Source organism: Cetorhinus maximus, chromosome 22, assembly GCF_964194155.1.
Source record: "Cetorhinus maximus chromosome 22, sCetMax3.hap1.1, whole genome shotgun sequence".
Lineage (NCBI taxonomy): Eukaryota > Metazoa > Chordata > Chondrichthyes > Lamniformes > Cetorhinidae > Cetorhinus > Cetorhinus maximus.
Window position 1 is genome coordinate 34483424 of NC_135900.1, and position 144179 is coordinate 34627602.

A 144179-nucleotide genomic window follows, 5' to 3' on the forward strand; every position below is an offset into this window, starting at 1 on the left:
GAGTTATTATCGGTGATAATTGTACAGCATTCCAATGACGCTCGGGGACTTTGCATTGGAGAATTAAGGTGGGATCCACAGTTATTAGTTGCGGCGATGTTAGCCTTTTACAGTATATAATCATCATGTTACTGTCGTCTACTCTGTAACTTCTTGCTTCCCGCAGCCTTTTTCCTGCTCGAACCACAAAGCTTGGCATCATCCAATCACTGCTTGCCGGCTTACCGAACCTGTTCCAGTTTCTCCGACCTTGGCGGGGGTCCTGCACCCTGGCATCGGCTCTTCACCTTGATTTCTTAATTAAAAAGGGTTTCTTTATTACACGAATGCATTTATTATCTATGCATGCGCGCCGTAAACAGGGCTGTGACATTAAGCAGCGCCACAATAGAAACCAGAGCTTATTCAAAACTGCCTATTTTTAAACCTGTTAATGCGATTTCGAAATGACTATTGTGATTTATTTCCCTAATAATTACTAAAACTCATTTTAATTAATAACTTGAAGCACTTGTAGCTCGAAGGGGAAGCGGAAAAGTCATGAATAATCAACACGTTGAATTCGGCTTTACAAAGGATCAGTGCCAATTAGGAAAGTGCCCTGGACATTTCTGAAGTACGAGAGGGGTAATGAAAATAAACATTCGTGATATTATCCCGTGTCCTCCCTTTTCTAATCGAAGGTTAGGTAGAGTACAATCCAGCCCAACACATTATCAATTTGTTAAGAAATGTGTGATGATTTAGGATTGTTAGATGTGTTTCTATGAAGTGAGAGGCTGTGTAATATTTGTCCCCCCCTCCCCCCACACACGCACATAACACACAACTGAAATTAATTCTAATCCTTCATTATACAAAGGATCCTTTTTTTTTTCCCAGTTGTTACTGAATGATAGATGATTGACACACGCTGGATTAACAATGTTCACTTTTTGCTAAGCAATGAAAACACAACCTGGGGAACATTTTTTTCGCTCAGCTCAGGCTATTACATGAACACAAGCCGTGTTTGGTGGAACTTCGGTGGACCAGACCCCTGAAGGTTGACAGCTTTTCAATCATATGTGGTCCTATTTGAACAGCTCTTGGCACCAACAATAAGTATGTCGAACAGGAATATGAGTTCTAAATCATGACATAACATGTCAGTCGGTGACCTGAATTTGAATTCCGCACATGTAAAAAACCACATTTCACTCGTAATTCTGAGACGCAGTAGAGTATTCGAATAATTGACTGATTGGAATGCGAGTCGTTAAGTTAAAACGGGTAAGCATAAAAAGTTAGCTATGGGTTGTATTGTTCAATATTTCAATATGATTAGTTGCGCAGCTTTAAAAACAAACACTTTGACTACAGGGTACGATTTGGGATATTTATAGTGCATGGGGCCAATTTGAGCAGGTTAAGCGGACAAGACTTCAACAAGTGGACTCCCTAGCTGGGAAACTAACTGCTGCTGACACGGCCGACACTACACACATCTCCCATTTCACATCAACCCTTGTGTCATAAAACGTCTCCTTGCGTCCTTTTATAGGACTTAACAGGTCCTTTGAATCTTGGCTGCAGCAAAACACTTGTATTTACTTAAAATGCCCATATCTAAAAGCAAGGGTTTTGTTCCCGAAATTTGGAATCATGGTTCAGGGACGGTTATCTACATCTCTGAGTCGGTGACTTATTCATTTCGAGCATTACTTTCACATGGGTTTAAGCGATCTCGATTTTTAATGGATGCTGAGATGAAAATCGATTATTTTCTACAAGTGTACAACCCAGTGTCTTGATATTAGACGGAATCCACTCTATAATGCGTGCAGCAATAACATTGATTTTCAATGTTACATTTGCGACATAGGACAACGAGAATGCACGAACATGTGGGTTCATGCTCCTCTACAATAAGCCAAGCGCAATCGTTTTTTGAGCAAGGGGTTTGAGAATGTTTGTAGGCTGTGATTAGAATAACAAAAATGATGTTATACTTCGATTTTTCTCAATTTTATCTATTAAAGTTATCATTTCTACAGCGATTATATTTAGTTATCCAAAAGGCTAACAGTATGTTCCACTTAAGTGTATCTATCTATAAAATATATACTCTGCCAAGAGAGCATGTTTGTGCTTCAACTGGACAGGGTATAGAATGATGAGATTGCATGATAGGTGGCAATTTGGTTCCTCCAATCCCCAGTGGCAAGCCATTGAAGCTCAGAACAGAAATACTTCTCCACAAGGATGGAAGAAAAACAATATGCATGCCCCCCCCACCCCACCCTCTGCTAAAAGCAAAATACTGCGGGTGCTGGAAATCTGAAACAAAAACAGAAAATGCTGGAAAAACTCAGCAGGTCTAACAGCATCTGTGGAGAGAAAAACAGAGTTAATGTTTCGAGTCTGTATGACTCTTCAGAGCTAAAGAAACTTAAAAATGTGATGAAATTTATACTCTTTAAGGGGGATGGAGCAGGTGGAGCTGGATAGAAGGCCAGCGATAGGTGGGGGCAAAGGAGAGATTGACAAAGATATCATGAACAAAAGGACAAAGGGAATGTTAATGGTAGTGGTACGGGCTAAAGGAGGTACTGATGGTGGCATTAGGGTCAGAAAGCAGAATGTGATAGATCCTCACCCCTTTTTATCCCTTTTCTCAATATTCTTTTTTATTTTTTTTTATTATTTTTATTTTTATTTATTTTAATTTTTATTCGTTATTTTACCTCCACCTTTTATCCAATTTTTGATCTTTTTTCCTACCACTGTCCCCTCCCCCCACCCCACCCCGCAAGGGCCATCTGTCACTTGTTCATGTTGTTCTTTCCAGAATGCTTACCCTTGTCCTGCTATTATCACATCCTGCTTTCTTTCCTTAATGCCACCATCAGCACCTCCTTTAGCCCTTACCACTACCATTAACACCCCCTTTGCCCTTTGGTTCTTGACATCTTTGTCAATCTCTCCTTTAACCCCACCTATTGCTGGCCTTTTATCCAGCTTCACCTGCTCTACCACCTTAAACAGTATAAATTTAATCACACTTTTATTTCTCTTTAGCTCTGAAGAAGAGTCATACGGACTCGAAACATTAACTCTGCTTTTCTCTCCATAGATACTGTTAGACCTGTTGAGATTTTCCAGCATTTTCTGTTTTTGTTCCCCCTCTTGCTGTTGCTCTCACATGTTTAGTCGATTGATGTAAGGTGACACAGATAAAGGGAGCACCTCATCTTTACTGGGTATAAGGAAGAACCAACATGAAGCATACTTAAGCATTTTCGGAATGCATATTAAAAAAAGAATTATTTCTAGGAAATCCTGTTTTTGAGTGTATGTTATTACAAGTTAACTTAAATATATTGTACAATCTCCTTGTAGAAAGCACCTTTCCATCTATTCAAGTACTAATGTGTGAATTGTCCATGCCAACAGACCAAGTTAAACTCCATTATTCACAAAGTACTGGATGTTAACCAGCATAAACATCATTCTGCTAAGTTTTTCAGGCTATCCTGCATTGAAAGGAAGACCTTTCAATGCAATAAAGTTTCAAAACTGAGATTGATCACTTTTTATTTGGCAGAGGTATTAAGGCCTACAGAAGCAAGGCTGCTGCTTCTTCCATCTTCCATGGCATCTACTTTGGGATATCCACAGAAAAAGGAAATGAAGAGATATCACAATGCCTCTGTAAGATTTTGAAAGTGCCTGATCATGTTTGTTGCTGGAATGTTTATCCATCCAAACTATCACATAGCAAATGACAGGTGGTGTAGATAAGCCAGCAGCTACTGTTATCCCTCCTTCATTGACAGGTTCAGCCACATGGATTTCCAAGATCTTCAGACCCCATTCCTCATGAGGAGTCAGAGATCTATTGATGAGGGATCACCAACAGTGGCTTGAAGTTGTCAGCAGCTCTGGGCCGCTTTGTCCAATCAGAAGGAGGGGAAGGCACAAAGCGAAGACTGGATAGAATCAGTCATTACAACAACGTGGTGCACAACAGGCGTAATTCAAGAAAGGACACTCTCTACCAAGGATGATAGAGTGGCTTCTTCATGCATTGGACATAGTGAAAAACAGTGAATTTATAGATAGCAATTTTGTCCAGAGTCAGAATCTTGGTGCTCCCTCAGCACTGTGGGAATACCTTCAGGCCATGAACTGCGGCTTTTCAAGAAGGAGGCTCACCAAAAATTCATTTTGAAAAATGGAAATAATGTTACTACTGAAAGAATTTTATCGTGACTATATATTGAAGAAAGATATTTAGATAGCATCTTTCACAACCTCAGGACACCCCAAAGCCAATTAATTACTTTTGAAGTGTAGTCACTGTTGTAAAGTAGGAAATGTGATAGTCAATTTACACCAGCATGATCCCCAAAACAGCAATGTGATAATAACCAGATCATCTGTTTTTAGTTAACCTCGTTCAAGGATAAATATTGGCCATGACACTGGAGATGTCTCGCCTGCTATTCTTTGAAATCATGACCTGGGATTTTTACACATCTGCCTGGGAGAGCAGACAGGGCCCTAGTTTAACACTACATAGGATATACAGCTCAGAAACTGGCCATTTGGCCCAACAAAGACCAACAGGTTTATGCTCCACACGAATCTCCTCCCATCTTTCCTCATCTAAACCTATGATTATAACTTTCTATTCCCTTCTCCCTCATCGCTTGTCTAGTTTCCCCCTAAAGGCATCTACACCATTCACTTTAACCATTCCCTGTGGTAGTGAGTTCCACATTCTCACCACTCTTTGGGCAAAGAAGATTTTTCTGAATTCCCTATTGGATTTCTTGGTGACCATCTTATATTGAGAGTTATGCTCTTCCCCACAAGAGAAAACCTTTTCCCTGTACCTACTCTATCAAAACCTTTCATTGTTTTAAAAATCTCTATTACATCACCCCTCAGCCTTCTTTTTTCAAGAGAAAAGACACCCAGCCTATCAACCCTTTCCCGATATGGGTGCTCATGCATTTCTGGTATAACCATCGTAGATCTTCTCTGTACCTTCTCCACTACCTCTATATCTTTTTTATAACATGGCTACCAGAACTGTATACAGCACTGTTAAGTGTGATCTAACCAAGGTTTGATACAGATTTAGCATAACTTCCCTACTTTTCAATTTTATCGAAAAATAAAGCCAAGTGTTTGGTTTGCTTTTTTTTATAGCCTTGCTAACTTGTGGTGGTGCTGTAGTGATTGGTGTATTTGTCTTCCGAGATTGCTTTGTTCCTCTACTCGGCTAAGAGTTGTAGCTTCTAGGTAGTAAGTAACCTCCCTATTCTACCAAAATGTACTACCTCACATTTGCCTGTGTTCAACTTCATTTGCTAACTGTTTTCCCATTCTGCAAGTTCATTAATGTCCTCCTGTAATTTGTTTCAGTCCTCCTGTATGGGTTCCCCTTTTCCCTCAGAGACCCGCCCCACACTCAAGTTCGTGACACCAGGTTGACAAGTGTACGGCTTGAACAGAATGACCGGCGAGACAAGATTCTTCTGATAATTCACAATTGCTTTATTGAATCACCCACAACCTCACAGTACAAAACCCAAAATTTAAAACAACCCGTTCCCAGTACCCAACACAAAATCTTGGGCTTAAACTTACAAAAACACAGGCAAAACACCATACCTTGTCCTGAAACCTTGAGAAAAAAACCCTCATACCAATATCACCAAGATATGGCTGAAACAAGTTACAAGGTACCAGAAAGAAAACACCAAGTTTTCACCCCAAACCTTCACAAAATCATCAGACAAATATCACTACAATTTGGCTGAATGTTACAATCCCCAACATGATTGGTTTGTCCAATGATGACTGTAGGCCTGAGTCAAGGTAACCAAACTCGACCCTGCTTTGGACTGCAGCCCAAAACTTTCAGGCCAGCATCACCATGATATGGCTGAAAACATTTACAATCCCCAACATGGCTGGTCTGTCTGGTGTTGACTGTAGACATGAGTCAAAGTGACCAGCTTCCAACTGCAGCCCAGATACTCAGATCTGTTCTTCTTTTATAATAATTTAACTCAGACATGTCAAAACATATTTCCTGTTGTTCTAATGTCCGTTTAGTTGATTCCACGCAAAGTCCAGGCAAATGTCATCAGCTCCTGCTGGTTGAAACAACACGAGGTTTCCATGGAAGATGTATCCAGATGAATATTATCAGTTCTCATTGTTTAAGCAATTTTCCTGCTGTTTGAGGTGGCACAGTAACAACACTTGGCTCCAAAGTTAATGAGGGCATGAATTACCCTATTCCAGTATTATTGCCTGTGGTGCAGATCTGAGTTGCATAATTCCTCGAGTGTATTGTATTGATGATATGTCCTTTGTGCCATTGTATTGGGTAATCAGACTTCTTGATTGCATTAGTTGATGGCAGGTAATGGCATTTCCCTCATACCATTGTTCCCTGATAGCAGTCAATGTCCAAACCCTTTTGATGATGAGTCACTGTTTTTTTACTAAATGTCCAAATTAACCCCTTGCTGCCCATCCCTGTACTGCTGACTGCAGCTTATCTTTTTGTAATTTATAATTCCAATCATGAGGTTAAAACATGTCCATGGGTTTGAAATTATATTCCATAAATTTCCCAGTTGGAGGGTATTTCGATCCTACACTCCACTGGATTGGCTTTCCCCCCAAATTTGGTGTCATCAGCAAATTTAGAAATTGTGTATTTGATTCCAAAGTCCAAATCATTAATGTAAATTGTGAGCAGCACTGCTTCTTGTGAAACACCACTTCTCACCTCCTGCCGCTCTGAATAACTACCATTTGACTCCCACTCTGCTTTCTGTCTTGAAGCCAATTAACAATCCATTCTGCCACTTCTTCCCTGACTCTACATTGCCTGACTTTGTTCATTAGTTTATAATGTGGCACCTTATTGAAGGCCTTTTGAAAATCCAGATAAATTAAATGACCAGCGTCTACTCTCTGTTACTTCCTCATTGAAAGGCAGCATCTTTAATGGAGCAGCTCTCTCTCAGTCCTGCACTGGAGCATCAGCATAGGTTTTAGTGCTGAAACCTCTGGAGTGGGACTTGAACACTCAACCTGTGTCTCAGAGTTGAGAGTGCTACCAACTGCACCAACTAAGGCACTATCGCCTTTCCAAGGGCAACTAGGAATGAACAATAAATTCTGACCTTACCATGATTCAATATTGTATTTTTGTAAAAAAAAAAGGAGAAACAACAGAGGAGATGTACTGTAATAAAATATAGTGAAGTTAATGAATGAAGGGGTGCAGACATATAAACAGACTCCCAAGAGAGGGCTATAGTGAACAGGTAGCTGTGTCGTCTACTTGAAGGAGATAGTTGGAAATGATTATAGGAGGAATTCAGCATGTTAAGATGGTTGCACTTGCTGCCGTAACACTTATCTTCACGTTCTTAGCATGTTTCTTACCCCTACTCCAATTAGTTGTCCTCCTAGTGGAGACTCAGGTGGATGGATGAGCTATGTCAGACTCCTTTATGTTTCTTGTTATTCTCTTGGCCCATTCTGCTATTCTTAGCACCCAGGGTGCCAGTTACCTCTAGTGCTGCCGCTTAGCAATACCAGCTTCTACATCCTGTGTATGCGATACCTTGCTTCAGCTCCTCTCCCATGCCGTTGTTACCTCGAGACTTGACTGTTTTCACACACTCCTGGCCAGCCTTCCACTTTCTATCCTCCATAAACTTGAGGTCATGTCCTAACTTGCACCAAATGCCAGTCAACCATCCCCCATGTATTTGTTGTTAAACAATGCCTGAATTTGAAAATTCTCATCCTTGTTTTCAAATCCCTCTACAGCTTGACCCCTCCTATCACTGCAATCTCACCCAGCCGCACAACCCTCCGCGTTATCCATGCTTCACTGGTTCTGACCTCTAGACGATCCCTAATTTTAATCACTCCACCATTAGTTGCTTAGGCCCTAAGCTCTGGAACCCTCGCTCTAAGCTCTCCACCTCACAACTTTTCTTTTCCTCCTTTTAAGACACTCCTTAAAACCTACCTCTTTGACCAAGCCTTTGGCCATCTGCCCTAACATCTTCCTATGTGACTCAGTGTCATATGCCTTGGAATGTTTTATTGTGTAATAGGCACTATATAAATACAAATAGTTCAGGTCTCTCTTTCTCTCTCTCCCTCTCTCCCCGATCTCTACTTTCTGTGCCCCTGTGCCAGATTTGGCGGCCTGGCTTCTTCACCTTGTCTATTCCACCTCACAGCACAGCTAAGATATTGGAGACTGGCTTTGAATAGTATGTAGGCTGGTTCATATTCTAATTACCTCACTCTGCAATTAGGGATGGGATCAGCAACAGAGCATTATTGTGAGTGGAAGCCTGCCTTGCCTTGCTGCACTTCTGGCAGAGCAATGTTGCTGTTCAAATTTTGGGCCCGTGCACTTTACAGAGATATCTGGGGGAGTTCCAACTCCTGTGCAGAAATCCAATGGGAGGCTGTGCGAAGTTTAATGGTCCGGTCTCATTAACATTCTCCTTCCAGCTTCTGACCCAAAACAGGCATCTAAAGGCAGCTCACTAGCTTCCTTCAGGCCTAAGAAGATCAGGTGGCCTGGATGCTTCCAAACCAACAATCGGAGAAGTCACGGCAAGGTTCAGGAGGCTTTTGCAGGTGGGACGGGTGGTGGGGATACGTTATCTTGGAGTGGCACTGGCCCAAAACTCCTTCATGGGGCATGGAGGCGCACACCTGCTCCTCCTTGCACAACCACAATTAATTTTAACCTTTTCTGATGGCTTCTAACCGGTGTCAGGTTCTACAGAGCAGGGCGTCCACTCAGCAGGCCGTAAAATAGCACCCAGTTCCCAGCTACGTAGCAGGACCCTGATTTCCATATACTCATGTGGTTCTTGGCCAAGTCAGCCAGGCATCTAACCACTTGAGAAAGCAGCAACAATAAAATAGCCATGGAGCAGGAGACTGCCAGTCTGTGCAGCACTTCATTTGAACAAAAGGAGCTAAAAGTTCCTCCATACCTATCTGAAATATATGTTGTAAAGTGCCATGTATAAAATACCTGCATAGAATCAAATCAGCAAAGGGTGAGAGAGGCAGAGATCAGTCTTTGGATTCTGGTGGTGTTTAAGTGATAAAATGTTACACCTTTGTGAGATTTAAAAAAAACATGATTTTATGATGAAGACACAAACCCTTCACTGCTGAAGGTACAGATGTAAGTGCAGGAGTGGACTGGCTCCCCCCAGAGGGCACCAGGATTATCAAGGGAAAAGCAGGGGGTGGGGGTGGCGGGGTGGAGGGGGTAGCAATAATACAGTGATAGTGACCCATTCATGGGGTAATCTTGAATCCTTCTGATTTTCTATATGGCCAGTTCACCCCTGTGTAAATATCTGTTGCATAAACAGGATATGTGTTAGTATACTGGTTTACAACAAACAGCACTCATAATAAAGTTAATCCAATTCAATCACACCAGTGATATGCATATGCTGTGTGATCCTGCATCACTGATTGGTAGAATAACTGATTTGGCATGGCATAACATCCCATGACAAATCCAGCATTCTGCATTTATCACACGCTTACAATTTGCTGCCTGAATATTGTATTTTTGCATAAGAAATGCCAGAGGCAGCAAAGTGCCAGTTTCTGATGGGATTTGAACAACAACAAATTACACATAATCTACTTGGTTTATTTTCTGCAAAAAAAAAAAATCCCAACATGGGGCCCTGTTAAAATATTGGAGGACACAATCCCATGCTGAGCAAGTGCATACTGTGTTTTTTGCTTAGCTTTTGTTGAGTCAATATTTTGTTTTCATGTATTTGCTTTGTTTCCCAGTTCGGACAAAGTCCCTTTTATATCTGGTTCTTCGTATGTGCTGCCTATTTTGCTTCTGTTTGCTGATAACATGGTGTCTCTAACACAAAGTAAACAAATTGTCTTATAATTAAAAATGTAGCAGAAGTTGTCTTAACAATAAATATTTTAGTATAATTCCTATTGAATGAATAGTCCTGAAAATATACCAGAAGTTAATTGTAAACAACAACCATCTGCATTTAATTAATTTCCTAATACTAAAAGACTGAAATCTTGTAATCTACAATCTCAACACTTTACACATATGATTTTAGCTCTTTGGCACCATCTTCTGGATTCATTAATAACTTGCAGGACATCTTGAGAAAAAACATCAGGAGAAAAACATTTCATAATTAAATGCAAGCACTAGCCTTCTTGGCTCCTGTAGAGAAGAGAAATAAAAGTTTTGGGGGAATTATTTTTTCACTTTTTGTTGCTACCTTCTGCTTGGAGTATACACAGTACTTACAACATTGTTTGCTCCAGAAATCAATACTCAAATTACCATTTGTGTGCAGTCAAACACCTTGTGGTGTTCATCATCTAATTGTATACTTTGAGTTATGCAGCCTGACTTAATCTGTTTTTTTTAAATTTTCAATATATTTTGGGATAACAGGAGCCTAGAAGCTCAATTCCACCTGAAAACAGGCATGCGGAGCACACAGTTCTTGAACTTGCTCACACGGGTGCAGTTACCATGTGCCACTGGTACTGGTACTGCATTTCAGTGGGTCAGATATGTAACCAGCATTACTGTGCTGCTCATTGACTGTGCACTGATTGAGGGGAGGGTGGAGGACTGGAAATGCCCCCTGCCTCCAAAGATGGCTGAAGAGATCAAGAGCAGGAGCTTCGGCTACAATGCAGAAAGTTTAATGACCTCACTAGCATTGTCAAGGTTTCACCTCCCCTGGTCCCTTGTCAGACAATCACTGCAAACACCTTTTACTCCATCCCCTTCTTCTCTGCTTACACACTGGACTGACTTTAATGTTCATGGTGGCAGCCTCATCCACCAGCTGGAGAGCTAATGGCAATGCCACCATGGCCATTTCTGGGGCCCCCAATGGATTATATGCTAATCGGGCAATTAACTGTCTGCTGTCGGGGCTCCTCAGCCTTTCAACGCAAAGATCCCACCTCCAAGAGCTGCCAGCCAATAAAAGAGCCGGCAACTCTTCAGTCCTGGAAGTGGTACTGGGAACAGTGGCCACTGTTGGGATACCAGGAAATGGTGGGTGCGCTAGTTCAGATTGCCAGCAAGTCTGAGAGCATAGAGGAATCTAGCTCCAATCTGTATTGGGCATCATGCAGAGCATGGAGACCATTCTGACCAGAGTGGCCAGCTCCATGAGTACGATAGTGGGGCCCACCATGATGCAGCCTCTGCAGACAACTTATATGCCAGCCCACATGGTTGCATTGGGAGCTCAGGTGGCTGCCACCCTGGCTGTGGGGAGGGCTGCAGTGATCACAGTGGCTTTCAGGGAGCATCATTCCTTCACTATATTCTTGTGCAGAACTGTAGGAAAGCCCAGGTACCACCCCAGGAGAGCAGAATAAATGGAAAAGGCACCTGCTGTTTGCTCTCAGCCCTTAATAGCTTTCCTCTTCTCCTGCCACATACACACTCCCCCAATGCCTTTGACAATGCCACACAGCCAGCTAAATTAGACTGGCCCAGCCTATAGTGAGATGCTGTCGACTGTACCCAAGTTCTCAAATTCCAGCCTTACTTGGGGTCGCCCATATGAAGGTTCAATGAAAGGCCAGTAGCCTTCCACCTGCTAATCTGTAGCCAACCTCATAGGAACAATATGATAGGTAAATGAGCACACAAGAGAGGGACTAAGGGGTTACAAAAGACAGGAACTAAGAGGTTTCACAAGGGTGGCTCTTAAATATTCCAGTCAACTGATTTTCAAATCTGAAATGGGTTGTTGTAAAATTTCTGTTTATTTGTTGTTCGTGTTCATGTTGGTATCAATTGAGGGCAAGACCTGCGTGGCTGGACAAAAAGAAGATAACCAGTGGTATTAGTGAGGATGGTGGTGATATGGCCTGTTGGTGTATTGAGGGTGAGATGGATGGTTTTGATGAAATGCTCTTCAATTAGGTGCTCTCTAAGAGCCCTAGCAGGTAGGGACACTGATGGTCGATGTTGCTTTTCCTTTTCCCTCATGTCTTCCAGGTGTTGGGAAGGGCTGGTCCCTCAGTGGATATGCAGCATTACATTATGAGTTTTGAAAAATGGTTAGGGCTGTACTGCAGAGCTCCTCCTGCATGGCCCAGGCATTTGAAGTGTTGTTCAATTACATTTCTGATGGTGATCTGATTCTCATTGTAGGACTGCTTTCTGTATCCAGGTTCCTGACAGGAGTCATGAGCAATGTCCAGAAGGGATATCTCTTGTTGCCAAGTAGTCAACCTTTGACTTGATTGCCTGTTGGAATAAAGACAGCATAGAAGACTAGTGCAGTATGAATAAATCATGTTGCTGCTAGGTAACCAGGCAATGGCTTGCATGATGTTATACCTGTGGTCACAAACACATTGCACATTAAGGGAATTGTATCACTTTCTGTTGATAAAGATGCTAGGCTGATGATGGGAAGCATGCAGGATAATGTGGGTGTACATCATTTCACCCCGGAGCCTGGGGAAGCTTGCAAAAACTGCCAAGATTAGTGCTCTTTTGTTTGACATTATCCTGACAATGAGAGTTGTGAAGTGCATTTTCCTGCCTAATACAGCAGTGCACAACAAACTGGGAGATGCTGCAGCCTGAAACAACCCTATGGCATAAGGTTAAGGGCCATGGTGACCTAGATAGGTGCAGGGCTGTCTGTACCCTGGCTGGAGATTCCATTGAGGCTGCTGCAGGTGACATAGCTCCATGGAAGTCTCCCTGGGGAAGCTCACACACTTCCCTAGAAGTTGAGGAAGAGAAGAGTTCTCTGAAAATGAGCTGCGGTTATGACCTGCTGTGCAGTGCTCTTCTCCTCCTTCTATTCCCAGCTGCACCAGCTCTCTCCTGTCTTCTTTGCTGTTCCTTTCACTCCTTGCCAGCCCAAAAGGTAGACCTATTAGACCACCCATGAGTGTAATAAACCATTTGGAGAGTAGGCATAAGCAGTCCAGTACTAACACAAATACTTTTTCCAGTTCACTAGCAGAATGAAGAAAATAGTTTAGAAAAAAGAAGGCCCAGAAGTTAATCAGCAGCCTATGATGACAAACAAGCATCTAATCTTTATGGAAGGGATGAGACCTTTAAATAGTGGGTCTGCAATATTCCTCCTACTTGTTAGTGCCATGACTTGCTGCATGGGCAAATTTAACACATGGCTACTCAGACACTGGGACAAACCAATGTCACAAGAGGGCCCTACAATGAGCATAGATTCCTTATTTAACTAGCATAATGAGCTTTCTGAATAGTTCTAAAGCCGACCCTGGAGGAGCCCAATCCAATACAGAGGGCATAAAACAGTGCCTGCGTGTTGCCCACCATTTTGTATCCTTAAATGCCCATTTTCCACCTTAAAATAGATGTTGTGCAATTAAGTTTCTAGGCCCATGAGAATTATGAAATGATAATTATTTTGTCTTTTTTACATGGTGGTAGTATCAAACATAACCAGGGCAATTATACCTTACCTGTGCTCCACTCTGTGACAACATCTACATATTCAAAACTCTGCTGGCCCATAGCCTGCCTGTTAATCCATTATCCTTACCTTTGTAACCTCCAATGGCTCCCTGTCACTCAACGCACAAGTTCAAAATTCAGTTTTTTTTCTTTTACAAGCCCTTCTCTGAACCTGGACAAACCTACCCTGTAGCTTCCTCCATCTTTGTCTCCCAGCTATTAACCTAACATCCTCCATGCCTGACATTCTTTGCATCTGCCTCTCCTTGGAGCCTCTCACTGAGTGGTAGAACTTTCAGCCATCTACACAGTCTCCTCTAAAACTCCCTCCCTAAACCTCTCCACCTCAACTTTCTTCCTGCCTTTAAAATTCTCGATTAAAACTTATGTTTTCATCTATGCATTTGGTCAACTCTCCTAATCCCTCAAGAAACATTCAACCCATGGTTACAGTTAAGGAGCACCTTGGATTATTTTATGACATTAGAGATGCTATACAAATGTAAATTACATAGAATATAGAGCACAGAAACAGGCCATTTGACTCAACTAGTCCATGCCAGAGTTTATGCCACACTCAAGCCTCCTCTCAACCTTCCTCACCTAACTCTAGCAGCATAACCCTCTATTCTCGTCTCCCTCAAATGCTGGTATAGCTTCCTCTTAAATGCATCCATACTATTCACCTCAACTACTCCTTAACATAGCAAGTTCCACATTAACACTACTGTCTAGGTAAAGAAGTTTCTTCCGAATTCCCCATTGGATTTCTTGGTGACTATCTTCTATTGATGGCAACTATATGTTTATATCTACAAACCACCATCTGCTAACTCAATAATTCTCTAACATCTAATGTTTTTCAATAACCTATTAAATTTGAAATGTCTATAGAATGATATTGATAACGCTCTGTGTCTACCCTATCAAAACATTTCATAATTACAAAGACCTCTATTAGGTCACCTCTCTGTCTCCTGTTTTAAAAGATGTTTTTGTTCTTGTTGTTATGACTCAGTTGCAGGAAACAACATAAAATCTCAGTACAAAACAGCCAAATTAGTACCAATTTGTGCTGAATGTGTTTAATTTTGGATTAGTAATATGTATCCATGGGAAACATGATCCAATATTTAATTTGTGACCAATAAGACCCTTCAAAGAAACCAGCCCATTACCTCTGCCTATCTGAATTTCAACTTAGACCACGGAGATAAAAAGACTTTTTAACACGCTGTGTCACCCAATATCCTTAATCATCAAAATGAATTCTAATGATGCCAATCTTTTCATGCTATGGTTGCTTGTGATTGTGAGACGTCATTTTATAATAATTTTTTTTAAAAATTTCCAAATTCAATAAATAACATCAGTACATTTTATTTGTTTATATGTCTACAAACCGCCATCTGCTAACTCAATAATTCTCTAACATCTTAATATTTTTCAATAAACTATTAAATTAGAAATGCCTATAGAATGACATTAATAACTATTTATTAATCCATAACTCGTCCTGTGTGTAACAAAAAGTGGTTAAATGTCAAACTGGCAACAATATTGGCATAGTGTCAAAATACCACCATGGACATTCATCCAATTTGAAAAATGATTTTATTTTGTTAAAGTCATGCTGGTTTTGTAAAAAGGTATGATGCAAGTTAATTACCTCGCTTAATAATTCTCAGTAATCACAGACTCATGAGCAAAATTAAAACCCAGGCGATTAAAGGGGCAATGGCAGCATAGATACTAAGGACGGCTAAGGAATGTAAAATAGTGAGTGATGGTGAAAAGCTGAAAGCAAAATACTGCGGATGCTGGAAATCTGAAACAAAAACAAAAGGTGTTGGAAAAGCTCAGCAGGTCTGGCAGCATCTGTGGAGAGAGAAACAGAGTTAACGTTTCGAGTCTAAATGCCTTTTCTTCAAAGCTAAAAGGATGGTGAAAAGTTGCTTTGTAGACTGGAGGGAGACATCCAGTGATGGTTTCTACGGGTCTGTATTCAAACCACTGCACCGTTTGATATATATCAATAACCTGGACTTCGGTACACAGGCATAATTTCAAATTTTGCGGATGACACTGGACTTGGAAATGTAATAAACAATGAAGAGCACAGTAACATAATTCAGGAGAAAGACAAGGGCAGCAGGCACATTGGAATGCTACCACCAACAAATTCCCTCCAAGCCATACTCTATCCTGACTTGGAACTGTTCCTTCACTGTTGCTGGATTAAAATCCTATTACTCCCTCCTAACAGCACTGTGTGTGTACCTACAACAGCACTATGTGTACTTGCACCACATGGACTACAGTGATTCAAGAAGGTGGCTACCGCCACTTTCTCAAGGGCAGTTAGGGATGGGCAATGATGCTCACATCCCAATAACGAATAAAAAATGGATATAGGCTGATAAATTGGACAGCCTCAAGACAGATGAAACTTAATGCAGAGAAGAGTGAAGTGATACATTTTGGTAGGAAGAATGAAGGAGGCAATATGAATTAAATGGTACAATTTTAAAGCGGGTGCACGAACAGCAAAACCTGGGGATGTATGAACACAAATCTTTAAAGAAGCAGGGCAAGTTGAAAAGACTATTTAAGCAAATAGGGATCCTTGGTTCTATTAATAGAGAAATGGAGTTGAGAGCAAAAAAGTTATGCCATCCCTTTCTAAACACTGGTTAGACTTCAGCTGGAGTATTCTGAGCAACACACTTTAACAAGGATGTCAAAGTATTTGAGAGGGTGCAGAAGTGATTTGTTAGAATTGTACCAGGGATGAGGATTTCAGTTATGTGAAGAGACTGGAGAAGCTGGACTTAATCTCCTTAGAACAGAGAAGATTACGGTGAGATATGATAGAGGTGTTTAAAATCATAACATGGTTTTAATAGAATAAATAAGGAGAAACTGTTTCCAGAAGCAGAAGGGTGATTAACTGATGGTCATGGATTTAATGTGATTGGCAAAAGAACCAGATGTGACATAAGGAAATAATTTTTTACATAGCAAGTTGTGTTCTGGAATGCACTGCCTGAAAGGGGTTGAAGCAGATTCAATAACAGCATTCAAATGAGAGTTGGATAAATACTTGAAAGGAAATAAAGTACAGGGTTGTGGGAAAAGAGCAGGGGAGTGAGACTAATTGAATGCCTCAACCAAAGAGCCGGCACAAGTACAGTGGGCCAAATGGCCTCCTGTTGTGCTGTATCATTCTCTGATTTTATGAATTTGCCATGGTGGTAACTATGAGAATTTCCCTACACTTGATAAATAGCTTTTGAACATATTCTAGACTTGGTCCAACTGTGGGAATTGAGAGAACAATTTAATCAGCCACATTTTATGAATGCATCCTGGTCATTTCAGTAGGTGGAACGTGGTTAATCAGGTTTTCATCAAAGTTGACATACTCTATTATTTACTTTTGCTCTGTGTTACTTTACTTTTCTATGCACATTTACTTATCAAGTCAGTCATGTGACATATGACATATTGACTTATTTAGAATAAGCATATCATAACAAATGGTTCCTAGATTAATTTCATATATGTCTTGATGTTTTATCATCCTAAAAAATTCTTTGCTTTATGATAAAAACTTTAAATGTGAAAAAATGCACTCAATGAATCTTATGATCTTAAATATAGATTGTTCATTTAATTGCTTTTGTATTCTGTGCATTGAATTTTTGTCACACATAAACTTCCTTACATGAATTTTGAAATCAACACTAATTTTCTTTAACTCATTCGTTACCTTTTCGTTTCTTCATTTTGTTAGGGGGCGCTCTCAGACCATTAATACATTTGAGTGATGATTCTCAGCTCATGCTAGAAGGTAATTATACAAAGTGATTTTGTTTTCTATGATTTCTGCATTGCTCCTTCACCTTTCTGTGATCTTAGTGATTCTCACCTTGTTGCAAATAAAGCTTTCATAACTAAATTATCATCAGGCTCCAGCAGAAATGGTAGAGCTTAACAGGATTAAACAAACAGTTCAATGTGCTCTTGTGACAGATAGACACTTTCACAGTGCCAGCACCATGTCAGCATTCTTGCAAACTACTACTTTTAATTATTTAGCTATTGCCCTGAGTTGTGACAGCATCCCTATGTTTCACCATCTCTTAATATCTTCCTTCAGAGAAGACCAATAATTGTTTCTGAGCTAACATACCTAATGAAATCTACACTTTGGACCGACCAAATGTATCAATTTAAGCAATTTAAAACATGACTACATGAAGGGAACTCTCAACATGTTACACCTCTTTTCTCTATCTCAACACTGAGCTGTAGAAAGGAAGGACCAATATTTTGCCTGACTGTAAAGTCTTAAGAAGCCCTTTGCAAATGATATAGTGAAATGTATTTAAATAAAGATAAATGTCAACTGAAAAAATATCAAAGATAAGCTGGTGCATTATAATGTCATCTCAATTCCTGTTTTAATGTTTCTGTTGCTAGATGACTAGAATGCAGAGCTATCCCAAAGCAGGGTAATTTTAGATACTGGCATTTATACCAGGAGGATTGCTTTTAATTGCTATGGTGTCAACCATCACTCAGCGATAGCATTCTCATTTCTGAGCTAGAAGGTTGTGAGTTCAAGCCTCACACAAATGCTTTGAGCAAGTAACCTAGACTGACACTCCAATGCAATATTGAGGGAGTGCTGCATGGTCGGAAGTGCTACCTTTTGGATGAGAAGTTAAGCAGCTGAGGGGCATGTAGGCAAAAAAAAAATGCTTTGAAACAAATTCAGGGCAATGATTAACAAGGGTGCCCAACACATTTTGCAATAAAATGCCCTGGACTGAGAAAGCTACTTTTGTGCAATTTATTTTTAAAATAAACTTCAACAAGCTGAGAGACAAAACAAATGCCATCAAGGAAAACAAAAGAGGTTAATGCCAGCCAGAGACACTCGTGTTTTAGTTATGAAGACTAGGCCTTGAGTTGAGATAATGCATTCCAGCAAAATATAAATATCTTTTCCTGTAAAATTTTTGAAATGAGGCTTCACATAATGGAAAATGACTGGAGAAAGCAAAAGAAAGATGGACAACTTTCTGGGCAAATTCAAATCACGGTTTAAACAAACACCGCAGAGGATAATTGGATATTGTGCTTTTAAAAGGAGCTTCATAGGACAGTGTGGCTTGTCAATAACTAACATCATCCCTTGAAAAGGGGTATAAAGGATTGAACACACTGAAGACCTGTACTGCAGTAGAATTGGAAGAAGACCCACTAATTGTCTGAAAGAGAACTCCGAGGGGGAGAGAGAGAAAGCCCGACTGATCAACAGGAGAAGAATCTACAACCACAGGAACCGGCCACTTCTAGCGTTGTATGACCATAGTTAATAGTATATTTGAGCTAGATATTGGAGAAAGTGTTTACTTGCTGCAAGTAAAATAACATACTGTATTTGAGCATTCTGATGCCAGATATCAGTGAAGAGTTGAATTGTTGAGAGTAAAGAAGCAAAGCAGCTGCTTTTGTAAAAAACAATTCTCTTCTTTTCTCAACTGTGCCCATGTTAAATCAGTAATTCTGGGCACGAATAAACTAATCTCATTAAGCATAACAACATTTTGATTGAGTCACTTTGTTCTTTTGTCATTTGTGGATGGAAGAACTATAAGTATGGTGTTTTATAAAATATTGGGCCTTAACTTCCATGGAGTGGCAACCACATTCAGATTGCCATTCCATTTCTAATAGTTGTTTGATAGTACAGAACTTGAGTATTACTGAAAAATGAGACACCAAAGCTTTTCGTCCTGCACACATCAGGACACTTGTCAAGAATACCAATACAAGAGGAAAACAACAATTTATACTGTATAACAAGGGGGTGCTGATCGGTTGGCAAGTGGACTCCGATTGGTAGAGGCGTTGCTATGGAGAAGGCACCAATTGATGGTGACTGACAGTTAACTGCCAAGCATTGTTTGATATTTTAAACCAGGCAGCTTGACCCTGATTGGCCAAGGCACTGCCCTGAGGAATGAGTCAGCGAATGGCTGTCACTTATTTTGTTCAGCCGAGACAGGTGTAATAGGTGTACATGTTGTTGATATCCCGAATTTGGCCTTGTTTGTACCTCTGTCTCAGGCATACAAATAGTTGTTAGGTAGTACAGAACTTGCGTATTGTTGGAAAAAAAGAGACATGTTGAAGCTTTTTGTCTTGCACTCATCAGGACACTTCACAAGAATACCAAAACAAGGAGAAAACAATTAATGCTTTCTTTTAATTCATTAATGGGATGTGGATGTCGCTAGGTAGGCCAGAATTTATTGAGCATCTCTAATTGCCCTTGAGATGGTGGTAGTGAGCTGCCTTCTTGAACTGCTGCAGTCCATGTAGTGTAGGTACACCCACAGTGCTGTTAGAGAGGGAGTTTCAGGATTTTGGCCTAGCGACAGTGAAGGGATTGTGTTATATTTCCAAGTCAGGATGGTGAGTGGCTTGGAGGGGAACTTCCAGGTAGTGGTGTTCCCATGTATCTGCTGCTCTTGTCCTTGCAGATGGTAGCGGTCGTGGGTTTGGAAGGTGCTGCCTAAGGAACCTTAGTGAGTTTCAGCAGTGAATCTTATAGGTGATACACACTGCTGCCTCAGTTCGTCAGTGGTGGAGGGAGTGAATATTTATGGAAGGGGTGCCAATCAAGTGCGCTGCTTTGTCTTGGATGGTGTCAAGCTTCTTGCGTGTTGTTGGAGCTGCACTCATCCAGGCAAATGGAGAGTATTCCATCACACTCCTGACTTGTACCTTGTAGATGGTGGACACGCTTTGGGAAATCAGAGGGTGAGTTACTTGCTATAGGATTCCTAACCTGTTCTTGTAGCCATAGTATTTATATGGCTAGTCCAGTTCAGTCTCTGGTCAATGGTAACCCCCAGGATGTTGCTAGTGGGAAATTCAGTGATAGTAATGCCATTGAATGTTAAGGGGTGATGGTTAGATTTTGTCTTATTGGAGATGGTCATTGCCTGGAACTTGTGTAGCGCAAATGTAACGTGCCACTTGTCAGCCCAAGCTTGGATATTGTCCAGGTCATGCTGCATTTAAACATGGACTACTTCAGTATTTGAGGAATCGCAAATAGTGCTGAACATTATGTAATCATCAGCGAACATCCCCACTTCTGACCTTATGATGGAAGGAAGGTCATTGATGAAGCAGCTGAAGGTGGTTGGGCCTAAGACACTACCCTGAGGAACTCCTGCGATGATGTCCTGGAACTGAGATAATTGACCTCCATCAACCAGAACCATCTTCCTTTGTGCTGGATATGACTCCAATCAGCAGAGATTTTCCCCCCTGATTCCCATTGACTCCAGTTTTGCTAGGGCTCCTTGATGCCACACTCTGTCAAACGCTGCCTTGATGTGAAGGGCAGTCACTCTCACCTCATCTCTGGAGTTCAGCTCTTTTGTCAGTATTTGAACTAAGGCTGTTACGAGGTCAGAAGCTGAGTGGCCCTGGCGGAACCCAAACTGAGCATCAGTGAGCGAGTTATTGTTAAGCAAGTGCCCTTTGTTAGAAATGCTGATGACCCCTTCCATCACTTTACTGATGAGCGAGAGTAGTCTGATGGGGCGGTAATATGTCGGGTTGGATTTATCCTTTTTTTTGTGTATAGGACATACCTGGGCAATTTTCCACATTGCTGGATAGATGCCAGTGTTGTAGCTGTACTGAAACAGCTTGGCTAGGGGTGTGGCGAGTTCTGGAACAGTCTTCAGCACTGTTGCTGGAATATTGTCAGGGGCCATAGCTTTTGCAGTATCCAGTGCCTTCAACTATTTCTTGATATCACGCGGAGTGAATCGAATTGGCTGAAGATTGTGATGCTGGGGAGGCCGAGATGGATCATCCGCTCAGCACTTCTTGCTGAAGATTGTTGCAATAAGGCTTCAACCTTATCTTTTGCACTAATATGCTGCGCTCCCCCATCATTGAGGATGGGGACAAAAACAAAAATAGCTGGAAAAACTCAGCAGGTCTGACAGCATCTGCGGAGAAGAACACAGTTAACATTTCGAGTCTGTATGACTCTTCATCAGAACTAAGAAATATAGAAATGAGGTGAAATATAAGCTGGTTGAGGGGGGTGGGACAGGTAGAGCTGGATAGAGGGCCAGTGATAGGTGGAGGCGAAGAAGAGATTGCCAAAGATGTCATAGACAAAAGGACAAAGGGGTGTTGACGGTGGTGATATTAGCTAAGGAATGTGCTAATGATGACATTAAGGGTAGAAAGTAGGACGAGCAAGTGACAGATAGCCCTAGTGGGGGTGGTATGGGGGGACGGGATTGAAATAGGCTAAAAGGTAGAGATAAAACAATGGATGGAAATACATATAAAAATAATGGAAATAATTGGGGAAAAAAAAAATATTTTTTAAAATGATAAATTATTGGAAAAAGGGGAATCGGAAAGGGGATGGGGATGGAGGAGAGAGTTCGTGATCTGAAGTTGTTGAACTCAATGTTAAGTCCAGAAGGCTGTAAAGTGCCTAGTCGGAAGATGAGGTGCTGTTCCTCCAGTTTGCGTTGAGCTTCACTGGAACAATGCAGCAGGCCAAGAATGGACATGTGGGCATGGGAAGGTGCCGTGGGACGGGGTTGAGGTGTAGGGGGTGATTGAGGAGTGGACCAGGGTGTCCCGGAAGGAACGATCCCTGCGAATGCCGCCGGGGGTGAAGGGAAGATGTGTTTGGTGGTGGCATCATGCTGGAGTTGGCGGAAATGGCGGAGGATGATCCATTGAATGCAGAGGATGGGGATATTTGTGGAGCCTCCTCTCGCAGTGAGTTGTTTAATTGTCCACCATCATTCACAACTGGATGTGGCAGGACTGCAGAGCTTAGATCTGATCCATTGGTTCTGAAATCGCTTAGTTCTGTCTATCACTTGCTGCTTCTGCTGTTTGGCATGCAAGTAGCCCTGTGTTGTAGCTTCACCAGGTTGGCACCTCATTTTTAGGTATGCCTGGTGCTGCTGCTGGCATGCTCTCCCTGCTCTCTTCATAGAACCAGGGTTGATCTCCTGGCTTAGTGGACTCTGCATCACTTGCCAACTAATCAGCACTCTCTTTTCAGTTTGTATAAATTGTTGTTTTCCCCCTGGGTTGGTACTCTTGCACAGTGTCCTGATGTGTCCAAGACGAAACACTTCGGCATGTCTCTTTTTTCAGCAATCTCCGCTCCTAATTACTCACTATGAAATGCATGTGCGCCTTTCTCGCCTGACCCCCCAACCCTGACCAAGTGAGAATGGTGCAGTGCAGTGGGTTCATGAGGTTTTGTGCCGAGAACAGCTGATTCAAAGGTAAGGAAACCATGCCCTTTTTTTTTTAACGGCACCAGCTACAGTAAAGCAGGTAAGTTTAAAGTACCAGCCATTTGAGAAGCCAGGGAAAAGATAAGTATATAAGGTAAGTGGGTAGGATTGGAATTGAAGGGATGGAGGGTAGCGGGTGAGGGTTGGGGGTGGAAGAGTGAGGGTGAGTTGGGGGGGTGTATGAGGTAGGGGAGTTGGGTGGTCAGTCGGGTGGTAGTCAGTGGAGGGGCTGGGTGGTCACTGGGGAGTGGTCAATGGGGTATGTGGTCAGTGGAGGGGCTGGGTGGTCACTGGGGAGTGGTCAATGGGGTATGTGGTCAGTGGAGGGGCTGGGTGGTCACTGGGAAGTGGTCAATGGGGTATGCGGTCAGTGGAGGGGCTGGGTGGTCAGTGGGGGGTGGTCAGTGGGGTATGTGGTCGGTGGAGGGGGTCAGGTGGTCACTGCTGCTAGGTAATCAGTGGGGAGGTAATCAGTGGGGGGGTGGTCAGTAGGGGAGGGTCAGGTGGTCACTGGGGAGCGGTCAGTGGAGGGGGTCGGGCGGTCATGGGGGGTGGGTCAGTGGTTAGATGGACAGTGGGGGGGTGATCAGGTAGAAGGGGGGTGGTCAGTTGGTCGGGGGTTGGGGGGGGTGTTCCCCGGGGGTGGGGTTGGTCCCCAGCACCAGAGGTACCCACGAGGTTCGACGCACCGGAGCTCAGAAGTTATGGGTCAGTAAAAGAATTTTTTTTAAATTACATTTCTTTTCCTTCATATTTTGCAGCTTCCAGTTTTAGTAACAATTTGAAAATTGGATGCTGAGGTGGCATTGTATTATATCACTGTGGTATCTCCCTAATTTGTTAACTGGCTTTCATAAAATTGTTGCAAATTTTAAGTTGAAAACAATTTCAATGTAATGGAACAAGGGTGCAGTATGTACTTGCAACAAAATAATTGGATTTGAGTTTATACCCAGAATTCTTCAAACATTGAGTTAATGGACACTGTCAGGAGGTAACAAGCAGAGGTGTGATTCTTCCCCGCATAAGAGAGAGAAAATTTCAAGGAGAATGATCTATGGTTGCCCACACACAAATCCCAGTTGCCTTTTCTAGAACATTAACAATGATCTGGAACTGCTCGGTTGTTTATTGTCTCTCTCAGTCAGTGTACGGTGGTAAATGGACAAGATATTAAAGAGGGAAAAGTAAGAAAATGTATAGAAAAATTTTATAATTAAAAACTGCAGTAACAAAGTATGTTTTTCTGTCAGAATTATGTTAAAAAAACCACTAACCTTTCAATATCAGTCTCAAGTGAATCTTTGCAAATAAATGGACAACTGCAAAGTAACTTTAGCAATTTAGTGTAATCATTGAATGGTGCAAGTAACTTACAAACTGATCCATAAATCATTTCTGATATAAATAAGCAATTTGCATAAATATACATTAAACTAATTAATACAATTAATATACATGAAATATTTTGCTAAATAGAAGAATTGTTTATTCTCTTCCAGATGTGTGCTTAGAAAAAGTTATTTTTGTCTTAAAAGTTCTCAAAAAACAATAATGCCTAACATTTCCCTTAAAGGATTATTTTCTGGAGGTCACATCACCAAGTTCTGTACTAAAATGAATAGTTAATTTTGGCCAAAGAATCCTTGTAAACAAATGACTGCAGGGTTGCTGGAATTAAACATACTGACAAATGTGGGGGCCAGTAATCCTCCAAGGACTAATTGTTTGACTTGTCCAGATGTCCAATATTTGTGCATTCTGCAGTAACTATGTATCCATGCCATTTCCAGACATGCTGATGAAATATTGCCTCGGCGTTGCCGAATCAAAATAATTAATTGTATCTGTGGATGATGTGTAGTATGGGACTGTTCTAGCGACAAAACCTGACTGAAAAAGGCACAATGAACACAAAAATGAAGTACCATAAAGGTTACTAAGTGTTTTCTATGAGCCCCCTCCCCCCCTTTTTAGCCCAGTGATTCTGTCTGAAGCCACCATGAGGAAAATCATTCTAATTAGCTGGGTGGATGCTCCAGTAATTCACCTTCCCACCCTTACATCAACCCACATCTATGAAGCAGTCATTCACTGATAAATTATGCTATACAGTGTTTTTCCAAACCTGTCCACAATTTTTATAAAAGGAAAAATTATCTTCAATATAGGTGGGATCTGTACTGTTGGGCTGATCTATACCTGAACCGTGCTGGGGCTGGTGTCCTCACGAGCCACCTATCTAAGGAAGTAGGGAGGGTTTTAAACTGAATAGTAGGGGAAAGGGATCAAAGGAAGATGCGGTAAATCAAAGAGTAAAGGCAAGAGAGAAAGTTACTAACTTTGGGAAATGATAAACAGACTGTGACAGGAAGGGACAGAGAGTACAAATCTAAGAATAAATCAGCAGATAAGGCTAGACGCTACAAAATAATGAAAGGACAAAACTAAAGGCTCTGTATCTAAATGTGTGTAGCATTCGAAACAAAACAGATGAACTGATAGTGCAAATAGAAATAAATAAGTACGATTTGATAGCCATTAGGGAGATATTGCTACAGGATAACATAGATTGGGAGCTGAATATTGAAGGTTATGTGACATTTAGGAAGGACAGGAAGTTAGGAAAAGGTGGAGAGGTGGCTCTGTTAATTAATGATGGTATTAGCACATTAGAGAAGGATGACCCAAGTTCAGGAAACCAGAATGTTGAAGCGATTTGGGTTGAGATGAGGAATGATAAAGATAAGAAGTCACTTGTGGGAGTGGGGTACAGGCCCCCTAATTCTAACTACACAGTAGGACAGAGTATAAAGAAAAGATAATGGGAGACCGCCAGAAAGGTACAGTAATATTTATCGGGGATTTTAATCTACATATAGCCTGGAAAAATCAGATGGGAAAAGGTAGCATAGATGAGGAGTTCATAGAATGTTTTCGGGATAGTTTCTTAGAACAGAACATACTAGAGCCACCCAGAAAGCAGGCAATACTAGATATGGTATTGAGCAACAAAATAGGATTAATTGATAACCTCATGGTGAAGGCACCTCTAGGTAGCAGCGATCATAATATGGTTGAATTTTACATTCATTTTGAGGGAGAAATAAATGCATCCAAGACTAGTATTTTAAACTTAAGTAAGGGCAATTATGAGGGCACTAAAGCAGAGCTAGCTAAAGTGAACTGGAAAATGAGGTTAAGGGATATGTCGATAGAAGTTCAGTGGCAGACATTTAAAGGGATATTTCAGAATACGCAGAATATATACATTCCAATGAGAAAGAACAATTCCAAGGGGAGGGCCCACAATATGTGATTAACTAAAAAAGTTAAAGACAATATCAAACTTAAAGAAAAAGCATATAATTAACCAAAAATAGGTGGTAGGTCAGAAGATTAGAAAGAAGATATACAACAGCAAAGAATGACAAAAAGGTAAATATGGAGGGAAGAATTAGAGTATGAGAGAAAGCTAGCTAGTAATATAAAGACGTATAGAGTTTCTATAGATATTTAAGTAAGGAAAAGTTTTAAAAAGTGAGTGTTGGTCCTATAGAGAGTTGGTCTGGAGAATTGCTAATGGAAAGTAGGGAGGTGGCAGATGAATTAAACAGGCATTTTGCTTTGGTCTTCACTATAGAGGACACAAGTAACATCCTGGAAATAGCTGTAAATCAGGAAATGGGAGGGAGGGAGGAACTCGGGGAAAATTACAATTGCCAGGGAAGTGGTATTGAGCAAATTGTTGGGGCAGCGGGCTGACAAATCCTCAAGTCTGGATGGACTTCACCCTAAGATCTTGAAAGAAGTGGCCAGTGAGATAGTTGATACACTGGCTTTAATTTTCCAAAATTCCCTAGATTTGGGGAAGGTTCCATTAGATTGGAAAATAGCAAATATAACTCCTTTATTCAAAAAGGGAGGGAAACCGTAAGCAGGAAACTATAGGACAGTTAGTCTAATATCTGTCATAGGGAAAATGTTAGAAGCTATTATTAAAGATGTTATAGCAGGGCATTTAGAAAAAATCAAGGCAATCAGGCAGAGTCAACATGGTTTTGTAAAAGGGAAATCATTTTTAACCAATTTATTGGAGTTCTTTGAAGTAGTCACATGTGCTGTGGGTAGAGGGGAACTGGTGGATGTACTGTACTTAGATTTCCAGAAGGCATTTGATAAAGTGCCATATAAAAGGTTATTGCAGAAAATAAAAGTTCATGGTGTCGAGGACAACACATTGGCATGGATAAGAGATTGGCTAAACAACAGGAAGCAGGCAGTTGGCATAAATGGGTCTTTTTCTGGTTGTCAGGATGTGATAAGTGGTGTGCTACAGGGATCAGTGCCGGGGCCTCAACTTTTTACAATTTATATTAATGACTTGGATGAAGGGACTGAAGGAATGGTTGCTAAATTTGATGACGACACAAAGATAGGTAGGAAAGTAAGTTATGAAGAGGATGTGAGGAGGCTACACAATGACATAGATAGGTTAAGTGAGGGGGCAAAGATCTGGCAAATGGAGTATAATGTGGGCAAATGTGAAATCATTCATTTTGGCAGGAAGAATAAAAAAGAAGCTCATTATCTAAATGGTTAGAGAGTGCAGAGCTCTGAGATTCAGAGGGATCTGGCTGTCCTAGTGCATGAATCACAAAAGGTTAGTATGCAGGTATAGCAGGAAATTAGGCAAGCTAATAGAATGTTATCATTTATTGTGAGGGGAATGGATTACAAAAGTAAGGAGGTTATGCTTCAGTTGTACAAGGCATTGGTGAGACCACATCTTGAGTATTGTGTACTGTTTTGGTCTCCTTATTTAAAGAAAGATGTAAATGTGTTAGAAGCAGTTCAGAGAAGGTTTACTAGACTAGTACCAAGAATGGGCAGGTTGTCTTATGAGGAAAGGCAGGACGGGTTAGGCTTGTATCCACTGGAGTTTAGAAGAGTAAGAGGCAACTTAATTGAAACCTTTAAGATCTTGAGGGGTCTTGACAGGGTGGATGTGAAAAGGATGTTTCCTCTTGTGGGAGAATCTAGAACTAGGGGTCACTGTTTAAAAATAAGGGGTCGCTCATTTAAGGTAGAGATGAGGAGAAATTTTTTCTCTGTGGGTTGTGAGTCTTTGGAACTCTCTTCCTCAAAAGGCAGTGGCAGTGGAGCATTTGGATATTTTTAAGGCAGAGCTAGATAGATTCTTGATTAACAAAGGGGTGAAAGGTTATCGAGAGTAGGCAGGAATGTGAGGTTAAGGTTACATTCAGATCAGCCATGATCTTATTGAATGGCGGAGGAGGCTCGAGGGCTTGAGTGGCCTACTGCTGCTCCTAATTTGTTTGTATAATTGATTCAATCTCTTCTTGGTGATGAAAATATTGTCTTTGCGATCAATGCTATGTAAAAGGATGATGGCTTCTGACAGAAAGCTTCTGCAGTCCTTCCATGTTTTTCTTGAATGATTATGAAGTTTTGAGATTTATCTGTTGACTGTTTATAGATTCTATAACCAGATTTGGATTCCTTCTCTTACTTTCCTATGTTCCAAATGCCAATAATTCCATAAGCTACTGCATTGTGGTCTTCATCTATTGCTACAGTCTTTGTTGGAAATGTGTAACAGGTTCACTTGTTTCTACTCTTTATGGTGTTGATCAGTAAGATTTTGGAATAAGTTATTTTCCTTCAATTCAGGAGAGTCACAGCAAGCCAGCTGCAAAAAGTGGAATTGTAATTTACTAAAATTGCTTAATCCATAATTGCTTTCTACAGAGTTGTGTAAATATTACTGAGCAATTGGAAATGTTTGCCTTTATGGACAAACTATGTATCACAAGCCTGAGCAAAATGTTAAAAGACATTTATAGAACGCTAAGTGCTAAGACAAGTGACTGATGCAATCTTTCTTTGAAATTATTGAAAGTAACACTCGTGTTTTCAATTTAATTTCTGAGATTAATGTAGAAATAATTGAGGTTAGATAACATTGAGGCTGAGATAAGATACACACAGATTAGGAAAGGAAATTCAAACCTTGGTTACAGTCCCATTCTTAAGCTAACATTCAATAGCTAGGTTTTCATTGCACAAAAAGACAAAGATATTTGTAAGATAGTCATTTTCAGTTCCTCATTCATTTATAAATTATGCCAAAGTAAAAAAGAAGAAAAGTTATTCTGGTACTATATGATACTTGGGCCTACTGACTTTGTCCAAGTTGTTTATTAATAGATTTCATATTCTAATGTAATTAATTAATTCTATCAATCTGTTGTTTTGCATGTTTTCCATGTTCTCTTTTTTCAAAACCATGCCTTTCACAGCCTTTCACCACTTCCACGATAGGTCTTTGTTAAAACCAAGCTTCCACAATGTATCTTTAGAATTTTCCTTTGCAATAGAGCAACTTTCAATTTTCCATGTTTTAAACTTTTCTTGGGAAGAATACTTACTGGAGTGAGAACAATTAAATTATGACACCTATTTATTGAATGTTTGTACCTGTTCCAGTTTGAACCAATTCCAGAGGCAAATGCTAAAAGTACCAATTAAATAGTTCTTCTGCTGCATTTTATTTGGATGACTAAACTTCTCAACTTTGTAAAATAGGAAACAGTGCTTTAGTATTTAACTACAAATAAAACTAAAATTTCAGCTGCTATGGCTATTTTAACCAATAATACATTAAGTTGACAATGTAGAGTCAAGAAATCTTGGGTGTCACTGAATTTGGCTGAATTTTGTGATGGAGAAATGAAACATTTCTGTGTAATGGTAGACTTATTGCAAAGATTACATTATTGGCGGTTGGAACTTACATAAGAGCAGGAGAGCATCAGAAATAGGAGCAGGAGCAGGCCATACAGCCCATCAAGCCTTTTCTGCCATTCAATGAGATCATGAATGTTCTGATTGTGATCATAACTCGATTTTCCTGCCTGGCTGCCCCCCCTCCCATCTCCCTAATAAAAAAAAATCTGTCTAATTCAACCTTGAATATATTCAATGACCCAGCCTCCACTGCTCTCTGGGGTAGAGAATTCATAAACTTGATGACCCTCTGAGAGAACAAATTCCTCCTCATCTCCATCTTAAATCGAAGACCTCTTATTTTGATACATGCACCCCCTAGGTCTACATTTCCCCCACCAGGGCAAACATCCTCTCAGCATCTACCCTGTCAAGCTCCCTCACAATCTCATGTCATTTGGTCATTTTTTTCAGCAAATCTCATATATTTCAATAAGATCACCTCTCATTCTTCTAAACTCCAATAGGAATATCGGCCCAACCTGCTCAACCTTTCCTTATAAGACAACCTTTTCATCCCAGGAATCAACCTAGTGAACCTTCTCTGAACTGCCACCAATGCAAATATATCCCTCCTTAAATAAGTAGACATAAAGTGAATGCAGTGCTCTAGGTATGGTCTCACCAACACGGTGTGCAGTTATAACAAGATCTCCCTACTTTTGTACTTCATCCCCCTTACAATAAAGGCCAATATTCCATTTGCCTTCCTAATTACTTGCTGTATATGCATGCTAACCTTTTGTGATTCATGTACAAGGATAACCAGATCCCTCTATACCGTAGCATTCTGTAGCCTTTCATTTAAATAACATTCTGCTTTTCTATTTTTTCCACCAAAGTGGACAACCTTGCATGTCCCCACATTATATTCCATCTGCCAAATTTTTGACCACTCATTGAACTTATCAATATCATTTTTCAGACTCTTTGTGATCTCCTTTCAACTTGCTTTCCTGCCTATATTTGTATCATCAGAAAATGTGGATACAATTCAATTGGTCCCTTTATCCGAGACACTAATATAGGTCATACGTAGTTGAGCCCCAGCACTGCTCCCTATGGCATCCCACTAGTTACAGTTTGCCAACCTAAAATTTACCCATTTATCCCGACCCTGTTTCCTGTTGGTTATCCAATCCTCTGTCCATGTTAATACATTAATCCCGACACCATGAGCTCTGAGTTTACGCAGTAACTTTTTTTTGCAGCTTTTATAATGCTTTTTGAAATTCCAAATACCTTATACCTACTGGTTCCCCTTTATCCATCCTGCATGTTGCATCCTCAAGGAATGCTAATAAAATTTTCAAACACGATTTCCCTTTCACAAAACCATGTTGGCTTTGCTTGATTGCATTATGATTTTCTAAATGTCCTGCCACTACTTCCCTAATAATGGAATACAGCATTCTCCCAATGAGAGATTTTCGGCTAATTGGAGCTGGCCTATAGTTTCATGCTTTCTGTCTCCCTCCTTTCTTGAATATGGACATTATATTTGCAGTTTTCCAAACCACTGGGACTTTTCCAGAATCTAGGAAATTTTGGAAGATTATTTTCAATGCATCCATTATCTCTGCAGCCATGTCTTTTAAGACCCTAGGATGCAGGCCATCAGGTCCAGGGGATTTGTCAGACATTAGCCTTATTACTTTTCCTAGTACTTCTTCTCAAGTGACAGTGATTGTTTTAAGTTCCTCCCTCCCTTTTGCTCCTTGATTTTCTACTATTCTTGGAATGCATTTTTTGTCCTCTACTGTGAAGACAGAAAATATTTGTTCAATGCCTGTGACACTTCCTTGTTTCTCATTGTTAATTCACCAGCCTCTCTATGGGACTAGCATTTACTTTTGCTATTCTAAAGCAAATGGAGGACTCAGATGAGGACTTTGATGCTGCAGCCTACAAAAGGAGGCTGATGAGTGTGTACAACAAGATGGTTGGCCCATTGGAAAGCCTGCCAAAAAACCTGTAATCAATGTCCTGGATCATGGAGTGTTCAGTGTCAACTTAGCACAGAGCTTTATGCAGAACTTGGAGCTCATATCTTCCAGCATGCAAGTGGTGGCCAACTCCCTTCACACACTTGTGGATTCAACTATGGTGCAGCTTCCATTGCAAAAGCTGACACCCAATGTCTGAGTGCTGCAGTGGAAGCTCAGACTGCCATCATCATGGCTAGGGATTACAGTTTGCATAGTATTGATGCAAGTCTGAAACCTCTTCACATCGATGGTAAACTTGCAGAGTAAATGAACCTCAAAACTTTTCTCTCACATTACTTATAACATATTTTAAACACTTCATTTCCTTAATACAAAGTGGAAACAGTACCAGAACTTATGTCCCTACAATTAGGATTCATGCATACCCAGTTCCGACTCTGTTTCCCTCTCCACAGATGCTGCCTGACCTGCTGAGCATTTTTACTTATTTGTGTTCTAATTCACGTCATTCTTCATATTCAACAAAATAATTTAAAATGATGTTTTATCTGATTTTTCCTTGGGATGTGTGCATCGCTGGCTAGGCCAGCATTTATTGCCCACCCCTATGGCAGGTATCCTTCCCTAAAGGATATCAGTGAAACAGATGAGTTTTTATGGCAATTGGCAATACTTTCATGGTTATTTTAATTTTTAATTCCAGATTCTTTTTTATTGAAGTCAACCATTATCTGCCATGAATGGGTTTCAGACCCAGGTCCCAAGAGCAATATCCCAAAATCGCTAATTCAGTGACAATATCACTACGTCACTGCCTGCCCCCATTGAGAATTGCTTACTTCCCCATTAAATTAGCAAAACAATTATTATGCCCTGATTTCCTGACTCGCTTTCCTTAATTGCAACGTGTTACTTCTCCACCGTTAAAACTCCTGTAAAGTGAGGTTTGGTCCAGCTCTTTGCACTGTGTGGAGCCAAAACACAACATTAATATTAGGAGGAGCAAAGCTCGGTGAAGGCAGACGAGCATAGTTTACAAGTCAGTGGAGCTATTAATAGGCCTGAGTTCTTTTACAATGTCAACTGTAACCAAAGCCGTTGTGTTAAAGTGTGTTTGCCTGAAATATCTACAGCCACTAGTTGAGAGGTCTTGCTTCGGTAAACTTTAGACACACGAATGGAGTCGGCGGAAAAAGTCCAAAACCAACATTTCGCGGTCAGTTTGTTAGGTCTGCCAGCTGAAGATGATGTATTTGCAGAGGATGAAGACACGAATGAAATTCGGATAAAACCAAAATCTTCCCCACTTCCACGAAGACGGAGTTCTTCTTCAGACGAGGGGTCAGAGCCTCCCCTAACTCTTAATCGAAAAGTTTCCTTTGCTGATGCATTTGGCTTGGAACTTGTGTCTGTCAGAGAATATGACAAATGGGACATACCCACTGGTACTCTGGGCGGTGAACCGCAGGGTGAGCGACCACCCCTTGCAGAATGTCTTTTATTGCCACTTTTTGAGTTACCACCCTCCCCTGAGGATCTGATGCGGAAACTTTATTCCCAGAAAGTGGAACTAGAATCAACGGAGTTTCCTCCGGATACAACATGTATGAAAGGAGTAATTCGTGTATTGAACATATCGTATGAAAAGCGGGTGTACGTCCGGATGACATTAAACCATTGGGACAGTTACTTTGACATATTGGCTGGTTATGTGGCTGATTCTTGTGACGGTGAAACTGACCGGTTCACATTTAAAATTTCACTAGTCCCCCCTTACCTCAAAAACGGGGCCAAAGTCGAATTTGCTATTCGATATGAAACTCCAGGTGCTGTTTACTGGGCAAACAACGATCACAAAAATTATTTGATTTTATGTCACAAGAAAGACGAACCGAACATAAACGAGAAATCTCCAGAAGAACTCGATGATCGAAACTTAAAAAGCTGCCTAAAGGCTTCATATAGGTGAGAAGACTTTAGCAGGTTGAGTAGGCACTGGCAAATTTAGAATGTTTGATCTCCTGTACAACTTTTCAGGATCACCAAGGGTTATTCACACATTATTTCCGCCCCAAATTTGTAGATCATCTTTATCCTAAAGAACGTCTAAAATTCTCGGTATAATCAGCATCTCCGATTGATCAAAATAACTTTTTTGCCGTGAACATTGTTTTCTGCTGACTGGAGGTTGGGGGAGGGGCTCAGAGAGTTAATTTGAAAATACCACGCAGATAAAACAAAGTGAATTATTTGTTCAATATGCAACAATATAGACTGCATATATTCTACTTCCTGTATAGACAGGAATGTCTTACTACAGTATCACTCATGATGGCAAACGTCCACGGTTTGTCCACGGGCATTCTTGTCTTTATTATTCCTTTACCCCTTTTCACACCACCTCTATAATGTAAGCGACACAGTTGGGTAGATACACCACATGGTGTGTCACTGATCAGAGCAGAGGTCCTAGTTTGACCTTTGGTCTGTGCTGTGTAATTTAACTCAACGTTGATGGCAGTGACAATGTTAAAATTGAATTGAATTGACTAGATCACTGATGACTGTCATCAATCCTGCTGGGTGTGAGTCGGAATAGGGCGCAGAAAATTTGTGCTTTGCTATTGTATCCAAACCCAGGCATAGACCGGGATTTTCCAAGTCCGTCAGCATTGGGCATGTTCAGTGGCATGAGCGGACAATATGGTGCAATTGCTTTCATAACCGTGTGAAACCAGCTCGTGATCGTCTGCTCAGCCTGCCAATGGCGGGCTGCGTTTCCCAACATCAGATGTCGGGAACCTCATTGTAATGCATCAGCATTAGGCCAACCTGCTGGAATCATCTACTGCACCCCCCCACCTCCCCTCCCCTCCCCCCCACTAGATTGCCTATCACTCTGCCCACTGACTTGTTTCGCAACAGCACATAAAAAAGGCGTGCACTTGGCGGGCTGCACTTTTGGGGAGCTTGGAGGTGAGTACATAGTAACATTGTACAGTGCTCGTCAGGGTCGCCTGTTGGGCTTCACGTTTCTGGGGTGATGTGGATCGGTGGTGGGGGTGGTGGTGGGGGGGAGGTTGCCAGGGCAGCCCTGCTGTTGAGGTGACTTGTGAAGGTCGGGGCAAGAGCTGCCTTGCGGATGGGGTGACTTAAAGGGGTGGGGCATCAAGGGTAGCCCTACTGTTGATTATAGCGCACAAGCATACGTGGTGGGGGTAGGGTGGGCGGGCGAAGCGGCCATGCATTAGGGAAACCTTGTATAAAGTGACCATTCCTCTGCAGCTGAGGCAGTTCAAGTGCAGACACTTTGATATGATTGGAGTCGGACTTCTAGCTTACCTGACCTCTCAAGCAATGCAGAGGCATCAAAGTGCCCCAAAGTTTTTCACCCCCCCGCCACAGACTACAAAGTCATGAGTGATTTTAGTGGACTGCAGGACAGTTGGATGACTGCACATGTTGTACAAACTCCACACTAAATTTGGCCATGGAGCAGTCACTGCTGAAGACGCTCACAGCCCCTTGCAATGTCAGCATCCCAGTTTGGACCAGTCTCCCCCCATGGTTCAAGCTAACAGTGCAGCCTTGCAGCGCAGGTTAGGCAAATGCCTGCACCTGAGCTGAGAGCACAGCACTGTGCACAATGGAGAAAGCTGCCGCCAATCGGTCGGATGGAGTGGGGCGGAGGTGGGTGGGATTTCGGGCAACTATGCAGCACACTGAACTCTGGCCATCCAAGTGGTGGCCAGCACGTTCCGGGAAGCGTTAAAGGGTCTTCACACTTAATCAGGACAAGCACACCCATGCTAACCACGTGTCTCTTTCATCCTGCCCAAGGAGTGCATCAGGATCATGGAGCCTGGTGAGCTAGCTGTCTGCCTGATGGCTTACAGAGAATGAAGACGGAGGAGAGAGCGACTGAGGCACTTGGCTGCGCAGAGGCAGGAGCAGCAACCTCAGAAAGAAGGAGCTGCTGGGGCTCCCGCAGACGCTGCTGAAGAGCCACAGTGAGCCGTTGCTGGTTGGCGCCTAGCTAGACCCAGGTTTATAGATGCCGCCTTTCATTCCTGCAGATGACCGACAACCAGTGTCGCCAGAGACTGCGCATGTCTAGGGAACTGGTCGGTTACATCTGCCAGCTGCTGCAGGATTTGGCGCCACGAGGACATGGAGGGCATCCATTGCCTGTGGCATGAAAGTGACCGTGGTACTCAATTTCTACGTCAGTGGCTCCTTTCAGGGCTCCACTGGTGACCTCTATGGGATCTCACAAGCCTCCACCCACAAATTCATCCATGAGGTCATGGATGCTGTCTTTGCAAGGGCACACAACTTTGTGCATTTCGCCTGGGACCAGGACAGCCAGGATGCAAAACCGATTGGATTTGCCCAGATCTCGGGTTTCCCACAGGTGCGGGGTGCGATTGACTACAATCACGTGGTGCTCAGATCTCCATCGCAATGCACAGTGAATTACATCAACTGCAAGGTGTTCCACTTGCTGAATGTGCAGCTGGTGTGCGACCACCAGAAACACATCCTGCAAGTGTGCACACAGTTTCTAGGAATGTGCACGATTCCTACATCATCAGTCGGTCACACATCCCTGATATTTTGCAGGGTCCAGAGAAGTTGCAGTGATGGCCCATCAGGGGCCAGGGCTACCTGCAGAGGCTGTGGTTGGTGACACCTATGCAGCGGTCTCAGGCTGCAGCAGAGCGATAGTATAACGAGGCTCATGCTGTAGCTCGCAACTTGGTGGAGCAAACCATCGGGATGCTGAAAATATGGTTCTGGTACCCGGACTGGTCTGGTGGAACCCTGCAATATAGTCCACAGAGGGTGTCATGCATCGTTGTCATCTGCTGCGCCCTTTACAACCTGGCGCTGCAAAGGGGAGAGGATCTGGCTAAGGAGGAGATGGAGGAGCTGGAGGTCTCTTCCGATGAGGGTGAGGAGGTCCTTGAAGGCGATGATGACGGGGATATGGCCCTCACACTGGCCTGACAAGGCAGGCGCACTCAGGAGGCCCTCAGAGCTCTTAGATTTGTGGAGGATGATGACGACATGCAGTGAGGTGACCCCATAGGTCATTGCATCCGTGAATGTTCACTCTAGTCTATCTTATGACAGCACGAATACCCTCTGTGAGAATGCTCCTGATATGGAGATGCAGTGGAGGCCCTAATAGTCGCTCAATTAAAGGAGGATGATGACGAAACGCAGTGAGGACACTCAATAGATCTTAACATAGCCTCTGAGAATGTCTGACTCCTGTCCGGCCGAGGGCAGCTTGCTTGCGCTCTGTGATCAAGGTCATATCATGAAGACGCAGCCATGAAACTTTAGAAGCATCTAATTCTTTGTCCGCCATCAGCACCTGAGCCCTTCAGGAGCTGGAGCACAGCATCACTGGTCACAGATGCTGAAGGGATGGGGGCCAGCTCCTCCTTAAAGGTGCTGAGAGCACACAGAGAGAATGAGTGAACTCTGTGGCACCTGCCCACTACATTCTGGCAGCAATGACAAGCACCATTCGGTGCAGGCATCAGAAATGTGTTCAGAGAGTGTGAGGCTGGACCATCACTTTGGTCTGAAGGTTGCACAGAGCACAGGGAAGAGGCCCTGGACTGAGACACCTGCCTTTATCTTGTGCAGAAAGGTTTCACTTCTGAGTGACAAGAGCACTTTTCATCAGAACAAGGAGCCATAAGTAGGGAGACATTCTTAGGAGTTTATTGACAATAGTGAACAGTGTGTATAAGTGATTAACACCCATGCCCACGTGGTACAACTCATTCTTCTGAACTTTCTCAATCCTGTCGCTACATCTTTGTGCTCCCTGGACATCCACAGCAGAGGTGGAGACAGCCTGCTGACTGCAATGCCGTGTCTGTAATGACCTTGGTGGCTGTCCTCTGGAGGTTTGAGACTTGGAGGGCCCTGGACTGCTTTCGGGGTCTTGCTGTGTGGCAGTGACACCCTCCTCAGCCTGTGGAGCTGGAGCTGCTGAGGTCACAGGAAGATGGGATTCAGATGGCCTGGACACTCTGGGAGTCACCTGGATGGATGGCCCCGGGGTGTGCACCAACTGATCCTCCTCCCTATGGGTGCCCAAGGACCCCAGGATGACTCCTTGAGAAGGGATAGCTGGAGTGAGATCGAGCTGACCGGCACCCCTCTCGCATACACACTGTTGGAGTCCAACTATGGCATCAGCGATGGTCCTGCACTGCTGCGCGGGCTCAACTCCAATGTCTTGGACCAAGGTCTCCATGGTGGCCACCATCCTACCAGTGTTGACCTTGGTGCGTTGGTATGCTGGCGCTATCACCTCAGAGTGAAGTCAGACGGAGTCCTCCATCGTGCCTTGCAAACTGAGGAGTGCAGCGGTTATCCCTTCCTGATGTTCCCGAGCTTGTCTTTGCAGCTCCAGCAACTGTGACATGACTGAGTCCAGAGGCTTGTCATCTGACGCAGACCCTGCAAATTTCTGGCCTCCAGCAGTCCTCCAAGTGCTGGACACCAGGGGAGCCCCTCCTACCATCTGCTGTCGATCAGACAGTGCGATGTGCTCACCAGATTGTGATCCCAATGCTATTCTAAAGCTAGGTCCCACCAAGGTGTGTCTCTCTGCGGTGGTGGAAGGTGTGGGTGAGCACTGTGACGGGACCTCAAGGAGGTTGCCTCCAGATTCCTCTTCAGAGGCTTCTTTGGGGCTTGACTGGAGGCCCTGGGTCATGGACTCAGTTGGCTGTTTCCCAGCTGTGTGGAAGCAAGGAGAGATAATTAGTGCATGGCACTGGCCTGTGAAAGAGGACACATCACTCACGGCATGGTTGCCTGATGGATGTTGCACTGCGGGATCCTCACTTGGTACAGCAGCACCGACCTCACCGTCAGCACAGAAATGGGCCAGGTTGTTGCCGGCCAACTGGATGGCTCTGGTTTCAAAGTCCGTGAGGACCTTGATTTCAGGCATCACTTCACCAGTCTGCGACCTCTCCCTGTTGTTGTTGTGTGCCAGCTTGTCCTGCACAAATAGAGATGGAGAGAGTGTAAACAGGATGCCTGCCAGGCCAGATGATAAGGATGCCTGGTATGTGTGGGTGGTGAGTGGTCCCATGGACGCTATGAGGACAATGACGGCGAGTGTGAGAGTGAATGGTGATGTCCCTTGAACCGGCAGTGAGCGAGGGCCCTGTGGATGTGTGATAGGGTTTATGGGTGTGTGAGTTGAGAGCATGAGAAGAGTGACTTACCCTGGCAGAATGGAGGTCATTCATCCTCTTGTGGCACTGGATGGCTGGCCTCTTTTGAAGGGAGCTGGCGGCGATCACCGCTGCCACCGCCTCCCAACCCAGGTTGGTCACGCCACTGCCCATCAAGCGGCTGGAGTTGGGGAGAAGACATCCCGGCGGCACTCCACGGCACCCAAAAGGTGTTCCAGTGATGCGCCGCTGAACCTGGGGGCTGCAGTCTTTTTGCCTTTCGTGGACATCTTCCCTGCAGCAGTTGAGGGCTGGAAGCACTGAGATGTGTGCACGTGGCTGGACTTTAAATATGGCACCCAGCGTGATGAAGCGGGGAGGTGATGGCGGGCGGGCGAATGAGAGCCCCCCGCCATGGAAACAGCGCTTCCCAGGAATGCAAAAATGATGTGGTGGATCTGGGGCGATACGGTGTGAAAACCCCTTCTCTGCCCATTCATGCAATTAGTGCAAATCTGGGACGATTCTGCCTATAGCCTATGTTCAACCAACATCACCAAAAACAGGTTCACTGGGTGAATGATCACATTTGCTGGTTTGTGGGATCTTACTGTGCACAGATCAGATTCTGTTCCTTGCCTCCGACATTGACTACCCTTCAAAAGTAATTAATAGATAGTCAAGTGATTTGGGCAATTCTGGTAATGTGAAACGTTCCTCCCTAACAAGCACTGTGGGTGTTCCTTCAACACATGGACCGTAGCCATTGAAGAAGGCGGCTCACTACCACCTTCTAAAGGACAATTAGTGATGGCCAACAAATGCTGGTGTAGCCAGCTATGTCCGCATCCCATGAACGAATAAAAAACTATAAATACAAGTTCAGAATGGAAATTATAGAGAAGAAAATTGTAAGGAACATTGGGTGAATAATAATTGGCTCATTGTGTGTTCGAGGCAGGAATTCAATTTTTGGGGTTTTCTGGCAGTCATAACTTCATTCTCAGCTGTAGAGCTGCTTGACTGAATTGTTGCTTAGTAATTTACTACCAGCCATCTATCCTCTCCTCTGCATTGGATGGAGAATAGTTGCCTGCTATGGTAATAATTCATGCTGACAAAAAAAAAAATTGTTAATAAGAAAATATAAAAACCACAATACAAATTGTACCTTTCTTTACGGTTGGTATTTTAGTATTTGTATCAGTTCTTCTATCATCATTTCCTCAATGATCTCTCCCACCACTACCCCCAGCCCCCTCCCCCGTCCACTATAACAAACCTAACCAGGCCTATCTGTAAATAGTCTCGTCAGGTGCTTATCCAATTCCCTTTTAAAATTCACAATTCAATCTGCCTCCGCCACATTCTCAGACAGTGCATTCCAGATGCCAGCCTCTCACTTTTCCTCATGTTGCCATTGCTTCTTTTGCCAATCACCTTAAATCGGTGTCCTCTGGTTCTTGACCTTTTCACCAATGGGAACAATTTCTCTCTATCCAGTTGATCTATACTCCTCATGATCTTGAGCATCTCTGTCCAATCTCCTCCCAACCTCTCTTCTCTAAGGAAAACAGTCCATCTTCTCCAAACTATCCACATAACTGGAGTCCCTCATCCATGGAACCTTTCTTGTGAATCTTTTCTGTGCCCTCTCTGATATCGTCACATTCATCTGAACGCGCTACGCCCAGAATTGGACATAATCCAGTTGAGGCCCAAAGCAGAGTTTTTTTTAAAGGTGCATCATCATATTCCTTGCTTTCGTACTCTGTGCCTCGATTTATAAAATCCAAGATCCTGTATTCCTTTTTAACTGCTTTATTAACCTTTCCTGCCAACTTCAATGATTTGTGAACATATACCCCCAGGTGTTCTGGGTGGAATTTTCCATTCCTGGACTAAGTCCTGTGGTGGGGGCAGGAACGGTGGCGGGGGGGGCCTTTCTCGCCACAGAGGCCGGTGGGAATTCATGCTGTATCGCGTGCTGTCAGCCTCATTAATTATGCAGTTGAGGGTTTCCTGATGTTTTGTGTGGTGGGGCGGGCTGGATGGCAGGTGCCCCGCTGTCATATCCAGGTACCATATTTAAAAGGTGCCCAGACCCACCATTCAAGATAGAAGATCCACCTACTGGAAGATCCTGAAGCGAGAAGGCCCGCATCATAGGCGCTGTACCCACCCATTGCTGTTCCAGGGTCTGGTCACTGGAGACCTCCATCTTTCCTTCTGATCACCATGAGCTACCCCAGGCCTCCTTGCGGGTAAGTCCAACATTTTCACACCACGTTGCTCCGGACGTGTTCTGGACCGGTGTGAAAACCCGCTGGCGGCACGGACGATTGGGCAAGGGGGAGACAATTCCGGTCGGGCCTTCATCTGCACCCCATTAATGGGAAGCAAAACTGTTTCACGCTGACCTCTGGCAGGAATGGTGACCTGCCATGATGGGCTGGAGCGCATGTCTCTGTCTTCATTTGACGCTGGCGTGAAACTGACTTTTCGGCTCCCGCCGAATTGAACTCCCCCCGCCCCACCTGCCATTAAACCCCACCACAAGGGGTCTGGAAAATGCTGCTCTCTGTTTCTGAGCCCCCTTTAGAATTTTACCCTTTGGTTTATATCCCTACCTAAAAGATCTGCCATCGATTCAGTGTTTACAAAAGCTCGTAAGCAATCAGTACTGATCTGACATCAAATAGTGTAATTTGGAGAGTATTGATCGCAGATCCGTGAAGCACTCGTACCTTTGATCGCAGCTCATTGTTGCACTCAGCTTGCTTTGTGGAAATAATGACTAGTGTTCGGAAGTGCTCATTTGGCATTTTAGGCATTAAGTACGATTATTAGGCATCAAAAAGTGACCCAGGAGGGTTTCAGTGCAGCTGGGAAAAATAAACAAATCTTACCGCATATTTTCAAATTTTTTCCCCAAGAACTTCCCTCACCCATTCCATTTCAGCTGAAATGTCACCCTTTCCTTCTGATCATTCACCGGTGCCTCGGCTGTGCCGAATCCACGAGGGTCACCAACTCTGGGGAGAAACAAGGGATGCTTCCTGGGGGTAGGGGAGGGAACAAAGTAAATGTGGTACAATTGAGAAGTAACAGTGCAGTGGGATTAAATTTAAAAGTATATAATGAAATAAGAAAACTAACACACCAAGGCTCCTAGACAGCACCTTCCAAACCCGCCACCTCTATCGCCTAGAAGGGCAAGGGCAGCAGACGCATGGAATCACCACCACCTGCAAGTTTCTCTCCGAGACACACACCATCCTAACTCGCCGTTCATTCAATGTCGGTGAGTCAAAATCCTGGAACTCCCTTCCAGACAGCTCCCATCTACTTGGCTGCTGACCTTGCAGCTCGCCATCAGCCATGATGAGGAACTCAACAAGCTGCCGGGAGAAGTCACCACAGCCCAGGGCGGGGTCCTCCCCAATATCCAGGCCGTGCTACTGCCCAAGAAAATTGGGCATCCCAGCAAGGTTCATGCCTGAAGGGGAAAGATCAGGAAAAGGTAAAAACACAATGTGAATAAAATTTTTATATAAACAAAAATGTACTGATGCATGGCTAAAAACCACAATTTTGCAGTACATCCCTCCACTCTTCAGTTCTTCCCGGATCCCACTTCCTCTGCCGTAAATCAGCAACACCCAGCTCTCATGGCCCAGAGCCTCCCCTCCCCCTCAAGCCTGCCAGCAATATACCTACATGGGACTGTGTGTTAGCCCGTACCCCAGTCTTGGAGCCTACCCCTGACACCCCCTCAAGCCTTGGGCCTCACACCCCACCCTCAAGCCTCAGCCCTCTTCCTCCTCCTCCTCAAGCCCTTTCCCCTACCAGCCTCTCCCCACTCCCCTCCAGTCTTGCTCACCCCTGTCCTCCCACCCCCCTCCTCCATTCCCCCCGCTCTGTCCATGTCTCTCTCTCTCCTTCTGTCCCTGTCTCTCTGTCTTCCTGTGTCCCTGTGTGTCCCTCTCTCCGTGTGTCCCTGTCTCCCTCTCTCTCCCTGTGTGTCTCTCTCTCCCTGTGTGTCTCTCTTTCCCTCTCCCTGTGCATGTCTCTCTCTGCCTGTGACCCTGTCTCTCTCTCTCTCTCCCTGTGTCCTGGTAGGGGGTGGAGGCGAGAATGCGGGTGGGGGTGTAGGAGGTGGGGAAGGGGATAGAGGGGGTGGAGGTGGAGGAGGTAGAGAGGGTGGGGCATAGGAGGTGTTGGGGTGCTGGCTAGGGTGTGGATGGGGGTGTAGGGGGTTTGGCACAGGAGGGGGTAGACGATGGGGAGGTGGGTTTAGGGCTTGGGGGCGGGGGGGCAGCATTAATCTTGAGACTAGTCAATATTTGGTACCTGAAAAAGGCTTTATAAAATTCCAGTTGATTCTAAACACATTAAGTACTTCAAACGTCTTTTAACTAAATCCAGATCTGTCCCTATGTGTGCAAAATGGATAAAAAGCTTTTAGCCCTTTTCTGCCTGTTAACAAATTGTAACCATTTATTCAATTCTATACCATAAGGTCCTATTATAGAATAATTCTACCTAATATCTATATTCTGCCTAATTAGATCTCTATATTCCGTGATACTGGAAATTGGGAGGCAGATGTGTTCACTACCAGGCAGCCCATACTAATTGCTGGTACATGCACTTAACCACACTGCAGGGACAAATTTCCAAGTATGAGCTGCAGGGACTTAATTAATTTCCAACAACAATTTATATTTGCGATGCTTAAACAAGTGAATTTTCTTGCTGCAAGCACACTCAAAGTTAGCTGATCACAGATTCGGCATCATTCCATGTCAGTTCAACACCAATGATGTCAGCTGAATGGTTGCTGTTCGCAATTGATGTGGTTTCAGGTCAGTGCCTTCACTTGATCACTTTCAGGTGTCAAATGATGACTTAAAAATCACTTCCAAATGTAGAGTATCACACCTGAGTGTAAGTAAACACTGTTGCGTGCAGAATTCTGTCAAAGTTCTCAGGTAGAGATTCATTCTTCCTACCAAATGTATCACTTCACATTTCTCTGCGTTAAATTTAATCTGCCACATGCCTACTCATTCCATCATTCCTCCTGAAGTCAATCATTACCTTCCTCACAGTTCACAATACTTCAAAGTTTTGTTTAATCTGAAAATTTTGAATTTATGCCCTGGGCACTAAAGTCTAAATCACTAATATATATCAGGAAAACCAGTGGTAGCTGTTCAAGTACAGAGCCATGAGAGACCCCACTGTATACCTTCCTCCACCTCTGGAACAAACTTCAGAAGTATGTGATGGGTAAAGAATCATTACAGTCCTTTAAAAGGGAACTTGGTGTATTTGAGAGAAGAGAACATTTCCAGCTATAGAGGGAAAGTTGTGGGTTAGTTGAGGAGTTACAGGCTACCATTGTCTCTTGGAGATTGCTTGATTGCCTTAGGCAGTAACAAAGTTATTGTTGAAAGACGTGGTGGGGTGGTGGAGGGGGCAGTAAAGAATATTCAAACAGGGATTAGGACTACTGTTTGTATGGAGGGTAAACACCTATACAGATTGGTCAGGCTGAATGTCAGTTTCCATGTTGTAATTTCTAGATAATTCTATGATTCAGACAGAATTCCACAGAATTCTAAGATAAAAGCAAAATACTACAGATGCTGGAAATCTGAAACAAAAACAAAACTTGCTGGAAAAATTCAGCAGGTCTGACAGCATCTGTGGAGAGGAACACAGAGTTAACTCTGTCTTCCTCTCCACAGATGCTGTCAGACCTGCTGAGTTTTTCCAGCAAGTTTTGTTTTTGTTCCACAGAAGTTTTCCTCAGCTGGCCATCAGCTTCTTTTCTTTAATTATCAGGTGCTAGCATGATTGGGGGAGCATTATTTGAGACAGTAAATTGAAATGCATGCAAATGAAACATGTGTAATGCTTTATCTGCGACCTCTAAAGATCCATATCATGCAAAAATGCAATAACCGATGAAGATAAATGCTTAGACATGCCTGCAGTTCAGTATTAAGATAAAAGCGCTCTTTAAATGAAAGTAAAGGATGTTTTCAATGTTTAAAGAGGCAATAAAAGGCATCCGGACTAATTGTCGGTGCAAAATACAATATATATTAAGAGTAAAATGAAAAAGATCAATAAAGTGATAAAGCATTTTCTGTATTACAACTGATATCATTTCAACCCATTTATCAGGAACAGTCCAACTCTTCGTAATTTGAAACAACTTGCTTGAAATCTTTCGACGCCTGCATTTCATCTTCACATTTTGATTGCTGTGTAAATTTTCCTGTGCACAGTTAAAATGAGAAAATTGTACATCAGTATTAAAGTCACACCAGTAGGGTAATAAACAGCCGAGATTAGTTAGTATTGTTAGTAATCAAAAGTTAGTAATGACTCAGTTCAATGTTGATAAGTGGATTTCTTTCAGAAAATAAGATTTTAGGATACAGTTTGTAAGGAATAACATGACAAAACATATTTAAGGGTAGCAAGCTTGTGAGGAACAGGTGGATTTGGAGCTCTTTCCGAATGCTCTCCACCAATGGGGTTTTCCTTGTGTCATGTTTGGGTCTATTGTAGACTAATTGAGAGAGATGGTTACTTTGATTAGTCAATAACTCCATATCATATTGTATCATGCGACTACCAGGATGGTAGAAGGTGGGCTAGATTCACCTTTGTCTTTCTTCGTTTAACAATTGCTATGTTCTAATCATCCTGTGAAATTTGCATCATGGTTAACTGTAGAAATAAATGCCCATCTATAATATATTCAAGGTTTTGCATATAGAGCACATTTTCTGCAGGTGTAACGCTTTCTTATTATCAAATGTTTCTCATCACATTTTTCTTTTATAATTTATTATTATTTTTAGCTTTCTTCTACATTTATATGACTGACTCATTCTTCCCGTCAAATATATTATATTGGAAGTTTATACTAACCAGTTTATTCTAACCAATTTATCATTTATTCACACTTCCTTCGGTTGATTGCTTGATATACAAACGAATTGCTCCTCAAATAAATTTCTTCCAGTTATTTGGGTGATGGACAAATTTCTTCACTGGGATTGACTAATACGTTATAAAGCAGAAGGCTAGCCAAGCAATTTAATTAAATTGTTTAAAAAGTTTCCAAGTCCTTTACACTGTCATTATTTTCTTAATTACTAACATTTATAATGTCCAAAAACAGAGCCTAGCTTTAATGGAGTCATCATGGCCTCAAAACGTTAACACTGGCAATGTAACAAACTCCAATTTTAAGGGCCCGACCACCAGGTGTTTCAGGCGATAGGTCCTATTTAACATAGAAATTGGGGTTCTATGGTGTAAAAAAGTCCCAGGAACTTGTCAGAGCTTTCGTTTCCTGATGTTCATTTGGAGGAACTTTTGTTTCATCAGTGACTTGATATCAGGTCAGATGTGAAAACATGATGAAAGCAGTGGCAGAATTTTACGTCTAGTGGGCGGGTGCGTGCCCGACCCGATCAGGCGTAAAGTACCACGAGAAGGCGTCGGACGAGCATCCCAACATCATCCTGCACAATCTTCAGGTCGGCAGGTGCACACGAGTGTTGGAGCCGTGCCTGCCATCAATCAAGAGGCCACTTAAGGCCATCAAAAACCCAATTGAACCCAATTTTATGTCGCCTGTGCGTTTTCGCACTCATTGTATAGGCAAAACAGGCACCCCACGCTTTGTAAAACCTCATCCAACGGCAGGATAAAAGGGTCAGCAGCATTGCCACTCTGAGTAGTGAGGAACGTAGGGGATAATTTACTGCTGGTTGCTTATATGAGCCTGACAGCTTCATCTCTGCTCTGAGCTTTATTCTTAGCATTTCTAGGCTTTATTTCAGGACTCATTGGTGTCTCCAAGGCTCCCGGAGTATTTTGACCATGTGGACCCTTCCAGGTATCAGACAGCCTTCTGTTACCCTGGTAACGAGGACTGTAGTCTCCACTAGTGGCACTTCCTCTGAGGAGGAAGAGAGGGATTGAAGGGAGAGGAGGCCAGGAATCCCAGTACAGCTTCCAGGGGAGTGACCTGTGGGAGGAGAGGCACAGGCACAAGGGGAGCAGGGCCAGCAGGTCATCCAAGGCAGAAAGGGCCACAGATGGCACCATTATCCTGCTGCCAGGGGTTACAGGCAGCTACCTCAATACGTCTGAGGTGCAATGCCGAAGGCTCCTCTGCCTCTCCAGGGAGCACGTGACCTCAATTTGTCAGATGATTGGGCCTGAGATCACCTCCAACTGTGTGGGTGGAAAACCAGTGGTCAGGGGCCGATCGTGGGCAGGGGCCCGTTTCCCGACCGGTCAAGGGCCCGCCGATCGCTTGCGTCCACCAAAGGTAAAATTCAGGCCCAGATAATGGAGAGATAGAATTGGGTATAGTATTACTTTTAGTACGTTAAGTAGGTGCAAGTAACAATATTGGCAATGTGGGTTAAAATGAAAGTTGTGTCCATGAATTGCAATTAAAATTAAAAATTTCTAGTTAAAAAGTCGGATACCATCTGAATTATATTTGCAAACATTATTAATTGAAATAAGTATTTTCTTTCATTACTTAATAAACAAAAATCTTGTTTGTTGCATTAACAGAATACTTGGCAAGGAACATAGAGTGTAGTCACTTTTATTTATGTGGAGAATATATGTTTGTTTTAAAGACTCGGAACACCATGGTTAAATGGCATCCATTAATCATGGAAAGATTTAAAATAAGCAGTATGCTGGCTCCCTAATTTTTGTTGTCTTGTAGTTTGCATCAACTTATAATTGAGATGAAGGAACCTTTTTGCGAATGCTGGTTAATATTTTGTCATGTGTTTAGGGTTGAGATGGGGTTCTTCAGGGTTTATCCATTTTCCATAAGTTAAGCTACTTAAGACTGTAGTTTGTCAAAACCATTATTATTTATTTACAGCTTTATGTACATCTTAGGAACTCTGCATGAGGGTGAACTTCTCCTCCTTCCAGATCTTTGTTACTTAGTCATGTGTCATTATATCATAGTTACATCAGCATCAGGTGCTTTGATGTTAACCCTTTACTATACATCTCCAGGTCTTTATCCCAAATATATACATCCTCTGACATCTACCCCTACCCCTAAAGTCTCAGACTGCACAGGATTAGGCCCTAAGACACCTTAACCAATCTCCCTAATCTTGTCCTGATCTCTTTCTGAGGTCGAGAATAGACTGCACTCTCCATTAGATACGAGTGTCCTTCCCCTGGGTGGTTGTAGAGCTTTATCTTGTTTCTTGCTCCTTATGTCCTTCTAGATCCGAATTGGCTTTCTTTCCAAGGATCTTAAGGCGCTGTGGTTTCTCTTTATATTTCCCTGGTCCATCTCAATCCTGTAAGACCTCAGTTGTGGAGCTCTTCATTATTATGCCTTCTTTCTGTTGGTGCCATATCCTTACTCTCTGGGATGATAAGTCTCGTGCTCTGTGCGTGAAGTTGTAGTTACTAGCCTCTTTGTGTCTCTCTTCCTCCTTGCGCAACTCTCTCATGGTCATTCAAGATGAGATTTGATTCTAGTTTTCGTTGCAGAGCTGCAAGTTGTGTTTTCAGTCCTCTTCCCATTAACATTAATTCTGATGTTGAGAACCCATTTTGTAGCAGTGAGGTTTGGTAACTAAGAAGGGCTACATTGAGATCTTTCTTTTTCATGAAGTCCATGTTGGTTCCAACACCTCTCTTAGCTTCTCCATTTTCTTGAGGATACTGAGGTGAGATAGTCATGTGAATGAATCCATATTCCTTTGCAAAATTGTAGAATAATTCATTAGCAAACTGGACCAGTGCCTAAGACTACAATTTCCATTGATCAAATGGATGCCATGTGTTGCATAGATTCTCTTCAGTGAGTGAATGACTGATTCTGCCATGATGCTGTGCAATCTGTTTACTTCAATCCATCTGGAATGGTAATCAATGACAATAGTAAACACCTTGCCTTTAAAATCAGGCACTTCATAGCCTTGATGGAAAAGTGGAGAGTGACAATGGTTCTGTTTGCTCTTGCTGTTCATTGCATCGTAAAGCAATTCAAAACTAGTTCTTCAATAGAACGAGTGATGTTTGGCCACCAGACTGATTGCTGGGCTCTTGCTCGACGTTTTGCTATCCCTAAGTGACCTTGATTAATTTTTTGGAGAATGCCAAGCTGAAGTGTTCTCGAAATGACTATTCTGTCATTAAAAACTAGGAGATCATCAATGATTATTCGGTGATTTCTCTGTTCAAAGTTCTGCCATAGTACTGGGTTGCTAACAATCCTTCCAGACAGTATTGCTTTACCTGGACACATTTGTCATCCTGCTGCCGTGCTTGTTTTATCTCCTACAGCTTCTTTGCAGTAACCAGTGTTTAATAATGAGTGATGTATATGTTTCCACCTTCTCATTGAAATTCAAATCCTCTATTTTGATTCCTTCCACTGGTATTCTTGATAGCGCATCTGTTGTCATCCTGTACTTCCCTTGAACATACTCAGTTACTGAATCATACCTCATTATTCTCAGTCTGAAGCATTGAATTCTAGGTGGCATCTTTGCAATCTCCTTCATGTTCAGAAGAGTGACTTATGGCTTATGGTTGGTTTCAATTTTAAACTGGAATTCCATCACATAGCCTGAGAACTTCTTGCATGCCCATGTTGCTGTCAGGCCTTCCTTCTCAATTGTTGCATATCTTTTTTTCTGTGTCTGTGAGTGATCTTGAGATGTAATAACCTGGTTTACCTTCACCATCTGTTTGTACTTGGAATAAAACTGCACCCAGACCTGTAGATAATGTGTTGGCTGCTACTAAGCTTGGCAGTTCTGGATCATTGTGCACTAAAAATTTTAGGAGAAAATGAGATGATTTTTGATCTTCCCAAAAGCATTTTGCTGGTCCACATTCTAGCACCACTGTTGACTTTGTATCAACAGCTATCTCAACGGCTCATTGGTTTCTGTCAAATTTGATAAGAACTTACCTACTTGGTTGACCATTCCTATGAATCTCTGTAGCTCTTTAATGTTCCTTGGTATGGAAACTATCTTATTACCTTTGTCTTTTGTGGTTTGGCCATTATTCCTGAGGCTTGCATGATGTGCCCTAAAAACTTAATCATAAGTTTTGCATATTCACATTTCTTGTTCAATGTCAACCATGCATCTGGAGAACTTTCAGGACTACTCTCAATCTGCAACCATGCTGTTCCCTCATGGAGCTGTGTATGAGTATGTCATCCATATGGTATATTACTCCATCCATGCCTTCTAGGGTCTGAGACATTGTTTTCGGGAATATTTCTGGAGGAGACACAATTCCAAATGGTAATCCATTAGAGCAAGCATGACCTAATATGATCAGCAGTCTGGATTCTTTGTCTAGGGCCAACTTCCAAAACCACTGTTTGCATCTAATTTGATGAATAGAGTACTTTTAGCTAGTTTGGCAAGACTTTTGTCCACTGATGCCATCGGGTGACCTCGCATTCCATTGATTTGTTTAGTTAAGTCAAGTCCACCAGATTCTAATTGAGCCATTTGGCTTTGGGACCATGACCATTCCAGAACACCACTTTGTCAGTATGGTTACCGGAAAGGCAGCCTGTTGCAGCATATGCTCAATTTCACCTTTGACCTTGTCCTAGAGTGGGTGAAGGACCTTCCTCGGTGCAAAGAGGCAAATTGGTTTAGCAGCAGCTTTTAGGGTAACATGGTATTCAGACTTCAGTTTTACCAAGCCTGTAAATAATCTTGGAAATTCATTCCTGAAAGTGCTTCCGTACTGCTTGTCAGCAACTTCATCAACTTTATAAATCCTCCTCAAGTGTAAGCATGCCTTCCTGCTTAATAACAATGATTCTTGGTTCTGCATGATGTAAATGATTTTTCTATCCTTATATTTTACTTTTGCCAGATGTTGTCCTTTCAGTGTGGTCCCACCTGGACCTTGTAACTGGATGGATGATGGCTGAAGTGTAATGCACGTAGGCCACTTTATTTTGTCAGGTAAGACTGAAACACCTGCTCCTGTGTCTAACTTAAACTCTGAGGTGTCCATCCACTTCAAGTTTAATGCTCTAGTATTTATTTTCTGTTGCATGTACTTCTCCTAGGAAAGTTATTTCCTTTCCCTGTGAACAAACAATCTTTTGCCTTGAGTTCTATTTGTATTGCCTTAGGACTAGATCTTCCCTCATTTGCAAATTTTGAGGATATCTAGGACCCACTATTATGCAATCACGAATCAATTCACCCCTCAATATTCTGTAGTAGTGATTTTCTACCAGCCTGTATAGATCATTGATGAATGGATCCATGCTATCACCTGGTCTTTGTTTCAGGTTGTTAAGTTTTTCCATTCTATAATTCGATTTTTGCAAATGCTGTTCTATGAATCAAATGCCCTAGAGGACATCATTGTAAGAGCTTGAAGCCTCATCAACTCCCTGTCTCGCTATTATGTCATTGGCAAAAGCTCTAACTGCATTGAGTAAAGCACTGACCTGATCCTTTTGTTCCTTTTTGTGCAAACCAGAAGTGGTTCTATACTGGAAAGTCTCTTTCTCCAGTTGTCCCAGTGTTGAGCTTGTTGCAAGCCTTCAGTGCTTTAGATCGATAGATGGAATCTACACTCTCACTCCTAGAACCTATGTACCAAGCTTTGGACTTTCTGATGCTTCACTGCTGTTGCTTGTTGATTCTGGTCTTTGCTCGCTGCTGTCTGGACTCTGGGTCTGTGTCTCAGCTTGCATCTGCACCCACAATGCTCTGACTTTTTCTGAGTCTTCAATCCACTCTTTTCATCATTCTTTTAAGGATCTGTAGGCTTCTCAGGTCTATAATCTTTCCTTGTAGTTTTTCTGGGTCTTTTACTTGTTGCCAGCTGCCACCATGTTTCATCATGTGTTCAGGGTCTAGATGGGGTTCTTTGGGGTTTGTCTATTTTCCCTAAGTAAGCTACTTAAGACTGTAGTTTGTTAAAACCATTATTTATTTTATTTACATCTCTATGTACATTTAGGAACTCTGCACGAGGTTGGACTTCTCCCTCCAGATCTCTATTACTTAATCACGTGTCATTACATCATAGTTATATCAGCATCAGGTGCTTCTGATGTTAACCCTTTATAGTTAAGAATATATTACACTTTTACATCCAATGTTAGCATTGAGAATTTCTAGTTTAGGGGAAACACAGTCTAGACACAAATTAAAATTTCAAGTCCACTGCTCCAATAATCCAATTTAACTCCAACTTCTGAAGGACACCTGTGTGATAGTTATTTTTCTTGTAGAGTCATAGAAACTTACAGCAGAGGAGGTGGCCGTTTGGCCCGTCATCCTTGTGCTGGCACTTTGAAAGAGCAGTTATGTTTCATCATGCATCTCCTCTTTTTGTCTGTAACCCTGTCAATTTCTCACTCTCAAATGTCTGTCCAACTCCCTTTTAAAATTATTTCTGGAACCAACTTCCATCACCTTTTCAGGTAGAGAATTTCAGATCCTGACAACTCATTGAAAAAAAAAATCTAATTTCTTCACTAAATCTATTTTAACTGATTTTGAATCTATGACCTTTAGTTATTTACCCATTCACCAGAAGGAATATTTATTCCCTATTTATTTTAATCACAACCTCTCATCATCTTGGAAACCTCTGTTAGATTACCTCTTAATATTCCTTATTCCAAGGAGAACAATCCTATTGCACTTCCAACCTCTCCACATAACTGAAATCCTTCACCACATCTTGTTGGACAGAAAATAGAAAGTAGGAATACAAGGGTCATTTTAGGGTTAACAAGCTGTAGCTAGCAGGATGTCACAAGGGCCTCAGCTATTTACAATTTATGTCCATGGCTTGAATGAGGGGGCCAAGTGTAATGTATCCAAGTTTGCTGACTATAAAAAGTTATAGAAAGTTTGCTGAGAGGAGGATGCAAAGGGATATAGACAGGTTAAATGAGCAGACAAAAACATGGCAGATGGAATATCATTTGGGGAGTGTGTAGTTAATCCATTTCGGAAAGAAAAATAGCAAAGCAGAATTTTAGGTTGGCCTTTGTTGGAGTATAGGAGTAAAGAAGTCTTACTATGATTATATAGAGCCATGGCGAGCCACACCTGGAGTACTGTATTCAATTTTGGTCTCTTTACCTGAGGAAGGATATACTTGTCTTAGAGGGATGCACAAATGTTCACCAGATTAGGATGAGGAGATTGTCATATAAAGAGAGATTGAGTAGATTAGATCTAGAATTTAGAGTGAGAGATGATCTCAATGAAACTTATAAAATTTTTAAGGGACATAACAGAATAAATGCTAAGAGGATGTTTTCCTTGGTTTGGGAGTCAAGAACTAGAGATCACAGTCTCAGAATAAGGAGCAACCGTTTAGGGCTGACATGAGGAGAAATTTCTTCATTTAAAGGGTTGTGAATTTTTGGAATTCTCCACCCCAGCGAGTTTTGAACACTCAGTTGTTGAATATATTCATGACAGAGAATGATAGATTTTTGATACTAAGGGAATTAAGAGATATTGGGATGATGCAAGAAGGTAGCATTGAAGATCAGCCATGATCTATTCAATGGTGGAGCAGACTTGAAGGGCCAAATATTTCCATATTTTCTTTTGTTCTTATCCCTGGTAACATCCTGGGAAATCTCCTCTGTACCTTTTCTCGTGCCTTTACACCTTTCCTGAAGTGGGATGCTCAGAATTGTCCACAATACTTCAGCTAAGGTCTAACTAGTGATTTATAAAGTTCTAGGATGATCCCATTGCTTTTATATTAGGTTTATAAATAGACAAATACAAATACCCATATGGTTTTTAGAACAACTTGCTCTAGCATCTTTAAGGATTGTGTATATGGTTCACAAGGTCGCTTCGTTCATCTTCACTTATCAAAAACATGCCATTTATAGTATGCTGCTTTTTCATTTTAGTCCTCCCAAAGTGCATCAGCTCACACTTCTCCACATTGAACTCCATCTGCCATACTTCCCATTTCACCAGCCTGTCTATGTCATCTTGAAGCCTATAAACTATCCTCATTATGATCTACTACTTTGTTAAGTTTTGTATCATCTGCAAACTTTAAAATGCTGCGCCGCACATCCAAGGCTAGGTTGTCTACAAAATTGGCTGAGATTAATGGACCCAAAACTGACCCTTAGGGAAGACCACTGCAAACTTCCTCTGAAAAATATCAATCTACTACTACCCATTGCTTCCAACCACAGACAATTATGTATTAATACCATGATTTGCCCCTTAATCCCATATGCTTCCATCTTCTTAATAAGTTACTTTGTCAAATGCCTTCCAAATATCCATATATACATCAATTGCATTGCCTTCACCAACCTTCTCTGTCACCTCAAAGAATGTAATCAAGTTAGATAAACACAGGGATTAACTTTACAGCCCCCTGCTGGTGTACTTGAAGGCCAGGGGAGGGGGCACTTAAAATAAAGCTGGTAAATAAAGCCGGTGGCCAGCCCAATGTCTTCCGGCCCACCCCTGACCTGTCTCCCTTATTACTGTGGGCAGGTAAGGCACCAGGCAGTCAGCCTGTCCATAGGCCTATTGAGGTGGAGCATTAATTGTCACTTTAGGGCTTCATTCTGCCCTGGCACAATCTTTTGGTCTGTTGAGGAAGGCGGAAGCAAGGCAGGCAACCAGGCAGCTTTGACAGTGCAGGCTGCTGTTAGGTAGAAGTGGGGGTGCCTCTTTTGGAGGGGTCCCTCATGCCTCTTGGGGGAAACCCCTTCCTTTCGTTCACCTTGTGGGCCTCTCTAACCTATCTCTCCACTCTCGCTGGGGTCTTCCAGCCGTGGCTGCCCCAAATCCCCAGATTTACCTCAAGTCTGGAAGACATTTTCACTTCTTTGTGGGGGTCTGGTTGCAGTACCAGCAGTGGCCACTACAGTTTTCTGGAACCGCTGGGGCTACAGAGCTACCAGCCAATCAGATTGGTTGGCAGCTCTCCAGAGCGGGACTTACTATCGCTGAGGGGCAAAAGTCCCACTCTGCACGAATTAAGCTCCCCCTACACTCTATCCCAGCGTAATATCACTGCAGGGCAGCCAGATTTCACGTTGGTGAAGCGCCCACTGACTTTTAGGTCGGTGTGGGTTGATAATCCATTCTCCTCCCGCCCCCGGAAAATCCACCCCACAATTTACCTTTAATAAATCCATGTTGGATACCCTTGATTAGCTCATGCCTTTCCAAATGGAAGTTCATTCTGTCCCTGATCATGGTTTCCCATAACTTCCACACACTGATGCCTGATTGACTGGCCTGTAGTTTCCTGGTTTATACCTCTTCTTTCTTAAATAGCAGTATTATATTAGCAACCCTCCAGTCCTCCGGCACTACTCTTGTATCCAATGAGGATTGAAAGATTGTGACCAATTCCTGTGCTATTTTTACCTTTGCTTCTTTCAGCAGTTTAGGATTAGGATGTATTCCATCTGGATCAGGTGAATTACTAACTTTCAGTAATCATTTTCTTTTCAGTTTGTCCACTATTATTATCCCAACCATAATTTCCCTCCCCTCCTTCAGTGTAACCTTCATATCATTTGCTTTCTTTGTGAAGACAGGTGCAAAGTACTCATTTAATACCTTTGCCTTGTCTTCTGTCTCTACATGAAATTTCCCTTTGTGTCCTTCAAGGCCCAACATTTTTCCCTGGCAAATCACCTACACTTTATATATGTTTATCAAAATGTTTTGGGGTTCAATTTAATGTTGCCTGCTAATTGCTTCTCAAACCTCTCTTGTCTCCTGTATGAACTTTTAAAATTCCCTCCTGTACTTTGCATAATCTTCTTGGTTATTAACTGAATCTTGTTCCTGACATTTGTCATAAACCTCCTTTTCCTATTAAGGCAAATTAGCTTTAGATGCTCTAGCTTTTCCCTGCAAAGGAAGATGCCTTGTGCCTGAATTATCTATTTCCTGAATGCTTTCCACTGTTGCGTTACTGCTTTACCCTGAAATTGCCTTTTCCAATCCAAGCCCTTCTTAAATCGTTGGAAGTAGCTCTTCCCCAATTGAACACTTTTACATTAGACATTTTCTGGCCTGTCCATAATTATTTAAAATCAGATTCTGTTCTGGTCACTGTTAGCTGGATGATCTCTTACTGCAACACACGCCACTTTCCCAGCTTGATTTCCCAGGACCAGTTCCAAAACTGCTTCTTTCCTTTTTTGGACTGGAGACAAACTGATCAAGAATGTTCTCCTGTGACATATCAGAAATTCCCCTCCTCCCCTCCCCTTAGGATTATGCTTTTCCCAGTCTATATTAACATTACTGCTCTATTTTTGTTACATGCTTTTGAAATTTGCCAACAAATTTTCTCATTTATTTCCTCACTTTGTTGGGAAATTTTTATAGAGCTCCAAACAGTAAGTTCTCCTACTGTTCCTCTCAAGTCAAGTAGGTTTAGTCCTAGGAACCATTTAGTAAATCCTTTTTATTTGGAACTGCAACATCATCCTTAATCAACACTATCCCCTACCCCTCTTTTTCCTTTTCTATCATTCCTGAATGCTTTGTAATAAGCAGGAATATTGAGGATCCATTCCTGTCCTTCATCTCAGCCATTATTCCACATCACATCCCTGCCCACTGACACATCCAGTATGACATACAAACAGCAAGAAGTACTGCTTATTGCATGATGAAAGTCACACTGTTGCCAAGCATTATTTTCAGTTTCAGCCTCTTTAACACTAATCCTTAGCCTGGGGAGCAGAGGGTGGTGCAAGTGGATCTTCTGACCAGGCCTTGCACATGCATTTTTACCCTGACTTTTTCTGATCTGACGATTTCATACTTCAACCCAACAACTTCCCTGTCGCAGTCTTATTTTCCATTATCACACTGTCAGCCACTGTTCCTTTCAGTCTTAACCTTCTCAAGTATCTCAACATCCAGGACTCCAGAAATCTCTTATGCCACACACTTTGCCCATACCTCTTTGCTCTTTTGTTTCTACATTATTCCGCCAACTTGGTACATATCAGTTGCTTTTTTTATGCTATAATATTGTTTCTCATGAAGTGGTTGGCTCCACCACAATTAAATACATTATCTTCTCTGATTTTTATGCAGCTTATGGCTTCTCTTCCCAGTCCTGTATCATTACCAAGGATCTATTCTCGGCCTCCCCCTATTTCTCGTCTAAATGCTGTTCCTCAGTGATATCATCCTAAAACACCACATCAGTTTCCATACATATGCTGGCAATACCCAGATCTACCTTACCACCACCTCTTTTGACCCCTCCACTGTTTGAGGTCTTCTATCCAGTACTGGATAAGCAGAAATTTCCTCCAACTAAATATCGGACATATTGAAGCCACTGTCTTCAGTCCCCTGCCAGAAATTCTGTTTCCTAACTCCATCCCCCTTCCTGGCAACAGCCTGAGGCTGAGCCAGACTGTTCGCAACCTTAGTGCCATAGTTGAGCACAGGTTGAGTTTCGAATTCATACCATCACTCTATCTCTCGATTCTTTTCCAGCGCCTATAGGTACATAAGGCAGGTGAAGCAAATACTATGTTTCCATAGCTAGTTTTTCTTGGAATAGGACACTAGCTTGTCACCAGAGGCTATAGCTTGAGGGGCACTACTCCACATTAAGCATGGCTGACCAGGAGATTCTCCTGCTTTTACTGCCTGCCATAGGCATATTTGCAAGTTGGCCACATTATGAATGCATCTCCCATGGCCATCAAGTCCTGGAGTGGGACTCAAACCCGGAGCTTTTGGCTCAGAGGCAGGGCTGCTACCCAATTCACCACAAGACCACCTACGCCATCCCTAGGACAACCTATTTCCACCACACTAACATTGCCTGACTCCACTCCCTCCTCAGTTTATCTGCTGCTGAAACTCTCATCCATGCCTTTGTTACATCTTGGCTTGACAATTCTAGTGCACTCCTGGCTGACCTCCTTTGTTCCAATCTTCATAAACTTGAAGTTATCTAAGCTCTGCTGCCCATGTACAAACTTACACCAACTCCCGGTCACCCATCAACCCTGTGCTCACAGGTCAACATCGGCACCCAGTTAATGTCTCTATTTTAAAATTCTCATTCTTGTTTTCATATCTCTCAATGACCTTGTCCATCCCTATCTCTGTAACCTTCCCCAGCTTTATAAACTTCCCAGACACCTGCATTCCTCCGATCCTGCCCTCCTAAACATTCACTATTTTAACGGCTCTACCATGCCTTCAGCTGTCAAGGCCCTAAACTCTAGAATTCCCTCCCTAAACCTTTTCACCCCTCTACTGCTTTTTCCTCCTTTAAGACACTTGTTAAAACTTACCTCTTAGATCCTTCTTCTGTGGCGCAGCGTCAAATTTTGTTTGATAATACACCTGTGAAGCGCTTTCAAATCTTTTACTTGTTAAAAGTGCTGTATAAATGCAAATTGTTATATTTTCTACCTTCATGTGTGTCAACCTGTAAAAAGCAGAAAAGCTGACAAACTTTCAAAGAAAGCTGACAACTCAAAAGACATTGTTCGCTCCCCTTGCTACCAACCTCCCCAGTGTCTCAATGACTCCAATCTTGAAACCTCAGTTCCTTCCCCCTCTCCATCATCACTCTTTCCACCTAACGTTACTATGATCATAAGAGCTGAAGGGTCTATCTCGGTGCAATGTGTAAAAATTTCTTATATTGTATTTTAAGTATCATAGTACATGGGCTACGACCAGAGTGGCCCCTCCACACAGTAAACATGGCACTCTAACCCTATATTGTGTCACTTGCACCCAGAAGCTCTCACTTCTATTCTGTGACAGACATACTCAGGTGCCCCACCCTTGTGTCATTTCAGTGCCAGCCCATATTTTGTCAATCCCACATGGCACACTGATGCCACATGCTGCCTTAATAGTCTCCAACAGGCACCATTTCCTTGCAGCTGAATTAAATTAGTGGCTGAGGACAGTCAAAGGAACATCCCCAGCACATTTGCATGGAGTCAGAAGAGCTTTATATAATGTGACAACCAGAGTAAATAGGGAAGTTTAAATCCTGCATTGATTTTTGTCTGCAAACATTGGCAAAGTAGAAAGGGCTCAACATGTTTCAATCAAATGATCTGAATGCATTCAATAATGTACTCAATGTAATGTCCTTGTTATTCTTTGCTTTCCTGGCACTTTGCTTGCTGCTGAGAGTATTCTAGCATGACATGGATATATGGACTGCTGGAGGAATAAAAGAGCAGATTTTTTGAGCAAATATTGACATGCAAACAGTGCCTTCAAAATGCTGATGAAGCAAAATTTGAATCATTGGCACATCAGCTTCTTTTATGTCAACCATTCCCTAATCAAGGAGGTTGGCAAGTGACCTTTAGTTAGGACTTTACAGATGCCACTCAGTAAAAAATCCCAACATTTCTGAGATCAAGAACGTATAACCCCATGAAGCCCCATACTTGGCTCATGTCCACACATGCACACAACACACACACATCTTTGTACTGCTGTCTCTTGTGGTGTTCCTGACCCTCCAAGGTCTGGCTTATCTAAGCTAGCACCTAAACCTGGCTGAACCACTTGTTACAATTATGAAGTTTGTAAGATTGGTATATTTTTGGACCATAGCTTTAAATTTAGGGTAAATGAAGGGGGTCATGTGACCTGTTCTGCAGTCCAGGGTGATTTGATTGGTCAGAGATCAAATGAAGGTTTGGATTGTTTTACTGAGAAGAAGGTACAAGGTATTTATGCTTAGAGACCATGGCAGCTGTCAGAGTTTACCATGAATAGACCGAATCTCCCAAAGCCCTAAAGAAAAATATTTATGGTACTGGGTTGTAAAAACTGGTGCTGCAGACTGCCCATTTACTTCTAAGATGAAAGGGATTTGGGATCAAAGATAGCTAGTTAACATTTCTACCTAGGTACAAGGCTAATTTGGTTAATGTTGTCAGGGAGAAGAGGGCAGTGCAAGCCATGTTTGAGATCAGGTTACAGGCTTCCCTACAAATCAATGAGTATCACAAATAGACAGCAGAGGTTCTGCATGGTCAACAGAGAAAAATTGCTGCTTGATTTTGTGAGCTACCACAACCGGATACAGGAGGGGAACAGTCTCTATTTGTTCTGGCATGGCAAGGGTGAAGAAGAAGCATCATAGCAAGTTAACTGCTGGTGGTGGGTTTAAGAAACTCTGAAAACTGAAGAAAGTGTCTGGAGATGGTCACTCAAAGTTACTACTCAGTAAAACGGGGATATGGGAATTGGAAGCTGGGAGCAACTGTGCAATGTTTGCAAAAAGATATGTAGTAATGTGACCTTCCCTGTGTAATCCTCCTTCCTCTCTCTGTCCTCCACGGGCCCTTGTTGGTCCGCCATGACTCACTCTCTCTCAGTTGTTATGACCCAGCTGAGATTACCCCTGGACAAGCCTGACCCAGGGTGGAACCCAGCTTGATAGATCCTAACTTTTATTTGTTTGTTTCGATACATGGAGAATAGCTACTGAACAGAGTCACCGGAGTCAGCTAATGAACTTTTAACACAAGAATAAAACATTAATTAAACAAAAAAAACTATATTACAATACTTCTTCACCCACAACTATACCTTTACAGATATATGCAGATTTGTAAGGATAACACAAATTACAAAAGCTATCTTATATTTTAATGTCCATAGTAAGTACATAGTCCATGTACCAATCGGCACCCTGTGGTCAGACACACCACACTCTAAAACCAAGTGACAGATACTACCTTAACCAGATGCTATGGATCTCTCATCAATTCCCCCCAGGCCCTTGTGCCACCATGAGCCAACCGGTCTCACTGGAAACCCTCATGTGAAAGACTGAGTACAATCTCCACTCTAAGAACTTGCTTTGGAATGTCCTCCCAAACCGACACATTCTCTCAGACACCTTCCGCAAGGGTTCACCTCCAGAGTTTCGAACTCTCCTTCTGATGTTCCTCTTCTCTGGGTCATCACATGCATTCAAGCTGCCTTCCATGCACATTCTCTCACCAACTCAGCTAACAATAGTACCACTGTTCCACATGCCCATAGCAAAGAGTTACAGATCTTCAACTGTCTCTTTGGACCTTCTTGCCTCTTGCAAGCTGTTCTAGTTTTAAATCTGCTTTCTGCAACTTGTGTGTCTTTAAACCTGAAGCATGGAGCCTATCTCTCTGCCCCTCACTCTTAACTTTACTTAACAGGACCTTTTCCAGGTTCTTGTCCTTCCTTTGACTAGAAGGTCTTCTTGGGACTTTCCCCTGTTTCCCCTGGATTTTTGGGGTTTCTCCTTAGCTTGGGACTGGCTATCTGTCCCCTTTCTAGGCTGCTACTCTGGCAGCTATCTTCAAAACCAGCTGAACTCCAAAGGCTTCCAAAATAAACTACTGTTTCTTGCTTTGGTGTGTGTGTGTGTCTGTCTGTCTTTGGTGGGGGGAGGGAGACCTGCCTCTCTGGGCCCCTTTTGCTAGGCAACAGTTCGATTCTCCTACCCTTGTTTGTTTATCTTAGCTTAAGTCGTAAAGCTCTCAATAGGAATGCAAACACCTTTTTTAAAATGAAACTATAACTCCATTTGACCTTTCTTAACATAAGATACAGAAATACAAATCAAAATCAAAGTTAAACTTTAAAGCTAAAACGCATTCCTAACTCCTACAAGTACCAATACAACTTACTTAAACCATCTTTATTTCCTAACACAGTCAACCATGCCTGGATCCCGCCCTCCCTCCCACAGTCAGCCATGCCCCGATCCCCTTGCGCTGCCACCACACAATCTCAATGCATCTCCTTTCCTATGGTCCAACAAAGCCCCCATGAAAGGAAAGCAGCTCCTACTCAGTCCAAATGCACCTGGAAGAGTACCTCACCTGCTGCATGCCACCTTTAACCAGTCATGAATCTGAAGGTACTTGTTTCTCATTTGCTCCAGAGTTAATAGTAAATGTACCGTTTAATCAGTTGAAATGGTATTTTAATGAATATGCATGACATGCAAATACATTTTAAAAATGTTCCCACCGCTTGCTGTCAGGCAGCTTGATCCGCCTTCAATCCACTGCAAACTAAATTCCCTACTTTCATCCTGCCGCCAGGAAGCTGATGTTTCGCCTCCCGCACAATTAAGTGCACCCGGCCGCTTTGATTCCTGCTGCCAGTAACAGCACAAGATTCTGGCCACAGAATATTAAGGCAAACCCTGTTAAAACCAAGAGCAATTATGTCCCATTAAGCTGCAGCCATGTCTTGTTCATAGTTGCCCTTTTGCTGGTAAATCTGAAAGTAGTTGGGAGAGAGGTTTTCATACTAAGCCCAAGGGCAAACAAACCCTTAACGTGAACCTGTTTCTTACAAAAACTTTCTTAAGGATAATCACCCCTGCTGTTTGTTAAAACAGGTTCAAAGTGATTTTTCCCACTTACTAATATCTTAAATGTGAGCATTAGCAGCCTGTTGTCATAAAATCATAATTCTTCATTAAATAAAATTTCTCATCACTTCTAGTTATCCTACTTCATTTTTGTTCCAAATTTAAAAATTAACTTTAACTTTAATTCAATTCACGTTGATACTCTAATTGCCCTTATGATATTTTAGCATGTTAGTACTAGGAGTTGAAAGATCAATTAAACTGCATGCCTTAAACCTATAAATTAACTCAAGATTAAAGTATCAGGCAATATTGCATGATACCAGGAAATGTAAGGAAGTGGGAGAATATGTTATTCAGATTGAATCATCCTTGTGTGGAGCATTGCTACCAATGTCATTGCTATAAAACCTTTGAAAATAAATGACACTGGACAGTTTCAAGTTAATGGACTACAAATACAGGTGTGCCTTGGGGAAACTAATCTGATATGCAAAGGGCCTAATGTCTGTTTGCCATGTCACATTATTTTTTTTGGTGGTCTTCACCAATATGACGACATTGCTGGCTCCTAATGAGCCTGCACTTGCTGTGCACCATAATGGAGGCTTAGGGGACAGTTTAGCAATGGTCATTATGCAGCCATATTTCTACTACTACATTCCTTATCAAGGAATGCTCGAAGATACATTTTATTTATATAGTCTATTCTACTTTGAGCAACATATAGACCCCACATTCGAGATGGGGGTTAAATGATTCTTCTTTTTGGGATAGTAGCGCAATTTTTTTGATGTTACTTCTTTTCTCTGGTAAAAAGTACATGACCAAAATTGAAATGAGGAAAGCTATTGTATGCTGTATATAATGTGAGGGAACTTTAACGACCAGAATGAAAGGAAACACTCCCAAAGGAAATGTGGGAGAAAAGAATACAGGGTAAAGGAATGGACATTTACATTACACTCTCCCTGGATGCTACGAAAAAACAGGAGTTTGAGAGTAAATAACCCAACTTCTGTGTTGTAGCCAATGTCTTTTAGGAGCAAAAGAAAGTAGCTCTTCATTTTCTAGCAGTATAGGCGTAGCAAGCAGAGTAAAAGCAGCAATGTTTGCTCCCTGGAAACTGCTGGTCTAAAAATGCACCAGAACTTTACTGCCAAGGAATTGCCAGTTGGCTTTAAAGCCCACCTGGAGCCTTTCCACCACCTTTCACCGAAGCCAATTAGGTGTAGCTAACTCTGCTTTTCATTGTTTATATATATACGCATAGAGACATTATTCAGTACAGTATATTGGGCATTACTGTAGTTTCTAACTTACGAAAGAATCACTCCTAATATTTGCTACTGCATCCCAAGTAATGTTTACTCATCACCGCAGTTGAACTACATTTAAGTGGTCAAATGATAATAAAAACCTAGCTTATTCTCAGAAAAGGTGTTTATCACCTGTACCGACTGTAAGCTCAGCAAAACAGGTTATCTATCGCCATGAAAATTGACATGGTCACGGAACCTTGACACAATGGGTTGGACTTTGCCACGTCTTCGGGAGCAAATGGGTGTCCCAAGCCCACAGTTGCTGGTGACGAGACAGGCTCAGCAATCTTCCTGGAGGCAGCCTCCTGTTTGGCCCCCTCTGCATTCGCTGTCCTATTAAGGACAGTGGGGCAGGCTCTCAGTTCTGCCAGCCCAATCAGAGAGCTGCCATCTTAAAAGCCTTGGCAGCCCTACCAGGGAAGGTGGGTACATTTACAAATGTAAAAATATTTGAACTTATTTGTTGGCTTTCTGAATTTAAATAACCTGACTTTTATTGAAATAAAAGTTAAAGGGCCATAAATGTTGCCTAGGAATTCATAGTGTAATGTGGCAACCTAAAAATTAAGCCCTGTGTTAGTCTGACTATATGGCAAATACAAGGAAATAAGAACCAGTAATCTCGAGTGAATTCAAAACTGAATTTTATAGAAAAGCAAATACTGCAGATGCTAGAAATCTGAAATAGAAACAGAAATGAGCAAAATTTAGGCTGGCAAGTCGATAGGGGTGAAGACAAAACCCCTACGCTGGATTGGGTTCAGCTTCAATAGCGGCCTTTCGTGCCTGCAGAACCATCATTGGGGTATGGAGACTCCAGCTCAGATGGCCCACCTGCTGCCACAGGTTGACCATCTCCACTGAGCTGGCAGCCTTTGAATACAGGGGGATGCTGGTGGGGGCGTGGGGGGTGGGGTGGTGGCTGTGGGGTGTGGGTGAGGGGAAGTCACTCTGCCAACAGCAAACTGCCAGCAAGGCCCCAAAATAACCTTTAAAATTGGGGCTTTAAAAAAGCGTAATTACAGCTCATCTGATTTCCAGCCCTCCCCTGGGAAAGTTCTCCGATGGCCAGACAATGTCAGGGAGTCAACCCAACGCAGCTTCCCCCCATTTTCCTGATTTTCCTGCCTTCAAGCCTGGAAAATTCAGCCTAATGTTGCAGGTACTTGCAATCTACTTTAATAGTTAGAAAGGAGGATGTGGGCTGCTTACCACCCTTCGGATTCTAGATGGACAAGCTTCTGCTTTGCACTTTGATTTTATGTCAAGTAAAATGACAACTACGTTAGTGCAGGTTTTCATTTTAAGTTCCTGGTGTAAGGTGTAACTGATGCCAGTCTATGGCTATGCTCCTTGTTAGTTGATTAAAAAAATATTTGGAAGTTGAAGCCTCATCATTCCATTTCTGAATGTAAAAATATTGTTTGAACTTGTTTGGTGATTTTCTGGATTTAAACAAGTCAATTTATATTGAAATAAAGGAAACCAGCCATAAGCGTTGCCCAGGAAATAAAATAATTAGGATGATTTACGTAAATGAGGTCCTAAAACCATCAGTTTATAATAATTCATAGTATAATGTGGTGAGCTAAAAATGAAGCCCTGTGTTAGTTTGACTATAAATAAATAACATTTAAATAAGAACCAATATTCATTGGTGAATTCAACACTGAATTTTATACAGGAGTAAATACTACAGATGCTGGAAATCTGAAATAAACACAGAATATGCTGGAAAAACTCAGGTCAGGCAGCATTTGTGGAGATAGAAAAACAGTTAACTTTTCAGGTTGATGGCATGAAATATTAGTCAATTTCATAAATGATTCCCTCTCTTCAAGTGTTGCCTCTCTTACCTTTAAACCTTCTATCATAGAAACATAGAAACTAGGAGCAGGAGTAGGCCATTCGGCCCTTTGAGCCTGCTCCACCATTCATTATGATCATGGCTGATCATCCAACTCAATAGCCTGCTCCCACTTTCTCCCCATACCCTTTGATCTCTTTCGCCCCAAGAACTATATCTAACTCCTTCTTTAAAACATACAATGTTTTGGTCTCAACTACTTTCTGTGGTAACGAATTCCACAGGCTCACCACTCTCTGGGTGAAGAAATTACTCCTCATCTCAGTCCTAAATGGCCTACCCCATATCCTCAGACTGTGATCCCTGGTTCTGGAATCCCCCACCATCGGGAACATCCTTCCTGCATCTACCCTGTCTAGTCCTGTTAGAAATTTATAGGTTTCTATGAGATCCCTCCTCATTCTTCTGAACTCCAGCGAATATAATCCTAATCGACTCAATCTCTCCTCATATGTCAGTCCCGCCATCCCAGGAATCAGTCGGGTAAACCTTCGCTGCACTCCCTCTATAGCAAGAACATCCTTCCTCAGATAAGGAGACCAAAACTGCATACAATATTCCAGGTGTGGTCTCACCAAGGCCCTGTACAATTGCAGCAAAACATCCCTGTTTCTGTACTTGAATCCTCTGGCTATGAAGGCCAACATACCATTTGCCTTCTTTACCGCCTGCTGCACCTGCATGCTTATCTTCAGCAACTGGTGTACAAGGACAACCAGGTCTCGTTGCACATTCCCCTCTCTCAATTTATAGCCATTCAGATAATAATCTGCCTTCCTGTTTTTGCTACCAAAATGGATAACCTCACATTTATCCACATTATACTGCATCTGCCATGCATTTGCCCACTCACTCAGCTTGTCCAAATCACACTGAAACATCTCTACATATTCTTCCTCACAGCTCACCCTCCCACCCAGCTATGTGTCATCAGCAAATTTGGAGATATTACATTTAGTTCCCTCATCTAAATCATTAATATATATTGTGAATAACTGGGGTCCCAGCACCGATCCCTGCGGTACCCCACTAGTCACTGCCTGCCATTCGGAAAAAGACCGTTTATTCCTACTCTTTGTTATCTGTCTGCCAACCAGTTTTCTATCCATCTCAATACACTACCCCCAATCCCATGCGCTTTAATTTTACACACCAATGTCTTATGCGGGACTTTGGCGAAAGCCTTCTGAAAGTCCAAATAAACCACATCCACTGGCTCCCCCTCATCAACTCTACTAGTTACATCCTCGAAAAATTCCAGTAGATTTGTCAAGCATGATTTCCCTTTCATAAATCCATGTTGACTCTGTCACTGTTTTCCACGTGCTCAGCTATTAAATCTTTTATATCATCATCGCCCTCAAAAAAACTCGACCCCAATCTTTACAAATTATCATCCCATCTCCAAAGTCGCCTCCCAAATCCATTCCTATTTTTCCTGGGACTCCATGTTTTAATCCCTCCAGTCAGGTTTCCATCCTTGCCAAAGTACTAAAACAGCTCTTATCAAAGTCATAAATGACCTCCACTGTGACTGTGACAAAGGTAAACTTTCCCTTCTCATTCTTCCCAACCTGTCTATAGCCTTTGACACGGTTGACCATGCCATCCTCCTCCAATGTCTCTGCACTGTCATCCAGCTAGGTGGGACTACTCTTACTTAGTTCCATTCTCATCTATTTAATCAGAGCCAGAGAATCACTTGCTATGGCTTCTCCTCCTGCTTCTGCATGGTTACCTCTGGTGTCTCCCAAGGATCAATCCTTGGTCCCCTCCTATTTCTCATCTACATGCTGCACCTCAGCGGCATTATCTAAAGGCATAGCATTCGTTTTCACACGTACGCTGACAACACTCAGCTCTACCTCACCACTACCTCTCACAACTCCTACACTGCTGCTAAATATGTTGCTAAAGGCTGCTTATCTGACATGCAGCACTGGATGACAGAAATTTCCTCCTATTAAATGTTGGGAAGACTGGAGCCATTGTTTTTGGTCTCTGTTCCAAACTCCGTTACCCAGCTAATGACACTGTCTCAGATCATCTGCTGCTAAAATCCTCATTCATGTCTTTGTTACTTTGTTATTCTAATGCCTCTCAAAACTCCCCAACTGTTGCTAAATATGCACTCCTGGCTGGTCTCATATTCTATCCTCCGTAAACTTGAAGTCATCCAAAACCCTGCTGCCCATGCCTTAACTCACAGCAAATCCTGTTCCCCTATATCCCTGTGCTCGTTGATCTACATCGGTTCCTAGTCGAGCATTATCTTGACTTTAAAATTCTCATCCTTGTTTTCAAATCCCCCCACGGCCTATCTCTGTAATCGCCTCCAACCCCACATTCTTATTTATAATTTCCACAATATTAGTGGCCATGCCTTCAGTTGCCTAGGCCTCAATCTCTGGAATTCCGTCTCTACTCTTCTCTGCCCCTCTACCTCAGTTTCCTCCTTTAAGATACTCCTTAAAACCTACCTCTTTAACAAATCTTTTGTCATTTACTTAATATCTCCTGATGTGGCTTGGTGTTATATTTTGTTCTATGGTGCTCCCGTGGAGCCCCTTGGGGTGTTTCATTACGTTAAAGCCGCTATACAAATATATATTGTTGTTTTTGTTTTAGATGTTAGTTGCTGAAAGATCATGTTATTTTGGAAGCTTCAATGAGGATCAAAGAGTTAAATATTGATGGCATTGCAGATAGATATCAAACTTCATAACCTCAGTTCTCCAATGTAGATATAAAAATTATTAGGCAGGTTTCACAAGCACCTTCCTTAAAAGAAAAGGGCTTGTTTGTAAAGTATCTTAAAACTCATCCGTCAATTCTTTTGCAGGAATAGCTCAGATAAGGCTTGAGTTTCAAAAACTAAAAAAATCTATTTTGAGACTCCACACAAGAGCCCACTTGGAGTTCTATAGTGACTATTCTTAAGTATGGGCTGCTGGTACTTGATGTGCCTGTCAAACCATATGGGTATGAGATTAATTTCATGCAGAGTGGCAGATGTTTTACATAAGACTTCTGGGAAATGGGGGAGGGTAAAGGATACTAGGGGGAATGTTAACAGTAGAGAGATGACAGAAATGAGATAATTATTTTGCTTCGGTATTTACCAGGGAGGCACAGAGCAGGTGGACATGGCATTGGCTGATGAGTAATGAGATAAGTGCATTTTAAAAAAAGATGTATTAAATAAAACCATTCAAACTCAGGATAAAACCCCTGGTCTGGATGGATTACATCCATGCATTTTGAAATAAATCTAGGGAAGAGATAGTGGAGGAATTACCTGGAAAAAAAGGTGTATTGCCAGAGGACTGGTGGATAGCTAACGTCGGCAACAGCTGTCCCTCAATTAATTAGAGGATGAAGTCTACTCAGGGTCATGAGTTTCTGCCGTGGGTCTTCATGCGACTCAATAGGCTGATTCTGGACCCATAGCTCCTTGGGCACATGGAACAAGATGACCCACATGGTCATGGGATCCAGAGTGCAGGATTTATTTCCTTTTCTTTCCTTTTCCGCCACTGTGGCACATCATTAAGGTGTTTGGACTCAAAGCGTGATGCAACTTGGTGGACAAGTTTTCATCATTTTGAACGATTGGTTGTCAACCATGCGTTGACCTGACCAAAGCATTTAACTCAGTAAATTGCACGGCTCTGTAGATTGTGCTCCAAAGACTTGGATGTCCAAGAAACTTCATTACAATCCTGCAACTGCTTCATGGATGATATGACTGCAACTGTCTTGAGTTACTCAGTCACATGCTTTAGTCAGGTTGATGAATGCAACAAAGAGCTTCTGGTGTTGTTGAATGATTGGTAGCAAGCTCCTCTCAGTCAATAATGTCAATGCTACCGTGCTTTAAGGAGAACTTCAGAGTGTCTTTGAAGCATTTTCTTTTTCCTCCCCTGGAATGCTGGTCTTTTGAGAGTTGAGTAAACAGGACCTGGTGGGGGAATGCTTTGCAGCTAGACACAGTGCCCAGTCCATTATTGTTGATTTTGCAGTTTTGCCTGAATGCTTGTGGAACTGGCTTCAAGAGCGGCACTCGCGATTGTCGACAGACCTCCCATTGAACCCAGAGGATGTGGAGGAGGCATTGCTGATGGAATTTCACTAGCATTCTTATGTGTTGCTGATATGGGGAGTGGTGGCATAGTGGTATTGGTCACTGGACTGATAATCCAGGATAATCCTCTGGAGATCTGGGTTCGAATCCCACCATGGCATTTTAATTCAATAAAATCTGGAATTAAAAGTCTAATGATGACCATGAAACCATCATTGATTGTTCTGAAAACCCATCTGGTTCACTAATGTCCTTTAGGGAAGGAAATCTGCCGTCCTTACCTGGTCTGACCTACATGTGACTCCAGACCCACAACAACGTGGCTGACTCTTAAATGCTCTCAGCAAGGGTAATTAGGGATGGGCAATAAGTGCTGGCCAAGCCAGAAATGTCCACACCCCATGAATGAATATAAAAAAAACAGCCCAGGTCTCACTGCAGTCCAGGAGTGTGGTGACGACAACTGCTTTTGTTGACTTACAGAGGTCTGTGTTATCAAAGATTCACTGCTGTAATTTGTAGAAGGCGGCGCAGGTGCAGCTGATCTGGTGTTGGATCTCCTTGTCAATGGTGACCTTTGACAGGGGTGGCTGTCAAGGTATGGGAAATCTTCATCATATTCCAGAGTCTCTCCTTCAACATATATGGGAGGTGGAATATTTAGTTGACCAGGTGGGATTTGATATATGTTTTGTTTTTGCAACATTCAAGGACAGGCTGAGTCTCATATATGCAGAATTGAAGAGACTGAGGCAGTTGCTTGCAAATCTGGTGCAAAGTGAGCAATGATACTGCAATCATCAGTAAACTGTAGATGAATGTTTATGATGGTCAGTTTAGTTTTGACATGAAAGATGACGGAGTTTAAAGTGTTTTCCATCTAGGCAGTATTTAATACTCACACCAGATGGCATTGATCTCTGATGGGGCGAATAGTCACTGACAAGTAGATGGTAAATAGCATCGGGGCTATCACACAGCCTTGACACAGATCTGGATTTTGAAGGTGACTGTTTCAGATCTCACGCTCAAGACAGTTGCAGTCATTTCATCTTAAAGTGCTTAGTTGCAGGATTGGGATGAAGCTTCTTGGACATCCAAATCGCTGGAGCACAATCCTCAGATCTTCACGATTTACTGAGTCAGATGCATTGACCAAGTTGATGAATGCAACAAAGAGTTCTTGCCGGTGTTCTTGACATTTTTCATGGATTTGTCTGGCAACAAAAACCACATCAGTTTCCTCTCAACCGTCGAAAGCTACACTGTGTCTCTGGGAGGATTTCCTCAGCCACAGGAAGTAGGTGATTCAGAAGAATTTATGTCAGGATTTTCCCTGCTACGGATAAGAGGGAGCTACCTCAATACTTTGCATAGCATGATTTATCTCCCTTCTCTTGAAGATAGATACAATTGTTGCATTCCTGAAGTTTGGAGTGGGGGTTGGTGATAGGACAGGGAGATCTTTTTCCTTCTAAATCCGTCAGATGAGTGAATAGAGTCTTGATGTGAGCAAAAGCCCACCAGCTTTGAAGACCTTAGCTGGAATACCTTTGGGGCCGTAGACTTTATTGTTTTCCAACCATTTGACTGCTTGTTGGAGTTCTCCCATCAATGGTAGTTCACCCATGAATTCTACAACAGGGCACTGGGCGATAGCCTGGAGAGTATCAACTACCACTGTGGATTCATGGTTGAGGAATTGTTGCAAATGTTCTTTCCAGTGTTGACAGATTGCGTGGTCATCCTTAAGAAGGGTATCACCATCCTGTGAGCAAAGGGGATTTTGTGCATTTGACCTTGGTCCATAGATGCCCCTTGTGGCTTCAAAAAAGCTTTGCATGTCATGATAGTCAGCATAATGTTGGACCTCTCAAGCTTTCTTTTCTCACCTCATGTCCTTTATCTTCCTGATTTACCTTTGGGTGTCAGCCTTGAGCTGTTGGAATGCTGCCTTATTGACTTGCAACCTTGAGTTGTCCTGTCAGGCAATGAAGGCTGCTTGTTTTTGTTCCAGGAGATCATACATTTCAGCATTGTTTTCATTGAACCAGTTGTGGTGATAATGATACTCAAACCCAATGGTCTGGGCAAGAGTTTAGTACAGTTGACTTTATTTGATCCCACTGTTCTGAAAGCACAATATCTATAGAACAGAAGGGGGATGGAACATGTCAGGGAATTAGAGAACAATTGGCTTAACATCAGTGGTAGGAAGAATAGCAGAATCCCTACTAAAGGGGAGAATAGAAGAACATGTAAAAATGGAAAGGTCCAACATTATGCTGACTATCATGACATGTAAAGCTTTTTCGAAGCCACGAGGGGCATCTATGGACCAAGGTAAAATGCACAAAATCCCCTTTGCTTAAAGGATGGTGTTACCCTTCTTAAGGATGACCATGCAATCTGTCAACACTGGAAAGAACATTTGCAACAATTCCTCATGCATGGATTTCAAATGAATGCATGGATTTCAAAAGGGAAAATCTTGCTTTACCAACCTTGCTGGCTTTTATGAGGTGGTGCCAGGGAGAGTAAACATGGTAATGCAGTTGATGAAATTTATCTGGATTTTCAAAAGGCCTTGGATAAGGTGCCCATAACAGACTAATGAATAAGATTAGAGAGTGCAGAATTAGGGACAAGTGACAGAATGAATCACTAGCTGGCTTCAAGACAGAATGCAGAGAGTGGGAGTGAAGGGTAGTTATTCAAGTGGCGGAGGGGTGTTAGTGGTATTTGTTATGATCCCAGCTGATGTTACTACTGGACAAGTCAGATCCCAGGATGGAACCTGGCTTGATAGACCCTAACTTTTATTTTTTGTTTAGAAACATGGAGGGTGGCTATTGAACAGAGTCACAGGAGTCAGCGGAGGAACTTTTAACTAAAGAATGAAACATTTATTAAACCAGAAAAGATGAACTATATTACAATGCTCCTTCACCCACAACTATACCTTTACAGATATATACAGATTTGCAAGGATAACACAAGTTACAAAACCTATCTTATATTCTAATGTTCACAGTAAGTAATCAGTCCATATAAACCAATAAGCAACCTGTGGTCAGGCACACGACATTCTGAAATCAAATGACAGATGCCACCCAAAATAGATGTTATGGATCTTTCATCAACTCCCCCGATGCCCTTTTGACACTGTGAGTCAATCGGTCTCACTGAACTCAATCTTTCAGATGAGGGTTTCCAATCTCCACTCTTGAAGAACTCACTTTGGAATCTTCTCCCAAATGATGCTCTCTCTTGGATGCCTTCCTCAAGGGTCCACCTCCAGGATTTTGTACTCTCCTTCTGGTGCTCCTCTCAGCTGGATCGCCACGTGCATTCAAGCTTTGCCTTCCACACACTCTCTTAAATGCTCAGCCATGCCAACAGAACACCACTGCTTCACATGCTCATAGTAAAGAGTTACAGACCTTCAGCTTGGATCTTCTGGCTTCTGGCTTCTACTTGGATCTTCTGGCTTCTTGCAAGCCTATTTTGCTTTAAGTCTGCATCCTTCAGCTTTTTCCCTTTAATCTTGGAGCCTTCCTTTCTGCTCCCTACTTTCATTTCCACTGAACAGGACCTTTTCCAGATTCCTGTTCTTCCTTTGGCTAGGAGGTTTTCTTGGCACCCTTCTTTTTTGTCTTACTCCTTGGCTTTGGAACCTTTCAGTTCTTTTGGGAAATTTGCTCTCTCTGCAGTTCCCTCTGCTGTGTCCAGCTTCTCCTGGCTCCTGCTTGCATCTGAACTTAACTACTTTTCTGTTTTTCTCTGTCTCTTTGGGTCCCTCGGACCTCTGTTGCTAGGTAATAGGTGCTTTGTGTTTGTTTTAACTTCCCTTCATGAGTCATAAAACCTCATTAGAATGAAGGCATCTTTTAAAGTGAAACTAAAACCCCACTTAACACACAAATTAGACTTAAACTTATTCCCAACACCCACAAATACAACTTAGTTTAACTATCTATTTTTTTTTTCTATTTGTTCATTGCTGGGCAAGCATTTATTGCCCTTGTTTAGAGGGCATTTAAGAGTCAATCACATTGCTGTGGATCTGGAGTCAAATGTAGGCCAGATCAGGTAAGGATGGCAGATTTCCTTCCCTAAAGGACATTAGTGAACCAGATGGGTTTTTAACAACAATCGACAATGGTTTCATTGTCATCATCAGACTTTTAATTCCAGATTTTTTTTAATTGAACTCAAATTCCATCATCTGCCTTGGCAGGATTCGAACCCAAGTCCTTAGAACATTACCCTGGGTCTCTGGATTATTTGTCTAGCGACAATACCACTATGCCATTGCCTCCCTGATATTCCCTTAACATATTCCACAAGGATTAGTGTTGGGAACATAGCAATTCGCAAATTAAATTAACGATTTGGACTTTGGAATCAAAAATATGATTTCTAAATTTTCTGATGGCATCAAATTATGGGGGGGAGGGTGCAGGTGGTTAATCAATACTGAAGAGGATTGCAACAAATTACAGGAGGACTTCAATAATCTCACAGAATGGGCAAACAACTAACAAAGGTGTGAGTCTAGGTGGGGTAGAGGAAAAAGGGTCTCTACAACAATACAACAATTGTTAAAATCGCACTACAGGTTAGCAGGCCATTAAGCGAAAAAAAAAGTCAGACACTAAGGTTTATTCCTAGAGGGATGGAATTGAGAAGTAAGGAAGGTATGCTAAACCTGTATCAAACCTTGTGACGTTCTAGCTGCCATATTATAAAGAAAGGTTTAGAGGCATCAGAGAGGTTGCAGGGGGGGTTTACAAGGATGACAGGAGAATCATGAGGATTTGATATCATTTCCAGAAAGGATGAATAGATCGAGGGGTGTCCAAATAGAGATCTTTAAAACTATGAAACGTTTTGATAGAGTGGACACAAAAAGAATGTTTTCTCTTGTGGGGAAAGGCTTTACTAGAGGCCATCAATATAAGATAGTCACCAAGAAATTCAATAGGAAATTCAGAAGAAATTTATTTGCTGAAAGGGTGACAAGAATGTGGAACTTGCTACCACAGGGAGTGGTTGAAGCAAATAGTATAGTTACATTTAGGGGGAAGCTAGATAAGCACAAGGGAGAAGGAAATTGAAGGTTACATTGATAGATTTAGATGAGAAAAGGGAGGACGCTCAAATGAAACAAACACTGGCATGGATTGTTTGGCTCGAATGGCCTATTTCTGTGCCATATATTCTGTATAATCCTACGTATGATAGACGGAAGAATTGAGAGACTTCATTACGCTGTTTTTAACTCGGAGTGAGATTTGGGTAGGTGGAGCAAATTGAGCACTGAATCTTCTTCCCGACGACCTTGGTGTGTGAGGCCTGGGTGATTGTAACTCCTGGGGCTCCAGTCAACTGCCACCAGTCAACTGCCTGCTCACAGGAAGTGATAGCTGACTGGCAGTGGGCATGGGAGTAGGTGTGGCAGTAGGCCACTGCCATTACCAAGGGGAAGTTGGCAAGAGGGTAGATTGTGATAAGGAGTTTACGGAGGGTCTTATGGGAGACAAGGGGTGGGGGGGAGGTCCAGGATAGACAAGGTTTCAATTTTCCTTGTGGGACCCAGAGAAGAACTCCTGACCCAACAAGTAAAAAGAAATTAACCTTAAGTGGCCTCTTTTGCTCTTAGATCCTCTTCCCACTGTCTTCGCTTAGTGGGAAAGACATAATGCCTTCCCTGTTCAGGCCACAATTAAAATTGCAGTCATGGACAGCTGGCATTAATGGATCCTGATCCACTGGTTTTAGGTGGGTGTCTTGTCATCTGCTCAGAAGGACAGGTTAAAATTGAATACAGAGGAATCTATGTGGGACATTGGTGCCTAAATCAACTTATGATTTTATTGCTCATTCGTTTAGTTTCCATTGGCAAGTAGGATTAAAATTAGCCCTGTGTTCCATACCATTACTGTAGCAATATTTTATGTCTCTTTTTCTTTTGCTCTATGGCTATTTAGTTATTTTCGAGAATTATCAGAAACCTGATGCCATTGCTCTTGATGTCTTAGAAGATATGCTACTTTATAACAATAATGGTATTCATGCCGCGTGAACTATAACATGCCAAATTCTATTTTTATTAAAATTATATTCTGGGATTTTTATTATTATTTCACAGATTAAAGTTTGAATCCATACCTCTATCTAATTCATTGAAGTCAACATTGAAGTCAATGGAAAAGAAAATGGGACAGTGTGCAAAATATGTTGTCGATTCACTATCACCCATTTTGCACTACTGCCCAAGATAAATTCATATCCCAATTAAGCATGGTATTGAGGATACCCTCATGGAATGCTTTAATACATGACCATGCTTCAACTAATCATTCCAGTCTTTGTACAGATGGCAACATACAGGGCAGGACTCTTGGCCTGGAATTGAGAACCTGTTGGAGAGAACTATTAAGTCACACCTTTGCATCATGTCAGAAATAGCCACCCTACACAGTTTTCAAAGGAATGGCCAATTAATGGGTGTGCTCGCCAGCCAATTAAGAATGACAAGCAGGCTCCTAAAGCTGGAGAGCCAACTGGTGGCTCTCTACCACAGAGCGGCAGCCTTCCAATGCAGGTAAAGGAGAGAGAGAGGATACCTCAAGAAGGAGGCGTCCGCACAGCAACTTAAAAGTTTTCAAAAATAAAATTGTCCACAGCTGCCAGACCAATATCATGGAGGGGGAGCCCCACCATAGGGTAGAAGCAGCCATAGCTATCGCAATCCTTCCATGTTGGCACTGGGGAGGGTGGTTCTTAAATGTCTCTGGAAAGATGGCTCCCTGGTCTGCCACCAGGCAGCCGCCTTCCTTCACTGATTGTATTTCAGCCACTACAGGGGTCCCGCCAGTTGACGCTGGAGAGGGTCCTTAATAAGCCCCTTAATTCCCTTTATAGGCTAACTGCCACTGCCGGGGCCTGCTTGCAATGACCTGGGGATGGGACCATTTTTGAATTCTGCAAAAGGTTGCAGAGAACAAAGCAGTACTCTTTGATTCTGATGAAGAGTCATACGGACTCGAAACTTTAACTCTGTCTTCCTCTCCACAGATGCTGTCAGGCCTGCTGAGTTTTTCCAGCAATTTTTGTTTTTGTTTCAGATTTCCAGCATTTGCATTATTTTGCTTTTATATTAAAGCAGTACTCTTGATTGAAGCTTTAAAGTTATTAGGGGGAACGGATGGGTAGCTGAAACTATTTCTGCTGATTGAGGAAGACTAGGACGAGGGGGGGTGGGAAATCTACAATTTAGAGCTAGAACTTTCAGGAATGAAACTCTGGAATTCCCTTCTACAAATGGGAATTGATGCATGAATATGCATCAATATTTTAAAACAGATTGATAGATTTTTGTCAAACAAAGGTAAAATAATGGATATGGAGAAATTGTGGATATATGGGGCAGGGTTTTGGGTTGGGACTCCCTCTGTGGGGTCATATGGGGGTCACAACCCTCCAGTGTGTGGGGAACAATTACCCGGCAAATTTTCCATGAATCGGTCAATTAGTGGGGCACACTTGCTGTTCAACTAAGGACTCTCGAAATTGTACGACCAATAAAAGGCCCTGTGGCTCAGAATCTCCAGTCTGCAGTTCAGCTAAGAGAAAGAGATGGCACCTCCATCAGTGGTGTCCTCTCAGCAATTTTTAAACCTTCTTCATTTAAAAATGGCTACAGCTGCCAGGCCACCATTTTGGAGGGGGAAATCGCTCTACAGGGTGGCCTGTGGCCACAGCAATGGCCAGGTAGGTAAGAAGGGTCTCAAAGCCTGACAGGAGTGTTGCACTCCCACACAACCCAGTCTGCCAAAAATTCCAGTCAGCCTTTGTTAGTTGGCCTTCATTAGCCATTTAATTACCTTAACCAGTTGCTTGCGGGTGGGTGGCCCTTCTGCTCCCAGTCCTACCTTCAGGAAAATGGCCTGGGTGCAGGAAGATGTTGGCAAACCAGCACGCCAGCCGGAAGCATGAATTTTCGTGCCCACCCACCATTGTACCTACCCCCGTATGGGGGCAAAACCTCTGCCCAGTTAGGTCGCGATCAGCCGTGATCCTGTTAAATGGTGGAACAGGCTTGAGGTGCTAAATCATCTCCCCCTGTTTCTATGCTCTTAGCGAATGGATCAGTGTCTGTTGATTTATGTTTAACAAAAACCTTATGTCTCTCAGAAATATGTCATAGTATTTCAATACAATGGGCAGAAATTAATGCTCCCCACAGGAGTTGAGTTCAGAGATGGGGTGCTATGTGATCAAGTTAGAGGGTGCAGGCTGGAGATCTGCCAGGCTGGAGACCTTCCCAACTACCCCCACTCCGATCAAGTTCCAGGTGAGAAGGGTGGATGATGGCCTTCCCACCCAGAGGCCCAATGAGACCCTTAAGTAGGCAGGCGGGAACTCACCATGTAGGATAACCACTTGGCAAACCCTATTGGGTTTGCCTATGGCCTACTAGTAGGCTCCCTCAGTCTTAGGCACTCAGTGCCCCATCGAGGGACCTGACATCAGGTTGGAGGGATGTGGCGGGAAAGCACCCCCTGGCCTTTGCTGTCGAATAAGTGCTAGATTAGGACTAAATTCCAATAGGCATCCTGAATATGGGAACAGTAGAATTGCCACTGGTTTTCCAAACAATGGACAAGCCCTCCACTGCGGCCTTAAATTCCAGCCAATTAATTACTTTGAAATGCATTGCCTGTTGTTATTTTTTCTTCATTCATTCACGGGATGTGGGCTTTGCTGGCTGGGCCAGCATTTATTGCCCATCCCTAGTTGCCCTTGAGAAGGTGGTGGTGAGCTGCCTTCTTGAACCACTGCAGTCCATGTGGTGTAGGTATATCCATAGTTTTAAAAAGGGAGCTCCAGGATTTTGACCCAGCGACAGTGAAGGAACAGTGATATATTTCCAAGTCAGGATGGTGAATGACTTTGGTGGGGGGGTGGGGAATCTTCCAGGTGGATCTCAACTATCTGCTGTCCTGTCCTTCTATGTAAATTTTCTGTGAATGAAAAACAGTAATAGATTCCATCTGTCTGGTACTGGGGAAATCAAAACAAGGATCTAGCTGAAGAACAGCTAAGATCTTGTTCTTCAGATGATCTTCCTATCCTCAGTCCACAATATAGACTGCATAGGTTTATATCCATTATTACTCTTTTTGTTTTAAATACATCAACAGTAATATAAGGGAAAAAATATAAATCTGTTTATATTATTTGGAACTGCACATGAACCTTCACTGCTAAAGAGAAGCAGCCTTTCTAAGATCCAGGCTGACACTATGTCTTCTCCATGATTTGGCTAATTGAAAGCCCATTATATTTTGACAAGCTGACTTTTAGGAAGCTTTCAAGTTAATATTGTCCCACCTGACAATTGGCAACAGAATGTTGAAGAGACAGTTGAGACTTGCTGGATATATTTCATGTTAATATCATCAGCATCGATTGCAGTACTCTGCTTGGTATTCATGAGAGGTGGAAATCAATTTCAAGTACTAGAGGGAGTTTGTCATATTGAACCTGGAGCCAATTAGACCTCTACGACTCGACATATGGTTTAAACTGCATTGAGACTTACAAGTAAGGTATGTATTTAGACTCACAATCACCACACCCTCAATGTGAAAGTCCTCCTTCCTCCTGTCCTCCTTCTTCCTTAACCGAGGTTTTCCATCCACGGTCGTTGACAAGGCCCTCAACCGTGTCCGGCCCATATCCCGCGCATCCTCCCTCACGCCTTCTCCTCCTTCCCAGAAACATGATAGGGTCCCCCTTGTCCTCACTTATCACTCCACCAGCCTCCGCATTCAAAGGATCATCCTCCGCCATTTCCGCCAACTCCAGCATGATGCCACCACCAAACACATCTTCCCTTCACCCCCCCTGACGGCATTCCGTAGGGATCGTTCCCTCCGGGACACCCTGGTCCACTCCTCCATCACCCCCTACTCCTCAACCCCCACTTATGGCACCTCCCCATGCCCACGCAGAAGATGCAACACCTGCCCCTTCACTTCCTCTCTCCTCACCGTCCAAGGGCCCAAACACTCCTTTCAAGTGAAGCAGCATTTCACTTGCATTTCCCCTAACTTAGTCTACTGCATTCGTTGCTCCCAATGCGGTCTCCTCTACATTGGAGAGACCAAACGCAAACTGGGCGACCGTTTTGCGGAACACCTGCGGTCTGTCCGCAAGAAAGACCCAAACCTCCCTGTCGCTTGCCATTTTAACACTCCACCCTGTTCTCTTGCCCACATGTCTGTCCTTGGCTTGCTGCATTGTTCCAGTGAAGCCCAACGCAAACTGGAGGAACAGCACCTCATCTTCCGACTAGGCACTTTACAGCCTTCTGGGCTGAATATTGAATTCAACAACTTTAGATCTTAAACTCCCCCTCCCCCCATCCCCACCTCGTTTCTTCCCCCCCCCCCTTTTTTTTTCAATAATTTATATAGATTCTTCTTTCCCCACCTATTTCCATTATTTTTAAATCTAAACTAAAACCTTGTTAGTCTTTCCACCCCACCCCCACTAGAGCTGTACTTTGAATATCCTGTCTTCCATTCTTAATTAGCACTTTTCTCAGACAAATGTCACCACCTTCGACACCTCTTTGACCCTTTTGTCTGTGACATCTTTTGATTATCTGCTCATCTCCACAATCACCACACCCTCAATGTGTCTCTCTCCCCCCCGCACCCCCCCCCCCCCCCCCCCCACCCACCTTAAACCAATTTATATTTCTCCCTTCTTCTAACTATGCTTCAGTTCTGCCGAAGGGCCATGAAGGCTCGAAACGTTAACTGATTTCTTCTCCGCCGATGCTGCCAGACCTGCTGAGTTTTTCCAGGTAATTCTGTTTTTGTTTTGGATTTCCAGCATCCGCAGTAGCTTTTAGCTTTTTGTTTATATATATATATATATATGTGTATTTAGACTTGTTGTAAATAGTGTCTTGGGTTTAAAAGTATTCTTAGACATGGTGATGGGGTTTTCCTCTTTGCAGGACAAAGTAGAAGCATGATCAGAATTCTGTCTGCCCCTTTCACCCTGTCATAAACCTAACCCATTTTCCTGGATGAGAGGTCATTTTGCTTGCAAGGCAGGTCCTTGGCAGAAGCCCTGCCACCAAGAAGGAGCTTGCCATTGTAAGGCATGGAAACTGGGAGGGGGTGCAGGAGTTGGTGGCAGGGTGGAGTAGTGCTGCAATATCAAAACTGATGACAAGGGGAAGCAGAAGAGCTTTAAAAATAAAGAAACATAGTCGCTTTATAGGCCTCATCCTTCATTGACAGAGTTTGGGGCCTTACCACCAGTAAAGCCAGTCTATAGCCACTTTCTACCAAGTAGTTCTGGGAGCAATGGTAATAGTGGCAGGAAAATGGAACAGGAAGCTGGAGTCTGTCCTGCTGACAAGGAAGGGGCAGCCAGCAGTGGTCCTAGATGAATGGAGCATGGGTGTCTTACCTGGTATCATGAGAATTGCAGAGAGAAATCCAGACTTCACTATGTATTTTGGAAACTCTCGTTAAAGTAACATTCCAAGACTGAAGTCTGCTCTGGCTAAATTTTATTTAAGAAACTTTGTGATATTGTTCTTACAAGTTATATCATATGTTTTTTTAAAGCAAAGAGATCCTGGAAACATCCTTTGATGATGGCGATACGATGCTGCCAAGTACTGAAGGTATAAATTGCTCCATTTTATACTGCATCTATCTTTGACATCATATTGCTAAAAGAACTGCTCATGGTAAGTTACTGATATTGTTCTGAATTTACCCAGACACAGTCCAACAGGCAAATAGAGAGACAATTTTGGAAACAAATCCATTTTTGCTATGGAATACTGAAAACCTGTTTGACGAAAATACAGGACAAAAAGGAGAAAAAAGTAAACAACCACCAGACACACAGGTACGGAATACTCATTCATTGTAAATTGTGCTTTATATTTACATTGTGACCCAATTTTACCTTTTTCTCCTGATCCCAAACACTATGGCCTGAACTTTGCACTCGTCAGGTGCGTTCAATCGTTGGGCCTGGGTGCGGATGGGAAATAGTCCCCGACTGCGATTTTACGCTGGATGGCTGGTAATTGGCCAGTCAGGGTGAAACACACCCTGAGAAAGGCTCAGCACTGCTGGTGGGGGCGGGAAGAAGGAGGGCGCCAACGTCACCGTGGGTGCTGGTGAGCGCTTCCACTGAGCTGCTTCAGGGAGCTGCAAACCTCCAAATAATAAAAGAAAGCACAAAAATGCTGCAAAAAATGTCCATGCAGCACAATCAAGCATCTGAATGCATCCTCCGCCATTTCCGCCAACTCCAGCATGATGCCACCACCAAACACATCTTCCCTTCACCCCCCCTGGCGGCATTCCGTAGGGATTGTTCCCTCCAGGACACCCTGGTCCACTCCTCCCATCACCCCCTACTCCTCAACCCCCACCTATGGCACCTCCCCATGCCCACGCAGAAGATGCAACACCTGCCCCTTCACTTCCTCTCTCCTCGCCGTCCAAGGGCCCAAACACTCCTTTCAAGTGAAGCAGCGTTTCACTTGCATTTCCCCTAACTTAGTCTACTGCATTCGTTGCTCCCAATGCGGTCTCCTCTGCATTGGAGAGACCAAACGCAAACTGGGCGACCGCTTTGCAGAACACCTGCGGTCTGTCCACAAGAAAGACCCAAACCTCCCTGTCGCTTGCCATTTTAACACTCCACCCTGCTCTCTTGCCCACATGTCTGCCCTTGGCTTGCTGCATTGTTCCAGTGAAGCCCAACGCAAACTGGAGGAGCAGCACCTCGTCTTCCGACTGGGCACTTTGCAGCCTTCCGGACTGAATATTGAATTCAACAACTTTAGATCTTAAACTCCCTCCCCCATCCCCACCCCCTTCCCGTTTCTTCCCCCTCCCTTTTGTTTTTTCCAATAATTTATATAGATTTTTCTTTTCCCACCTATTTCCATTATTTTTAAATCTATAACTGTAATACCCTGTCGTCAGTCTTTCCGTCTTTCCACCCCACCCCCACTAGAGCTGTACCTTGAGTGTCCGGCCATCCATTCTTAATTAGCACATTTTCTTAGATAATATCACCACCTTCAACACCTCTTTGTTCCTTTTGTCTGTGACATCTTTTGATTATCTGCTCCTATCACTGCTTGCTTGTCCCTACAACCACCCCGCCCCCAACTCCCCCCTCCCCCCACCCCCAACCTTAAACCAGCTTATATTTCACCCCTCTCCTAACTTTACTCAGTTCTGCCGAAGGGTCATGAGGACTCGAAACGTCAACTCTTTTCTTCTCCGCCGATGCTGCCAGACCTGCTGAGTTTTTCCAGGTAATTCTGTTTTTGATCTGAATGCATATCTCATTTAAAAAGTCTCCAGATATTTCTTTTTATCTTACATCCTAACAGAGATTTCATGCCACCCGTTGGTGAGGTTTCATCAAAAATGTAAAGCCTGCCTGGCCGATTGGCCCATCCGCCAACGGGCCATGACAAACGCTTACAAGAGGGCCATTAATGAGCTTACTTGCCCGTTTAATTGTTGGCGGGTGCTCTTCTGACTTTTGCGCGCGCCCGAGCGAAATATAACACGTGTGCACGATGACATCAGGACACTCGCCCGACGACATCCCACGTGATTTTACGCCCTTTCGGGTTGGGCACGCGTCCATCCGCGGGACATATAATTCTAGCCTATATGTTGTCTTCAACTGGGGTAGTTGGCAAAGGACTAATAACTTCCTCAACTACTTTTACAATCAGGTGCAGATTTTCACAGAGTTAGGGCGACTCCGGAACCATTTAAAAATGGTGGACGGTATCCGAATTCGGGACTCTCAGCCCCATTCCTAGTGCCAGCTATTTTCACCAGTGCAGGAAAAGGGTGTGGATAATGAGCTTGCACCTTGCACCTCCGATCTGGCTGGCTGGGGGTAGACATCTCAGAGCCCACCACAATTTTCGTGGAGTCAGGCCAACTCCTCCCTGACTTGTGGTTCACAGCCCCTTAGGAGTCGTGAACCATTGTCTGGATTCGGGAACCTTTTGAAAGGTCTTACCCATGCACCATATACCCTTTTTAAAAGGTCTTACTCAAGCTCCGTATTCCCTTTCCATACCCTCTATGCCACCTCCATGCCCCCATGTCCATTCAACCAGTGTGCACTATATACAGAACCAATGAACCATATAACAATGGCAAGTATTGAAATGCTGAGGGAAAAAAAAACACACACATTCAGAAATCTTCTTAAAAATTGCTGTTCCTACAACACTATAAAAAGGTGTCAATCAGACCGGGCTATTGGAGTGTCAGTAACCAAAGTTTTAAACGCTTCACACCTCAAATAAACATTCAGACATTGAAAAGAGATCACAGGAAAAAATAAATTATAACCACATAAAGAAGTCAATCAAGCAAAGTAAACACTCTACTCTGTTGTCAAAACAGAACCCTACTGAGCTAATGCATTTGTGAATCTTCAGGTTTAGCCAAGCATTCATAATGAGCAAGATGCCTGCCGTCTGTTTCTAGTAGAGCAGTTATCAGATGGCCTTATTATGAATGTTTGGGTGAGCTCCAAGACTCACAAAATGCATTAGCTCAGCAAGAGGTTGTATTTTGACAGCTGAGTGAAGTGTTTAATTTGCTTGATTGCTTTCTCCGTGATCTCTTGTCAATGTCTGACTGGTTATTTGGACAATATTAAGAAGTGTTAAAGCTTTTTGTTACTCTTACTATAATTGCCCTATCAGATTGACACTTTTATAGGGTATAAACCTGTAGTTTTTTTTCGAAGAGGATTTTTGAATGGGTATTTTTGTCTCAGCATTTTAACACTTTCCATTGTTATTATACGGCTCATTGATTCTGTATGTTGTGCATATTGGATGAATGGGCCTGCAAGGGCCATGGATGGCATAAAGGGGGCATAAAGGTCATAGAAGGAGAATGGAGGCTATGAAGGTGCCATGGGGGGCATGGTGAGTGGTGGGGGGATGGTCGAAGGGGTGTGAGGGGTGAGGGCCAGAAGGCCTAACTGCTTTTAATACAAATGGGACAAAGTGCCAGATAACCAAGACGCAATATCTAACCAACTTATTGGCAGTTGCCCACCCCCCATGGTCGCCCATGATCTAATTCTTGACTTTTTCCTGTCCCCTTCTCCCAAAGCAAAGACTGGTCACAATGGGGCCTTTTAAACCAAGGGTTGCAAAGTCAGAAAATCCAGCCCTCAGTTTCTCTTTAACAAAGTGGCGTGTTTCTTCCTCACACTTAGTAGGCAATCCATTACTTTGAAACCTACCTATCAAATAATCAAACACTTGCGTAAGTGGTAAATCCTAGCTCTTGAAGCCTTTAATTAATGAATTATCAACCAAATATCTTAACTAATGTGGTTATGAGTTGGAGTGTCAGGTTAGCATTTCAGTTTTGAATTGAAAATATGTATATGAAGGGCGGATGTACCTTGGTTTAAATGCATCCCAGTTAGATGAAGCAAAATCATCAGTCTCTGTCAACTGTACTGATTTTGCTCTATTGTAACCCAATTCCTAACAAGTATGAGTCTATTGCAGAGAACTGTCAGACATAAAGCACACACTCAAGACCAATTTTCTGAATGCGTACTCCTACTGGGAGCATACATTTGGAAAATCGGTCTTTTTTGATTCAAAAAGAATTGGTTAATGTGAAAAGTAGAAGTGTCAGGCCAGCACAGTAAGCATGTGCCTCTCAAGCTGTTTTAAGGTTTAATGATGATACAGAATAAAGAGAATTTTGCCATGTAGAGGGAATGCTTGGTGCTGACACTATGTGGAGCAAATTAAAATTCTCCATTATTTAGCATCAAGATCACTCTCTTTTGTTAATGCAGCAATTCACCAAAATAATTTTCTTAAAAGTGTAGGCTGTTTTTTTTTTAAAAATAAGATTTTTGCATTTAATGACTTTCATCATTTATAGTGCCACTTCTTCAGTTCTCTGTGTGATGGCAGGTCTGACCACAGTGCTACAACCTCCACCATGGGTAGGGTAATGAGGCAGGTCCCGAATTCCCTCACATCTGGAATGGGGATTGAACCTTGTGCTGTTGGCACCAATCTGATCCACACTGGCCATCCAGCCAACTACCCCGCCCCAAAGGAGTTCAAGTTGCTGTGGCAACATGCATTTTTACATGCATGTTGCAGTCCAGAACTTTAAATGGTGATGGTAGAGGCTCCAATTTTCTTACCATCACATGGTTGATTAGGAACCTCTCCCGCTCTCACCACCTGCCGTTGGCATGTGTTGGAAGGATTGCAAGTTGATGCATTATGAACACACCTTCCACACCTTGGCCATCAAGTCCTGGAGTGGGACTTGAACCAGAGTTGCCGGCTCAGAAGAAGTGATGCCACCCACTGTGCCATAAGATCTCCTATTGTGACATTACACTCTTACAAATTTGTGGAGACCACAAATAAATCATTTCAATACATCAGAGTTCTTTAGAAATATTTCACTGGTAAAATGGCCATTGACGTAAGCTGAATATTATAAGTGGTTTATAATGATAAATACCGTAACAAAAAGGCTAAGCTATGGAGGTTTCTGCATGTAGAAAATTGTTTGCGTAAGGTTTCTGATGATATGACAATAACATGGTTCTGTTAACTTAATACCTCTTTTGAAGTACTGGTAACCAAATAAATAAATGAACAACCCCTTTAAAAGGGGCATTTTTATGTTATTACAGATAAAACCAAAAACATTAAAGGAAACTTACCAAATTAAAATGACTTTGCTGGGATTGATAATGCACCCCAGCTCCTGCAGTATCCACTGGCCGTGGAAGGCCTCAGCGTTCCATTAACTTAATTATAGCACAGTGAATATGGAGTCAGAATTCCTGTCAATTTGTCATTATATAATATAATCAAACTTTCAACATTTGGTGATCTCACTCACCTAATTCATAGTCCAGCAGCATCTTAGTAACAAAATATTCTTTAAATGAGTGATTAAAACTTTTGTTTTTAAAGCCATATAACCCTCTGTTTCTTGATATGCAATGTTATTTAACATTCATCTGCTCAAACTGCTAAGTGTTTATAGATTTTTCTTTCACTCAAGCATATTACTTATCCAAAAATGTTGTCATCCTTAAATTTAGACAGCTTGTTACAAGAATCTCATCAAAATTTTAACAACCAGGGTGTAAGGCCTGATCACTGGGGGGCTTCACTAGTTACTGCTTACCAATTAGAACAATTATCATTGATAACTTCCCTCTGTTTCCTATTATCTGGCCAATTAAATCCTGGATTGCCTGAATTAAAACAAGCCTTATAATAACAGGCAATGACCCATTTGGGGCCCAGTGGGTATTAACAGCATGTGACAAAATGCAATAAATTGCTGTGACTAATTACATTATGGCTAAAATAAATAAAGATATAATAGAAATGGATGGAAAGTATTTTATAATGAAACACAAAATACCTCATTTTATTTTTTGATGCAAGCTATGTGAAATGAAACTTAATATTTTTAAATAGGGAATGAATTCTGCTAATAGTGTTTTGGACTGGAAGTATATGCATTTAATTTATTTGAAACTTCTTGATTTGTAATGTGGCAAATTGGGAGTAGGGAGTATGAAATTAGAAGCCAAACCATCCACAATTTAACATGTGAAAATGGGCAATTGTATTGTAGGTGGGGACATCAGACATTTCTGGATTCCTTACCAACAAAAAACTAAAAGCGATTTGATGTAAACTCATTCTAGTGATGCATTCTCTGATTGCAGAACTGGGCAACACACATTTATCTTCTTTTTCCCCTCACTGTCCACCACTGGATTGGCAATCTTAAGCTTTTTCCTACACTTTTAACACATCGTATATGACTAGATGACACCTTCCATAAAAAGTTTGTGTCCTATGAACCAAAACCTGTGACCTTATGCACACAATTTATGGATTAGAGATTTAGCAATTAGCATCTAATGGTAGTATATTGTTTCCTGAATAATATGTGGAATGTCCATTCCTTTCAAAATAACCACTGTCATGCTATTGACAATATGTGTAGGTTAAAACTACTTTTTCCACATTTATTTATAAATTAAATAACATATAGAAGCTAATGGGGAGTTGGTTAGTTCAACTGGCTAAATGTAGTTTAGAATAACGGCAACAGCATGGCCAGAATGTTTCCGTCAGCGAGCTGGGGGCAAGGCCCGCTTGCCAACACGAAAATGACGCGGGATGACGTCGGGAGGAACCCCCGACGTCATCCCGCCCCATTTAAATATTCAGGAAGGCGGGCAGACAGCGAAATCAGCTGTCCGCCCGCCGACCAGTCAATGGCCAATTGAGGCCATTGACAGGATCATTAACCCAATTAAAGGCCCTGCCCGTCCAATCTTAAGGCTGGCGGGCAGGCCAGGAGCTCCAGCGGGCTTCTGATAAAAGATGAAACCTCATCCACTGGCGGAATGAGGTTTCATCTCAGTTTTTAAAAAGTATAATAAGGTTTCACTCATATTTATTAACATGTCCCATCTCGTGTGACAGTGTCACAGGGGGGGGGACATGTTAATAATTTTTTTTTATGTTCTATTTTTCAAGTTTTTCAAACTGTCAGCGCTCTCCCTGAGACAGCACTTAGTCTCAGGGAGCTGTGTGTACTTTCGCACGCATGCATGAAAGAGCGCACTTTGACAGTTGGGGAATCCCTCCCCCCCGGCATAGGAAGCGCATGGCGCTTCCTGTCAGGTGGCCTGCTGGGCAGGCCTTAATTGGCCCACCCACTCAAAATGGCAGCGGGCTCCGTTTCGGCAGCGGAGTTCTGCTGCCCGCCCGTCGCTGAGCCGGTGGGGCCCGCCCGCCCGCCCACCAAGGACAAAATTCTGCCCCATGTGTTTAATTCCCATTCCAGCTGAGGTAGACATGGGGCCTGCCTCCTCCCCTGCCTTTGAGGGTGGAAAGCAATGGTAAAGCACCACTGACAGAAACTGCCAAGAAAATAGCTCAGGATGAGGCATCAGCAAACAATGAGCCATGGACCTACCTTCAGGCAGAGCACAAATGAATAGAGCTTAAGGGTTGGAGGGATGCCCAACGGCAAAAAAAATGTGAAGGGAGATTCACGGGTTTAATTTTTTTTTAGAAATTGTGGGACCTAAATTTGTTAGCACCCAAATCAGGCACAATTCCAATGGCATGTAGTAATAGTGTACTGGAATTGAGAAGACCAAACCAAATTCATCCTCTGGCTTCATGATAATAATTTGGGTGAGCTATGGCTCCAATGAGGCACCCCAATACAGCTCATTTGTCAGGGCCTTACCAATTCCGTCTGCAATAAGACCCAAGAATAAGGCTGGGTGCAGGGAAGGCAATTGGAGGGGTTGAGTACAGGCCAGCATGAGCCCACAGTTTTGTGGAGACAACGCCACAAATACAGTATGCCAGGATGTATTGATGCAGAGTCCCTTTAAACTTTATTGATTAGGCTTAAAAGAACAAGAAATACTGATCTGACCTTCTGCATTGCTGCCTAAAAAAGGCCATGACTAACTGAGTAGCAGCCCGTGTCGGTAAGATTCAGGCCTCTGTCCTACTAAAATGATTATTGTTGAGCCCATTTTAGGCCCATAAAATTGACTCAATAATGTTAAATTTAGACCCCAGTATATCTTACAAGATCTCATCAGCAGCAAGACTTTTGGATGAAATGGCCAGGTTTGTCTCTTAACCTTTAAATGACAAATGTTGCATATTATTGACCCAAATTCCAGATGGCCTACTGAGTTTGGAGGTTTTTGTCAGAACTAAAGCCTAAACTGTGATTTAGCCAGGCTATATTTTTTTCAAGTAAGCAAACAAAAATTTTAATCAATCTTACACTTTGTGAGATGAGGTATTAAAGTCTGGATATTTGCCATGTCCTCCATATATCATTCCCCCGAGATTATGTTTTGCCCCATAATGCCTTCCTCAATTATTCTGTTTTAAGAAGGAACAGAATTGTCTACTTCACTGTCAATTCATATTCAAATTGTCTGTTCCAGCTTATTAGCAATTTCTATAAACAGTCTGAATTTCCTCAAAATCAAAGCTCTGACCTTGTCTACCACATTGTCTGCCATAATCAATTGTTTATATACAAAACACATAATTGTACTTGCTTGATATAAGATGATAAGCATTGTTTGTATGAGGTATGCTGTTCAATGGATCATAGAATACAATCAAATTTCTATTACATGGTAATTTAGCATCTTCACTACTTAGTGTCTGTGAAGGTTTGGTTCCAAATAAAAATGAGTACAGTATGGTGATTAAAGGTTTTCACTCTTATGAGCCTGTCAAATAAATGGTACATCTTGGGCAAAATGGCCTTTTAAATCCTCTTTTCATATTGAAATTATAAATAATATATTAGAAATGCAAATTTCTGTCTGTTTTAAATGTGACTTTCAGCTAATACTAAATAATGCAATAAGTTTATGCTTTGTTTTCTACACGTTTTTAAATATTTGCTGCAAAACAATAGGTTAACTTAGATTAACTGAAATCACTTTTTTTCTGTCTTGTGGCTCTTATGAACATTCAAAATTTAAAGTCTTTTAATGTTTATTAATCATCCATTTATGTACCAAGAAAGCACACTTTAACCTTTGCACAGTGGCAGAATTCTCACCTCTGAGTCAGAATGTAGTTGGTCCAAGGACCATTCCAGGACTTGAACACTTAATCACAGCTGGCACTCCAGTACAGCACTATGGGAGTGCTTTACTGTCAGATTTGCCTTCTATGGGATGAGACATTAAACAGAAGTCTCATCTGCCCTCTTTGATGGATGTAAAAGATCCCCACGGCACTATGTGAAGAAGAGCAGATGAGTTTTCCCATTTTCGATCCCTCATCTGATCTCACTAAAACAGGTCTCATTTCATTTCTGTTTACAGGACCCTGCAGTACATAAATTAACTGCCACATTTCCCTGCATTATGAAAGTGACTACATTTCAAAAGGACTTCATTGTGGGTGTCCTGCGATCGTGAAGGGTGCAATATTAATGCAAGTTTTCTCTTTCTTGTAGAATTTAGAACTGGGCAAGTCTACATGAAAAACCACTTCATTTAACAATTATGATAAACGTTCAGTAATTGTAACACATATTGAATTCTATACATTATCCTGTTTGACAAGTCACAGAATCAAATTTTTCAATGTGTAACAAGGAAAATGGTTTGGATAATTTAGTTCAATTAAATTGAGACGCAAATGATTGATCAATGAACTCAATTATATACCATTGTGTCTAATTAGTTGTCTAATAATCTATTCAATCTTTCCACTGTTGAAATATATTCTTGGAGGTCACTTTTAACCCTCCCCACCAAGCAGAACCAGGTCAGGTATGAAGGTAAAAATAATCAGTTTACTTAACCTTGCTAGGCCATTTTGGCTTTTATCCTGCTGGGTTCTGTAGGTGGAAGAGGTGCCACATGAATCTGTGCAAACAAAGATGCCATTACATCAGTGATACTTGATTGCATTTTAATTTGGGTATGGATGAGGTAGTCACTATGGCTTTCCCACCAGAAGAAACAGGTTGGCAACTGGGCTGCATAAAGAAGAGGCTCTCCCAATGTAAACCTTTATTTTGTGGAGCCAGAAAAAACAGGGGTGTTTCTGTGGGACAAAGCCTCCCCTGCCCCAGACACCGTTGGCACACCACCTCCTCTTCCGTGAGATCATGCCAAACATCCTCCCGCAACTTAGTTGACTATTGGCGAGGCTCCCCTTTGTTCTAATCACCTGAACTTCTCTCTTACCTGTCGGCCAGCTGTTGCCTTCTGCCCATGTCAACAGGCAGCATATGGGTGCCATGTAGATGAAGCTGGGGCCAGTAGGTGCATTTTACATTTACTCCACTCCCACCCGCCTGAAATCTGCTCAGGATTAAATTCAACCTCTTGGTTTTGAATCACATTGACTACACTCTATGGAGCAAACTAATATTTCAAACCTTACTCTACCTCTTTCATTATGTGTAATACAAAGGAATTTGTGAAAGAATTTATGTTATTTTGATTTTTCCTGGTGCACTTTGCCAAAGTGTTTCCTTTAGGTCCAATGGCCAAAGTTGATTTTTTCACTGAGGCACAGTTTGTCATATATCAGTTAGATATCATTGTCAGAGACCTTTCTCTTACTGTATTTCTAACTCTTCCCAGATGAAGAAGTTATGGTGTTTAAAGAATTTTGGTTGGGTTCTGATTAATAGCTTATGTCTGACATGCATCACAGGGTCATTTATTTTATGCTATCAGTGATATGGGTATTGAAGATATTTTATTTGTGACTGCAGATTTAAATCTCTCAAAACTATTATTTTTCGGGGGCTGGGAACAGACGTTGGGCAGAATTTTACACCAGCGGGATTTTATGGTTCTGCTGCAGTCAGTGGACTTTTGAACGGCTAGCTGTATTTTATGGACCTGCCCACCACGACAGGCTGTGAAATTCTGCCCTTAAACTTCCATTGTAAGCTGAACCAGCAATTGATTTAAGTGGTCATTTATTTCATGAGATTTTTATTTTCATGGCTGTGCTTGTGGGTATTCACAAGTGTTAAATATTATTAAATGTGTGAAAATGATTTTGATGAAGGCATAACTGTGTGTAGGTAAATTTATTACTGATTAATTTATTTTCACAGATAAATCCTCCATTGCGCATTTCATTGACCACCTCAAGAGATCAGGAAACTAATTTAACACTTATGGAAGGATCGCATTCTCAAGTTAAAGAAGAAAATGAGAAGAATGCCACTGCTGTCAGTGAATCACCAATTAGTCAACAGAATGATATAGAAGTTGAACATAACAAGTTTGCAAGTGTAAATAACTACACAGAGAAAGAGGTAAAGCAAAAGAAAGAATCTATGTGGGTTGAATTAGACAGTATCAAAAACACTTCCAATCTGTCAACTCAGAGCCATGAGGGAAGTATAAATACAACAATACAAACAGATAGTGCTGATGTTGTAACAAGCAATGACAACATAATGGCCCAATCTTCTAATTTGTTTTGTGATGAAGCACATTTACTACATGAAAGCTGTCTTCCTGTCTCTCAGGGAAGGGGTGAAACTGTTACATCACCTGTAATTGATACGTCAGCTAAACCTGAACTAGAAATGACTAGTTTCTCAGACAGCATCTTTGCCAATGATATGCAAGATAACTTGCAAGTCATTCAGGGCTCTACAGATAAATGTGATAATCTCCCAAATAGTACACAAAATCCTACAGAATTTCTACAAGAGACCACCAATGCTGAAAGTGGAAGCAGTGAATATGGTTATTTAACTGGCGATACATTAACAAGCAATGAATCAGAGTCCATCCCTGTTCCTGCAGTATGCACCACCGCTGATCTGGAATTTCAGGCAGATATAAGCAGTTCTTCAGTCCACAGGTCAATCTCATCAAAGGAAGAAAACGTTTTCAGTACAGAAATAAGTGACACACAGGGACCTCTGCAATATTACAGTAAAGCTGAGAATTTGGAAGATCCAAAGCAGGAAAATGATTTTTCTGTGAAACCTAATTTAACAAACAAGGCAGCAGAAAGTATGCGAGAACAAAACGCAATTAAACAAGCTCCCAAGGTTGGTTCAAAAGAGAGATTTAGTGATCCTTCAGAAGTTATGAGCCATTCAAAAATTGGAAAAGAAGTGCCCATCACATTTCAAGTTGCTGCGAAAGAAGAAAATTCGTGTGATATGTATTCAAATAACAGAAGAGTTGCAACAGACACCGCAGATGTCACAGAATTGATGCAATATATGAAAACGCACAGTGCTTCAGATAATGGAAAGTATCAAAATACAAGGAAAGAGTTTGGAACTTATCTCCAAACCACATCTAATAAACAGCCGGAAGTTACAAATGTGCCAAATATTGAGACTACAGTGATGACTACAGAAATCCCTGTGCTGCAGGGATCTTTAGAAGTTAAACACCAAGACCCTTGTGAAATGAATAATGTTCTGACACAAATTCCAGAGATTGATTCAGCAAACAAGGATATTGCTAATGAACAAAAAGAAAATTACGCAGGAGCCAGACAAATTGCAGAGCAGTGCATTAGTGCCCCATCATGTATGTTAGCTGATACAGTAGTAAAGGAAGCCATAGAAGCGGCTTTGTTTGAAATTACCAGAGATGAAGGAAGAACTACCACATCTGGATCACAAAAAGGGAAAGCCATGCAACATTTGCCAAGTGAAGAACATTTTTCAAAGTCCATTCAGGAGGACACCACAGCTTTCTATTTAACATCAAAACACGATCAACTTTCAAAAATCCACCTTACTCATGAACAAAATGCAAAAGGTGTTTTACAGCTTGGTGATTATGTACCTGAAACTAATATAGTGTGTGTGCAAATTGGAAAGGATGTACCTGGTACTCCTCAGAAAAACACAGAAGAAGAAGGAGCTTCTACGATAAGTCTGCATACAAGGACATCTGTACCAACTTCAGAGGATATAAAATATCCAGATGCACCTTGTAGTTATGGACAATCTTTAGAAGTTGCACAAAAATTGACTGATCTTCAATCGGTTGTAGACAATCAAAGTGAAACCAGAATTACAGCAGAAGATGGGGAAAATGTTGCTGGTTCAATGAAGGTGTTTCCTGATTGGAAAGAAGCAGAAGGGGGAATCTCTTGTAAAATCACTGATAGAATCACTGGGAGAATTCCTGAAAATATTTTTGAATCTGTGGAACTTAAAATAACAGACAATTGTGAAGTTAAACAAGCACATACAGAGATTGCAAAACAGTGGGCCATCAACCTTATTGGGCTCCCAGAAGAAAATGTGCATTACAACAAGAATGAAAAAGATATAGACTTTACACAGAGTTATAATGTTTCAGAAGTGGACTTTAAGCAAAATTACAGTGTGCCAGATGTTAAAGAGTCCATGGAGGTGGGAAAAGCAGAATTTAAGGGAGAAGAAGCATCGAGCATTAAAAACATTTTGTCACACTATGGTGGAACAGATGAATCCGGATCGATGGGATTTACCCAGTTACATGAAGTTACTGGTATATCTCAAACAATAAAGGAAGCTGTGTCTGCTGCTGAGCAGATAGCAGAAGAAGAAGCAGACCATGAAACCAGCGTAGAGAATGAGGCAGTTGATAAGCAAGAATGTGGGACAGACATTGAAGTTATTATAGATGGTGAAAGAGAAAGGGCTGATATATTTTCTGAATCAAGAATTTTCCATAGTTTTGAAAAGGCAGAAATATGTCATGACACTCAACAAATGCAAATAACTGAAAGCACAAATCAAAGTGCAGTAAGGCCCAAAAATATTACAAAAATAGGCTCAACACCTTACACTTCAATGGATACAGGAGAGAAGAAATGTAGAATTACCACTCTACCACAGAAGTTTGAGTCACGCCATCATAAACACTTAGGTCCAGTCATATTGATTAGTACACCCATTGAAGTGGATGAGGAAAAGGAAACGAACAGTAATGTCTCTAGTAATATCCATCCATGTTCAGAAGGGTTAGAATCTGAGGAATGTAATGAAAAAATACTTGAGAATGAGCAGGCAATTGAAGCTTATGATAGTAATGTTAAGAGTGAGGAATTATGGTTACAGGGTGAGCAATTTGCAGATGCAATTACTTTGAAAAACACAGTATGGAAAGTTTGTTATTTTGTTTTATTCATTGTGTTTCTCGTTACTGTTTATCATTATGACTTTATAGGGTGTTTCGCACTTTACATGTTTTCATTGTATTGGTTGTATTGTGAAGGAGAAACAAGTAGTGATTCTGTCAAAAAGGACTGATACAGGGTGTTAGTATTTTCTTGACTGATGTAAGGAAAGGCAATGGTTACATTTTATGAAGAGCTGAAATTGTTTTTTTAATTGTTAACCATTTGAGTACTGAAATAGCCATTGTTTTTCGAAATGCATACATCATTTGTTTCACACATCAACAAAATGATTACCTACATTTCTACGAATATTACAAGGTAGGACTAATAACATTTTCACGTGTAATATTTTATAATTCATAACATTCTTGGAATAACCCAAAATAACTATAGCCTTGTTTTATTCTTGATAATGATGCAAAACAATATTGCAGCCCTCAAAAGGTTAAACAGTGAACAGTAACAACAATGCTAGCAAAATGCCTTACTCATAAATAAGTTTTAAAAAAACAGTGCCGAGGAGAGAAAACTTAACAGAAAATTGAATTTATAGCCTATTGTCTTTGTTTAAAGTAATGTGATTGACATCTACTTTTTAAAGAAACTTGGCTTAAAAATTTCTTAGTGAAATTTATATGACCATTTTTTCGCTCACTAGAAGTGCAGTTTAGAAAATAATTTCAGACCAAATTTTTTTTTGTGCTGTCCTAAATTTGTGTAATTAGCTAGCCCAACATTTACTGAATAATTTTGCCTGTTTTATAGTCAGTGAATAGAAATCTGGTTTGGTTTTCTAAATGGCAAAGCACTAAAATTGTTACAAATGATTTAAAAACACATCTTTTATTTCCTATTCCTGATATCTACACGTGGTGTCTCCCAGTTAACATTCAGAACTGCCTTTGTTCCCGGTGCTACTGAAATGGCTTTCCGTTGTTTGTGGAGACATGAAGTAGATGGTATGCTGGGAGAGGAGGTGAAGCAGATCAGAATTATATATATTTTTTCAGAATACCTATGTGGATAGATAAGTTTATACTGAAGTACACCTTCAAGAATGTCCCCTTTAAGTGAAACCGTTTGAGACAGTATGATCTCACTTGCTGAGATCTGTTTCTCATTTGTTTGGCCTCCTCACAGAATTAGAAATTTTCTTCATCCAGGAGAAGTTAATCATCAACTGTCTCTGTCTCTTTAAGACAGTTGAGCTATTGACTGCTGTTCTGTTATTTTCTTTACTTTGCCATATACAAGGTGTTCTTTGGAGGTACTCCTTTTAGTTTTTCTTTCCTGTTAGCAGATTGTCTCGGCCTTGTCTGCATCCTCTGGAGAAGGTTTGTCTTGTGCAATGTAACATTTTTCTTCACTGTATCTTATGTAATAAGATGTTAATAAATGTAGTTTGTTTTCCGCACCTTCAGCAACTGTTTCTTCAGGCATTATTGCCTTGCTCTGTAAAATTCCATTTCTCATCATCTCCACCATGTCAACTCTCTCCCTGCATTCAAAAATGCCTTTAATATTTTCCTCATTTTTACTCCTACTATTTAAATATTTGTGAATGATGTGGAGTATGGTGTCAAGTATTATGACCTTTGCTAATGAGATAGGGGGAGATAGTGGCATAGTGATAATGCCACTTGACTAGTAACCCACAGCAATTGGTGGAATTTAAATTCAATTCAGAAAATCTGGAACTGAGTAATGGTGACATGACTGCTTGTTGTAAAAACCCATCCGGTTCATTAATGCGGCCTGGCCCACATGGTCAGACCCACAGCAATGTGGCTGAGTCTTAACTGCCTTCTGAAATGGCCTAGCAAGCCACTCAGTTCAAGGGCAATTAATGCTGACCTTGTCAGCGACGTCCACATCCCATGGAAGAATAAATTTAAAAAAACATTGTCGTGTGGGCAGATAAAGCAGGAAATGAGTATAAAGTTCAGCACTTTCCTCTTATTTAGTTGCATCCATTGGAAAGGTGATAAATTGATTATGCTTTTTGGAGAAGACATCTGTGACCTACCTTATGCAGCGATGCACGTCAAATTGACAGATATTGCTAATGTCATCAGTTTCTGCCTGGAATGTTCTGAAGGCATAGAAATTCAGCACCACAGTGACCTATATAAACAATATGCCTGTCCTGGTGCTGTAACAAATGGCATAGCTCTGTCCCAGCCTCTTTGCTGAAGGAGAGCTGCCAGCCACACTGATACTCACTAAAATTGAGGTAGGAAATTTGGTTACAGAGGATTTGCATGGTATTAGGCCACCTGCATGCTCCTATCCTTCTTCCAGCTGTACACCTCAGCTCTCTTCATTGCTGTTTTGCCCCAATGAACAATCAAATTGGTGTGGTAATAATGAGCTGCTTTTATTTCCAGACCCTCCAGAATATTACATCGAAGAATAACAAAGTAATACCAACAGAAAACATTGGAGTGCAATTGCTACAATGTGATCAGGGGCAATTGGCAAATGGTATACATATCCCTGCTCCCCTCAGAGTTACGTGATGAAAATAATTGCCTCCAAGAATGAACTTGGTTAATAACTACAAACATTAAGTAAAGATAATCAGCAACTATAGTAACATGATGAAATAAACTATAATGTTCTCCCAGTAGTACACAGGGATGATGAATTATGCCAAAACTAGAACCATAGTGAAAACCATCACACTCATAACTATCCATATCCAGATGATTTAGAGCTTTCTTTGGCTTTTGAGGATACCTTTAACTAGGACTGACAATGGGTAAGCTGGGAGTAATAACAGGAGGAGTAATATATAGCTTTAATATATCTGACACCATGGCTGGGATTTTAAAGGGCTGCAGTGCCCCATCCATGAGCTGAGAAGTTGGGGGCAACCCCACCTCTGCCGGTTATGGGAGCCCTGACACGATTTTACATGTAGTAGGAAATTAACTGCCTGCAGTCGGGGCTCCTGTCCCTTTTAAGGGATGAGGTCCTTCCCTCAAGAACTGTCAGCCAATTGGATGGCCCGAAGTTCTTCAGTTCCAGCAGTGCCACAGGGAGCTCAAACAGGCAACAGCACCAGCAATGGAGGAAGCCCCGGAAGCCAGGTGAGTGGGTCCAGGCTTGCTGGGGCCATTCAGGCAGGCCCTGGTAAGTGAGAGGGCAATGTCACTCATGAGGTCAGGGTTTGGTGCTACGGGGTGGCTGATGAAGAGGGTCCCTCCTCCCAGCTCGCAAGGACTGGCAGTCTCCCCACAATGCAAAGCAGCAGTGAGAAGAAACCCTTAAGTGGCCCTTAATTGGCTACTTAAGGCCATCAATTGGCCTACGGGCACAAGGTCCTTCTGTTACCTTCTCTGCTGATAATAAATGCCAGTGATATCAGGAAGGTGATGAGCATGCCACTCTCCCACACCATTCAATCCGATTTTTCACCCCCACTCACCTCCTAACACACTCCCTTGGAACTCATAAAATCCTGGCCCATTTTTCAAATTCCATTAGTATATGTTGTAATTTTGCCAGAGGGGAAAAGAGCTTGACACAAATGTCACTATTTTGAGTACAATAAATCCCCAATTTCATGAGCATTTCCCTTAAAGTGAAACATTGCGCATGTTTGTTTTTCTCACACGGTGAGGTTTATGAAACTTTGCTTTAATCAATACAGATTACCAATATTCCAAAGCATATAATAATTTTAGGGTTATTTAAATGTAATGAAAAAAATAGCAGCAATCTTCCCCAGCAATTTCACAATGGATCAATGTAATTTTGATAGGTTCACATTAAATTAGCAAGGATCATAACATCTTAGTTCATGTAAATAAAGCAATATGTAAAATCTGTTTGAAGAAAGTCAAAACAAAATTTTAATGCCATGTGAATAGCATTTCACCATTGTACAATCTTCCTATTTGATAACGTTGTTGGGTTGAAATATTGTATACAAAGGGCAAACAAAGGCATTGTTAGCTCTTGCTAATTCATGAAGCTAGTGCCTAATGTGGATTTTCATATCTGTCTTCTGAAGGGCACTCTGTAGGAGTAATATCAATACACTTTGGGGTTGCAGATTGATATATGATTGCCAAGGCATTATTCAATATAGCTCTTATAAGTACAGGCGGCTGAAACATTATTAAATGGCTCCAAGGGGGCATTGGTTAAGATGCTTTGTTGTTTCATTCTTTAGGACTAATTAGGTGTCAATGGATTATGGTTTTAACCAGTTACATAGAGAAAATTACATGCTGTTTAAAAATATATATCTTATGTTCCTTACCCCTACCTTATGTTTTGCCATGAACATGGACAAGTTCACGTAAAGGATTATGGATCAATTTATATCCAAAACACAGGGAAGAATTATCATTTGGACCAAACAAGCAGTGGCAGCACAATACTATTTTGGCAATTTAACATTAATGTTTCATATTTTGTTGTATGATCTCTTTCTATTTCTTTGGAACAGTGAAGCATTTAACACTTGCTAAAAACTGATGCTAACTAATCTAAAAGGAGAATCTCAAGCCCAAGAACAGAGGCAGTAGTGGAAGCATTGCAAGAAAATGCTGCACCCATCCTGATATAATATATAGACCCAGAAGATCAATTGTTGGCCCAAACTGAAAGAGAATTTAGAGGATATTCTTGCACAGAAAAGGAGCTGTACTTGATTTATACAAGGATTTATTTGCAGCAATATTGAGAAGGTGAGTTTGTCATTGATACTCTGTTATGTTAGTTTTTTGAAAGTGATCACAGTGCACAACTTTTATGCCACTGGCTTGTTACAGGCACTCACTGGGGATTCTGCAAGCATCAGCTAGTCTGTCATGTGTAACACCATTAGTCAAGTCATAGTTACATTGATCAGTCAGGCTGATCATCAGTTTTTCTTCTGCTTGACCTCAGAGGAGCAAAAGCAGCTCAAAAAGCAATTACATCCATTTTAGATTTTTACAGGATCCTCAGAGCAATAGATTAAAATGTAACTTGTTTAAATTCTAGGATATGTAAGGGACCTACTTAATGTGTAGACAACTGGTTTTCAGTGCTGAATGCCACATTGCATGTGCATTAGATTCTGGATTCTGTCACACCTCTAGTTTAGTATTAGAATCAAGATTGTTTCAGATGCCTTAGAGGAGAAGAATTATTAGTGGGCAATAACGAAAGTCTTGTGGTGCAATGGGTAGTGTCTCTGCCTCTGAACCAGAAGCTTCAGGTTCAATTCCCATTCCTGGAATTGATGGCCAAGGAAGGTGCGTTCATAACACAACCAAACAGGGATCAACATCAATCCTTCCAATACATGCCAATGGCAGGTGTTAAGAGCGGGAGAGAATCCTGGTCAGCCATATGAAAGAAAGAAATTGGAGCCTCTACCATCACTATTCATAGCTACAACATGCACGTAAAAGTGTATGTTGTCACAGCAACTCAGTCTCCTTGGGAGGCCAGTCGGCTGGATAGCTGGTGTGGATCAGATCAGTGGCAAAGCATAGGGTTCGATCCCTCTTCCGGATGGAATGGAGTAGGGACCTGTCTCCTTGCCGAACCCAAGGTGGCGATCGTGGCGCTGTGGGTTGGACCTTCCTTGAAGAAGAAGTGGGTAATAATCGATTTGGCCTGAAATGCTGCTTTATAAGTTCTAACCACCCAGCTGAAAATTTCTGAAAAGAACAATCACAGTTTGTATACCAATCTAGTGGCAGCAACACTCACAATTCAGTAGGCATCATGAATATGTTAGCCTAGAAGCTAATTGACATCATGCATGTTTTCCAGGAGTAAAATGGGTACCTAAGCATCTAATTTAGTGGCTGGCAGATATGCAGACATTCCATGAGGAAGTGCATTGTTGTTGGCAAAGGCAGAAGAAGAGACACCTAGGACTGCGACTGAAACAGATTACTCCCCCAAAAATGGTCTGCCTGGTGATGCAGTGGCCCAAATTTGAAATTGACTTTTCCGATGAGCTGCTTGGGGCAGCCAACAAGTGTCTGCAGCTCACTGCTCTCATAGAAATGAGGTCCAATATTGGGTATGTCTTGGGCCTACCCATTTTAGGGCAGAAATTGGCAAGTAAGCAGTTTGAGTGCATATGGATCACTGGAGCTGCCATCAGTCAAATGACTGTGAAAAACACTTTGATCTGAGTTGCCAGTAATCTCATCATTTTGATTGAAGGGTTCATTTACTCCATTGGCTTCCATCTTGATTGAAATGGAAATCATGCAGAGGGGTTTCCTTGGCTCCTTGTTGCTGCATTTTCTAAGATGCACCTTGCTATTCAAATATATCAGTCACTTCCCTGATGAGGAATTTTGTATCAATATCATGTTGGTGCTGTCTTGAATCCTGAATAAATCAACTTGCCTTAGCTTCAAACCACCCTAGTCTCTCTTTAACTGGAAAAGGAAGTGGATTCTCTGCCTGTGTCCTTACTTGCACCACATCCCTGTTATCATTGACCTACAGTGGTAGGTCATGGTTAGGCAGTGCTTAAATTTTAAAATGCTCACCCTTATTTTCAAGTTTATTCATAACCTCGTCCCTCCTTAGCTCTGTAATCTCCTCCAGCACCCCAGCTCTCCAAGATATCTGCACTCCTCTAATTATGGTCTCTTGAAGCATCCCTGATTTTAATTGGTCCAGGTGGCCATGCCTTCAACTGCCAATGCACCAAGCTCTGGAATGCCCTCACTAAACCTCTCCGTCTCTCTAACTCACTTTCAACCTTTTAAGATATCCCTTAAAACCTTTCTCTTTGACCAAGCTTTAGGTCATCTGTCCTAATATCTAATATCTTATGCTGTTTGGTGTCAAATTTGGGGGGTTTGATTACTTTAAAGGTGCTACATGAATACAAGTTTTGCAGTTGTAGTTGTTATCTCTGTATCTAACAATCAAACACCAGACGACAGAATTTGCCCAGAAGACAATACTTCTTATTGCACTATCCAACATTCTCATTGTTGCATCCTATTAGTTTGGGCTAATGAAAATTTCTGCTATATGCTTTACCTGCAAACTTTGGAGCATGACTTATTTTTGTTCCAAGAGGTGGGTGTAGAATAAAACATATAGATTGTCTGACCAAAGATGCAACTTTGGTTTTGCCTTCTTACTCCTGAATCCAGGTTGGTGATTCTGGTAACACTGCATGTGCAAGGAGCCAACGGACTCTTCCTGCATCGGATGTTGTCAATAGCGATTAGTTATCCTTTTTTAAGGTGGCATGTTTGTTTGACACCTGATTGGGGAACAGGGTGGTGGGGAATTGGGGCCATTTCATAGGAGGGAAGAAGGGGAGTTTGGGGTAGCAGAGGTCAAGACCTTCCTTGTTTTTCATTTACCTTAGAGGGTCTTCTCTTCTCTCCTGCCAGGTTTTACTGAGCAGGGTGCCTGTGGCTCTTATAGACATCATAGAAGTGCATTAGTCACCTAAAAAAGGTCCAGCAAAGCAGACGAAAATCGAACAAGAATGAGGTGGTAAGTCTTTCCACAACTATTTTAACTATCAATTGATGACTTACATAACCTGTCACTTCAATCTAACTACATAATTGATTTAGTCACAGGAATGAATAAAAATCCCAAATGCAGGGTTTAACACATAACTCACCCCCAATATCTGATCACATTGCTGCAAAATGTAGTTCTATAATCAATTCAAAACTCTTAACCTGGGGGAGAATTGAGCTAGTTCGAAGCTGTTACTAATTTTTAAGTACTGTGGTAGTACTTAATTATTTTCATTTTTAAAAGATAATTTATTTCATTTCGGCAATTGTGTATGTACTTTGGATTCAAGCCATTTCATTTGTGAATAGCCTCACCCTTGGTACATACAGTTATTGGAGAGGGGCTACATCAGGTCAGGAGAGGGCACTAAGACTGGGGAGCAAGGTTGATCTTAAGGTATAGGAGTGTGAAGTACAAAACTGGAGCCCAGAAGGCATTGAAGGAGCAGTTTCAGGCATTTTTCATCATAAATCGTCATTTTTGCATATTTTATTTCAGAAATTGCTGTGGAGTAGCTCACTGTTCTAGCATTCTAAGCATGAGAAGATTATGGGCAGAAGAGTGTCAATTGTTCTACTGGAAAACTCAGGACAGGGCTCAGTTGGAAGGTGGGGTACGGAGGGGGGGAATGAGATGGTGGCACAGATCAGGTATAAACTCCCGCAGTGGGTGTAGAGCTGGAACATTTGCAGTGACCAATTTAAAGGATGGTGCCGAGTTTGGCAGCATTGTGGCAGGGGGATGAGAATCATTTGGTCTGTCATCACTGTGGAGGGGGATCCTTCGATTTGGCTAAACCAGAGGGGAAATGTGTGTTTAAATCTGATGGTACTTTGGGGAGTGGTGGGGAGGGGTCAGGCCTAGCAACATTGGTTTGTCAGATCTGGTACCTCATTGGCTACAACATAAATGGTTTCCTACCCAAGGAGCAGGTGGGGGTGGATTGTGTATGGGCAAATCCGGGGCCTGAATTTTACGTTTGGCAGGCCCGTGCCACTGGGGGCCCGGGAGTTGTTGGGAAATGAGCCCCGACTGCGATCGACCCCTGACTGCAATTCCACGCTGGCTAATTGGCCAGCCAGCGTGAAATCACGGTCGGAGGCCAATTGTAAGGTTGGCCATGGAAACTCGGAGTTGGAATTGCGCCCGCTGAGCGAAATATCGCACGAGTGCTCAATGATGTTGGCATGCTTGCCTGACACCATCTCGCGCGGTTTTATGCCCAATCGGGTTGGGCTTGCACCCACCCGCGGGACATAAAATTCTGCCCATATTGTTTCTCTTCATTCTTTCTACCAAAGTCTATCATATCACACTTTTCTGCATTATTCTTCCATCTCTCATGAATATGCCCATTTCATTTGCCTGTCTATGTCCTCCTGATGTCTGTTACTATCTGTCTCATTGTTTACTACATTTTTGAGTTTTGTCTCACTTGCATAGGTTGAAATAATACTTTGTATATTCAAGTCTAGATCATTAATATGTATCAAAAAGAACAGAGGCCTTAATACACTGCTCCAACTGCTAACCTCCTCAGCTACCTCCAACTAAATCTTCTTGATGAGAGGTAAAGTTTCTTCCTCCCATTGTGACAAAAGTATATCCCTCCTGCTCCTGACTGTACCCAGCAGTAATTCCAGGGAAGCATTATTAAATCTGGGTGCCACCCTTGCTCTTTGTGCATCTATCCTAAACACCTCCTGGCTCCTCCCAATTCCATTTTTACCTTGGCCCTTTAAAAGAGTTGAGATGTGTCATGCAGGTGCACATCAGGTATGCTGCGTAGCTTGGAGAAGCAAAACCTGCAAATCCCAATTTATTGCCCCCGTGAAACTGAAATCAGCAAATCTGACATTCTAACTTGACATCTGGGGCTGAATTTTAGATCCCGCGGGCGGACACATGCCCGACCTGATCGGGCGTAAAATCGCGCGAGAAGACATCTGGTGAACGTCCCGACATCATCGCGCACTCGCGTGATATTTCGCTTGGCAGGCACACGCAAAAGTTGGAAGCACGCCCGCCAACAATTAAGAGGGCAATTAAGCCCCTTAACGGCGCAATTGTCTCAGATTTTTCATGGCCCATCCAACCTTTCGGTTTGTGGATGGGCGAATTGGCCAGGCGGCCTTTACATTTTTCATCAAACCTCATCCAAGGGCAGGATGAAATTTCTGTTATGAAATTAGATAAAAATAAATATCTGTGGACAGCATTTTTATCAGCTATATTTCAGGTGATTGATTATGATGTATGGACACTTTTTTGCAGCTTTTTAAACATTTATTTGAGCATTTTCAGGTCTTTTACATTCATTCACGGGATGTGGGCTTCACTGGCTGGGCCAGCATTTATTGCCCATCCCTAAATGCCCTTGAGAAGGTGGTGATGAGCCGCCTTCTTGAACCGCTGCAGTCCATGTGGTGTAGGTACACCCACAGTGCTGTTAGGAAGGGTGTTCCAGGATTATGACCCAGCGACAGTGAAGAAACGGCGATATATTTCCAAGTCAGGGTGGTGAGTGGTTTGGAGGGGAACCTCCAGGTGGTGGCGTTCCCATCTATCTGTTACCCTTGTCCTTCTAGATGGTAGTGGTCATGGGTTTGGAAGGTGCTGTCGAAGGAGCCTTGGTGAATTTCTGCAGTGCATCTTGTAGATGGTACACACTGCTGCTACTGTGCATCAGCAGTGGAGGGAGTGAATGTTTGTGGATAGGGTGCCAAACAAGCGGGCAAGGTCTGCAGCACCCTGAGACACATGCCCTCTTCTGCCCCACCCCCGGCAGTGCTGAGTTTTTCAGCGCGCGTTTCATGCTGGCTGGCTGTTAATTGGCCAGCCAGCACGAAATCACGGTTGGGGGCTGATCGCGGTCGGCAGTCCGTTTCCTGGCCGCTCCCTGGCCTGCCAATCAAAAGTGCCCACCAAAAGTAAATTTCAGGCCTATGAAGTAAAAAGTACAATTTTAACGGGGTGGAGGTACTGAGAGTGTATGTACACAAAGCTTTGAGGGTGACAAGCCAAGTTGAGAGGCCAGTTAAAAAAAAATATAGGATCCTTGGCTTTATTAGTAAAGGGTTAGAGTACAAAAATGAGGAAGTTATACTAAACATTTATGAAACAGAAGTTATACTTCATCTGAATATTGGGCAGAATCATCCAGATTTGCACTAAATTCAGCGGCGGGCGAGTAAAACAACATTTTATCTGCTGGCTGCAATGGCGGCTTTCCATGCCATATCATCCCAAACCCACAGCATGACTGCTGCAAAGAAGACATGGCCCTGAAAGGCAAAAAAGACTGCAGGCCCCAGGTCCAATGACGTCTTCTCGAGTGCCTTTTGGACACAGTGAAGGCTCGCTGTGATGTCCTCTAACCCCGCTCTGGCCACAGGATAGGCAGCCACCTCACTAATCCAGCTTGGGAGGCAGTAGTCAGAGCTCACTTCAAGAAGTCTTCAAAACTTTTGAAATCTGGGCACTGGGTGCCAACAGATCCCGAATTAGCCCATATGTCTTATTCCCACATGTGGACAGAAGGATCACGCGCCTTTTCTCCTCCCCCGTAATGTTGTTCGCCTGGAAGAAGAACGCGAGGCGTTCAACATAGTGAGACCAGTCATCTGAGGTTGGGTTGAAAGGCTCCAATCTCCCAAATTGCGGCATGCTCTGAGGGGAATACTTCGACGATCAAGAAAGAAATTTTCTTTTACTTACAACTACTGTGCAAGCTATGGCCCAAATTTGGTTCTTCTGATTTCCTTTGTTCTTCCTCGCTTTTAACCCCGTTTTTTTCTGAGGCTTTTCGTGCTTTTACCCTCGTTACTAATTTGTTGGATCTAGTGCCCTTTGGTTTGTTGGGGTGAAAGGATCTCGGTTGCACACTTAATTCGGGGTGACCGAGTTGGTACAGAGACAGAGAACATCAGAAGATCGTTATTATCTGCTACGCCTCCATGACAGAAGCATTATCACAGAGGGTATGTGCGTTGCCATAAACCAGACTGGAGTCAAACATTCATAGATGCAACGTGAGGATCTATGGTGTCTTCTCGCTGCATGTCGTCATCTCCCTCCACAAATCTAGCATTTATGAGGGCCTCCTGAGCGTGCCTACCTCATTTGGCCAGTGCGAGGGCCTCATCCCCATCATCGTCACCTTCGAGGACCTCCTCACCCTCAACCCTGTCATCGTCCTCTTCATTGGAGGAGACCTCCAGCTTCTCCTCAGCCAGCTCCTCTCCCCGTTGCAGCGCCAGGTTGTAAAGGATGCAGTGGACGATGACGATGCATGACACCCTCTGTGGACTACATTGCAGGGCTCCACCATACCGGTCCAGGCACCAGAACCTCATTTTCAGCATCCCGATGGTCTGCTCTGCCATCGTGAGCCTCGTTATACCTTTGCTCTGCTGCAATCTCAGGCCGCTGCGCGGGTGCCATCAGCCACATCCTCTGTGGGTAGCCCTTGACCCCAAGGAACCATCTCTGCAGCTTCGGTGGACCCTAGAAGACTTCACGGATCTGTGACCAACTGAGAATTTAGGATACTCCTTGGGAACCATGCGCAGACCTGCAGGATGCATTTGTGGTGGTCGCACACCAGCTGCATATTCAGCAAGTGGAAGCCCTTACGGTTGACGTAGTTGACTGCTTGTTGTGACGGAGATCTGAGTGCCATGTGCGTGCAGTCGATGACTCCCTGCACCTGTGGGAAACCCAAGATCTGGGCAAATCCAATTGCTCTTGCATCCTGGTTCTCCTAGCCCCAGGCGAAATGCACAAAGTTGTGTGCCCTCGCAAAGATGGCATCTGTGACTTCATGGATGCATTTGTGGATGGAGGCTTGTGATATCCTGCAGAGGTCACCTGTGGAGCCCTGAAAGGAGGCACCGGCATAGAAACTGAGCGCCGCAGTCACTTTCACAGCCACTGGCAGAGGATACCCCCCATATCCCTATGGCACCAAATCCTGCAGTAGCTGGCAGATGTGACTTACCAGTTCCCTAGACATGCGCAGTCTTTGGCGACACTGGTTCTCGGTCATCTGCAGCAGTGAATGGCGGCATCTATAGACTCTAGGTCTAGCTAGGTGCCAACCAGTGAGGCTCGCTGTTGCTCTTCGGTGGCATGTGCAGGAGCCCCTTCATCCAGAGGATGCTGCTCCTCCCTCTGCGCAGCCAGGCACCTCAGCCATATTCTTCTCAGTCGTCTTCGCCCTCTGTAAGCCACAAGGCATACAGCTAGGTCACCAGGCTCCATGATCCTGCAGGATGAAGGAGAGGGTTAGCATGGGTGTACTAAGAACCTCTCTTGGTTAAGCCTGAAGGCCCCTTAACGCAACCCGGAAAATGCTGGCCACCACTTGGATGGCAAGAGATTAGTGCGCTGCATGAGTCCCCACTCACCTCCACCCCACTCCACCTGACCGATTGGCGGTAGCTTTGCCCATTGGACTGCATGCTGTGCTCTCAGCTCAGGTGCAGGCATTCTCCTAACCCACACTGCAAGGCTGTGCTGTTAGCTTGAATCATGGGGGAGACTGCTCCAAACCAGGATGATGACTTCGCAAGGGGCTGTGAGTGCCTCTGCCAGTGACTGCTGTACAGCCAGATTTAGCAAGGAGATTGTATGACGTGCAGTCGTCCAACTGATATGCAGTCCACTAAAGTGCTCATTACTTTGCAGTCTGTGCTCGGGGGGTGAAAAGCTCTGGAGCACTTGGTGGCACTTTGATGCCTCTGCTTTGCTTGAGTTTGCAGATAAGCTGGAGGCCTGACTCCAATCGTATAAAAGGTTTCCCTAATGCGTGGCTGCTTCACTCACCCAACCCACACCCCAACCCCACACGTGCTTGTGCTCTACCTTCAATCACAGGGCAGCCTTTGCCCTCCCCCAAAATGCGCCTCAGCCTTGGAGTTCAATAGGTGACCTGGGCAAGCGCTCCGCAATGTTACTGTGTACTCACCTCCGAGTTCCCCTCAATGTACAACCTGCCAACTTTATGACTTTTAAATGCTGTTGTGTAACACGTCAGTGTGATTGTGGGCAGATGATCCAAGGAGGGGATGAGCGGGCTCATCGTATAATGATATGCAGATGTATTACAATGAGGTTCCCGATCTCTGATGGTGGGAAACACAGCCTGCTATTTGCAGGCGGAGTGGTCAATTGCAAACTGGCTTCATGAAGTCGTGAAACTGACTTTTGGCCTTCTCACTATATTGTCCGCTCAAGCCACCAAGCATGCCTGACACCAGTGGGCACGGACAATTCCGCCCATTGTGTTCACTCCTGGACTCTATGCCTTTGGAAGAATGTCAAAGGCTTGGAGAGAGTGCAGAAGAAATTATTAGAATGGGTGGTAGGAATTAAGGACTTCAGTTATGTTGCAAGACTTGAGAAGTTGGGGTTGTTCTCCTTGGAGCAAAGAAAGTAGAGAGAAGAGAAGATTTGATACAGGCATTCAAAATCATGAATGATTTCATGAATGAGGATTGGCAACCAGAAAACACAGGTTTAAGGGGATTGGCAAAAGAACCAGAGACGACATGAGCAAATGCTTTTTAACACAATGAGTTGTGATCTAGAATACACTACCTAAAAAGGTGATGGATGGAGATTCAACAGTAACGTTCAAAAGAGAATTGACAAAATACTTAAAGGGAAATAAAACTGAGGGCTATGGGAAATAACAAGGGAGTGTGATGAATTGGATAGATCAAGCAAAGAACTGACAGTACAATGGACTGAATGGCCTCATTCTCTGCTGTTGTATCATTCTGTGATTCCATGATTTAGTGATTTTGCCCTGGTATTGGGTGCAGTGCAGGAAGCAATCTAATGACTCAAGCTAGATCAGTAAACGTAAGAGTTTTTGCTGATCCATCCCCACTGCGCCCACCTTTACTGCCTTGCCAAATGTACACCATCACATCATTTCTCTCAACTAATTCATATTTCAGCAGCACTGGGAGCCAGGCTGCCATCCTTAATTGGATGGCACTCCTGGCGGCAGCTCTCAATTGGTCACCGCTGCCAATATTCACCACAGGTTCTCGATATCCATCATAGTGGGGTTGCCTCCTACTTTTGGCCCCAGCCTCGGGACTTCTTCCCTCCTCACAAAATTCAGCCCTAGATCTCAAAACATTGAGGGTGATTGTGACTTTCACAACCACTGGTAATGCTTGGTTGCCAGGCCAAGCACGTAACAAGTCTTCTTCAAGGAGGCTGCAGTTGTCTGCCACCAATGCAACTTGGAATACCATTGCTTTTCCAGGAAACCAAGGAAGCTGAACTTCCACACTGCTTTGTGGATAGTGCCTCCTGGGATCTTGACTTCGCCCCATGGGAAATTCTCTCCCTGTGCACCTGCTGATTCCACTAACCCAAACAGGAAAAAAGTAAAAACTGGGAAATAAGAACACTGCTCTGAACTGGTCTTGTGTACCTTAAAATGGAACATTAGTAAAACCTGGGAAATAAGAGTATTGGTCCGAACTGTTTGTTTTTTTTCCTTCTGGGACAGTATGCAGTTGCTTCTCTAGCTGGATGGTGATTGTCTTTCTCTTCTGTTGTACTGTCAAAAGCATCCAAAGTGCTTCCCAACCTGATCGAAAACTTTCAAAGTTCTGCAAAATCTGTCTGGTGACAAGAGCTCTCTGCTAAGCATTTGCCAGAGAAAACTGATAAAGCAGCTGTAAGTATTGAACGTCTTAAGTTGGAGCTGTCTAACGTTGATGGACCCACATGAAATGCATTTGCAATTTGCCTCCTTTTCACTGGTCAGTTTCCCAACCCGAGGAAATTCATGTTGGAGGCATTAAATCAGAATGAAAGTTAAATAGTCATGAAAAAGCCCTCATTTGCATTCAGTTGTCAGCTTAAATGATCGGCAACACCTCTACACGAATGGTTGGGTCGACTCCAGCAAAGAGTGTCAGTGTGTTGGAGCATGGATACGGTCGCAACTATTTTTCCTCTGAATTTAACTTCACACTCGACTTCAACCCTGCCATTCATTACTGTTAAAATCCACCCCCCCGCCTTTTCTCCCACAGCATCACAGGCTTTCCTCTGTTTGTATCATGACAACGCTGTTTGTACGAAGATCCCAGGGTGTTGCTAATTTTTGTCAGAGGAATGTAAAATTTAAAAGGTGACTTTCAGCAATAAAACTGATGACAGATCAACCAATTGCAGTTCCAAATTTGGCAAAATTAGGAAGTAAGCATTTTAAATTCAATTTTTATTCGTTTTGCATTGGCCTACAGGCCAGCTTACGTGGCACAGTTCCACATGCAGTAAAACCCCTGCCACCCCTGCAACTTGAATCAGGAACTCACCAATAATATCCTGCCACATCATGCAAACAGCTCTGACACCAACAGTTTGGGACAAGATGGGTAGGCGTTTAACCCTCTTCCAGATTTTTACCCAGAGGCCTCCCGTGGAATCTTGGCTACACTTTATTTGTTTGTTTTTTAGTCTTTTGTTCTTTGTCTGTCTTTTTCTTTCTCTGCTTGGCACATTTCGCACCCCATCTATATTCCAAAAATATATTCAGTATATACTTCAACCAAATACTTAGCCTTTCACTTGGTTGAAGCTTCATAAATTTGTTCTCAAACTCTTCCTCAATGAATATTGAATGGAATAAAATATGTTAGCAACTGAAGAAAGGTATTTTGTCTATTGGGTGAACTAAATGTTATTGGTGTGTTCTGGGAAATCATGCACACTGCACATGTTCAGGCTACGTGAATCTGCCTTCAGCTCACATAGTCACGATTCCAGGAAAATTTAACAGGGCAGATTTTTCTCTTTCATGTCTACATGTAAATAGTTGCCTGGCCATGCGTGGATGTAATAGTAAGCCTGCTCTGTTATGGGTGTACCATCCTCCCCACTTGATTTTTCTCTACATGCTTCACCCAGGTGGTTATTTGCAACCAAGTACAAAAGGGTGAAATCTGCTCCATCAAATCCTAGAGGCCAAGATTTAACCCTTCAAGGAAAAACTTTAATAAACATATTATAATTAGTGCATATATTTAATCATGTTATTAGTATAATTAATTTCCTGATGCTTTATTTTTTTTAAAACCTTATTTGCATAGTAGAAATATCAATTACTTTGATAAATTGATGGCTAAATTTTTTTTTCAAAGTTTTCTCCTGAGTGGTCAAGAAGGATGTTTGATTTTTAACAATTTCATTCTTTCACGAGATGTGGGCGTCGCCGGCGAGACCAGCATTTGTTGCCCATCCCTAAGTACCATTGAGAAGGTGCTGCTGAGCCGCCTTCTTGAATTGCTGCAGTCCCTGTGGTGTAGGTACACCCACAGTGCTGTTAGGGAGGGAGTTCCAGGATTTTGACCCAGCGACAGTGAAGGAATGGTGATATATTTCAATTTCAGGATGGTGAGTGCCTTGGAGCGGGACGTCCAGGTGGTGGTGGTGTTCCCATCTATCTGCTGCCCTTTTCCTTCAAGTCTGTAGAGGTCGGGGGTTTGAAAGATGCTGTCGAAGGAGACTTGGTGAGTTGCTCCAGTCAATCTTGTATATGGTACATATTGCTGCCACTGTGTATCAATTGTGGAAGCAGTGAACGTTTAAGTTGATTGATGGGCTGTCAATCAAGCAAGCTGCTTTTTCCTGGATGGTGTCGAGCTTCTTGAGTAATGTTGGAGCTGCACTCATACAGGCAAGTGGAGAGCATTCCATCACACTCCTGACATGCCTTGTAGATGGTGGACACACTTTGGGGAGACAGAAGATGAGTTACTCACCTCAGAATTCCAAGTCTCTGACCTGCTCTTGTAGTCACAATATTTTTATGGCTAGTCCAGTTATATTTCTGGTCAATGGTGACCCGCAGGATTCAAGGAGGGATGGTTAGATTCTCTCTTGTTGGAGATGGTCATTGCCTGGCATTTGTGTGGCGCGAATGTTACTTGCCACTTATAATCCTAAACCTGAATGTTGTCCAGGTCTCGCTGCATGTTGACACAGACTGCTTCAGTATCTGAGGGGTTGCGAATGATACTGAACATTATCCAATCATCAGCAGACATAGGAATTTTCCACATGTTTGGGTAGATGCCAGTATTATAGCAGTACTGGAACAGCTTGAATAGAGGCGGGGCTAGTACTGGAGCACAAGTCTTCAGCACTATTGTTGGGATCCGGTCAGAGTCCTTAGCCATTGCAGTATCCAACACCTTCAGCCATTTTTTGATATCAGTGGAGTGAATCAAATTGGCTGAAAATTGGCATCTGTGATGCTGGGGACCTCTGGAGAGGCCGAGATGAATCATCCACTTGGGACTTCTGAGTGAAGATGGTTGAATATGCTTCAGCCTTGTCTTTTGGACTGATCATTGAGGATGGAGATATTTGTGGAGCCTCCTCCTCTTATTGGGTGTTTAATTATCCACCACCATTCACAATCGGATGTGACAGGATTGCAGATCTTTGATCTCATCTGTTGGTTGTGGAATTGCTTAGCTTTGTCTGTTGCATGTTGTCTCTGTTGTTTGGCAAGTAGTCATGTGTTGTAGCTTCACCAGGTTGACAGCTCAGTTTTAGGTAAGCCTGGTACTGCTCCTGGCATACCCTCCTGCACTCTCCATTGAACTAGGGTTGATTGCTTGGCCTGATGGTAATTGTAGAATGGGGATATGCTGGGCTATGAGGTTACAGATTGTGGTTGAATACAATCTGCTGCTGCTGATGGCCCACAGCACCACATAAGGATACCCAGTTTTGAGTCTGAATCTATCCCATTTAGAATGATAGTAGTGCCACAAAATACAATGGAGGGTATGCTTAGTGTGAAGACGGGACTTCATATTCCACAAGGACTGTGTGGAATTCACTCCTATCTATATTGTAATGGACAGATGTATCCGTGACAGATAGAGTGGTGAGGACAAGGTTTAGTAGGCTTTTCCCTCTTGGTTCCATCGACACCTTCCGCAGGTCTGGCCTGACAGCTATGTCCTTCAGGACCCGGCCAACTCGGCCAGGAGTGGTGCAATCGAGCCACTCTTGTTGATGAAGGTTCTAATTTGTTTTTATGTTCTTGGGATGTGACAAGGTAGAATATATTACCCATCCCTAGATAGTATGAGGGCATGAAGTTTCAATCATGTGATGCGGGGATACACTCACAGAAAGGCCAGACTAATTAGGGTGGCAGGCAATGTTCCCCTTTAGAATGCCACATGTGTGCGGCCGTGCAAAAAAATTTAAAGGGGCCCTGCACTTAAAGAAATTGCCCCTCAGTGACAGCTGACAGCTGATAGCTTCATGGTCTTTTTTTCAAATGTCAGCCAGTTCTTTACCACCATCTATTGAATTCAGTTTCATTGCTTACCATGCTGGAAATTTAACTCATGACCTCTCTGAATTACTACTTCAGCACCATATGCGCAATGTTACAACACCCAGGCACACAGGACATGCATGCTAGACACAAAACAATTAGTATTTTAAAAAGACATAAGCCTTGTTAAAAACTTATTTGGAGCCAACAACCATAATCTATATATAATTTTAGATAACTACAGAGATTCATTTAGGCTATCATTAGATTTTGCCTTTTAGGACCTGCCAAAATGTAGCCTTTTCTTTCATTGCATGAATTCTAAACAGTTTGGTGATAGTTTCATAGAAAAATATATAAATAAAAGATAAAGTAGGTTATTTAAATGAATATGGGGAAATTCAAATGATACATACAGGGATTCAAATTTAATCCCAAAGTGTCTCATTATCTTGTTGCAAATGCAGCAATTTTTTAAAAAAGATGAACCTCTCCTAAGAAGGAGTCAACTACGTGACTTTTACTGACACTATATTTCTTTTGCTTACATAAATTGAGCTTTAAAAACAAATTAAATTAAAATTTAAAGTGAGTTTATCACAAGATTACTTGAAGGGTAATAATATAGTTTTTTTCCTGAAACTGGCTGAAGGAGTGCTGCACTGTCGACGATGCTGTCTTTTGGATGAGACATCTCTCTCGGGGTGTATAAGAATCCATGGCATTATTTGAAGAAGAACAGATGAGGTTTTAGATTATTTCAGTGCTATTTGTGAGAGTTTGCTATGTGCCTGTTAGCTGTTGTGTTTTCTGCATTAGAACAGTCATAAACTAATTAATTAGCTGTGACGCACTTTTGGACACCCTGAAGTTGTGAAAGGTGCAATAAAAATGCAAGTCTTTCTTTCTTTGAATAGAGCTCAATGTTCTTGGATTCATCTGTGAAATGTAGCTAACAGAGCTAGAGCCCCATATATCTCGAAACTCTTAGCATATGTCAGAAACAGGAAGCAACTCAACTTTACCTAAATTGGAGCTAGGTTCCCAAGATGATTAGACACTGTTGAATAGCAATTAGAAATGTGTTTGATAAATGATTGGTTACAAAATGTAGACATATCTTGGCCTCAGACAGCCATATACAGATCTTCTTGATCATTTTTAATGAGTGCAGTGCAGATTCAAAAGAATGTTACCAAGGCTCTAAGGGTTAGATTATGAGGAGAAATTACCTACATAAACTAGGTTTGTATTCCCTGGAATATAGATTAAGGTTTGATTTGATTTAAGTTTTAGAATTTTGAAAGGAACTGATAGGATAGACAGAGAAAAACCTATTCTACTGGTAGGGGAGTCTAGGGCAGGGAGATAAAACCTTAAGGTCAGTCAGACCATTTAGGAGAGAAATTAGGAAAAGCGTCTTCATGCAAAGAACTGTAGGGGTAGAATTTTACGCCTTCAGGCTTGGAATTGTGCAAAATGACGTTGGGCGAGTGGGCCAATGTCATCCTGCATGCGTGCAATCTTCAGGTGGGCGGGCACACCCAGGTGTTGGAGCTGTACCTGCCATCAATTAAAAGGCCACTTAAGGCCACTAAAAAGGCAATTGATCCCGATTTCACATTGCCCGTGCGATTTCGCGCTCTTCGAATGGGCAAAACGGGCAGGCGGGCAGCCCACGTCTTGCAAAACCTCATCCAAGGGTGGGATAAAAAGGGTCTGCAGCATTGCCATTGTGAGCAATGAGGAGGTTAGGAGATATTTCGCTGCTGGTTGCTTATGTGAACTTGACAGCTTCATCTCAGTTCTGAGCTTCATTCTTGTCATTCCCAGGCTTCATTTCAGGACTTATTGGTGTCTCCAAGGTCACCGGAGAATTTTGCCCTTGTGGATCCTTCCAGGTATCAGACAGCTCTAACGCTGGTAATGGGGATTGTGGTCTCTGCTGGTGGCACCTCCCCTGAGGAGGAACAGAGGGGCAGAAGGGAGAGGAGGCCAGGTGTCCCTATTCAGCTTCCAGGGGAGCGACCTGTGGGAGGAGTGGTACAGGCACAAGGGGCACAGGGCTAGCATGTAGTTCAAGGTGGAAGGTGCTGCAGAAGATGCCACTATCCTGCTGCCAGGATTTACAGGCAGCGATGCAGCTACTTTACTATGTCTTAGGTGCAATGCAGAAGGAGGCTCCACCTCTCCAGGGAGACCATGACCTTCATTTGTCATATGATTGGGCCTGAGATCACCCCCAACTGTGTGGGCGGAAACCCTATGCCAGTGTCTCTAAAGGTCACAGTGGCCCTCAACTTCTATGCCTCTGGCTTTTTCCAGGGGTCAGTGGGGGATCTTTGTGGAGTGTTTCAATCAGCTGTCCACAGTTGCATCAAGCTGGTGACGGAAGCTCTGTTCAGGTGGGTAATCACATTTATTCATTTCCGTACGGACGAGGCCAGCCAGGCTGAGCGAGCCAATGGGTTTGCAGCGATTGCTGGGTTCCCCCGGATCCAGGGTGCAATCGACTGCACACACGTGACCATCAAGGCACCAGCGGGTCAGCCGGGTGTCTTCATCAACAGGAAGAGATCCCACTCGATGAATATCCAGATAGTTTGTGACCACAAGATGCAGATTCTGCAAGTCTGTGCAAGATACCCTGGCAGCTCCCATGACACTTATTTCTTCAGACACTCCCAGATGCCAAGGCTATTTAGTGCTCCAGCTCGGCTGGATGGATCACTACTGGGTGACAAAGGCTACCCGTTGAAAACATGGCTTATGATGCCCCTCCGCCACCCAACAACGGAGGCAGAGCAGCGTTATAATAGGAGTCATGCCTCCACAAGGGCAGTGATAGAGAGGACCATTGATATTCTGAAGATGCACTTCCGATGCCTGGACCATTCAGGGGGAGCACTACAATACCCCCCAGGGCGGGTGTCACTGATAGTGGTTGCATGCTGTGCTCTCCACAATCTGGCACTGGCAAGGGGGGACCCACTGGAGGAAGAGGATGTTGAGGCAGCTCCACAGGCCACAGAGGATGAATCGAATGGTGAGTCAGAATAGGAGCTCGGTGAGGGGAATGCTGAGGGTGTGGAGGCAGACCCCTGTACCCTTGCTGCCACCATCCCGGATGTTTGAAATAACCCTTTCATTTGAACCCAAAGTCCACTCAGTGCCTGTGTAATAAAGTTTAGAGCCACTCACGTCCAGCATTACATACTGGCGAAAACTGCACCAAAAGAAAGTGAAGCATTTTCAGGCCATTAAGACAAAAGCAAAATTTATATAATTTTGACACTCAAAACAAATGAACATTACCATTTCTGGTGTTAATGTCCACACCAGTAAACATATAAACAAACATGGCAGCAGAGAAGGTCACCCATGAACAGTCTCATTTGTGCTCATGACGCTTTAAGCTTACATTTGCAAGTGATGTGTCTTGGTGCTGTCACCTCCCCCCACCCTCGCTGGCAGCAGCATTGGAGACAGCCTGCTGACTCTGCTACCTTGGCAGCCATCCTCTGGCCTGTGCAACCTGTGCTGGCCCTGCCTGGGAGGGAGCAGCCAGTGCCACGGCTGGCATCTCCCCAGTCATCTCAGCCTCATCAGACACCACGGTCACTGGCAGAGGGGTGGAGGAGCTACTGCCGTCATCCAGAGTGCCCTGAGAGGAGCCCGCAGAGAGGACAGGCAGCTCGTGCGCCAACGTGAGATCACTCTGGATCTCCTGCTCGCCATTGATGAATGGGCACCTAGCTGGGATAAAGGGTGCCTCATCCATCTCCTACACTGGCACTGACCACCTGAGGTCATTGCCTGTGTGAGGGTTTGCAGGTCCGAGAGCAATCCCAGGAACCCTGATTCTGTATCTGGAGCTGCCTGTCCATGAGAGTCACCACTCTCTCAATGGAGGAGGCAGTGCACTGGGCGATGCAGGTTAACGGAGTGCTAATGCTCCACATGGACTCTTCCACAACAGAGACCATGGCATGCATACCATCATGGATCTCTGCCAGATCCTCCTGCACATCTTGCTGGACATCCAGCATCTGCCACCTATGGATGACTCCAGAAGCCCATCATCAGCCTTTGACTGAGCATCGTCCTGAGCTCCACAGGGGGATGGCCAGCCCTTAACACTTCTCCACACTGATCCATGCCAGTTCGGTACTCACCCTTGCTGAGTGCAGCAGGTTGTTGAATCTTTTGTGGCACTGCACCCACGTGTGCCTCATGACGTCGTGGCTGCTGACCTCGGCTGCCACCTCCTCCCAAGCTTTTTTGGCCTGATGCGCTGGCCTTCTCCTGCCATCCCTTGGAACGAGGGTGTCCCGCCTGACACCCACCCCCTCCACGAGGAGCGCAAGGCATTCCTCCAAAAACCGGGCAGCCAAGTGGCCACCGGACCTGCCTGACATCTCCAGCTGCTGTTGAGGCCATTGCCCCAGTCTCCAGACCACAGAAAGATTCTCCCCTGGCAGCCTTCAGGGAACTGCCTCTGCTGATTTTAAACTGCCTGCCGGGTCACCATTGGACCAGGTGCTCAACAGGCACCTGCCCGGCCCTTCCTGACCATTAGGAAGACGCGTTTCACACTGGGCAGGCATTAATTGGCCAGCCAGCATGAAATCACGGTCGTGGGCCAATCGCGGTCAGGGGCCTGTTTCCCAACCTCTCCCAGGCCCGCTGGTCGAGCACGCCCACCAAGGGAAAAATTCAGGACTGGAAGTGTGGAGCTATCTCCCACAAAAATCTGGCTTGATAACTAATTTTAAATCTGTGATCAATAGATTTTTGCTAGCTAAGGGTATTAAAGGGTATGGAGCCAAGGCAGGTGGATGAGCATAAGATACAGATCAACCATAATCTCATTGAATGGTGGAGCAGGCTAGAGGGGCTTAATGGCCTACTCTTGTTCCTGTGTTCCATTTTGAATGCTTTACCCTTATTGATATTGACTTTCATTTTAGGAAACAGACATAATTCAGTGGCAATGTGAAATTGCTATTTCGCTGTTAATGTTCTTGTGCATGATTATGAAGTTACTTAAATGTTGGAATAGGAGGTGCCAGTTGAAAAATGCCCTTTAAAAAATTAGTATGAGGTGGGATTGTAACATGCACAACACTGCATGAAGAATGCATGTTTGCCAAGTGAGTTTCTAATCACAGCTCGAGCTGCTCTGGCATCCTTACACAGTAAAGGATGATTGGAGGACGTTATCTTGGGTTACATTGCAGGGGGACAGGACTTTCAGCTAACCCATTAAACCCACTGTGCTGATTTTCTTGGCTTGGGGTATCCGGAATGCAGGATGGGCTGCCAGAGAGATTCCCACCACCAAGAGAGAGCTTGCCACTATCAGAGGTAGAATTGTGGTGGTACGGTAGTGAAACTATATTGAACCACAGGAGGTGGAGAAACACTCAAGGAGGCTGAAGAGTCCTAATGAAAATTTTAAATAAAGCTTTTGTAGAACTCAACTGAAACCTGCCGAGGGAATTGTTCCCAGAAGGAAAAAAAACAGTTCAGAGACCAGTACTCTTATTTCCCAGTTTTTACTGTTTTTTTCCTTCTGGGTTTGGAGAGAGTGAAGGTCCTTACTAGGCCTTTACCTCCATCCTAGGAGTTCAGAACCTTATCACCACTACCCCAAGGAATCTTGGTTTTGAGGAGTGGTGCTAACAATGGATAAGAAAGAAATGCAGATTAAGCTTCCTTACCAGTGAGGAAGAGATGGTCACAGCAGTCGTAGCAGGGGTGCAGGTTGCGAAAATAAGGTCAGAGTAAAAGGCAGTGCTAGACCTCACGGGCTAGGTTTCCCCCTTATTTGTATTGGAGTCGTGCCCGATTTCAGATGGAGTGTGGAGGAAAATTCAGTCCCTTATATGTCCTCCTGCATAGCTATTCACAGGGCAGCATTGACAAGGACATCTAAGTAGGTTAACAAGGAAATAGTGCTTGGTACAGGAAGGCACAAAGCGAAAGAGAAGTGAAAAATAATTTAGGAAACAATAATAGAGTGCCATGGTGCTGGTAATTGGTTGGGAGATAAGAAACAGGGAGTAGGAATAAAGGGTTTGTTCTCTGATTGGTGGGATGTGACAAGTGGTGTTCCCGAGGGATCTGTACTTGGACCTCAGCTATTCACCATATATATATTAATGTGAGAAGGAAATGGCAATGCTCTTGATATCGTGCAGATTAACATATTTCTACCTTACATATAGGTTAATCAATTCATCCATTCACTGTCATGTTTTAAAATCAGAATCTTGATGTCTCTGATTCTCTCCCTCTTTCGTATGCACATTGGAAATGCTTGCCAAATTGCATTCATAATGTAATCATACATTCATCTCTTTCACATGCAAAATTTGATTATTTTAAAATCATTTATTGCATAATTAGCAGGAGCTATCACATACTTCTGTAATAGGCAATCATTTTATAAAATTTCAAATGAATTAACAAAATCTGGTTATCACATGGATTCTTTTTTGAAATGCAATTGAATGTCAAGGGGTGATGGTTAGATTCTCTCTTCTTGAGGATGGTCATTGCCTAGTATTTGTGTGGTGTGAATGTTACATGCCACTTGTCAGCCCAAGCCTGGATATTGACCAGGTCTTGTTGCATTTGGACATGGACTGCTTCAGTATCTGAGGAGTCGTGAATGGTGCTGAGCATTGTGCAATCATCAGCAAACATCCCCACTTCTGGCCTTATGATGGAAGGAAGGTAATTGATAAAGTAGCTGAAGATGGTTGGACCGAGGACACTACCCTGAGGAACTCATGCAGTGATGTCCTGGTAATGAGATGATTGACCTCCAAAAACCACAACCACCTTCCTTTTTGCTAGGTATGACTCCAACCAGCAAAGAGTTTTCTCCTGATTCCCGTTGGCTCCAATTTTGCTAGGGCTCCTTGATGCCACACTCAGTCAAATGCTGCCTTGATGTCAAGGGCAATAACGCTCACCTCACCTTTGGGGTTCCGCTTTTTTGTCCATGTTTGAACCAAGGTTGTAATGTGGTCAGAAGCTGAGTGACCCTGGCAGAACCCGTGCTGAGTGTCAGTGAGCAGGTTATTTATAAGTAAGTGCAGCTTGATAGCAATGTTGATGACCCCTTCCATCACCTTACAGGTGATCAAGAGTAGACTGATGGGGCGATAATTGGCTAGGTTGGATTTGGCCTTTTTTCTGTGGATGGGACATTCCTGAGCAATGTTTCACATTGCTGGGTAGATACCAGTGTTGTAACTGTACTGAAACAACTTGGCTAGGTGCACGGCAAGTTCTGTAGCACAAATCTTCAGTATTATTGCTGGAATACTGTCAGGACTCTTAGCCTTTGCAGTATCCAGTGCCTTCAGCTAGTTCTTGATATCATGTGGAGTGAATCAAATTGGCTGAAGACTGGCACCTGTGATGCTGGGGACCTCCAGAGGAGGCCAAGATGGATCATCCATTTGGCACTTCTGGCTGGAATTGTTGCTAATGCCTCAGTCTATTCTTTGCACTGATATGCTGGGCTCCCTCATCATTGAGGATGGGGATATTTGTGGAGCCTGCTCCTCCAGTGAGTTGATTAATTGTCCACCACCATTCACAAAAGGATGTGGCAGGACTGCAGAGCTTAGATCTGATCCGTTAATTGTAGGATCATTTAGCTCTGTCTATTGCATGCTGCTTTTGCTGTTTGGCACGCAAGTAGTCCTGAGTTGCAGCTTCAGGTATACACCTCATTTTTAGGTACGCCTGGTGCTACTCCTGGCATGCCCTCCTGCGCTCTTCATCGAACCAGGATTAATCCCCTGGCTTGGTGGTTATGCTAAAGTGCGGGATATGCCAGGCCATGAGGTTACAGATTGTGGCTGTGCACAGTTCTGCTGCTGTTGATGACCCACAGCACTTCATGGATGCCCAGTCATGAGTTGCTAGATCTGTTTGAAATCTATCCCACTTAGCACAGTGGTAGTACCACACAACATGATGGAGGGTATCCTCAGTATGAAGGCGGGACTTCGTCTCCACAACTACTGTACAGTAGTCACCCCTACCAATACTGTCATGGACAGATGCATCTGCGGCAGGCAGATTGGTGAGGATGAGGTCAAGTATGTTTTTCCCTCTTGTTGGTTCCCTCACTTATAACATGGATTATGATGATGATTATCAGATGGATGGTAATTTTACAGAAAGATTGGAAAAAGGCTCGACACCATCCAAGTCAAAGTAGCCCGCTTGATTATTATTCCATCATAAACATTCACTCCCTCCACTGACACACCTTGGCAGCAGTGTGTACCATAAACAAGATGGACTGCAGCAATTTACCAAGCTCCCTTTGCCAGCACCTTCCAAACCCATGACCTCAAGCATTTGGAAGGTCAAGAGCAACAGAAGCATGGGAACACTACCAGCTGCAAGTTCCCTATCAAGTGACACAGCATTCTGAATTGGAACTATATCGCTGTTCATTCACTGTCACTGGATCAAAATTCTTGATCTCCTTCTCTAACAGCACTGTGGGTGTTCCTACATCACATTAATCACAGCAGTTGAAGAAGGTGTCTCACCACCACTTTCTCAAGGGCAATTAGGGATGGTCAACAAATGTTAGCCCAGCCAGCAGCACTCTCATCCCAAGATGTGAAAGATGTCTGAAATTCTCTGTGAGTTCAATGCTCAGAATAACTCATGTCAATCTCTTTCTGTGACGTCACCAATGCTCCAAAGGCTATGCACTATGTACTTCAATAACATGTTGTTAAAAATATTTCTGACAGAATTCAAATAACTTCCCAGCAAAGTGCTTCCTTCCCATATGTTGAATGTTTGGATATTTGCCAGTTGAGAAAAAACATTTTCCTAACTATATATGGTCGTGTCGCCACGCTAGAATGTTTTGGCTGAGTTTTAACTAATAAAAAAAAAGCCAAAAATCTAATTATATAAACAGAACAGAACTGTAGCATCATACAGAGTGCTAGGGTGTAGCTTGTAGTTCGTTATTTTCCACATAGTGAGTTTCTTATATTAGCTGTGATGCCAACAGCAGTCCTGGTTGGAGACAAAGTACTACTCCACAGAAAGAGAGGGAAATTTTATTCTGTGCATCTTTTAGTGGACAGTTACAAATCAGCATTGGTGGACAATAGCATCCGGGGAAAAGGGACATAATCAATTTCTTTTAAACTGAAGTGGGTTATGTTTCAAAAGTGAATGGCCACAAAATCTTTCAAAAATGAAAACTTACTTCTTAGGCAAGGCCTCCAGTGATTACTCTATAGTTGGCTAGTTAGGCCTCTCAATGTCAGCAGCTCTGGCAGCATCTGTGGAGAGAGAAACAGAATTAACGTTTCGAGTCCGAATGACTTCTTCAGAGCTAAAGAGAAGAAATGCGATGGATTTTATGCTGTTTAGGAGGGGGTGGAACAATTTTCCATGAATTTTCCATCCATTTCTCATTGAAAGTGGCAATCAAGGACAGCAAGTGTAGGACCACAATTTGTATATTTAACATCCTCTCAACAAGCTCCTTCAGCAGCACCTTCCAAACCCATGACCACTACCATCTAGGACAAGGGCAGCAGTAGATAGATGGGAACACCATCACCTGGAAGTTTCCCTCCAAGTCACTCACCATCCTGACTTGGAAATATATCGCTGTTCCTTCACTATCGCTGGGTCAAAATCCTGGAACTCCCTCCCTAACAGCACTGTGGGTGTACCTACACCACATGGACTGCAGCGGTTCCAGAAGACAACTCACCACCACCTTCTCAGGGACAACTGGGGGGTGGGGGGGGAGTGGGGGGGTGGCCTTAAAGTGATCCTGGAGGATTGATCCCCTTATCTGCTGCCAAGAGGCTCCTCCAGACATCTGCTGTGCTCCCGATACCACAGGGGGCCTGGAATTTTCCAGTCGGCCTCTGAGCAATAGCCCAATAACCTTAAGATGAAAGCAAAATACTGTGGATGCTGGAAATCTGAAATAAAAACAGAACATGCTGGAAAAGCTCAGCAGCTCTGGCAGCATCTGTGGAGAGAGAAACAGAATTAACATTTCGAGTCCGAATGACTCTTCTTCAGAGCTAAAGAGAAGAAATGCGATGGATTTTATGCTGTTTAGGAGGGGGTGGAGCAAGTGAAGCAAGACAGAAGGTTAGGGATAGCTGAGAGCTCAGGAGAGATTGACAAAGATGTCATGGACACAGGACAAAGGGAGTGTGGTGGTAAAGGTGGTGGTAAAGACTAAAGAAGGTGCTGACAGTGTCAGAATGTATTAATGGCAGAACAAGGGTGAGCGATGTGTGAAACCACATCATTTTCCGATTAGGCACTTTACAGCCTTCTGGACTTAACATTGAGTTCAACAACTTCAGACCTATTCTCCATCTCTACTCCTTTTTCGATCCCATTTTAAAAAATTTTAATTTTAATTTTTCTTATTTATTATCATTTTTATTATTTATTTATTTTTATTTATTTATTCATTCACTTTTTTATCCTTTTTTCCCCTGCACTCCCCCCCACCATAGCAGGGCCATCTGTCACTTATTTCTATGTTGTGCTTTCACCATGACCTTAATTGGTCCCTTAATTGACTTAATAAGCTATATGAAACTTGCAAGTGGGCTCACGCTTTTTCTGCTATTAACACATTCTGCCATTATCAGCACCTTCTTTAGTCCTTAGCACTACCATTAACACTCCCTTTGTCCTGTGTCCATGACATCTTTGTCAATCTCTTCTTAACTCCCACCTATCCCTGACCTTCTATCTTGCTTCACCTCTACCCATTCTTAAATCCATCACATTTCTACTTCTCTTTAGCTGTGAAGAAAAGTCGTAAGGAGTCGAAACGTTAACTCTCTTTCTCTCTGCACAGATGCTGCCAGGCCTGCTGACTTTTTCTAGCATTTAAAAAATCAATTTTAATGGCCCCATGGCCTTAATTGGTCCCTTAATTGACTTAATAAGCTATATGAAACTTGCAAGTGGGCAGCTATCCCTTGCCCAATCTTATCTCCAGGAAACTGACCAGGAGTCAGAACCATGGCAAGGACCCAGCATGCCAGCTATCGTTGAAAAATTCCACGAAGGGCCGAAGGGCCTGTTTCTGTGCTGCATAACTCCATGACTCTATGGGCTGAATTTTCCCCCTGTCGGGGGGGTTGTACGGGGGTGGGCGGGAGCGAGCACAAACCCAATTGGCGCCCCCGATCAGGTCCGTGCTGCCATTTTATGTCAGCAGGCTAATTAAGGCCTGTCCAGCATGACGCTCACCTGGAAGCTCTGAACGCTCCCTGTGCGGGCAGGGGTGGGGGGGGGGATTCCCTGAGTCCAGGCCTGTGCTCTTTCACACCTCAGGGAGATTTGTTTAACTTTTAAACATCTGAATAAAGTAATTAAAAATTTTGAAATGTCCCCTCATGTGGCAGTGTCACATGAGCTGGGACATGTCAATTAATTTTTTAAATAATTTTTATTGAATTTATAAACACTTCATGAAACCTCATCCCGCCCGTGGATGAGGTTCCATGAAAAATGCAAAGGCCGCCTGGGCTCTTCGTCTGCCCGTCAACCTTAAGGTTGGACAGGCAACTCATTTTATTATATCAATTAGTTTGTAACAGGCCTTAATGAGCCTTTGAAAGTTTGGCGGGCGTGCAGCCGACACAGCTGCGTGCCTGCCAATTTGAAAATCTAAATGCAGAGCGGTGACGTTGGGACGCCCGCCTGACGTCACCATGCGTCATTTTACGTGTTGGCGAGCGGGCCCCACCCCCGCTCCCCAACCGGAAAATTCTTTCCTATGACACCCCTCTCTGCCTCCATTCCCATATCAGCACCAAAATCCTAGTGATTGTTAGCAGTTGAAATTCGCCCTCAATATGTCTTTTGTAAGTCCCCTGATGCACACTTCTCCAATCCTTTTGAAGGTGGAGTGAGAAAGGTTTGGTGCGAGGGGGCCTGATTTAAGTTGTGAAACTACCCTATCTCACAGACAGCAAGTGAGTCTGGAGAGTAACTTTCAAAGTAAATTTTACACACTTGAATCTCAATTTCTCTCCTTGAAAATTGAAATGAACGATAAACCATCTGGCCTGTTCCTTTTGCGGGCTAATTTATTTGTTTTTGAAATTACTTTTTGTTTCTAGGCTACTTCTAAATGTACAAGTCCTGTATTTGAGTGTCTATCTCCCATCACTGGTATACACCTTGTAGTCTCTTGTTTAAAACCCAACTGACTCACAAACATGGGTTTTTAACTTGATGTTAATTCTGACCCCAAGTTGTAGTACCCACAGAAATAGAATTGGCCTCACACAATGAGATGATGGGCTGTATTTTCCAGCGGGTGTTGTGAATCCAATGCCTCATATGAGGGTCTCAAGTCTGTCTTTTGTTGACAGCATGCCCGCCAATGCAACCTTCCAGGAAGTAGTTACCTAACTGGCCGCCTCACTATTACTTCACTGTTAAGAATGGATCAAACGCGAGTCCTGACACCACAATGTGACATGTACAATGCCCCAACAGCGACAACAAGGCCACAGGCTCAAACAGAGAACCTGCCATGATGTCAAGCCAGCAGCCCTACTAGGAGAGGCAGACATCTCAATGTGGAGGTGCCCTCAGTTGCCAGCGTAGAGTTTATGAAATAAAGAGGTCCGTGCTGGTAGGGCAACAGGGTGGAGGGGAAACCCCTTCACAGGATTTATGATGGATGGCGGCACAGCCTTTCCTGCACATGACCTCTTCATTGGGGCATGGAGCCTCCTGGCCCCTTAATCTACTGCTGACTGGGAAGCCTCCTTAATTGAACCGGTGGCTTCTGCCATGGTAGAGGAGCCACTCCATTGTCAGTAAAATACCAGTGCCAGTGCAAAATAGCTCCTAAGTGGGTCCTTAATTGAACTAATTGGTTCCACTCTGCTGTGTAGCAGGCAGTTGAGCTGATTCCCAGCTCACTTCAGGAATGCCCACCCTCCCCCTCATCGGAGATGGGAATGTGTGAAGGAGAAATCCTGATGTGGCTCCCCCTATTTTCCCACTCCGCCCACCTCCAACCCTGTCTCCACGAGGCCGGAAAATCCAGCCTGACATATCAAATTGCCTAAAGATCCAACTCATCCTGACTAATGGGCCAGAGATCAGGCAAAAGGCCTTCATTTTGTCAGTTTGAAGTAGATTATTCTGTAACTTTCCACATATTGGCTCATCTGACAGGAAAACACATCTTTAATGGCTGTAATCTGTCATTTTTTTAAACAAAACCTTTGTAACTTCTGTGTTTTAAAATATAAGACCTGAACGTTACTCGATCTTAATTTCCTTCCATGAAGAAAAATAATGTTTAAAAATCCTAAAACCCAACAGTCCCTATTGCATTTAAAACAACTGAGATGCAACAAAAACAGTAATAATTCAAGATTAAACTCAAAATAGCCAGATATGGGTAATTTCAGGTTACAATTCTTACCATTCATCCTCAGTGTTGAAAAAGGATCGCTAACCTCGTCAGAAGAGGCGTGGTAGGGTAGTGACTAGCTTTGTTTCTCAACATGGATAAAGTGATTGCTGTAGGTGCCTCAGTATATTCTGTCCCTCTGTTTTGCATGGTTCCTCAAAGTTTCCTGTCTTTATTCCTAATCTAATGACAGCCATTTAGCAGCCTTGACTCTTCCCTCTGAGTCAGAAGCAACATTCCAAGGCTTGAGCACCTCATCTAAAATGATGTTTCGCTGCAGTGTTGAGGGACTGCTGCATTGTCAGAGATGTATTGTCTTTCAGATGAGATATTAAACTCTTAGAGGAAAAATATACTTGCATGGCATTGCTTCAGATTATGTTGATTCCTTGCAGCAGCCAGAACCGTGAGTCACTTATGTGGCCTGTGTGGGTTTCTTCAATGATATCAAAGGGATACAAGTCATGCAGGTGAATTGATGTAAATCTGCAGTCGACATTATATGAATTCATTTTTCTACCAATGTCTCCGTCATCTCCCTGTTCAGTTGAGTGTAAAAGATTCCATGGCACTTTTTTGGAGAAGTTCGGGGAGTTCTTCTAATGTCATGGCCACTCAACACATTGCTGTTTGTGGCATCTTGCTGTGCACAGGTAAACAGCATGTTTTCTCGCAAAACAGCAGTAACTGTACTTCAAAGATAATTTATTGACTATGAAGTGTTTTAGGACTCCTGAGGGTATGAATGGTACTATATAAATGCAAGAAATCACTTGCTTACAAACCAACAATTTTAATATAAATTAGAATAAAACCAACATTCCATTTAAATTGACAATTCTTTTATTTAAGAACAAGGCATCAGAACAGTATTGCATGATTGTAAGAAATCGGTGGGGAGTAGTTTTACATTTTGTGTGGATGCAGTATTTTAATCGTATATCAATCATTTCTTTGCAGCCGAGAAACCTTCTGGCTATTGTGAAATCTTTTTTAAATTTAAATTTACTGTATTTTTACTGCAAGCTGGGTTAGATTTTGTTATATTTGTTTTACACTCATCAAATACAATAGAGATAAGTAATTCTGTTGAGAAAGGCGATGAAAAACAACTGAGCCCTTATTTGGATTTATGCCATTTTAAAAGCAAATTTATTCAATCCCATCTGTAATGTCAAGCTCTCGAAATGGTAGAACTCTAAAATAACAACACCCTCAGATCTGGAGCAAAATCTCTATGGAATAGACCTTTTCCCTTAATGAAGCACTCAGTAACATAACACAGTGTTGTTCCTTTTTCTCTGTTGCTACCATTTTCTACAGCCTTTCTGTTACCATAGAGATGAATAAATGGCTTTCTATCTAGCCCAGGCCAAATCCCAACTATTAACACTGCTCCTCCCTGCTCCAGTTAAATAGGGACATCCTTACTTGATTTAAATTCTTGATTGGATTTTACCACTGACAAGAAAAAATGTGAGCCAAACCTTAACAAAGCTGAGACTTAAGTCAGTTCTTCAAACTAGCCAGTGCTTGTTCAGATTTTATGGACAATTACAGTGATTATTTTTTCCAAAATGCAAAGTCTTATATAAAATGCACAGAAATTGCCAACACTGCAGGTTAATCCCATGACAAAATCCAGCTGTCGGTTAAGGAGAATGAACGTACATTTATATAACACCTTTCATCCTCACAATAACGAAGTTCATTTTTGAAATGTAGTCACTGTCATCATGAAGGGAAACAAAGTGCTGCTAGGTCAGTAAAGGTTCACTGCAGGTTTGGCCTCTGACCAGGTAGTGAATTAATGCCATATTGGGGCCTAACGCCATAACCCCAGGACTCAAATTTGCAACATTGATTTGCTTAGCTTCTTTACTTTCTTGCAGTGAGATTATTTCATAGATGCATTCCAAATAATTTGTCACATTGGTGCGAACCTGCATCAAGATCAGCATATGCAGGATTAATATATAAAGATGTGGAAAGTGAAAGTTGACAGGCTAGTTGACTTGAAGTTGATTTGTCTGCTGTTAAGGTGATAATAAATCTAAGTTGGCATCTTCATGGAAAAGCTGTGAGTTGATTTACATGTTTATTTGAGAGCGAGATTCTCTTTTAAAGTTAGATTTTCCCATTTTTTGAGCTTCCCTGTAACTTTTATTATCCCTGGAGAGTAACTAGGAGATCTTTTCTCAGACTTTTGCCAATACTATTCTGAAGCTGGCCAAAAGGATGTGCATAGTAGTAGAACAAGTGTTTCCTCTTTCATTTTTCCTTGTGTTTTGCAAAGAAATCCATCACGTTCACTCTGCCTTTCTATGGTGACTTTGTTGAGATCAGTAATTCATTGTCCTAATTGTTTCATGCTCAAATGGACTTCCTAGTATTTCATGATGCAGAATGCCAAAGCTCCAAAGCATTGCACTATCAGAAAACATACGTATACTTAAAACTAACATCAATAGAAATAATTAGCTAGAATACACAGAAAAATTGAGCTCTGGAATAATCTCAGACTGGACCTCCCAGTGCCAGTCTAATGGGTTTTAAGAATTTTACAAAGGACCTCCTCATGGCACGTAAGCTATTAATGAAAATACCATCTGTGCCAAAATACATGACGATTGAAAGATTTATCTCTGAATTTTAATGCCAAGGAATTCATTAAGGCTCTAAAATTTTGGAGATTACATTGACAGCAGTGCCATAAACAAAGCTCCTTTCAGAGTCATGGAATAGAATCATAGAATTATTACACCACAGAAGGAGGCCATTTGGCCCATCACGCCCATGCTGGCTCTCCTAAGGGGCAAATCATGTACTGGCACTCCACTGACCTCTGAGAGTGATAAAGAACTGCAAGATGTGGGCCAGGATTTTGTCCCCATCGGGTGGGCTCGGCGGGGGCGGACAGGAGCAGTCGGGAAGCCGACCACCACCCGCGATTAGGGCCACACCGCAATTTCATGCTGGCAGGCCAATTAAGGCCCGCCCAGTATGAAACGTGCGCTGCGGCGCTCAGCGTTGCCTGTGTAGGGGGGGAGGAAAGAGAGCACGAAATTCCATGCATGCGCGCAAGTGCGCGCAGGAAAAGCTCCCTGAGGCACAGAGCTGCCTGAGGGAGATGAAGATTTTAAGAAATAAAAATAAAGAATTGTAAATTGTTAAAAAAAAACATGCCCCTGCATGTGACTTTGTTACATGAGCAGGGACATGTTATTAGTGAAATGTTTACATTTTTATTTAATTTTTAATAGCTGTTGAAAACCGTACCCCACCCATGTATGAGGTTTCCTAAAAAATCCAAAGGCTGCTTGGCCTTTTTGCCTGCCTGCCAACCGTAAAGTTGGATGGGCAGCGAAAAGTTTCTTTCAATTATGACTTTAATGGCCTTAATAGGCCTCTTAATTGTTGGCGGGCGCACTGCTGACTCCCGCGGTGCGCCTGCGGACCGAAATGTTGCACAAGTGCGCGATGATGTCGGGAGGCTTGCCCAACGTCATGACGTGTCATTTTATGCTAGTTTGGGTTGGGTATGCGCCCGCCCAATGAGTGTAATATTCTGGCCATGGGGATCGAGCTCACACTTTCAGAATTGGTTTCATGCCCCTACCTTATCATATGGGAGGTTAAAAATCTTCATAGTGCCGTCAGAAGCAGGATAGCTTTTCAAAAGGGAAGAGGGAAAAAAAGTCAATTGGTGAGTATCCACTGATGCCTTTGTGTTCTTCGTGCTTTTTTGTTCAAGGATATCACAGAGACAGATAAACTGCCTACTTCCTGGTCTGTGAAATGTATTATGTGTGTGTGTGTGTGTGTATCTACATGTGTGTGGAGGGGGGCTGAAGGGCAAGGAATGCATTCATTTAAAAACTGTTATGAAATTTTATAAGATTGCTATGTTTTAAACTATCTCTTTAATTCAAGGTAAAATGGAGGAATGAAGAGGGTCATGAGATCTGCTTCACATTCTGCCTGACAAGTCTGTGTGGTTTGGTTCACATGGAGACTATGACCCAGGCTGAGATATATTGGGAAGAAGGTGCAAAATGTTCAGACCTGAAAACAAAGGCAAGAGCCACTGGGCTAACTGTGGACAGACTTTGTCTCCAAGTTTTTGGAAAGAAGACAGCATTACAACATGGCCCATGTTGTAAAACAACAGAAACAAAAGGCTGCAGCTGGTGTAGTCAGTAGAGAGAAGGCTGCGAGTTCTCTGCAAGCTACCAGGCAGAATTTTAGAAGAAAGACATCCTTGGGTCGAAGAGATACCTCCTGTGGCAATCTAAAGACCCTGGAAGATTTGCTCTGGCAAGGCTAGGTGGAGAAATCACTGGAGTGGATCTTACTGCTGGTAGTCGGCTTGCAAATTCTCCGAAAACTAAGGGAAGTACCTATTGATTGTCACTTGGTGTTACAACTTAATGAAACAGGAAAACATGAACCCAGTGGAATCTGGGAGTGGCTTTGGACTGTTTCCTATAAAGATTGTAATCCTATGGAGAGCATGTTGTAATGTATATGAATGATGTGTGGGGTTATGGGTCATGTTAAAGCATAAATAGAGGCTATCTTTAATTTAGAGTATTAGTCGCTTACTGGGTATGGTCAATATTGCTTTTAGTTGGTTGTTACAGTAAAAATCTTAAAACTTAAATCTTGTTGTGCAATTCCTTTAAGTTCACCACTGGGAATTCAAATCTCTTGTTTGAAGTTGTTGGTCTCCAAGGGGTTCGTAACAAAAGAAACAGAATTAATTTTTCATCAAAAAATTTAAGTGAATGTTTTGATCTACAGTTCAATGCAGTTCTCAAATGCTACTTTTAATGACATTCAATATTTGCAGTTAAACGGAGCTCTGACATAATTATATTACTTATCCATCATGTATATTTTGAATGTAACAATTACCTAAAAAGTTTTGTTTAAAGTTTGACCACCATAAAAATAAATCACTGTTAAACATGTATTTTTTGCAATCACAATCTTTTCACTTTTTAGTTTTCAGAATGGATGACCTTCCACTCCAGAATTTGTGTTCTATGTCACACATGGTAATCCCCAGAAGTGGACACACATGACCATCAAATCCACAAGAAGCTCCTTCTCCCTCGAAAAAGAGAAAATCATGTTACTTGAGAAGAACAGGTGAAGCTGAGTTTTTCTAATGTTATCATACAATAAATCATGGTGACAAATTCAGCTGCTTTGAATTGCTTTCACCATTGGCTGTGAGCCTACTTTCAGTCTACTCTGAATCAGCAAATTGTGATTGAAGGTGTCAATGACAGTGCTATCAAGGGGCACTTACTCAGCGCTCGGATTGGGTTTCACTAGGGCCACCTCACTCCTGATCTCATTATAGCCTTGGTTCCAACATGAAAAGAAGAGCAGAATTCCAGGGGTGAGATTGTCCGTCAGCCATAGAGTTGGGATTGGAGGTGGGTGAGCCCGCAATCTCATGCTGCCAGCCAGGGTACTGGATTGCTAGCACCATTTTGACACCAAGTCATTTTCAGAGAAGCCACGTCAGGTTGGGAATGGCTACCTGTCCACAAGCAGCAACAGATAGCCAATTGTAAGCAATTAAGGGGCCTGAGGTCCTTTCCCATGTTGTCTGGGGTTTCTGGGAGCATCCAGGCTTTGCACATCGTGCTGAAACACAACTAGTGCATCAAGGTGGTGGAAAATGGGAGGGTGCTACAATTAATCCCACAAGGAACGCATCTACCCGCAAATTTCATGGCCGCTGGACCACATGTGGCCACTGGCCATCCCTCGGAGAGTTTGCTCCTACACAATCATGGCCAGGCAATCATGACATTTTAAGTTTTAAAAATCTGATCTTTTCTTCAGAGGGCATCTCCATGTTAAGCCTAGCTATCTCTCCCTTACGAATTGGTGCTGGAGGGCCTCCAATTGGCCTGCCCACCATTCAATTGAAAGGCAAGCATGCTCCCTGACCATTAACTGGCTGACAGTTTAAAAATGGAGATAGGTATGTCAGGAACTGCCATGCAGTTTGGGGACCCAGAACCCGTCAGGTATCTGACCCTGGAATAGAAACCCCACCCCAGAAGTGAGGTGAGAGTGACAACTCTCGATATTAAAACAAAATTTGACCGAGTGTAGCATCAAGGAGCCTAGAAAATTGAAGTCAATGGGATTGAAGGGGAAAACACTCCACTGTCTAGAGTCATACCTAGGACTAAGGAACATGATTGTGGTTGCTGCAGGCCAATAATCCCAACCTCTGGAACCCCACAGCAGGATTTCCTCAGGGCAGTGTCCTAGATCCAACCATTTTTAGCAGCATCATGAGGTCAGAAGTAGGGACATTTGCTGGTGATTGCATAGTGTTCAGCTCCATTTGAGGTTCCTCCAATAATGAAACAAATCGTGCCCACATGCAGCGATATCTGGACAACATGGAGGTTTAGTTTGATAAATGGCAAGTAAAATTCCCACCCCACAAGTGCCAGGTAATGACCATCTCCCGCAAGACAAAGTCTAACTGCCTCCCCTTGACATTCAATAGGATTACCATTCCTGAATCCCTCACCATCAAAACTTGGGGTTTACCATTAACCAGAAAGCTAACTGCACCAGCTACATAAGCACTGTGGCTACAAGAGCAGGTCAGATGTTGGGTAATTGTGGCTATTTTTGGCAGGGAAGGACTTTACATTAAAATAAGTCTCCACATTCAAAAACAATATTCCATTTTAAGAATTGGTAAATGCTGTTTAAGACAAGAGTAAAGGGGCACCAGATATGAAATCTATTTTGCATGCTTTGTGAAGCTTGAGCATTCAATGAAGTAATATCCAGTCACAAGACATGTAATATCAGCAGGAGTAGCTGTGACCTTCTCAGTTGCTTGATAGAAGGCAACTTCCATCTGTGATTTTCTATCAAGTGCCAAGTAAGTTCCAGTTAGGTCAAGCATAATTCACAGTGGTGATAAGCAGAATAGTAGGAGGAGCTGGTGGCAGCAGCCGCATAGTGGTAATGACAGTGGGCTAGTAATCCAGAGACCCAGGCTAATTTTCTGGGGATATGGGTTCAAATCCCACCATATTAGGTGGAGGAATTTAAATTCAATTAATAAATTGAAAACTAGTTTCAGTAATGGTAATCATTAATTATCATAAAAACCCATTGTTGATTGTCATAAAAACCCACCTGGCTCACTAATGTCCTTTAGGAAAGGAAATCTGCCATCCTTACCTGGTCTGGCCTACATGTTACTCCAGACTCACAGTAATGTGGTTGACTTTTAACTGCCCTCTGAAACACCCGAATCAGCCATACAGTTGTATCAAACCGCTACAGAAAATTTGATGAGGAATGCAACTGGACGGACCACAAGGCATCAACCTAGGCACCGGAAACGACAATGGCACACCCAGCCCTATTAACCATGCAAAGACAGCCTTAATAACATCAGGAGGCTTGTGCCAAAATTTGGAGAGTTGTCTCAGGACTAGTCAAGCAACAGCCTGACATAATCATACTCACAGAATCATACCATACAGACAATGTCCCATCACCATCCCTGGGTATGTCCTGTCCCACTGGCAGGACAGACACACCAGAAATGTCAGTGCCACAGTGGTATACAGGGAGTTGTCCTGGGAGCCGTCAACATTGACTCCAGACCCTGTGAAGTCTCATGACATCAGGTCAAACATGGGCAAGGAAATCTCCTGCTGATTACCACCTACTGCATGACCGCTCCCCCAACACCTCCCCTAGTTCTCAGCTGATGAATCAGTAGTCCTCTGCATTGACCACCACTTGGAGGAGGCACTGAGGGTGGAAAAATGTACTCTGGGTGGAGGGGCTTCAATATCCATCAGAAAGAGTGCCTCAGTAGCACCACTACTGACTAAGCTGGCTCTGTCCTAAAGGACATGGTTGTTAGACTGGGTTTGTGGCAGCAAAGAGGGAAGACCTACTTGACCTCGTCCTCACCAATCTACTTGCTGCAGATGCATCTGTCCATGGCATTAACAGTAGGAGCGGCCACTGAACAGTCCTTGTGGGGGCAAAGTTCCGTCTTCACATTGAGGATGCCCTCCATCATGTTCTGTGGCACCACCACTGTGAAAAATGGGATAGATTTCGAGTGGATCTAGCAACTCACAACTGGGCAACCAGAAGGCGTAACCAGGGGGTTACAATTGACCAGAAACTGAACTGGACTAGCCATATAAATACTATGGCTACAAGAGCAGGCCAGAGTCTAGGAACCCTGCGGCAAGTAACTCACCTCCTGCCTCCCTAAAGCCTGTCCACCATCTAAGGCTCAAGCGGGGAGTCTGATGGAATATTCTCCACTTGGCTTGATGAGTGCCGCTCCAACAATACTCAAAAAGCTTGACAGGACAAAGTAGCTCACTTGATTGGCACCCCATACATCACCTTAAACATTCACTCCCTCCACCACCAACGTACAGTGGCAGCAGTGTGTACCATCTACAAGATGCACTGCAGCAACTCACCAAGGCTTCCTTCCAAATGGCACCTCCCAAACCCTTGACCTCCGCCATCTGGAAGGACAAGAGCAGTAGGTGCAAGGGTATGCCAATACCTGAAAGCTCCTCTCCAGTCCACACACCATCCTCACTTGGAACTATATTGTTGTCCCTTCACTGTTGCTTGGTTACAATCCTGGAACTCCATTCCTAACAGCACTGTGGGTGTCCCTGCACCACATGGACTGCTACGGTTCAAAAAGGCAGCACACCACCACCTTCTCAAGGGAAATTAAGGATGGGCAATAAATGCTGACCTAGCCAGTGATGCCCACACCCCATGAAAGAATAAAAAAACCCTTAAATTAAACGTGCTTTATAAAGGAGTTTTAGAGTTGAAGGGCACTGAGATGTTTTCTATTGCTTTTCATTGACGCAATGCTATTTGTACTGCATTTATATAGAACAACTCAAACATACTCACACATAAGTAGATTGTATTTAATAAAATATATATATTCAGGCTCAAATTAATTCTGTACACTGTTCCATTTATTTGCATGTACACTGCTTGATAATATATTAGCTAGTTGCTAATAAACCCAATAGCGAATTCAGGAGCAACTTTTTATCCAGAAAGTGGTTAGAATATGGAACGCATAACCATAAGAAGCAGTTGAAGCAAATGCCATAGATACATTTAAGACAAAGTTAAACAAACACATGAGGGAGAAAGAAACTGAAGATTATGCTTTAGGGTTAGCTGAAGGATAGGAGAAGATGTGTGGGGCATAAACACTGGCATAGACCAGTTGAACTGATTAGCCTGTTCCTGTGCTTTACATTTCATGGAAATAACGCTCTTTTATTCGGAAGCTATTTTTATGATTTGGAGGACTTCTGCAGGAAAATTAGGCAAAATATAGCTTCGTTTCTGCGAATGCAAAGTGATTACACTGTTAGATTATACTAAAAACATGACTGATTAATAGATGTTCCTTAGTTCCATCTACTTGAGTAACTGGATATTAAAGTTGATTTTAACCCTCAACAGATTTCAGACAGATATTGAGGGTGCAGTGTGACATCTCTTGCCTCCTTCTGTCTCACAATCTTGTCTGCCTTTCTGCCAGTCGATCCCATTACTGATCACCCCTCACTGGGAAACGACTTCTGTGATAGTGACTGAGGGCAGAGGTGATGACACTGAGCTGGAGGCCTTCCTGTAGTGTCAGCAGGTGACATCACAAAGCTGCCAAGGTGGGGCGCCATTTGAAGCACAAAATTTTCACAGGTAGCCAACAGCAGTGCAAGATAGTGCCACATTTGATCTTCCTGAAGAAACTGCTTAACCCACCCCACCCGACAACGTTTTACTAGCATGCTGAATTCATCTTCACTGGGCCAATCTTGCAATTCCCTTCTGAACACTATCATGGGAGCATCAAGAGCACAAGGATTGCCATAACAGTTAGCATGCTTTGCCAGCGTCACTCACATCCCAAGACCAATTCAAAAAATGAGTGTGTTGCTATTATATATTGCTTTGTTTATAATTAGATCAATTCGTTTGTGGTTCTGTTTTACTATAGAGGATTACAAGGTTTTCATCAGCGTTTTGAGGATTGTATCCCAGAGCTCCCACTGATCCATCCTGCCAGGCAGCACAGATCAATAACAGAAACTGGCACATTGCTGATCTGTGAAACTTGGTGGAATGTCGCATTGTGTCTTTACCCTCTGTTCTTCAGGGAGGAGTATTGTCTATTTTTAAGAATATTGATTTACGTATACCAAAAAAAAGTTTAAAAATCTACTGTCAAGACTAAATTAAGACTAAATCAATGTGTTACATTAATTGCGATTCTTAACTAAATGACGCAAAAATATACGCCTGTAATTTTCTTGGTGCTGTTTGCACTCTGCCACTGTTGTAGCTTCACTGGACATGAGAACTGCGTGACCCTAATCCATTGCGCTGTTGGAGACTCTTGCAGATGCTTATGATGCAGCCACTTGCTGCAGCTGTGAAAATCCTTCACACATTGCTGAGGAGAGATCAGGGCATGGACTTCTGCACATTCATCAACAACTCTTCTAAGGTGTTCAACACTAGTCAAGAGCATACCATGAAAACCTTTTGATCATTGATCAACTATGTTCAGGCCCAATAGGGTAACAATGCATTTAGTGTACAGTTAAGGAATGTCTCAGGCTCTAAGGCAGCTATTTATTTTCCTTCTACTGCCACCTCCATTTGCTTCTCCTCACTTATGACCTCCACTTCACCTAGTTTCTGCTCTTTAAAGTCACCATCTAATTCCCCCAGAGCTTGGTGGTGTAGAATCATAGAATAGTACAGTACATGGTTTGCATGACATTTGGCAATTTTAAGCAAGAAGGAAGCATTTTATAGTGCATTACTGATGAAGAATGGAGATTCCCAGGATAGACTGAGATCTGCAGTTTATCATATTGTAAATGAACTAATATTCTGTAAAAAATAATAATATGGAATAAATTTCATCATTGCTACACTAGTAAGAACATGAGAACATATGAAATAGGAGCTGGAGTGGGTCATTTGGCACTTCGAACCTGCTCTACTGTTCAATAAGATCGTGACTTATCTTTTACCTCACCTCCACCTTCCTGCCCTATCCCTATATCCCTTAATACCTTAGGTTTCCTCCTTTAAAGAATTGCTTAGAATTATAAAACATTCTGGCTCCCATAAACAATTTGTCACTTCACGTGGGTGTGTTAGTAAAAGTTGCTTTTAACAAATAGAAGCTAAAGAACTGAATCTAGGAACATGCAAAAAATAACAGAGATTTAACTGATTAGCCAATTAAAGTCCTGATACACCTATTACTTCCAAGGGATTATAGACATGCAATCTCAGAACTATATTTTGTGCAATGCCTAAAATAAATAGATTAAGTGACTGGTTCCTCTCTTTGTGTGTGACATGTCTCACAGGAGTGAGTTATTTCATAGCGTACATTGCAGTCTTTTTTTACACTGAGCTATTTTAAACTGGCGTTCTATGTTCCACTTAATCAGGAGTTTTCTGTCTTCAGACCTCTGTATACCTTAAATCAGCTCCATCAGCAAAGATTTTTTGAAGTGTCATCTCTGAGTGTCATTAATTAAGTAAAGGTTCACAAGGAGGTTAAGATACCGACTGGATTGTAAAAAATAGAACAAACAGTGGAAATTTTGTACAGAAGGCTGATTAACCTTCCTTAAATGTAACTCAGTTCCTACAATGCTTATCGTAGATATTTTTTAAATGGTGGACTATTTAGGTGGCACCAGCCAAGGGCTGGAAATTTGATTGCACCTGGAACCGGTCATTGCAGAGACTTGTGCTGCCTGCTCAGTATTATGATTCAGGCATACAGCAAGCACTATTCATTGGCTGCATGCCTGTTTGGAAGAGTGGGATATCTGGCTCTGCTGACGCCACAAAGGCAGCAAACACCTCCTAACGAAGATATGTATAGTGGCTGCACATAGCAGGGAACAATAATGAAGAAATAAATGGCTGTGTCGTCACCGGTTGTCCTTCAATTTGAGGATGATGACTATCCAGGGTCATGAGTTTCTAGCCCCACTCCCCTCTCCCCTTTTGTGGGTGAGGAGGGTACCATGAAGAGACTGCTCAGTCACAGATGCTGCTGCCCAAAGGCACCTCTGTCCCAACACAGGTGTCCAATGACCTTTGCACATATGCAGCCTGTGTGCAGATTCTTGACTAAGTTCTCCCAGGTTTACACCCTATCGCCAATCCGCCATCATGACTTGGCAGATGGACCATGGTAGAAGTGTGAATGTGACTTTGTTTAACATGGGGGCCATGGAGCACCATTATTGCCCACACGATCTTGATGGGTTGGTGGTCATATTTCAGTGACACGTCAAACCATGAGGACATGGACCACTTTGCAGCTGCAGCCTTCTTTCGCTTTTGGAGCTGGTGAGACAAGCAGTTTCCTCTTGCCTGTTCTCTGTTAAGGACTTTTTGGACCGCACTTAGTGAGGCACCTCCTCCTGAACTTGCCACCATGGGTGGCCCAACCAGGGGCAAGGACTTACTCAATGCAGCAATCAATGGATCATTGGAATGCACAAGCCTCTCCACACATCAAGATAATGATCCATTGGGAAGAAATTACTGCAAGACCTGCAGATTGGGACCCTGGAATCTCTGATGCCACTTTGGAGTCACTGGTCCAGGCTACCAACATGAGAAGGAAATTCTGTGTACCACACTCCCATCCCCGCCCTATTGGCCAGACATTCCTCCAGGCAACACCTCTGCCTCCAGTGAGTCTAACAGTGCCTTGAGTCAGTTGTGAGGTCTGAGAGAACTGGAGAGAAGCCTGGGGCTGAGAACATTGGGACAGGTCCTGCAGGTTATGAGTCTTGGAAGAAGTCTGCGAGCACTCAGATGGAGCTTGGGAAGATGCTGTTGGATAGGAACCTTGGAAAAGGGCATTCAGGTGGTTCTATGTCTGGAATTGCTCTGTAAAGGTTGATACTAAGATACAATAGCTATGTCCTAGGGTGCAGGTCTGGACTAGGGAACCCCATTGCGGGAGTTCCCACTTCCCTGGATCATAAGGGACCCAGGTTAAGATTGGAAGCCAGTACATCTAGTGATGAAGCGCATCAATCACCAGAAGGGCATAAATGAGTCCCATTGTGGGTGTTTGGGTTGTGGGGGGGCTAGGGGGTGATGTTGGAATAGTGCCCAGGGAGGGAAGCCGTACATAATTTTTTTTAAAAATGACTCTTTGCAGGTTGAGACTTTGTTCCCAGCCTGGACACATAGGCTTTCAGTTTGAGCCAGGATTAGTAAGGTATATGCCTGATCTGGCTAGTTGAACCTCAGCCAACCATATATTTGGTCTCATTGAAGGCTAAGGGCATGGAAATTCCTGGTATAGGAAGTCTCCCCCTTGTTAGTCCCACTCCTTCCTGCAATAATGTCTTAATAATGGGCAGAGGTAGGCAGAGTCTCTACTCCCCTCACACTCATCCAAAAAGTTAAACGAAACATCATGGTCTGGCACATCTGGGTCTTGCCCTTATTTTCTACCCTTCCAACTGCCTTCTGCCAACATTAATTTTTGAGGCCATTGTTCTTTATTAGCTAATACATGTCACTATATAATAAATTTCCTATGTACTTTCCAGATTATATGCTTAAAAACATGCATCTGTGGACAGCTGATGCAAATTGAAGTCATGTAGTGAGAGCAATTATGAGCAAAGCTAATTTTAGCTAGTGATGACATGTTAGACATGCAGAGCTTTATCAGCATACTGTGAACTTGACTAAAACCCAGCTGGTGAGTCAGTAACTTACTGAAGTTTTTTTCTGTACAGCTCAGAACTCTGTAAGAAGAAAGCAGATGATGCAGATCAAAGGTTTCTATTTACTAAATCAAATTAATAACATAAGCACTAAATTCTCAGTTATATTTGACAGGAAAGGATAGCATTTGTACATAGTTGCCAAAGAGATTGCAAACTTAAATTAGCTGAGTAAGAGGTTGCATTACTGCAGAAATATTGAAGCACATTTAAAATATTCCCTGATGATACTGGATATTTTATTTTCGAAACTGAATAGAAGGAGAGTTGGCACTAAATTTATGCTTTGTGAGTTGCATTGTGTTTTAGATTACTCCATTTTGGGCCTTATCACAATAAAATGATTATATTCTGACATCTAGGCCCAGATATTAATGAAGGTGGCTTTTGATCCAGCAGGGCAGGGGAAGTTGAAATGTCTGGGTGAAAATCTTGATTAGCACATTAAATCGCTTCCTGCACACATCTAAGGCTGGGTCCCAATGTTCTTACTGCTCACCTCCTTAGCTACTGTCAACCATGGCTTCTCGCTGGGAACTGCAGGCTCCTTCCTCCCCATTGTCAGTGACAAATCCCTTCTGCTCCTGACTGCACCCAGCAGTACTTCCAGCGAGGTGAGGTGACTTCTTAATTGGAGGTCAGCGCATTGGAATTTGCGATCACAACTGAATTAAAGAATATGAAGAATAAATTTTGATTTCCACGTACTATGTGTCCATTACTGCACGGTGTGCGCAGCCCCAGGACATGACCTCCAATCTATTTAAAAGGACAATATACAACTGGAATTTGAGGGGAGCCAGGAGGTGTTTATGACAGATGGACAAGGGTAGCTCCCAGACTCAATGATGCCTTTTGAAATACAAAGGTCTGTCACACTGTGATACACCATGACAGTTCTTAGGGAATTTGGTGCACACATGCATGAACTATTTCTTGTGTTTGTATAGCAGCTGCACATGGATGACATAATAATATCTCTTGCTATTGATAAGATCTACTGATTGCTGTGATGTGCAGTCTTGTGCCTTTGGGAATTCAGCCTGAGAAGTGACTGCAAGTGCCCAGTCCTTCTACCTATTGCAGGGGATGTTGACATAACTCCTAGCCATGGCGCACAGCCCACCCATCACCTGCCTTATGCATGTACATAGCAGACTGCGAGATTCTGGCAACACATTAAATGGAACCAGAGGTAAAACAAATTGAGAGCAGAGGTAACAAAGGAGGGCCAGCTGCTCAAAGAGGGGAGAAGGCTTCTCAGCAGGAGGTCATATCCACACAAGGACTTCAGAGAGCAATTCTCCTACCTCAACCTAATTGAGGAACATTGTGTACACAACATCTCCACTTCATTAGGGAGGTGCTCACTAAACTTACCATCTTTTGCAGACAAACATGCAGCATCAAAGCAGGACAAGGACAGCATTGCCATTGGCTATAAAAATTACCATGGCAACGAACTTCTTCACACTGGGCTCCTTCCAGACTGGAGCAGGGGGCATCTCCAACATCTCATAATGTGCTGTCCATTGTTGTATAAGAGAAGTTACTGACACTCTGTACATAAAGAGAAGGGAATACTTTTTATTCTCTCTTTCCAGGGAGAAACAGGGAGAGTGAGCATGTGGCTTCACTGAGACAGCAGGCTCCCCCATAGTGTGGGGCCTCATTGTGCACATGTTGCTTGTGAGCACTGGATCTAAATTCAGAGATGTACCACAATCCCAAAGGGCTCCCCTCTCGGGTATCCTGGCAATGGCCATGTTGCCTTTATTTTGCGGCTGTCACTATCACAACAGCATTTGAGTGACCACGAAAAAGCAGAGGATGGCTACTGGGAGACAAGGTCTTTCTGCTGACCACCTGCTTCATGATTCTGGTGTCCAACTCACATACACATGGCCATCTTGCGTGGGAGAGCCACACTGCCGCACAAAATATAATTGAGCAGACCACTGGGATTCTCAACAGATGCTTCCACCTCGTGGACCACTCTGGAGGAGCCCTGCAATACTCATCAGAGCGGGTGTCAAGATTTGCTGTTGCCTGCTGTAACCTACACAGTCTTGCCAACATGAGGGTACAGCTCTTGACACCAGAAATGCAACGAAGAGAGGAAGAGAAAGAAGGAAGGAAGCAGCCAACATATTCCTTTTCTGGGCATCCAATTGCAGTACCGGTGAATGTAACCTCAAACTCCCATTCATCAACAGTCCCACACCTCACCATCCTCTACTGACTTGACGGAGCAAGCAGGTTTCAAGAAGAAATAGATAGACGTTATTACAGAGAGCTTTTCAGGTGCTACATGCTCGATCAGGATTCTTGTTGGAAAGCCCCACCCCACTGGATTGCCCGCACTTATGGTTTATTGATCGGAGCCTCCCAGAACATCACATGACCCCTGATAGGCAGCAGGAGAGGCTATACCTTTAGTTACTACATTCCTCTGTTATGGACCAGCACAGCATCTTCTTGGTCACAACCCTGATGCAAATGGCAACACAAAATAAACATTCCAAAGCAA

At 42.8% G+C, this 144179-nt stretch overlaps 1 protein-coding gene across 2 annotated transcripts; it reads left to right on the top strand.

Annotated features, from left to right (window-relative positions):
* Nucleotides 1–32694: 32694 nt before the first annotated feature.
* On the top strand, nucleotides 32695–96862 carry LOC144696592 (uncharacterized). Of its 2 annotated transcripts, none has more exons than XM_078568078.1 (4): nucleotides 32695–33656; nucleotides 81290–81348; nucleotides 81448–81578; nucleotides 92408–96862. In XM_078568078.1, exons 1-4 carry the CDS (start codon nucleotides 32869–32871, stop codon nucleotides 95570–95572), a joined length of 4143 nt encoding a protein of 1380 aa, XP_078424204.1. In that variant the 5' UTR covers nucleotides 32695–32868; the 3' UTR covers nucleotides 95573–96862. The 2 variants fall into 2 exon arrangements, with proteins under 2 accessions (XP_078424204.1, XP_078424205.1); XM_078568079.1 differs by lacking the exon at nucleotides 32695–33656 and adding an exon at nucleotides 44003–44189.
* Nucleotides 96863–144179: the final 47317 nt, after the last annotated feature.

What these genes read in the sequence shown, in the direction of transcription:
- LOC144696592 (XM_078568078.1), top strand. Translation starts at nt 32,869, where the DNA reads ATGGAGTCGGCGGAAAAAGTCCAAAACCAACATTTCGCGGTCAGTTTG. An exon ending in TGCCTAAAGGCTTCATATAG is followed by an intron (nt 33,657 to 81,289) that starts GTGAGAAGACTT and finishes GTTTTTTTAAAG; the next exon opens with CAAAGAGATCCTGGAAACAT. An exon ending in GATGCTGCCAAGTACTGAAG is followed by an intron (nt 81,349 to 81,447) that starts GTATAAATTGCT and finishes GAATTTACCCAG; the next exon opens with ACACAGTCCAACAGGCAAAT.